Source organism: Schistocerca serialis, chromosome 5 (genome assembly GCF_023864345.2).
Source record: "Schistocerca serialis cubense isolate TAMUIC-IGC-003099 chromosome 5, iqSchSeri2.2, whole genome shotgun sequence".
NCBI lineage: Eukaryota > Metazoa > Arthropoda > Insecta > Orthoptera > Acrididae > Schistocerca > Schistocerca serialis.
Window position 1 is genome coordinate 794,833,974 of NC_064642.1, and position 144,179 is coordinate 794,978,152.

At 41.3% G+C, this 144,179-nt stretch overlaps 1 protein-coding gene across 1 annotated transcript; it reads left to right on the plus strand.

Annotated features, from left to right (window-relative positions):
- The first annotated feature begins 27,340 nt into the window (after positions 1-27,340).
- On the plus strand, positions 27,341-102,469 carry LOC126481025 (ribosome biogenesis protein SLX9 homolog). The gene is made up of 4 exons (XM_050104488.1): positions 27,341-27,495; positions 62,625-62,946; positions 63,637-63,829; positions 102,258-102,469. The coding sequence occupies exons 2-4, from the start codon at positions 62,634-62,636 to the stop codon at positions 102,376-102,378; spliced, it is 627 nt and encodes a 208-aa protein (XP_049960445.1). The 5' UTR covers positions 27,341-27,495; positions 62,625-62,633; the 3' UTR covers positions 102,379-102,469.
- Positions 102,470-144,179: the final 41,710 nt, after the last annotated feature.

Sequence of the window (144,179 nt, forward strand, 5' to 3'; positions counted from 1 at the left end):
CTTAGGAAAACCAACTGATTTGTATATAAGTACAACATAACTTCTGCACAATTTCAGTGCAGTAATGTGTTCACTGAAAATGTGTGTGTGTGTGTGTGTGTGTGTGTGTGTGTGCTTGTGTGTGTGTAAGTGTGTAAGTATAATCTAACTTCTGCACCATTTCAGTGCAGTAATGTGTTCATTGTAAATAAGTATTACAGTAGTTGTATTACATGTTTCTTACCTTATAAATAAATAAAAAACTTTTTTATTTTAAATTCAGTGCAATAGTATTTGTAAAATGACTCTTAGTGTTCATTAAAAAATGACGATCATTCCACTTGGGACCTGTGGAATGGTACATTAGCTTATTTGTTTTAGTTGTAAATATTTGTCATGTATTGTTGTTTTTCTGACATGTTCCACATCCTGGAGGACCTCCTCACTACGGATCAATTGGAATGAAAGTAAATCTAATGCGTCTGCAGCTCGTGGTCTCGCGGTCGCGTTCTCGCTTCCCGAGCACGGGGTCCCGGGTTCGATTCTCGGCGGGTGAGGGAGTTTCACCTGCATCGAGATGACTGGGTGCTTGTGTTGTCCTCCTCATTTCGTCATCATTCATGCACGTGGCAAGATTGGACTGAGAAAAGGTTGGGAATTTGTACGGGCGCTGATAACCGAGCAGTTGAGCGCCTCGCAATCCAAACATCATCATCACTGTCTAGATGTAAGAAAACTTGTGGAGAACCTTCTATTTAAATTTGATATTGTTGTGTTCAGTGTTATTTCTGCTAACCAGGACGTAATACGTTATCTTGAAAACTGTCATGAAATTGTCATGTCACATTCTATGTAAACCAGTGTGCTTCATTGTCAGCAATACAGCAAATAAACCAGTTTTGTACAGCTAAATACCAATGTGCTCTGTCGTAGAATAAGGGTCCACTCGTGTCCCATTAATTTATTCTAGTGACGCTAACGCACTTACAGGGTGTTTTTGCTGATGTCTGACGAATGTGAAAAGCAGTGGAGAGTCGGAACTCCCATCGACAATTAGTGGTCTTCACTCAGTTAATACTAGGCGGAAGTCCACCCTGTATTTCAATTGTACCTCCTTGACTCGAAAGTGCAGTTTTGCCCATTTCCAATAAGCTAGCAGAAGAATAAAACAGTGTTAGAGGGAATTCACACACTTCCAAGTCTAGCCTGGAGAATGTTCATGACTTACTCCTGTTCTGACGTGACTACTTGGATAAAAATTAAGCAAATTAATGTGTAGTATTATTCTTTACGATAGACATTAGTTAGCTGCTTGTCATATGGGTACGATTTTATCTGTCGTTAGGGATTCAGGCGTTAATTTGACGTACTGGCTCGTTCCATCATCATACAAAATTGCTGTTCAGTGTGGTGATGTGCAACTAGAAGAGTACAATAAAAGAAAAATAGATAAATGACTTCTGTTACTTTAATCCAGTGCAAGACTCGCCTTGATTGATCGATTTTATTGTTTTCATTCATTTTTGCCATCCTGTTTCAACTTGTCCTCATTTCTTTCCCATCTTTTCTTCAGACGCCCTACTCCCTGTAGCACTGCCCCAGATGCCATAGACCACTCACGTCCTTGTTATGACCGCTGGATTGTTTGTTTAATCGAGGCAGCCGTTTCTCAAAAGGCGTTACTCCAAAATCTTAAGTTCTCAGGAACGAAGGAAAACATTCCGTCGATGAGTGTGTGCAATGTAACAGGATGGGCTTACCACTCATTAAAGAACAGAATGAAATCCATTAAAAAAAGGCCAAAATCTTGGAATAAGGTCTTCTTCTTGAGAAAGTAATTCATATGTATAGTCAAGTTATATATTAGGAGTGTTTTAAGTTGTTTTTTTTTACCTATTCAATTTCACAGTATTATAGCTCTAATAAAAGTTTATAAAATGGTTTCATCGGTTATTATCATCAAAATCAGCAGCAGCAGCAGTGTTACATACAGGCCATTTCATAAAATCATCATAGAAATACCTATATTCATGCCGAATATAATCAAGTAAATGTTGAATGCCTTGAATTTTTTTCTTGTTATCGCCCACTTGTCCAGTGTAAGCATTTTCAGAATTAAAAACAACAGACACTTCCGGAATTAAAACATCGAATATACACTTCTGTAATCCTCCTGTGTGTTTAGAAGCAGGACGGTGTGGCCGAGCGGTTCTAGGCGCGTCAGTCTGGAACCGCGCGACCGCTACGGTCGCAGGTTCGAATCCTGCCTCGGGCTTGGGTGTGTGTGATGTCCTTAGGTTAGTTAGGTTTAAGTAGTTCTAAGTTCTAGGGGACTGATGACCTCAGATGTTAAGTCCCATAGTGCTGAGATCCATTTGAACCATTTTTTTGTGTTTAGAAAAAACAACACGTGACTGTATCATACTATATTGAAAATGCGTAAAGGAACATGGTTCAGATGTATAGTATACTCATGATAGTTCATTACTGCTGTTTTTACAGCATTTTGTTCATAATTTCCAACATTTCGATTTTCTTTCTTTCTTTTTTTGGTATTTCCACTACATTCCAGTTCAACACTTCACGTCACAACACATATTGAGAAACAACAACAGTTGAACTACGAAAAGCAAAACATAAGATATAGTACATTAAGTGTTCGGTCGATGGCATGCGAAGTTGATCACCACCGGATGGGCATATTCCAGGAGTAAATCCCTTTCATAAATGACGACGCTGTAACTGAGTCGCAGAAACACATTTACAATAACTGGAATAAAGCCCTTTTCATGCAAAAAGATACATCTATTTGTGTAGGATCTGTTTCAGTTCTTAAGTGGTTGAGAAGGGAATGAGACAGGCTTATAGCCTATCCCCGATGTTATTCATTCTGCATATTGAGCAAGCAGAAAAAGAAACAAAAGAAAAATTTGGAGCAGGCATTAAAATGCATGGAGAAGAAATAAAATCTTTGAGGTTTGGCGATGACATTGTATTTCTGTCAGAGCCAGCAAAGGACTTGGAAGAGCAGTTGAACTGAATAGACAGTGTCTTGAAAGGAGGATATAAGATGAACATCAACAAAAGCAGATGCAGGATATGGAATGTAGTCGAATGAAGTCAGGTGATGCTGAGGGGATTTGATTAGGAAATGAGACACTAAAAGTAGTAGATGAGTTTTACTATTTGGGGAGCAAAATAACTGATGGTGGTCGAAGTAGAGAGAATATAAAATGTAGACTGGCTATGGCAACGAAGGCGTTTCTGAAGAAGAGAAATTTGTTAACATCGAGTATAGATTTTAAGTGCCAGGAAGTCCTTTCTGAAAGTATTTGTATGGAGTGTAGCCATGTATGGAAGTGAAACATGGATGATAAATAGTTTAGACAAGAAGAGAATAGAAGATTTAGAAATGTGGTGCTATAGAAGAATGCCGAAGATTAGATGGGTAGATCACGTAAGTAATGAGGAGGTACTGAACAGAATTGGGGAGAAGAGGAAATTGTGACACGACCTGACTAAAAGAAGGGACCGGTTGGTAGGACACATTCTGAGGCATCAAGGGATCACCAGTTTAGTATTGGAGGGTATCGTGGAGGGTGAAAATCGTAGAGGTAGACCAAGAGATGAATACACTAAGCAGATTCAGAAGGATGTAGGTTTCAGTAGTTACTCAGAGATGAAGAAGCTTACACAGGGTAGAGTAGCATGGAGAGCTGCATCAAACCAGTCTCTGGACTGAAGACCACAGCAACAACAACAACATGTCAATGTTACTTTCTTGTAGCAGTACAGCTATGAATGTGTATCTGTAAACGTTTTAGTGTGATTTCCATATGAAAATGTCATGTGACGGCAATAAACGTGATGTTGCTCACAAGCAACTACTTAAATTGCATGCCTCTGGAGTAGCGTCTTAGTTGCGCAACTGGTTTCGTGATTTACCATCAAACAGATCACTGTATGTAGAAATCGACGGAAAACAGTCGAGTGAAACAGAAGTGATAGAAGTGATATCCGGCGTTTGCATGGAAGTGTTATAGGCGCTCCTCTCTTCCTGATCTAATAAGCGATTAAGGAAACAATCTGAAGAGCCCTCTTAGACTGTTTGCAGATGGCGCTGTGATTTACCGTCTTATAAAGTCATCAAAGAGTAAAACAAATTAGAAAATGACTTAGACAAGATATTTCTATGGTGGGAAAAGTGACAATAGACTCTAAATAGTGAAAAGTCTGAAGTCATCCACATGAATACTAAAAGGCGTCCGCTAAATTCGGTTTACAGGACAAAATACACGATTCTACAGGTTGTAAAGTCAACTACATACTTATGGATTACAATTCCAAACAACTTAAAACGCAACTATCACGTGGGTTGCGTTGTGTAGAAAGCAATCCAAAGACTGCGATTTATTGGTAGAACACTAAGAAAATGCAACAGGTCTACTAAAGAGACTACTTACACTATGCTTTTTGGCCCTCTTCTGGAGTATTGATGGCAACTGGGGATCCACAGCAAATAGAATTGATCGAAAAAGTTTAAAGAAGGGCACTTCGTTGTATATTTTCGCGGAATGGAGGAGAGACTGCCACGGATGTGATGCACGAATAGGGATGGCAGTCATCAAAACAAAGGCGTTTACCGTTGTGGCAGTCGCCAACTTTCTCCTTAGAGTGTGAAAATACTTTGTTGGCGGCCACCTACATACGGAGGAATGTTCATCACAATGAAATAAGAGAAATCAAGGCTCACAAGGAAAGATTAAAGAGTTCGTGTTTCCTGCGCGCCGTTCGAGAGGGGAACGGTAGAGAAATAGCTTGAACATGGCTCTATGAAGGCTCTGCCAGGCACTTAATTGTAGATTGCAGAGTAACCATGTAGGTATACATGCTTCACAAGCAGTCGAGGAGGTTTATGTCCCGCATTTACAACTTCCTCAAATGTGAATCTGAAAGCGAAGCTTCTATTTTTGACATGTTGAAGGCTCAAGAACGAATTGCAGAAGCACACGTCGGCAAGAGAACTGTACAGAGAAGAGTAAACAAAAGTGTCGGAGCTGTAGAAACCTCAGGAAAATTTGTTTTCGTGTCGTCTGAAAATCATCCAAATCGTAAGAAACCTGTACACAAATAGATGACTTTGACAACGGTGCTTTAAAGCGTTCCGTGTTTGAAATATGTATAAGAGGGGAATACCTAACATCACAAAAACGTGTTACAATTATGCCTGAGCATATTGGCTTCAAAGGTAGCGTCTCGTCAAGGTAAAACATTTTAAAACACATTGGTATTAAACATGTTAAGAAGAGAGTGTTTAATTGAAAGAAGTGACATAGAAGCAGCACGAAGCACGTCCGTTATAAATATGCACGATAGAAGAGGAGAATGTAGTTCTGCAGCATATTACCTTGATGAAACCTGTGTGAATCAGAATCATTCCATGAATACCTGCTGGAAAATGAGTGATGGTACTGGCGGTTTTAAAGTTCTCTTAGGAAAAGCTTCACGGATACTTATTCTGCATGCTGGCTCTTCTTCTGATTTGGTTCCAGAGAGTAAGTTGCACACACATCAAAAAAAGTTTTACATCACCTAGGACCCGAGAGTTCCGGAACCTGTACATAAAATTGGAATAGAGATCAATATAAACATCACTTCGGCTTTTTTTATTACTCATGAAAACCACACATTGCATGTTGTACCACCATACAGCGAGACCTTCGGAGATGGTGGTCCAGATTGCTGTACACACCGCTACCTCTAACACCCAGTAGCACGTGCTCTTGCATTGATACATGCCTGCATTCGTCGTGGCATACTATCCACAAGTTCATCAAGGCACTGTTGGTCCTGATTGTCCCATTCTGCAACGGCGATTCGGCATAGATCCCTCAGAGTGTTTGGTGGGTCACGTCGTCCATAAACAACTCTTTTCAATCTATCCCAGGCATGTTCGATAGGGTTCATGACTGGAGAACATGATGGCCGCTCTAGTCGAGCGATGTCGTTATCCTGAAGGAAGTCATTCACGAAAGTTGCACGATGGGAGCGCGAATTGTCGTCCATGAAGACGAATGCCTCGCCAATCTGCTGACGATATGGTTTCACTATCGATCAGAGGATGGCATTCACGTATCACACAGCCGTTATGGCGCCTTCTATAACCACCATATAATGCTACCCCAAAACAGCAGAGAACCTTCACCGTTCTGTACTCGCAGGACAGTGTGTCTAAGGCATTCAGCCTGACTGGATTGCCTCCAAACACGTCTCCGACGATTGTCTGGTTGAAGGCAGATGCAACACTCATCAGTGAAGAGAACGTGATGCCAGTCCTGAGCGGTCCATTCGGCATGTTGTTGGGCCCATCTGCACCGCGCTGCATGGTCTCGTGGTTGCAAAGATGGACCTCGCCATGGACGTCGGGAGTGAAGTTGCGCACCACGCAGTCTATTGCGCACAGTTTGAGTCGTAACACGACATCCTGTGGCTGCTCGAAAAGCGTTACTCAACATGGTGGCGTTGCTGTTAGGGTTCCTCCGATCCATAATCCGTAGGTAGCGGTCATCCACTTCAATAGTAGCCCTTGGGCGGCCTGAGCGATGCATGTCATCGACCGTTCCTGTCTCTGTATATCTCGTCCATGTCCGAAAAACATCGTTTTGGTTCACTCCGAGGCGCCTGGTCACTTCGCTTGTTGATAGCCCTTCCTGACACAAAGTAACAAACAATGCGGTCACGATCGAACCGCGGTATTGATTGCCTAGGCATGACTGAACTACAAACAACATGAGCCATGTACCTCCTTCCTGGTGGAATGTCTGGAACTGATCGGCTGTCGGACTACAGACAACACGAGCCATGTACCTCCTTCCTGGTGGAATGTCTGGAACTGATCGGCTGTCGGACCCCCTCCGTCTAATAGGCGCTGCTCATGCAAGGTTGTTTACGTCTTTGGGAGGGTTTAGTGACATCTCTGAACAGTCAATGGGACTGTGTCTGTGATGCAATATCCACAGTCAACATCTATCTTCAGGATATCTCGGAACCGGGGTGATGCAAAACGTTTTTTGATATGTGTATTTAGGTGTAAGAAAAACTGTAGTGACTACCATTCGGAAATGAAGTCACTTTCAAGAAGCGATTAACTGAACATTTTTAGCCATACCAAGCTTCGAAGTCAGTTATTGTAATTACCGTGCCAGTTATAATTCAGTTGTTACAGAGAAATGACCAAGTACGAGCACGAGGAAAGTGGATATTGTGCTCTGGTTGAAAAATAAAAATATTCCGCAGAATATAAGCCAGACTCGTGCAAACTCCTGCAGCTCATTAATTTATAAAAGTCACGCGACAGATTGTAAACATTTAACTTTCTTGCATGTGAATGTGGTCACACAGTTTTGCGTTTACCCACGTTCTTTTTTTTTTTTGGTCATCAGACTACTGACTAGTTTGATGCGGCCCGCCACGAATTCCTTTCCTGTGCTAACCTCTTCATCTCAGAGTAGCACTTGCAACCTACGTCCTCAATTATTTGCTTCGAATATTCCAATCTCTATCTTCCTCTACAGTTTTTGCCCTCTACAGCTCCCTCTAGTTCCATGGAAGTCATTCCCTCATGTCTTAGCAGATGTCCTAACATCCTGTCCCTTCTCCTTATCAGTGTTTTCCACATATTCCTTTCCTCTCCGATTCTGCGTGGAACCTCCTCATTCCTTACCTTATCAGTCCACCTAATTTTCAACATTCGTCTATAGTACCACATCTCAAATGCTTCGATTCTCTTCTGTTCCGGTTTTCCCACAGTCCATGTTTCACTACCATACAATGCTGTACTCCAGACGTACATCCTCAGAAGTTTCTTCCTCAAATTAAGGCCGGTATTTGATATTAGTAGACTTCTCTTGGCCAGAAATGCCTTTTTTGCCATAGCGAGTCTGCTTTTGATGTCCTCCTTGCTCCGTCCGTCATTGGTTATTTTACTGCCTAGGTAGCAGAATTCCTTAACTTCATTGACTTCGTGACCATCAATCCTGATGTTAAGTTTCTCGCTGTTCTCATTTCTACTACTTCTCATTATCTTCGTCTTTCTCCGATTTACTCTCAAACCATACTGTGTACTCATTAGACTGTTCATTCCGTTCAGCAGATCATTTAATTCTTCTTCACTTTCACTCAGGATAGCAATGTCATCAGCAAATCGTATCATTGATATCCTTTCACCTTGTATTTTAATTCCACTCCTGAACCTTTCTTTTATTTCCATCATTGCTTTCTCGATGTACAGATTGAAGAGTAGGGGCGAAAGGCTACAGCCTTGTCTTACACCCTTCTTAATACGAGCACTTCGTTCTTGATCGTCCACTCTTATTATTCCCTCTTGGTTGTTGTACATATTGTATATGACCCGTCTCTCCCTATAGCTTACCCCTACTTTTTTTCAGACCTCGAACAGCTTGCACCATTTTATATTGTCGAACGCTTTTTCCAGGTCGACAAATCCTATGAAAGTGTCTTGATTTTTCTTTATCCTTGCTTCCATTATTAGCCGTAACGTCAGAATTGCCTCTCTCGTCCCTTTACTTTTCCTAAAGCCAAACTGATCGTCACCTAGCGCATTCGCAATTTTCTTTTCCATTCTTCTGTATATTATTCTTGTATGCAGCTTCGATGCATGAGCTGTTAAGCCTGATTGTGCGATAATTCTCGCACTTGTCAGCTCTTGCCGTCTTCGGAATTGTGTGGATGATGCTTTTCCGAAAGTCAGATGGTATGTCGCCAGACTCATATATTCTACACACCAACGTGAATAGTCGTTTTGTTGCCACTTCTCCCAATGATTTTAGAAATTCTGATGGAATGTTATCAATCCCTTCTGCCTTATTTGACCGTAAGTCCTCCAAAGCTCTTTTAAATTCCGATTCTAATACTGGATCCCCTATCTCCTCTAAATCGACTCCTGTTTCTTCTTCTACCACATCAGACAAATCTTCACCCTCATAGAGGCTTTCAATGTATTCTTTCCACCTATCTGCTCTCTCCTCTGCATTTAACAGTGGAATTCCCGTTGCACTCTTAATGTTACCACCGTTGCGTTTAATGTCACCAAAGGTTGTTTTGACTTTCCTGTATGCTGAGTCTGCCCTTCCGACAATCATATCTTTTTCGATGTCTTCACATTTTTCCTGCACCCATTTCGTCTTAGCTTCCCTGCACTTCCTATTTATTTCATTCCTCAGCTAATTGTATTTCTGTATTCCTGATTTTCCCGGAACATGTTTGTACTTCCTCCTTTCATCAGTCAACTGAAGTATTTGTTCTGTTACCCATGGTTTCTTCGCAGCTACCTTCTTTGTACCTATGTTTTCCTTCCCAACTTCTGTGATAGCCCTTTTTAGAGATGTCCATTCCTCTTCAACTGTACTGCCTACTGCGCTATTCCTTATTGCTGTATCTATAGCATTAGAGAACTTCAAACGTATCTCGTCATTCCTTAGTACTTCCGTATCCCACTTCTTTGCGTATTGATTCTTCCTGACTAATGTCTTGAACTTCAGCCTACTCTTCATCACTACTATATTGTGATCTGAGTCTATATCTGCTCCTGGGAACGCCTTACAATCCAGTATCTGATTTCGGAATATCTGTCTGACCATGATGTAATCTGATTGAAATCTTCCCGTATCTCCCAGCCTTTTCCAATTATACCTCCTCCTCTTGTGATTCTTGAACAGGGTATTCGCTATTACTAGCTGAAACTTGTTACAGAACTCAATTAGTCTTTCTCCTCTTTCATTCCTTGTCCCAAGCCCATATTCTCCTGTAACCTTTTCTTCTACTCCTTCCCCTACAACTGCATTCCAGTCGCCCATGACTATTAGATTTTCGTCCCCCTTTACATACTGCATTATCCTTTCAATATCCTCATACAGTTTCTCTATCTGTTCATCTTCAGCTTGCGACGTCGGCATGTATACCTGAATTATCGTTGTCGGTGTTGGTCTGCCCTCCGATGTCACACAGACAACTGCTGCGGAGCACTGGACCCAACCTCTAGACTCACAAGTAAGATTCCTCTCATGTAGGCGATTGATCGAGATCGGGTTTAAAATGTATTATACCATCATAGATTTGAACGTACAATACAATGTACTGAAGGCAAATGATCATGATTGTTGTCTGCAGCAACACAGTTCGGCAACACGGACTTCGTTTGCCCTGTCTCTGCCGCCATGCATACACAAACCTCATCCCCTCCATTCCTCCTTATCGCTCCGCCTCTATGTGCGGAAGCGCCATCCTATGTGAAGCGGGCTATAGCTGCCGGGACTGACTCACAAAGAAGAACTTTCGTCTCTGCCGCCCTGCCTATTTGCTGCTTCTCTGAAAAGTACAGCTTTTAGTTCACCCAGCAGAGACAATCTCTAACAAAAATTTTGACGTATGTTACCTAACAGAACACTGCTGTTAGCAAGGCATCTATCTATGATTTAAACGTCGCTCCAGAATGACGTGTGGATAATGGGGCTCTATTTTCAGGATTGGTACACCACACAAGTTATTACACACACATCATTTCATGAAGCCTACCTGGATATAGTCTTATCCACACCTCCATAACAAGCAGTTCACAGCTATGTAACCTTACATTAAGAGAGATTCACCGAAAGAAAAGCTATATCTACGAAAATTGTTTTGGTCACCACCTCTGAAGCACCAATTTAAATATCTTATTTCAGTTTAATATTTTGAATGTGCCAGAATTATATTTACGTTTATGACTTTTTTGGGAACAACTTTTCTTGAAAACAAGATGGTGCCATACTGAGATTTTTTTTTGTCATCAGTCTTCTGACTGGTTTGATGTGACCCACCATGAGTTCCTCTCCTGTGGTACGTTCTCAATTATTTGCTGGATGTCTTCCAACCACTATCTTACTCTACAGCTTTTGCCCTCCACAGTTTCCTCTAGTACAATGGAAATCATTCCCAGATGTCCTATCATCATGTCCCTTCTTCTTGTTAGTGTTTTCCACATATTCCTTTCCTCTCTGATTCTGTACGTACTCTCAAGCTGGGAGAATAGCCTTCACAACCGCAACATGGCAAATTGTCAGCAGCGGGGATGACCCGAAAGCGGCAATAATAATCACGAACATATCATTGCAGGTAACGACTCTCTTGCAGTACATTAACAGTCAGTGCAACGTCGTGGAAATACAATCTCCAGCAGGAGTAATAACTCTCATAAACATGTACTTTCAGTATGGAGACAACATCGAGCTACACTTAAACCATGTCACGGCATTGTGGGGACGAAAAGTAATTGTAACTGCAGGTATAAATGCGAAGTACTCCCTATTGTACAATGGCACAAGAGACACAAATGGAGGAAAAGCAGAAGAATCGATCATGGCCTTGCAACTTGTGGTGGCCAACGAGCCTGGTAACCCTCCAACCTACACAGTGGGAGGCGGACAAGGCACAAATATCGATGTAATGTTAACTACACCAAACTCCGTCAACATCATAAAAAATTGGAAGGTCGAAGATAATGCCAATACAAGTGATCATAATCTCATCACCTTCACTTTAGGCGACAGAGTGTGCCACTGGACCATGGGGTGGGAGGTCCAGTAACTATGACAAATCAGATTGGGAGCGCTCAGTGAGAGAGTGTGACATTCCTGCATTACCAGAAGGTGACCTACACTGTGACATAGATGTGAACAGTTATGCCAAAGAGCTGTTGAGTGTGATAACTGGAGCAGTGAATGTAGCCGTACCAAGCGCAGATGGGGATACCGAAAGTCAGCGCCAATTGAGAAATGATGGTCTTGACAGATTTATTAATGATAAGGCAGTTTATCCTTTTTCTGAAGAGAAGGTGGCAGTCCACACTAAATCGCTAACGAAAGGAAAAGCCCCCGGGTCAGACAGTATTGTGGTTGAGGTGGGGCAATTTTTAGCCCCTCAGCTGGTAACACCACTCACCCAATTATTCAATGAATGCAAAGCTTCCTGAAGATCTGAAAAGCTGCAAATGTTGTATCATCAGAAAAAGGACCCGATACAGACCCGGTTGAAACTAAATCGTACAGACCAATCTGCTTGTTGGACTTGTTTGGAAAATTACTAGAGAAACTGTTGGTTGACGGACTGAATGTGCATTGAGTGTTGTGCGGATGAGTGGCAGGCAGTCCGGCTTTAAGCCTGGGTGGTCAGCATCTGATACGATCGCCCTGGCGGCCGGAGTCTGTGACTCTGCCCTGAACAAGTACATGGTAGGCATCGTGGTGGAACTTTTGACAACCGGTAGTGACCTTCGCTCTTCTCCTGTCGAGGGAGAAAGCATGTCCAGGGCCACTATACGGTTGCCTGAGAAGTATTGCGAAGATCGGGAGGTCTGGCTATCATCCCCTAGCGGGAAAATTGGAAAAACAATAACTGAGGGATGCCCCCAGGGTTTCGTGTTAGGCCCCCTGTTCTGGAACATACATATGGCACCACTACTGGACAATCTACAGCAGAGCAAAGAGGTGCTAGAGATGATAGCCTATCCAGATGCCCTCCTCCTGTTGGTTGGCGGCCATAGCCGCCAAGGTTCAAATGGCTCTGAGCACTATGGGACTTAACAGCTGTGGTCATCAGTCCCCTAGAACTTAGAACTACTTAAGCCTAACTAACCTAAGGACATCACACACATCCATGCCCGAGGCAGGATTCGAACCTGTGACCGTAGCAGTTGCGCGGTTCTGGACTGCGCGCCTAGAACCGCGAGACCACCGCGGCCGGCATAGACGCCAAGGTCTAGAACCAAAAATAGAAAGGGCAATGGAAAAATTACAACTTTGGTGCAGGAATACAAAAATGACAATTTCACCGAATAAGTCAACATATCTTCTGTTAAAAGGACAACTCATAAGGAACCCCACCATGAGAACTGAGGGCTCAGCAGTTCTTCGATGAAGTGAGGTACACTACTTGGGAATCATCATTGATGAAAGGTGGAACTTCGGAAAGCACATCGAAACTGTAACCCAAAGAGCCATACAAGTACTTAATAACCTTCTCTCCATTGGTCACAAAAGATTTCGTCTTCCCCCTCATTTCATAAAACTATATCACAACAGCATATTAATGTGAATAGTGGGTTACAGCTCGGGAGTCTGGGCGCACAGGCTCACAAGGGTGGTACCCGCCATGTCAGTGAGAAGAGTGCAGAGTAATATGATATTAAGGTCAGTGGGGGCCTACAGGACGTCTCCAGGTGGGACCCTGTTAGTGATAATGGAGCTCTGCCCTCTGGACATCAAGATTAGAGAGCAGGCAACATGGTTCTGGCCCAAGAAAGTGAATATTGAGAAAATTGAGGACATTCTGGGTGCGTGGGTTGGGGACAAGGGTGCGATTAGGAGGTGAGAAAATGTGGCAGGAATAGTGTGAGACTGATGATACTGGTGGTGGAACATTTAAAAAAAATATTTGCTATAAATCTGTCAACTGCTGTTGATACTATTTCTTTGAATTCAAGCCACACTTACATTGGTAGTTTTCTGGGAGTGAGGATATTCTCTAGGAAGGCGTGATGCATATTTTTATCTGCGTTTTTGAATACCTGCATTTCTTGTTTATTTTTGGGAATTTAGGAGTTCCAATATTCAGTCTTGCTATGACAACCCTGTGTTCGCCAATCCCTGAATCCATTTTGATGCTAGTTATTAGCTCAGAATTATTTGTTGCTAAGAAGTCAAGTGTGCTTTCACAACTATTTGAGTGGCCTCACGAACTAATTGCTCGAAATAATTTTCAGAGAATGCGGTTAGCACAATTTTGGATGATGTTTTATGCGACCTCCAGATTTAAACATGGACTTTCACCAACATATCGAGGGTAAATTAAAGTCACCACTATCTGTAATTGTACGAGTCAGGTACGTGTTTGAAATTAAACTCAGATTTTCTTTGTATCATCTGACTTGAGAGGTCAGTAGAAGGATCCAGTTATTATTTTATTCCGGTTGTCAAGAATGACCCATACCCAGACTAACTCACAGGAACTATCTACTTCAATTTCACTACGAGATAAACTACTTCTGAACACCATTAGGTTCTGCACTAAAATTTTGAGCTGAACACATCTCTGGTTTTGGCCAGATTTCAGTACCTATAACGATTTGAGCAGCAGTGCATTCTGTTAGCACTTGGAGCTCTGCTGCTTGCCCAACACAGCTAAGAAAATTTACAACTATTATACCAATGGTTTCTATATCTCCGTTTTCCCTGTGTTCGACTTGTGCCTTTGAAGCCCTTTCTGTGTATCCTCGAGACTCTATAACCTAAACATTCGCCCATTCCACGCCACACAGATCCAGCTACTCGTGGAGCCGGCTCATTGGTGTAATGGACTGTCGACCTATTCAGCTGAACCCAAAACCCAACCACCCAATGGCTCAATTGAGGAATCTGCAACATACACTGTCGCAGATCTGTCTGAGCCTCTGATTGAGACCCTCCACTGAGCTCTGTACCAGAGGCCTGCAATCAGTCCTGTCGACTGCACTGCAAATGGTGAGCTCTGCTTTCATCTCACAAGCAAGACTGGCAGTCTTTACCACTTCTGACAGCTGGTCGAAACCAGAAAGAATCTTCTGATGCAAAGTGACACACATCACTGGTAGGGACATGACCCCACACCTGCAGTTGGCTGCACCCTGTGCTCTTCATGGCATCTGAAAGGATCCATTCCTCATCTGGAATGACTCCACACGGTATGCACACAGAGTGAGCATTGGCTTTCTTTCCCTCCTTGGCAGCCATACCCCAAAGAGACCCCATGACGTACCTAACACTGAAGTTCTCAGCTATCTATAATCCCACCTTCTGTGACTACCCAGATCTTGACACTGTTGTACTTTACTAATGTGATGTTGCCGGATGTAATACTTAATCCACACAGAAAGGATTTGTTTCTAGCTTTCCTCATGACGGATTTACGATTTCTGCCTCCCCTCTTGACTATCATATGCTGGAAATTCGCATCACAGTGTACCTTTCGCTTCTACTTTTACAGTCAACTGTGCAGAAATCTGCAACATTTCCAGAGTATCCTTCAGAATTACGTAACTCGAACCAGTCTTAATCAGTGAATGGCCGTCATTAAAAACCCATCTTAAAAGCATATTAGTAAAATGTGACACACACCCAATTTATAGCAGGACTGTTCATCGTTTCTATTTTCATAAAGCGAAATGGCACACAACAGTGGAATGAGATATCTCCGTATCTCCATATACAATTAACATTTTGAGTTTGACTACAGATTGCTGCATTAGCACAGACATAATACTAATGGACAGAGACACAGCTCACGATGCCAAGTACGTTCCTCAATAACATACATAGCATCAGAGCTATCAGACAGGAACTAACCGCTCATTGCCGGGAGGAGTTAGTGTCCCTCCACATTTGCACAGAAGTTATGACGAAATAACATGTCAGTCAATGTTCCCACGACAGTCAACAGCAACAGACAAATAAAGAGTCTTCGAGATGCTTATTGGATTTCGTCATCTTTCGTAGTTTTCGTACTGTAACTAGCGTGTGATGATGGTGCGCTGTTTCAAGGCAATGCGTATTGAATATTTGTCACAAACACGCCAGTCTTGGTACGATTTGTTATAATTAAATGCCAGTTAATGACACATCGACGGTAAAACCCTTCTGCAGATGAACGACACTGTTGTTAAAATTTGAATGTGTTTATTATGGTGGAGTGCTCAGGGACGTGAGTTATGGAGTCTAAAGGAGTAGGTTCGCGTTTGTAACACATTATGGAATTTTCCTATTAGTGTAATCGAAGTATGTTTTGCAATATTCGATATCACTTACGTTTATGATCATTCTCTCTCTGGAATGAGTTTTTTCGATTTTGTGACTAATCTGAACAAAAAACAAAGATTAAGTTGCTGTGAATGAGATGAGTAGCCATGGCAATTATTTTCTTACTTAGCACAGATAATATGGATTGTTTGAAGACCACAGTGCTTTACTAAGAATTGTCCTACTGAAGATAGTATGCCCTAGGCATCCTGTGGCACTTTTCACTGACTTACCCCATACATTACATGGGAATCTACAATTTAACAAGGATTTCAAACTGCAGAGCAGTTAAGAATTTTTCACATAAGCATGTCCTTGCAAAGGTGAAAAAAATTATATGTGGGAGAAAAATTCCTATGGGAGACTAGGATTGGGTTATAGACCTTTACATCTGTAGTCTGGCACTTAAAAGCACACAGAAAGACTTCATAAAAATAGTGTCACATTAGTTATAGACTGGAGGATATGAGCTTACTCAGTTTTCAGTTCTTGGCAAAAAAGCTTGTATTCAAATTTCACAATAGAGATAGCAACAGATATCATGCAAAGTACTTCCTACTTTCCTGGTAAACACAAGAGTCTTACATGCGACTCTGTGAGAAGACATCAAAAGAGCACTAAAAGACCTCACAACAGGGTCCCCAGAGTGGATAACATTCTATCAGAACTACTAATAACCTTGGGAGAGCCAGCCATGACAAAACTATTCCATCTGCTGTGCAAGATGTATTAGAGAGGCAAAATAGACTTCAAGAAGAATGTGATAATACCAGTTCGAAAGAAAGCAGGTGCTGACGGTTGTGAATATTATGGAATTATCAGTTTAAGAAATCATGGTCACAAAATAATAACACTATTCTGTATGGAAGAATGGTAAAACTGCTTGAAGCCAACCTTGGGGAAGATCAGGTTGGGTTCCAGAGAAATGTAGGAATACATGATGCAATACTGATACTATGGCTTACCTTAGCAAATAGGTTAAGGAAACGCAACCCAACACTGAGAAAGCTTTTGATTGTTGAAAATCTGAAGGTAGCAGAGGTAAAATACAGGGAGAAACAGAAATCACATAGCAGCTAGAATAGTTGAGGGACATCAAAGGTAAGCAGTTGTTGAGAAGGGAGTGAGACAGGGTTGTAGCCTTGCACTGATGTTATTCACTCTGTACATTGAGCAAACCGCAAAGGAAACCAAAGAAAAATTTTGAGTAGGAATTAAAATCCAGTGAAGAGAAATAAAAACTTCAAGGTTTGCTGATGACATTGTAATTCTCTCAGAGACAATAAAGGACTTGGACGAGCAGTTGAACGGAATCGACAGTGTCTTGAAAGGAGGATAAGACATAGAAACATCTACAAAAACAAAACAAGTATAATGGAGTATAGTAGATTTAAATAAAGTGATGCTGAGGGAATTAAGAATAGTAAACGAGACAATAGTAGTAGATGAGTTTTGCTGGATGGGCAGCAAAATAACTGATGATGGCCAATACACAGTGGTTGTAAAATGTAGACTTCCAATGCAATACACGAGTTTCTGAAGAAGAGAAATTTATTAATATCAAATGTATATTTAAATGTTCAGAACTCTATCAGAAAAGATTGTATGGAGTGTAGCTATGTATAGAAGTGAAACATGGACAATGAACAGTTTAGACAAGAAGAAAATGTAAGATTTTGAAATGTGATGCTCAGAAGAATGCTGAAGATTAGATGGATAGATTGGATAACTAATAAGGAGGTACTGAATAGAATTGGGGAGCAAACAACCTAACCAAATGAAGGGACTGGTTGATAGGGACACTCTGAGACATCAAGGGATCACCATTTTTTATTGGAAGGAGGTAAAAATGATAAGGGAGACCAAAAGATGAATACAGTAAACAGATTCAGAAGGAATCTGTTGTAGCAGTTATTCGGATATAAAGAGGATTGAACAGGAAAGAGTAGCATGGAGAACTGCATCAAACCAGACTTTGTACAACAACAACAATCAGAGAACCTGAAATTTATCAACTGCTCAGGAAGATTTTGACTTCCAAATATTTCAGATGGAAATAGATTTGTATACAAACAAATGGGCTCTTAGATAAGACAAAAACTGCTTCCAGGACACCAAGAATGTGGATAGCTTTGATCACAACCAATAGGTCTACGGGAAATCAGTGTATAGTCCATAAAGCACCAGACAATACCCACAGAAAAGCAACAATTTATAAAATATGTGAGATTTGTTTACAGTCAGCAACTGGACAAAGTGACGGGGAATTTTAAATCAGACATTCCTCTGCAACAGACTAGTAAGTCTCAATGGCCACATTCAAACAAAACATGCTATCCTTCACACACATTAAATAAAATTTTAATGATTGCAGCAGTTAAACAAAAATCAAAGAATGAATCTAACATAGGAGAGAGTCTTCACGCCTGTTTAACTATTACACAATGGCGAATAAGTGTAAATTGTGACAATTTTCGTCTTAGATCTACTAAGGGCATCAACCGTCAATATTTAACAAATGCTAAAAAGAATGACTTATTTTTGATAGATCTTCAGTGCATCGTTGCCCTGAAATTGCATACTTTTACAACCTGCAAAACCTAATGTGAAAGCAATCAAATACAATTTTTTACCACTAACATAACGCTTTTCGTCATTTCGTCATTTTGTTATCACAAATTCTACCCGTAATGACACGTTTTCGTACAGCGCACTTTCCGGAGTAAATTGTCACTGTCTATAATTTCCAAATTAACCAAGTGAATATTCAAAACAAGCTAGTAAAACAACGTGACCCCTCAAATAAAAAACATAGAAAAGACTGACACACATTAAAAATAATTAAAATGTGGCTTAGTCTCAACTGTCTGTGAATGATAAAAGAAAATTCCATACTAATTGTTTTAGGAGACTTATTTTCTAAACAAGAGTATTAATTAGAGTAAATAGCCTATGCAGATGACATATATTCTATTAACGATACAGGAATGTGTCAGCTGTTTTTTTTCTCATAGTTTCAGTTACTTTCAAGTGGAAAGAGAAGATACTTTTACTGGCAGTGAATTGTGATTTTACGCATAAATTAGAACATAACTAATTTATTTATTTTGACTTCTGGCCTGATGTGATGATATCTCCAAATTAAGACATGCGTCACACAACTAGTGCATTTCCAGAACGAGATTTTCATTCTGGAGTGCAGTGTGCGCTGATATTAAACTTCCTGGCAGATTAAAACTGTGTGCCTGACCATGACTCGAACCTGAAGTTTCAACTAGCACATTTGTTTACCATTAGAAAGTTTCTAGTTTTACATACTTAAATAACGAGTGTGAAGTAGGTAACTTCTGCCTCTCAAAGAAAGAAGAGGCAGCAATAGTTTCCAAAATTACTGTGACTAAGCCAGCTGAAGATATAATGACAGCTCCTGCTTTAAATCGTTTGCTACAATGGCTACCAAAGTACATCTGAGAAAGGATCGCAGCCAAAGTACCTCTCATGATGTACATGTTTCTGTAAAAGTAAGACAATTGGAAAAACCTAGAATTAATTGGTGAAACCTGAGATTTACCATCGCGCTATGGTAAAAGTCCGAAAATTTCCTTTATATGCATAGATTTCGAACTCTTACCAAGATTGGTAAAAGCTGGATCAAAGACTCCTGCCTCCGTCGTGCAGGTTCAGACAAGTTTCATCGTTGTCTATTTTGTGTTCAGATAAGTTTCTTTATTAGCAATTTTGAGTTCTTAATCTGCTTATCACTTCGTAGCTTCAGTCAGTGCTGAGCATCATGTGAACTGTAATCTTCACGACTCATCTTAGTGGTGTTTCTTCTGCAGCTTTGCATCAGAGTGAGTGATGTTTTGTGTAACAGATTTTACGAATTTTTAAGTGCATCAATGAATAAGAATAAGGACAACAATTTTTATGTCACTGTGAGCAATATAATATTCTGTTAAGCGAAAAATGCAAAAATCATTTGCGATAAAAAGTCTGTTCACTACAGACGTTTGAAGTGATACGACACTCTCAACATCAGAGGTGAAGAGAAATTCGTAGCACTGGCGTCTGTTGGAAAAGAAGAATTTCTTTATTACATTTGTTTTAATGAACTGCTTAACGTACTACATGAGACCCACATTGCTATAGGCCATGGCGGCCGAACACGGATGACTGTGGAACTGAGTCCTAAGTACAAGAATGTGCCTGTTGAATCAATCATTACTTATCTGAGATTATGTGAACCATATCAGAAAAAGCAAAAAACATTGAAAAGGGGCAGTGGCGGATTTATATATAGGCCCACTAGGCATGGGCCAAGGGGCGGCACTTTAGGGGGGCGGTATTTTTTGCTCTGTACTCATTTTAAGTTTTTACTTTTTAAAATAACTATGCTTACAAACAACAAAAATTTTAATATTGTTAAACAACTTGCTAGTTTAAATAAGCCTTAAGAAAGAAATTCAACAATACAAACATGGAAATATACATAGTTTACTTGGTGACTGAATGGAAATTTAACTTCTGTTTCTGTCTGGTGTCATCTTCATGATTGTTCAAAATATTTTGAAGTAAGCTGTCAAGATGGTAATCTACAATACAATGTTTGAAACATTATTATTCTGAGACTGTTTTTGTCTTCTACTTAACCCTACAATATTTTCACCATGAAAGTACAGGAACCCCTCTAAAGCTGTGATAAACTAATCAGCAGTTTCTCAAATACTGTAACATGTGTGGGCCTCTGTATGTAAAACCCCACTTTACTTAAATATCTTGTAGAAATTATGGGGAAGTATCAAGTCAATCCTCCATTACTGTAATTAATGTGAAAACTCTGTGGTCTTCAACATCTGAGCTTTGATTTAATGACACCCATTTAACAAAACATGTTGATACTGGGAATGTTTTACATTTTTAAACACGTGTTTATACAGAAAGAACATAAGCAGAATTTCTAATAATGTGTGAAATACACTTCACAACAGTTTAAAAAATTTATCTATTTATTTACTTAGTAATCTTTTTTTGGCAAAAAAAGAAGAAGAAACCAACTTTTGTTTGTCTCATTTATTGTGCTGTAGCCTGCACAATATCAAAGTTCTCATTCTGTGCAATCAAATAGTACATGGCATTGCAAATTTTCTTACCTAAGCGTTTTTTCTATGAGGAAAGGTTATTTTTATTTCATATTGCAACAAAAGGGGCAATTGCGTCTAGACATAACAGCAGTGTTCACACCCCATCAGCTGGCAACAAGACTACTTAAACTTTGTAGTCTGTCTTCTCTGCCCACAGAAATCGCTAAAATGTTATAAGATTAAGTGGGATAAGAGTCGATCAAAAAAAATGGTTCAAATGGCTCTGAGCACTATGGGACTTAACATCTGTGGTCATCAGTCCCCTAGAACTTAGAACTACTTAAACCTAGCTAACCTAAGGACATCACACACATCCATGCCCGAGGCAGGATTCGAACCTGCGACCGTAGCAGTCGCGCGGTTCCGGACTGAACGCCTGAACCGCTAGACCACCGCAGCCGGCAAGAGTCGATCCAGCAAACATCAATGCAAGAAATTATAAAAATTATGTGCTTTTTAAATTAGAAAGACAGTGCCAAGAATATTCAGAACATATCTGTGTCCCAGCTAAAATAACAGCGATGCGGGAAACAGATGCCAAAAAAGGAACCATCCCATTTTCTTTACGAGACGAATTCCAGCCGGCAGGTGTGCTTCTACTGTTCACTGCCAACAGAGGAACAGGTGACAATGAAATTAAGTTATTCTACATTGTCGTTCTTTCATAGCACAGTTAAGTAGAGCAGTCCGAGTTGATCAGTTCATCGCTCTGTGTTTAAGGGAAAAATCTTTGTGCTCGTATTCCGTGTTTGAAGTAAAAAGTTTTGTGCTCATGTGCGGTGTAGTACGATTGTAACTGGATACAGTCTTTCTCTTTTTCCTTTTACAGATTTTTTCTTTTGTTTTGACTGTTGGTTGACAACTATGTAAGTATCTTAGCATGAATAACAGTGAAAAAAGCAAACGTGCAAAATTAAGTGGCGCGGTATTTCGGAAATGCGAGAACGAGAAGCCAACGGTCTAAAAACGCTTGGCAGAGTAGATAAATTTTTCGCAAAAAATGTTGCTGGTTCGATTTCGAATTCAAGTAGTACAGATTATATTTCTGGCACTGCAACTGTTGTAAAAGAGGAAAATTCAGACGAAAAACATGAAGGAAAGCAAATTGTTCCTAATTTCGAGTTTCACGAAAAACTAAGTGTCGAGTCAGAAATTACAGAAGAAAATAACCTCATTAGTGATGATCCTGTAGAACAGTGTGTCACTGAATCAACAATCGACATTCTCTTACAACGTGACATTAATCAAAATTGTGCTGGTGATTTTTCTAATTCAAGAAGGTCAATAGGCAATAAAACCAGATATTCGAACAAAATGTATTTTACCGTAAACTTTTAAAAGGTGAATCAACTTTGTGTGATTTTCTTGTATACTACTGTAGCAACGGTGCTGTTCTTTATGCGCCATGTAAATTGTTCTGAGGTAAGGCTGCGATTGCTACTAATGGTATTACAGATTGGAAAGATATTTCCAATATTTTACCTTATCATGAGAATTCAGCTGAGCACAAAAATTCTGAGTTATCACTCTTAACATGAATAAAGTCACTTAGAACAATAGATAACCATTTCGAGTCATATGCTGAGACAGAAAAAATGTACTGGCGCAGTGTGTTGAGGATGTTTGCAGTACTCAAGAAACTAACAAGTCAAGGACTTCCCCTACATGGTCACGTTGAAAGATTCCATTCATTACATAATGGTCAATTTATGATGTCTCTTGAACTTATAGCCGAGTTTGATACTTTTCTCACAGACACATTGAACGATATGGAAATCCAGGGCAGGGACATACAAGTTATCTTTCTTCAACAATCTGTGATGAAATAACAGAGCTTCTTTCTGAACGAATAAAAAGAATTATCATAAGTGAAATAAAACATACCAAATATTTCTCTATAATAGTAGATTCTACTGTGAACATTTCACACATCGATCAGTTATCTTCCACATTAAGATATGTAAACGAGAATGGTAAACCTCTTGAACGTTTCCTTCTGTTTTTACCAAACCCAGGATAGAAGTCCGAAAACTTAGCTGAGGTCATACTATACATCCTGTCTACAAATTCCACTGAAATTACTGACTGTAGAGGCCAATCATATAACAACGCAAGCAATATGTCAGGAACCTACACTGGTTTGCAGGCATGCATTAAAGAACGAAATCCGAAATCACTTTATGTGCCTTGTGCAGCACATTCTTTGGTCGGCACTAGTGCTGCAAGCTGTTGTCGGGAAGCGTGTTCATTTTTCAATGTAGTGCAGAACCTTTGCAATTCTTTCTCTGGTTCTACACAGCACTGGGATAAACATCTTTCTTTCATTAAACGAGGAAGCAGAACGTAAAAAGTTTATCAAAAACACATTGATCAGCACGAGAGGAAGCGTGTGTAAGTCTATATGAAAACTGGGAGGGCCTTATTAATGCCCTCACACATATTGACAATAATACGTTTGAAAACCACTCGTGCATAACGAGGCTTCAGCTTTATTGAATCAACTCAGCAGACTAGAAACAGTATTCATGATAACAATTTGAAAAGAAATACTGCAGAGATTTAATAGTGTAAACCTGAAACTGCAAAGTGTAAATATTGATATTAAAATAGTGCATGAATGCACCTATAAAAGTTCACGAAAACGCAAACTTCATGATGACGAAGAAGCGGACTCTGAAGAAGTTTTTCTGACTGGAAGGGAAAAATTTAGACTCGAAACATTTCTCCCAGTACTCGACAACATGTACGCCCAATTAGTGAGAAGGAAGGAAAGCTATAGAACCCTGTTGGACTCCTTTACAGTTTTCAGTAACCTTAAGAACACTTCACCTAATGATATTGCTGAATGTGCAGCAAAACTCCAAGCGTCGTATGACAGATTTAGAGCCTTGCTTCCCTAGTGAATATGTACATTTCGCGAAACTTTTGAAATCTTCTGAGATTAGTGATATACCAGTCGAAATGAGTAAATTTTTACAAAAATAGAGGTTACAGTCAGTATTTCCGAATGTTGACATTCATCTTAGAATATTTCTGCGTATGGCACTTACAAATTGTTCAGCAGAATGCTCGTTTTCGGCTCTTAAACGATTGAAATGGTACCTATGTTATACGTTGTCTGATGAGGGACTGAACGTCTTGTCCATTCTTCCTATCGAAGCTGATCTCCTAATTGATAACCGTCTGAACTATGAAGATACGATCAACGAGTTTTCTGCTGCCAAAACCAGATGCAAAATTTGCTGACTGGTTAGTTTGTTTATTTATTCATATTAGTTCTAAAAATTTAAAATTGTAATGTGATTTTTATTATAATGTAGAGCACATTCATTGGGTTTACACACTACGTATTACCTGTTTGTTTTACAACTGTTGATGGCAGAACGCGGAACTAAACCTCGTTTACGTGCAGACGTGACCGAAGGCGCCCAGAAAATACTAAACAATACTGGAATGACCCAGGTCGCTGTACAGTCAGGTCATACTGATACTGTATAGTATATTACAACTGATGCGTATTCTTGGCATCTGCTGAAATGTGTAGTTATCGCGGAAATATACGTTATCGGAGAGTACACTCAGATGAGAAAGTGTTAATAAATAACGTAGTTCAGTTCTGTCGATAAATATGTAAAAGCTTTCCTAATACTGTTAGAATGAGCTATGGTGAGAACAGTAGCTGAAGTACAAAACTGTCCAGACCTTATATGTATTGAAGGTATTATGTACACTTACTATGCAGCATCTAGCTACACAGACTCTAATGCTTTACACGTTAACTATTAGACTATAAAAAAATGATTTTTCCATACTAGTCTGTAAAATCATGCAATAGCAAATCTAGTTCTGTGTTTGTTCGTCTATATTTAGTTATTAGTTCATGCACCATAATCTCTATTTTATTTTTATTTCTTGTGCTTTCCTATAGATTCTGTATTAATACCGAATGTGTTTTTTTTAATCTGCTGTACATTCTAGTTATTAGATGTTAAAACGACAGTTTAATTTTAATTTTGAATGTGTCTCTGTAAAAGTGCGTATTAATTTCTAATGTATGACACGTTCGCTTCAATTTTTAGGTCATAACACAACTTTTTTATTTTAATTTCCACCGCTTTCGTGTAAAAGAACATATTAAAAGTGAATGTATAGCAGAAATCCTTTGTCTCCTACATGCCTTGCTGAATTTTTAGACCATAAAAGGAAAGTTGTTTTCCTTGTGTTCGTTTCTGTTGTCTTTTGACAGAAGAATGTGTTAACACAATGCAGTTGTAGGTTTGTTTTATCTGCTGCCATACACCAAGTACAGTTCAGGAACCATCTTACATTTTGATTGAGAGCGACTAGACCACTGAAGCGTCCTTCAGAACAACAAACAGCAGAGTATGGAAACAGGTCACAGTGCTCTCACCCAAAATGGCAATTGTGAAGTGATCGGGTAACAGTTATTATTTAAAACATGTTTTTTTGGGGAGGGTGCAAAAATTTTAAATCCGCCACTGAAAAGGGGTGTTGTAGTGAAACCTATCATACACAGTGAAATGAATTCACGATACCAAACTGATTTAATCGATAAGCGGGCAATCCTGGACAAAAAGTCGAAGTTCATACTGGAATACCAAGATAATTTGACAAAATTTGTTATCCTTCGAAAAGGAGTGATTGAGTAGCAAATCATCTTTTGGCCATTTTTACCACCTTCGGTTCCCCAAGTATCCTTCATTCTGATAATGGTAGAGAGTTTTGTAACCAAGTCATTCACAGTTTATGTGGGTTGCGCAATGATATAAAGATAGTCCATGGGAAGCTGGGGCACATTCAGTCTCAGGGATCAGTCGAAAGAGCAAATCAGGATATCGAAAATACGTTATCAACTTGGATGGAAACAAATGAAACTTCAAAGCGGTCTGAAGGGCCGTGGTTTGTGCATGCAATGAAAAATAGTGCTTATCATGAAAGGATCAAATTCAAAAATGGCTCTGAGCACTATGGGACTTAACATCTGTGGTCATCAGTCCCCTAGAACTTAGAACTACTTAAACCTAACTAACCTAAGGACATCACACACGTCCATGCCCGAGGCAGGATTCGAACCTGCGACCGTAGCAGTTGCGCGGTTCCAGACTGAGCGCCTAGAACCGCTAGACCACCGCGGCCGGCATGAAAGGATCAGATGTTCATCATATGAAGCCATGTTTGGGGTTCCAATGAAAATAGGCATTGCAACCTCAGTTGTTCCACGTGATTTAATAAAAGAAGATTCGGAAACGGTGTCAAACACAACTTCCACTGACTCACAGGAAATTGAAAATGATGGGCTATGAATTGATGCGAGTGAATCAAGTACTGGAACAGAAGGGACAGAGGTAAAAAGTGCAGCTGCAGCAGGTGAGGAAGCACCAGAGACACAGAATTTGATGACAGTTAACAACTACACACCGGCACCAGCTGATGGTTGTGACGAGACGCTGACAACTTCCAACGGTGTTAATAAAGTGAAGCGGATCCGAGAAGCTGCCAAAGAAGGTCTTCAATTGCAGGCAAAGAAAATGAAAGCAACCTCATGTAGCAAAATGCCAAAAGTTTCATTTGGACAGAATGTGAGAATTAAAGCACCGGATGTAGACAGGGCAAAAATTATTGCAAAATCTATAATAGCTGTAGTGATAAATATTCAGGGTGATGAATTTCATCAACTTGGTACCAAAGCTGGTTAACTGAAGTCATTGTACACGAGGAACCAATTAACATTGTGTAAGGAAAATTTTATCAACGGCGAAGAAGTAGCAAAAGAAGAAATTAGTCTATAGGAAGCGGTTGCCAAAAAATATTTTGTTGAAGTATAAGGGTTCAAAAAGTGCAAATGCTTAAAAAAGTTTTGAATTTAAAAAATGCTTGTGTAAATCGTTTTCCATATTATGGAATTCGAAATGCCACAATAGTCAGCCTTGTTGTAACGAAAATTAACGTTACAAGTTAACATATTGTACAACATTTTTCACTAATATGTAATATTGCTCATTATAATCACATTGGAATGTAAGAAAGTTAAAAATGCATAAATTTACAATAAATATTAACCATTTCAAGAAATTTCTAAGCTCATTTTTCTTAATAAATACGGTTTTACCAGTTGGCATGGGTACATCCTAAGATTTAGGAACGTCTCTAGGTAAAAGTTCTAAATCTATGCAAATTTCGGCCTTTTACCACGACGTGATGGTAAGTTTTAGGTTTCACCAGTTAATTCTATGATTTACCAATCATCTTACTTTCACAGTAACATATATACAAATAAAGGCAGATGTTAATAAGGGCATAGCACCTCGGTACGCACGGCAATCTTTGATCAAGTCACAGATTTTGCAATCCTCGCTCGCCTTAGGTATCGATATCCTCATAGGTTGTTTACTCACTCAGGTGTAGGGTAAACAAGTATACACAACGTTGCCTTCAAGCGCATCTGGAGCATCGTATTTGTAGCTGAAAAGGTGGGTGCTTGCGTTTGGGATATAAGCTACATATTATTATGTGTATTTAATTAACCCACTGGATCATATGCGTTTCAGTGTAGATTACAATCTGGAGTTTGCATGTCTATATGATAGAAACTCAGTTATTGAATATCATATGCTACTGTAGATATTTTCTTAGAAATTTATCAGAAGCCTTTTTATTTGCAATGCATTTTATGTCTTATAACTTCTTGAACAATTTTATTCTCATAGCGTGTGCACCTTTCTGACACATAAACTGGCTGAGTTAACATGAAAGCTTCCTTTTACTCTTGTGTTGTGAATGTGTATGCGTGAACAGTCTTCGTCATACTGTCAGCCTTCGCCACAATTTTTGGATAGAATGTGATATATGATAACTGTCTCCCATCGAAATCTTGCTCTGCTAACAGAACACTGTGTAGCAGCATTTGATGTCGGAGTTGGATTGCTTCGTGGTAATCTACATGAGTAATGGTTTAGCCAATATATGTGAAGGCGAAATAAATTTATGTGGCAATAGATTTATCCGTAGCGTAGTCCGATGTCTACGTTCGCGACATATATAACGCACATTTCATTATAAAAACTCCAAGATAAACTAATAAAAATTGTTTTACATAACATAAAATATTTGACGAATATGCCCTATACTAACTACGAAAAATGCAAGAGATGGTCCCTATGTAATACTGACTCTGAATGGTCGAAAGGAACACCTAAAGGACTTGACATTTGGCAAAGCTTGTAAATGATGTCGTGCTTGAGAGATCAATTTTGTTAGGAGAATGTTAGAGATGCAAGATAGGAAGAAGGGCAGCATCAGTTGTACATTTTTAATCTGCTTATTGCAGGTTGATTTCACTGCTGTTTAGCTATCTTCGCTGCAGTCTTATCCAAGTCATGATGACTCATTGTAAATGTCATTGTTTCTTAATGTGATGTCTATGGGAGTACTATGTGTGATTCTGTTTATGATGAGTCATCCTGTCTTGGATATAATTGCACTGAAAATAGCAACACAGTAGCTAAAATCAATCTACAGTAAACAGATTAAAAATTTACAACCAGTGCTGCCCTTCCTCCTATTGGATCTCATGAACCATTTTGGTGCCTGTTGGGGATATACTTCCTACTAAATGTTTTTCTGTACAGCATTTAAAGGAATACTGTAGGCACAAACAAAGTTGACACTCTGGCGCAGTGGCTGATGGGAGCAACTTCAGAGGCATTTCCCTTTTACAGCTGCTCCCATCAGCCAGTGCACCGAGTGTCAGCTTTGTGTGTTTAATGTGTGGTATCACTTCTGTACACCCCTGGCATTTAGTGGCAGTCCGCTGCACCAACTGTAGTTTCTGTTTGTAGTGAAATATATCCTTCAGGACTGTGGGAAGTATATATCCCACCAAACAATGGTGTTTTAATGATTATTGGGAAATATTGATGCCACCAAAATAGTATCTGGAAGGGGCTCGAGAAGTATATTTTCCACAAAATTAATCTGTCATTTGTGGTCCTTGGGAAACATACTTACACCAACTTAGGGGTATCCCAAAGCTTTTGGGAATACTTCTTCCCACCTCTGTTTATGCCTGACTCCTTGTGCTAGTACACTGCACCAGGTGTATGAAAACTGCTACAACGATCAGTTTTTGTTTGTCAAGGGATCACTATTGTTGTTGGAACACACTGCTTCACTTCTGCAATATACATTATTGTGACCTGTATCAGCTCATTATTGTGTGATAAAGTTTCAAGGATTGTTTTCACATTGTGGTAGGTAAACTTATTTTTTAAATAAAGTAGGTAAAAAGAAAACACAAAGGGGAAGTGGGAAATCCATTTACCACCACAGTTTTAATACCTCACAAAGTTGCTGTGGTGATATGTGTACCAGCATAGTTTTTGGTCCTAAATCACAAAAATTAAATTATCAAAAAATAAATATAGCCAGTTGACCACAATTCTAATACGATAGCAAAAAAAAAAAAAAAATCTTTTCTGATGCAAAAAATGTGTCCGCGAAACGGTTAATAAGCTTATGTAGCAAGTTGTTTCTGATGGAAACAAACGTGAAGGGTGTTAAAATTTATCATGTTGATTCCTTTAGTTTAGTCCTAAAATGTGCATGCTATTTACTGTTTTTTTCTTTTTTTGTGTATATTGCTTTCAAAACTGTGTAAATGCCCTTTTAATTAACTCAGTGGATAGAATTCTGACTTCCTAAACACTGCTGGGAATTAATTTGGTTTAATTTTGATAATGAACTTTATCAACTTATTGTTCATTACTTTATCCAGTATATTGATAAAACTAGAGGATTTGTAGTTGATTGACAGATAATCATTATATCTTTCTCACTAGCTGTGAAAGTAGTTTTTACTTGGATATTTTAAACACTCACAGAAAAGCCACCTGATTATAGTGCACAGTTTCATATGGGTGAGGAAGAGGCACAATCAGTTTTGGTTTTCTGTGTGGGATATGATCTGTTCCTGCTGAGTATGTTTTTTTTTAGTTCTTTCAAGGCCATTACAGATCAGTCATAGGTTGCAATTTCACATATCTGCTTTGACCCATGACTTAAGTGTGTTGAATGTCGAATCAAAGCCGGCTGCGGTGGCCGTGCGGTTCTAGGCGCTGCAGTCCGGAACCGCGGGACTGCTACGGTCGCTGGTTCAAATCCTGCCTCGGGCATGGATGTGTGTGATGTCCTTAGGTTAGTTAGGTTTAAGCAGTTCTAAGTTCTAGGGGACTTATGACCTAAGATGTTAAGTCCCATAGTGCTCAGAGCCATTTTTTTGTCGAATCGAAACACCATTTAAATTTCAATTTATTTTATTTGATCAACCAGCTTCAGCACTACATTACAGCATCTTCAGGCCCAATGACTGACATGTAGGAGGAATCCCATTTCTGGTCCAGCCGAAATAAGTGCCAGCATTCAGTGACTGGTCTCCGTAGATTTCTTCATACAACGCTGATCCCTTCAGTCATCGCTGTGTTGAGAATAAATCTATAGATACGATCACTGAATGCTGACCCTTATTTTGGCTGGACCATAGGTGGGATTCGTGTTATACATAGGTCAGCGGGGCTGAAATGACGTAACATAGTGCTGACATTGGTTGCTCAGATAAACTAACAACTGGAAATTCAAACAGCTGGAGGTTTTTCTTTTTATTTGACATCTTCTATTGAACAGCCGATGCCCCACAACCATCTGTATAAAGATGATCTGACAGAGACTTAAGTATGTTGTTTCGTGTGAAATCATTGAGGCTTTGAAACGGATTGTGTTTGTAGAGGGCATGCTGGAGGAAGTAGTGACACACGCTAATGTTTTTATTGATTTTATTTTATGGGGAATGGGGGAAAGAAATACAGTTGAAGAAGAATGGGTAGCTTTGAGGAATGAAATAGTGAAGGCAGCAGAGGATCAAGTAGGTAAAAAGACGAGGACTAGTAGAAATCCTTGGGTAACAGAAGAGATACTGAATTTAATTGATGAAAGGAGAAAATACAAAAATGCAGTAAGTGAAGCAGGCAAAAAGGAATGCAAATGTCTCAAAAACAAGATCGACAGGAAGTGCAAAATGGCTAAGCAGGGATGGCTAGAAGACAAATGTAAGGATGTAGAGGCTTATCTCACTAGGGGTAAGATAGATATTGCCTACAGGAAAATTAAAGAGACCTTTGGAGAAAAGAGAACACTTGCATGAATATCAAGAGCTCAGATGGAAACCCAGTTCTAAGCAAAGAAGGGAAAGCAGAAAGGTGGAAGGAGTATATAGAGGGTCTATACAGGGGCGATGTTCTTGAGGACAATATTATGGAAATGGAAGATTATGTAGATGAAGATGAAATGGGATACATGATACTGTGTGAAGAGTTTGACAGAGTACTGAAAGTCAAAACAAGGCCCCGGGAGTAGACAACATTCCATTAGAACTACTGACAGCCTTGGGAGAGCCGGTCCTGACAAAGCTCTACCATCTGGTGAGCAACATGTATGAGACAGGCAAAATTCCCTCAGACTTCAAGAAGAATACAATAATTCCAATCCCAAAGAAAGTAGGTGTTGACAGATGTGAAAATTACCGAACTATCAGTTTAATAAATCACAGCTTCAAAATACTAACGCGAATTCTTTACAGACGAATGGAAAAACTGGTGGAAGCCGACCTCGGGGAAGATCAGTTTGGATTCTGTAGAAATGTTGGAACACGTGAGGCAATACTGACCCTACGACTTATCTTAGAAGAAAGATTAAGGAAAGGGAAACCTACATTTCTAGCATTTGTAGACTTAGAAAAAGCTTTTGACAATGTTGACTGGAATACTCTCTTTCAAATTCTGAAGGTGGCAGGGGTAAAATATAGGGAGCGAAAGGCTATTTACAATTTGTACAGAAACCAGATGGCAGTTATAAGAGTCGAGGGGCACGAAAGGGAAGCAGTGGTTGGGAAGGGAGTGAGGCAGGGTTGTAGTATCTCCCCAATGCTATTCAATCTGTATATTGAGCAAGCAGTATAGGAAACAAAAGAAAAGTTCGGAGTAGGTATTAAAATCCATGGAGAAGAAATAAAAACTTTGAGGTTCGTCGATGACATTGTAATTCTGTCAAACAGCAGAGGACTGGAAGAGCAGTTGAACGGAATAGACAGTGTCTTGAAAAGAGGGTATAAGATGAACATCAACAAAAGCAAAACAAGGATAATGGAATGTAGTCGAATTAAGTCGCGTGATGCTGAGGGAATTAGATTAGGAAATGAGACACTTAACATACTAAAGGAGTTTTGCTATTTGGGGAGCAAAATAACTGATGGTGGTTGAAGTAGAGAGGATATAAAATGTAAACTGGCAATGGCAAGGAAAACGTTTCTGAAGAAGAGAAATTTGTTAACATCGAGTATTGATTTAAGTGTTAGGAAGTCGTTTCTGAAAACATTTGTATGGAGTGTAGCCATGTATGGAAGTGAAACGTGGACGATAAATAGTTTAAACAAGAAGAGAATAGAAGCTTTCGAAATGTGGTGCTACAGAAGAATTCTGAAGATTAGATGGGTAGATCACATAACTAATGAGGGGGTATTGAATAGAATTGGGGAGAAGAGGTGTTTGTGGCACAACTTGACTAGAAGAAGTGATCGGTTGGTAGGACATGTTTGGAGGCATCAAGGGATCACCAATTTAGTACTGGAGGGCAACATGGAGGGTAAAAATCATAGAGGGAGAACAAGAGATGAATACATTAAGCAGATTCAGAAGGATGTAGACTGCAGTAGGTACTGGGAGATGAAGAAGCTTGCACAGGAAAGAATAGCATGGAGTGCTGCATCAAACCAGTCTCAGGACTGAAGACCACAACAACAACATTTTATTTTTTATTTATTTATTTACTTTTTAAGTGATGGTAATGCTGCAGTGGAGTTTTCCCTATGTAGTTTTTTGGTGATTTTCGAGGTTCTTGATTGCATGTAAAGTGGTTATTTAATTTCAGTAGTTACTGGATAACAATTTCTTTTTTTGGGGTGGGGGGCTTTTAGTTTTTCTTTTGAAATTTATTTGTTGAATTAATTTTTGTGTTTGTCATTCATTTTTAGGTGTAATCTAACCATTGAATTCAACGTTTGTTTGTTGTTGGCTGTGATAGTGCAGGATATGGGTGCCACCACAAAGTTTTAAAGTTGTACGGTGTAATTTTCCAGTGTGTTCGGTGTCACCAGTGTGGTGCATCGATGCAGTTAACAAGAGGTCCTGATTATTGAACGGAGAACTTTATGTGTTGGGGTAATGTTTGGAGATCTGTTTAGAGATTTCTGGTTAAAGCAATCTAGGTTAGCCTTGCAGGATATTGTGTTGTTAACTAGCCATTGGTGTTATTGTTATTCTGTTGCATGCACGATAAGAGTGTGACTGATAGGTGTGACCTGAGTTGCTATTCTTTTTGTCGTGAGGTACATAATAAGGTTTTTTTTTTAGTAGAGGTGTATTTAGAGGGCTGGGAGTAGTTGTAGAAATTCAAGAATTGCAGTTTGAGAAGATTAAGAATGAGAGGGGTGATCATCCTATGGAAACATGGTGGAGGCTGTTGTCTCCAGGGGTGGGTGTTCATATGTGGTTTTAGGGTGGGTTAATAGAGAAGTGTATTGCAGAGGGGTCAGCTATAGTTGGATTGTTTTTCTTCATTTAGGGATTTGGGTATAGGGGTTTTCATCATTTAACTGTAAATCGTAGTGTAAAGACTATTCAATGAGGGACACATTAAAGATCTGGTGTATTTACCACCTCTATCATGTGATGTAGCAGAGCTCCAGGATAGAATACGGGAAGCGACTGCCACAATCGATGTTGCCATGCTGGGATGGCTCTTCAAAATGCAGTATGTATGACATTTGTACAGTGTTTAGTTCTTGTGCAATAAATAATTGGAAGTGTTCCCAGACTTTATGTAGAACCTGTAAGTGCTGAATTTTGTATCAGCAGACCAATTATCTCTCATTGGTGATGAATTAAAGTAGTTTATGCTATCGCGATGAAAATTCCTGCACTTGGAGCGTGCTGTTCTTTAATAGTTCTGAAAGTAATCTTAAATATTCAAGCTTCACGGTCATTGAATTCTGTATAACTTTTATAGACGACATGAATTTATGTGTACTGTGGAACTTCAATTATACGCCCTCCAATTTTATGTTTTTTGTGATTCTATGCCATAAATTCATATCCCCTGTGAAAAACACTTAAGATCAATGCTAAACATTCCTTGAGTTTGCATTTCTTCCCAGTAAGGTTGCCTCAATTCTAAGTTCCTACCTGATGTCCTGCTTGGCTTCATAACGTTTTCTTCCTATTGACATTTGATGTGACGCAAAAGACAGATGGTTTGTACCACGGATGGTGGTGGAGTTAAGGGAATATTTTAGGCAGTTGCGGTGAGGTAAGACGTGAGAAAGGAAATGCTGATGTAATCCATGATCAGTGTTGCCACCACAACTTCCGACATTTAGCTTAACCATGCAATTATGATACAGCTACTGCTAGGTTGCAGTGATAATGGAAAAACAAGACAGTTGACACAAAGTGTTCTGGACCTAATCAATACATGACAAAGAGGTTCAGCCACCACCTTTTCTTATGCCATTTATAACTTGGTCTCAACTTTTTGTATTTCCGATGTGCTGTATTCAGCAACAGTATCAATTGTCAACCTTCTAAATTCAAACACTGAATGTGGAAGAATATGCTTGATCATAATAGAGGGAACATCACCCATTTCTGGCTAATGAACTCTTATTGGCTGGTGAGCTGTTGTTGGCTGGTGACTTGTTAAGTCACCCAATAGCCAGCACAGCCACCACACCACACTAACACATGTAAAATGAGCTTGCCTACTGGACATGTGAAGAGGGGGAGTGGTCCTTCAACAATGGGAGTGCAGTTAGGCATGAAAACATTTTGTGAAGTGCTGCAAATATATTTCTTGTGCAGATGATGTGCTATCACAGAGATGTCACATGGAAATAGAACAAGGGTTTTGCAATAGCACATTTTTAAAGACTTTTGTGTTCAAATCTGATATGATACAGTTGCAACAACTATGTACACTACTCATGTATACACTTTGGACCATGCACACCACACACTGTAGATTGTAAAGACTGGCACCAGTGATGGAGGGCGTGTTGCAAAACTGTAGCACTTGAGCTTTCTTTCACGTTTACATTTTAGCCAGTATACAGAAATTCACTGAGCCAACTTCTAACAAGCTTGTATTGGCAGCTGGGGAAGTAAACGCATTATTTCATGTCTCTGTTTCTCTAATCAAGCCTAAAATAACAATTTAATGCTGGTGAGCATATGAAGTGCGGCTCATGAGAAAAGCATTAAGCAGTAACAATGATGGTGCCAAATTTTGTCATTGAGAAGATGTTCACATTTATTTTTATTGTTTAACCCCTTAGCTGCTGTAATGTTTTTGGTTTAATTCAACATATTTGTCAACTTTTGCTTTTTTTGTGGGTGAGCCCGAAGGATGATATCTCAAAAACGCGTGTGTTGAATGTGTAATTTGTGGTCATAGCATGTCAGAAAATAGCTCGATTACCTTGTACCCTGGTACCAATTTCAGTTTTTTGATGAGTTTTTACTTGCCGTTGCACATCTGTGATTTTTTAAGAACTGACGAAATTTGTTCCCACAAATTATAGTACAAACATTGTATAGTACATTTAATTTTCTTCACCTAGACAGATTTTATAGGAAGTATTGCAGGGGATTGTGATTTTTTATCATATACATGCCAATTAATTGTGATTTTGCTCTTATTTTGGGAGGCTTTAGCATTTTCCTCGAGTCTGAATTTTCCTCAATTTTTTCTTTTTTAAGACTGGGCTGCACAAAAATGTAAAATAGGGGTTTCAGTATATCACTCAGTATTTGGCCCATCTCTGATTGATTGGTCCTTGTTATAAGATTTATAGGGTGATTGATTCTGTGGATACTGGATGTCAGGTGTGTCCCATAACATAATGACAGTGTGCCTTGTGACGACATAAACACACAAAAGGAAAGAGAACAGAACACTGGCAGTATTTCTTATGTGTCTTTAGTAGTTTTTGGACTATAGGTTGTGGTGACAGTGTAATTTGAGGTCTGTGTTAGGTTGAATGGTGGAAGCTTGGTGGTGACATGGTATCAGATGCTTCTGTCAATCCAGATTTGCTGTAACAGTAAAGTTGTATGGCCTGATGAAGTTCAATACAGTGGTCTACTCTTTACATTTACTAAGGAAGTAAAATGTAAATGTCGTGTGACAAGGGCCTCCTGTTGGGTAGTTTGCCGGGTGCAAGTCTTTCGATTTGACGCCACTTTGGCAACTTGCGCATCAATGGGGATGAAATTGTGATGATTAGGACAACACAACACCCAGTCCCTGAGCGGAGAAAATCTCCGACCCAGCCGGGAATCGAATCCGGGCACTTAGGATTGACATTCTGTCGTGCTGACCATTCAGCTAACGGGGGCGGACTAAGGAAGTAAACATTACAGAATACCGAAGACCTAATAGAACTTACCTTGTTTGAGAACCATTCCATTTTCTCCAGAAATTATGCTAAATTTTCTGATGGGGAATGGGAGGCCTATACAGCAGCTATAATTAAGTTTTTGATTTTTATTGCTGCTATTGCAAAATTGTTTTCACTGCTCTGGAAGTACAGTTGATATCTTAATGACTTCTGTATCATAGATTGCTACTTACTGTAAAGGAGACATGTTAAGTTTGCAGGCACACACAATTAAGACAAAAGACAAACACACACCATTCATACACACATGACCACCACCTCCAGCATCTTTAACTGGAATGCTGGAGCTGATTGTCAAGTGTGCATGAGATGTGCTTGCTTGTGTGTATGAATGGTGTTTCTCTTTTGCTGATTAAGGCTGTGGCCGAAAGCTTTATGTAAGCATTTTTTAACTGTGCCTGCCTGCAACTTAAAATGTCTCCTTTGTGGTAAGTAGCAGTCTGTCTTTCCCTACATTGTTGATGTTGTGGATTGGCAAGACAGCCAACCCACTATGAGAGGAAGCCGAAAGGCACGCGTTTTAGCTCACGCAGGCTGTCGTGAGGTCTGGAACAGGTCAAGGAAATGAGACTAACAAAAAACGTACGTAGCTGCTGCAATATTAACTTTAATCCATAATTGGTGAACATCGCTCTTGACAGTACATGGTTTACAGCATCAATAGTAACTGGTAATGGCGCTTTGCTAGGTCGTAGTAAATGACGTAGCTGAAGGCTATGCTAACTGTCGTCTCGGCAAATGAGAGCGTAATTTGTCAGTGAACCATCACTAGCAAAGTCGGCTGTACAACTGGGCGAGTGCTAGGAAGTCTCTCTAGACCTGCCGTGTGGCGGCACTCGGTCTGCAATCACTGATAGTGGCGACACGCAGGTCCGACGTATACTAACGGACCGCAGCCGGTTTAAAGGCTACCACCTAGCAAGTGTGGTGTCTGGCGGTGACACCACAGTTGATGTTCCCCTATTTGACTTATATATGTCAGACTTGAAAATAGTGTTAAGGGAAGGAAAGTAGATGTATATGAGATGAGAGAAATAATGTTGTGAGAAGAATAAGACTACCCACAGAATGATTGAAGGCAATAAAAGGCCTCTGGGGAAGAAAACATTTTCTCTCAATTATTGAGATGCTTGATAAACACAGTATAGCAGCACTTGGGGAAAATGTGTTATTAACCACCAGCTGTTTATTATGAACCTATGTGTGTACCAGCTTCAGTTATAGACCATCATCACAGGATGCAAAGTGAAAACAGATAAAGTTAGAGCATATTTCAGGTTCCTTATGACCTCATGTAACATCAGTGTTACCAAAGTGGAAGTGTATAGTCAATAGTAGAGTGCAACATTTCCAATAATTACACAATATCACAGTTACTGTGCAACTATTGTAAATGCTGCGCTTTACCATTGACTTTCATTGTCACGATGTTACATGAGTCGCAAGGAACATGAAATATGCTTTCATCTGATCTATGATCATGGTCTGTGACTGTTTATAATAAACAGCTGATGATTAATAATGCGTTTGCTCAAGTACGTAACAGCTGTTGGTTGTCACTTAACCAAAATTTTAAATCAGATGACTTAACTGTTCCACCTGGTATGCAAGATTTATGAGACAGGCAAAACAATTTAAGAAGAATGTAATTGGTTGCAAAATGCTGACATGAATTATTTACAGAAGACTTCAGAGAACATCAGATTGATTTCTGAAGAAACATACGAACGTGTGAGGCAGTACTGATCCTACGATTTCTTCCAGAGAGCAGTTCTAAGATCTGAAAGACATGAGAGGGAGGCACTGGTTGAGAAGGTAGTGGGACAGCATTGTAACCTATCTGCACTGTTCTTCTGTCTGTACATTGAACAGGCACTAAAAGAAACCAAGAAGAAATTTGGAAAGGGAATTGAAAGTTCAAGGAAAAGAAAACCGTTGTGGTTTACTGATTACACTGTAATTCTGCCAGAGAGAGAAAAAAGGACTAGAAAGAGCTGTTGAGTGGAACAGGTAGCCTTTCGAAAATAGTTTTAGGATGAACATGAACAAAAATAAAATGAGGAAAATGGATTTTAGGTGAATTAAGTCAGATGATGCTGAAGGAATTAGATTAGGAAATGAGATGAGTTTTGTTATTTGGGCTACAAAATAAATGACGGTGGCCGTAATAGAGAGGATATGAAATGCATATTACCAATAGCAAGAAAATCATTTCTGAAGAAGAAAAATTTGGCAATTTCAAATTTAAGTTTCGGAAGTCATCTCTGAAATTGACTGTGTGGAGTGCAACCTTGTATGAAAGTGAAAAGTGGATGACAGGCAGGGCAGACAAAAAGATAATAGAAGTTTTCAAAATGTGGTGCTATAAAATAATCCATGATGATTAGATGAGTAGATTGAGTATCTAATGTCAAGGTACTGAATCAAATTGAAAAGAAAAGAAATTTGTGACGCAAATTGACTAAAAAAAGAGATTGGTTGATAGAACATATTCTGAAGCACCAAGGTATCAGCTAAAACTGTAGAGAGATGAAGGCTTGACTGTAGTAAGCAGGTGCAAATGGATGTAGTTGTTTTGGTTGTACAAAGATGAAAAGGCTTTCACAGGGTAGCACAGCATTGAGAGTGTCATCAGGCCAGTCTTGGGACTGAAGGATAAAACACCACCCTCAGGGGCTCACCACTCTTTGGTGAGTAGATGTGTGGTTAGAAGGGGGGGGGGGTCCAACCTTTGCTGCACCACTTCCTCTTTCTGTGCCGCAAACCTATTCTTCACTACCTCATACCTCCTCTGACTTTCCGCCAGATGGCCGGCCCTTTTGGTGCAGACCATAACCTGGACTTGATTCCTGATTTTGGTCTTGATTTCCAGCTTCATTCCCAGAGCTATCTTCACCTCCCAGTAACAATTATGTGGTCCCCATTATTGCATTTGACCTGTCATCTATTCCAAATTTTACAGAACTGTGTGTTGTGCAGGCAAGTTCACTCGCTGTGGTATATGCGGTGCCTCGCTGGGGAGCTTTCAGAACGAGTCTGGTGACCAGTGTCCTGGTGAAGGCCGGAGCCCCTCCATTGAAGATTAGGTGTGCACAACTGCTCGCCAGTTACTTTGCACACATTCATATTTCTCTTGTGCGTCTGTATTACCGCGTTGGCGGCCCCAGGTCAGGGCTTACGATTATGGTTTGCGTCCGGTCCCTTCTGTCTGAATTGGAGTCCTTCCCCTTACCACCTTTCCTCGAGGTACACCTCCATGGTGTACACCTAGGCCGAAGATTCTTCTGGAACTTTCACATGGCCCTAAGGAGTCCGTTAGCCCTGCAGCTCTCTGTTATCACTCCCTCTTGATTCTCGACATGTACCAGGGCCATGAAGTGGTTTACACCGAAGGCTCGATGGCTGATCATTACGTAGGCTTTGCGTCATGGAGGACATATTGAACAGCACTCTTTGCCAGATGGCTGCAGTGTTTTCACTGCAGAGTTGGTGGCCACATCTCATGCTCTTGAGCACATCCACTCGTGCCCTGGCGAGTCATTTCTCCTGTGTACTGATTCCTTGAGCAACCTGTTAGCAATCGACCAGTGCTTCCCTCGCCATCCTTTGGTAGCATCCATTCAGGAGTCCATCTATGCCCTGGAGTGTCCCGTTGTTCAGTGGTGTTTGTGTGGACCTCAGGACACATCAGAATCCCAGGCAGTGAACTTGCCAACAGGCTGGTCAAACAGGCTACGCGGAAACCACTCCTGGAGATGGGCATCTCCAAAACTGTCCTGCATTCTGTCTTACGCTGCAGGGTTTTTTGGCTTTGGGAGATGGAGTGGCATTACAGGTACACAAAACAAGCTGCATGTCATTAAGGAGACTACGAATGTGTGAAAGTCTTCCGTGCGGGCCTCTCGCAGGAAATCAGTTGTCCTTTGCCGGCTCCACATTGGCCGTATGTGGCTAACACGGTTACCTCCTCCGTTGCGAGGTCCCACCTCGGTGACACTGTGGCTCACAAATGACAGTCGTCCACCTCTTGCTGGACTGCCCACTTTTAGCCACTCACCAGTGGACTTTTAACTTTCCCAACACCCTACCTTCGGTGTTGGGCACCAATGCCTCAACAGCAGCTTTAGTTTTATGTTTTATTCGTGAGGGTGGGTTTTATCATTTGATCTAAGTTTTAGCGCATGTCCTTTGTCCCTCTGTGTCCTCCACCCTAGTGCTTTTAGGGTGGAGGTTTTAATGTGTTGCAGAGTGGCAGGCTTCTCCTTTTAATTCTCATGGTCAGCCAGCCATGGTAATCTGCTCTCTTCTTTTGATGTCTTCTACATGTTTCTTACATCTCTCTGTGGTTTTCTTGTCCGAGTTTGTCCATTTTAGTGTTTGTTGTCCTTCTGTCATTCTTGTGGTTTTCTCCTTTCTTCCAGCTGTGTTCTGTATGTCTCAATTATTTTACTCCCAGCCTTGTGGAATTATTTTAATCGGAACAAGGGATCGATGACCTAGCAGTTTGGTCCCTCCCCCCTCTCCTAAACCAACCAACCAACCAACCAACCAACCAACTATCACAATTCAACAAAACCCAATATTTTAATTTCACAAAATGGGCATATGATTAGTGAAACTGAAAAGCTGAAATCTGTAGGTGTTCAGATAGATAGTAAACTGTCACGGAAAGCCCATGTTCAGGATCTTGTTCAAAGATGTAATGCTGCCATTTTTACTATTTGAGTGGTATCTGAAGTAAGTGATTGCTAGACAGCAAAAGTAGTCTACTTTGCATATTTTTATTCGCTTATGATGTATGGTATTATATTTTGCGGTAACTCTTCCCATTCTCAAAGGACAGTTTTGGCTCAGAAACGGGCACTTCGGGCAATAAGTGGTGTATGTTTGCGAACCTCTTGTCGACCCCTGTTCATTAGTCTGGGTATTCTGACATTGGCCTCTCAATATATATATTCTTAATAGCCATTTCTCGTTAACAATATCAGCTTATTCCCAAGAATTGGCTTTGACCCAGTTAATACTATGCAGGAATCCAATCTGCTTTTGTATCATACTTCCTTGACTCTTGTGCAGAAAGGTGTGCAGTATGCTGCTGCATCCACTTTCAATAAATTGCCACAAGAATTCAAAGATCTTTTCAGTAGTTGCAGGGGCAACAGTCTGGATGATTGACTGATCTGGCCTTGCAACACTAACCAAAACAGCCTTGCTGTGCTGGTACTGCGAACGGCTGAAAGCAAGGGGAAACTACGGCTGTAATTTTTCCTGAGGGCATGCAGCTTTATTGCATTTCTTGGGTAAAATCTTCCGGAGGTAAAATAGTCCCCCATTTGGATCTCCGGGCAGGGACTACTCAAGAGGACGTTGTTATCAGGGGAAAGAAAACTGGCGTTCTACGGAACAGAGCGTGGAATGTCAGATCCCTTAATCGGGCAGGTAGGTTAGAAAATTTAAAAAGGGAAATGGATAGGTTAAAGTTAGATATAGTGGGAATTAGTGAAGTTCGGTGGCAGCAGGAACAAGACTTCTGGTCAGGTGAATACAGGGTTATAAATACAAAATCAAATAGGGGTAATGCAGGAGTCGGTTTAATAATGAATAAAAAAATAAGAGTGCGGATAAGCTACTACAAACAGCATAGTGAACGCATTATTGTGGCCAAGATAAACATGAAGCCCACGCCTACCACAGTAGTACAAGTTTGTATGCCAACTAGCTCTGCAGATGACGAAGTAATTGAAGAAATATATGATGAAATAAAAGAAATTATTCGGATAGTGAAGGAAATTCTGGCCCTGGAAATGTCTTACAATTTAAAACCTGGTTCCTAAATCTCTGTCTTACCATTATGTAATCTATCTGAAACCTGTCAGTATCTCCAGGCTTCTTCCATGCATACAACCTTCTTTCATGATTCTTGAACCAAGTGTTAGCTATGAGTAAGTTGTGCTCTGTGCAAAATTCTATCAGGCGGCTTCCTCTTTCATTTCTTACCCCCAATCCATATTCACCTACTACGTTTCCTTCCCTCCTTTTTCCCACTACCGAATTCAAGTCACCCACAACTATTAAATTACTATGTCAGATGTGGACTCTGATCACAATCTATTGGTTATGAACTGTACATTAAAACTGAAGAAACTGCAAAAAGGTGGGAATTTAAGGAGATGGGACCTGAAAGAACCAGAGGTTGTACAGAGTTTCAGGGGGAGCATAAGGGAACAATTGACAAGAATGGGGGAAAGAAATACAGTGGAAGAAGAATGGGTAGCTTTGAGAGATGAAGTAGTGAAGGCAGCAGAGGACCTAGTAGGTAAAAAGACGAGGGCAAGTAGAAATCCTTGTGTAACAGAAGAAATACTGAATTTAATGGATGAAAGGGGAAAATATAAAAATGCAGTAAATGAAGCAGGCAAAAAGGAATACAAACATCTCAAAAACAAGATCGACAGGAAGTGCAAAATGGCTAAGCAGGGATGGCTAGAAGACAAATGTAAGGATGTAGAGGCTTATCTCACTAGGGGTAAGATAGATATTGCCTACAGGAAAATTAAAGAGACCTTTGGAGAACAGAGAACCACTTGTATGAATATCAAGAGCTCAGATGGAAACCCACTTCTAAGCAAAGAAGGGAAAGCAGAAAGGTGGAAGGAGTATATAGAGGGCCTATACAAGGGCAATGTACTTGAGGACAATCTTATGGAAATGGAAGAGGATGCAGATGAAGATGAAATGGGAGATACGATACCGCGTGAAAGGTTTGACAGAGCACTGAAAGACCTAAGTTGAAACAAGGTCTCAGGAGTAGACAACATTCCATTAGAACTACTGACGGCCTTGGGAGAGCAAGTCCTGACAAAACTCTACCATCTGGTGAGCAAGATGTAAGAGACAGGTGAAATATCCTCAGACTTCAAGAAGAATATAATAATTCCGATCCCAAAGAAAACAGGTGCTGACAGATGTGAAAATTACCGAACAATCAGTTTAATAAGTCACGGATGCAAAATACTAACGCGTATTCTCTACAGATGAATGGAAAAACTGGTAGAAGCTGACTCGGGGAAGATCAGTTTGGATTCCGTAGAAATGTTCGAACACGTGAGTCAATACTGACCCTACGACTTATCTTAGAAGCTAGATTAAGGAAAGGCAAACCTACGTTTCTAGCATTTGTAGACTTGCTTTTGACAATGTTGACCGGAATACTCTCTTTCAAATTCTGAAAGTGGCAGGGGTAAAATACAGGGAGCGAAAGGCTGTTTACAATTTGTACAGAAACTAGATGGCAGTTATAAGAGTCGAGGGGCACGAAAGGGAAGCAGTGGTTGGGAAGGAAGTGAGACAGGGTTGTAGCCTATCCCCGATGTTATTCAATCTGTATATTGAGCAAGCAGTGAAGGAAACAAAAGAAAAATTTGGAATAGGTATTAAAATGCCTGGAGAAGAAATAAAAACTTTGAGGTTTGCCGATGACATAGTAATTCTGTCAGAGACAGCAAAGGACTTGGAAGAGCAGTTGAATGGAATGGACAGTGTCATGAAAGGAGGGTATAAGATGAACATCAACAAAAGCAAAACGAGGATAATGGAATGTAGTTGATTTAAATCGGGTGATGCTGAGGGAATTAGATTAGGAAATGAGACACTTAAAGTAGTAAAGGAGTTTTGCTGTTTGAGGAGCAAAATAACTGATGATGGTCGAAGTAGAGAGGATATAAAATGTAGACTGGCAATGGCAAGGAAAGCGTTTCTGAAGAAGAGAAATTTGTTGACGTTGAGTATTGATTTAAGTGTCAGGAAGTCGTTTCTGAAAGTATTTGTGTGGAGCGTAGCCATGTATGGAAGTGAAACATGGATGATAACTAGTTTGGATAAGAAGAGAATAGAAGCTTTCGAAATGTGGTGCTACAGAAGAATGCTGAAGATTAGATGGGTAGATCATATAACTAATGAGGAGGTATTGAATAGGATTGGGGAGAAGGGAAGTTTGTGGCACAACTTAACTAGAAGAAGTGATCGGTTGGTAGGACATGTTCTGAGGCATCAAGGGATCACTAATTTAGTATTGGGGGGCAGCGTGGCGGGTAAAAATTGTAGAGGGAGACCAAGAGGTGAATACACTAAGCAGATTCAGAAGGATGTAGGTTGCAGTAGGAAGTGGGAGATGAAGAAGCTTGCACAGGATAGAGTAGCATGGAGAGCTGCATCAAACCAGTCTCAGGACTGAAGACCACAACAACAACAACAGCAGTAATTCACATGCTTTCAAATTGAAACTGAAAAGTTTTCTCATGGGTCACTGCTTCTATTCTGTCGTGAGTTCCTTGAAAAATTAAGCTGGTTCCTGTGTTATATTGTTGATTGCATTTAAATAAACTTAGGACTTGTCTTTTTTGGGTTATAAGCATTTTTTTCTGTTATTACTTTTATGTTGTAATTTCATGTACTGGCACATTCCCTGACCTTGAGATTTGCTCCTCAATGTGGTCCTATGGAACTAGACGTGTAAAATAGAAAATAAAATCAAGTACCTGCTCCTTGGTAGCCCCCTGACCACGCAGTGATCGCATTCTGGGTACCTGCTCTGCACACTCCCCATGTGTGCCACGGAGTATGTGCCCCGTCATGACTGGGACATGGGTACTCCTGGCAACGGATTAATGGCCAGGTAGCCATTGCTGTGGCAGGTGGCACGATTCCAGATTTGAAAGACGTCGTACGATGTAACAAAGTATGATCCCAGTGCATTCCCTTCGCTGGCCATGCAATCAAAGGACTGCAGGACTTGATGATAAGGAGCAAATCCTCCCACTAATACCTGTGTGTACCAGGACCACTGGTGACACCTTTTTGACCACAAAGGCCTGCCCAGTCATAAGTGCTGCTCTGTTGTGGAAAGTTGGGTGACATTCTTGTGACTGTCACTCCCTGCAAGTGTCTTAATATGGTCCAGGCTGTCATCTTTCTCTGTGATATGCTTTTGCAATCTGACGATGAGCCGTGGGCCAACTTAGAGTTACAGGATGTGCATTTCATGCATCGTGTCCATTGCGGGTTATACATTGCCTGAGAAAGTCAAGGTGATGGTCTACTGGTGTGATGTGAAATCTGTGTTTCTCCTCCCATGAGAGGCTTCAGGTGTATGAAGTTCAGATGCATGTCTCTGTGTTGCATTGCTGCCCCTGTCTGCAGGGATTGTGGCTGTCCACTACACACAAATGTTCTGTGTGTCCCTCCCTCCATCTGTGTAAACTGTGGCGAGCTCCACTCTCCCTGCTCACCAAATTGCTCCATTTTTAGGTGTGAGAAGAAAATCCTGGACAAGCTGTCATATAAGGGGGCCAGAAAAAAGTATGTGTTGTCATCCAGGAAACATGATTTCCAGCAACTCGAATTCTCCCCTTCATGGCTAATGAGGTTATTTTAAGAACTGTACCGACTATGAGAGGGTATCAGGTGGAGTTTGCATGTATGTGCTGGACCCTATACACAATGCCTTGATCTTTGGAGGCTGTGGCTGTTCTGGTAAGGGCACATCAGGATTTTACCATCTGTAATGTTTATCGTCCTCTCAGTGATGTCGTGTCCCATTATGTACTGTCTGCATTATTGTCTCAGCTGTCCCCACCTTTCCTAGTCTTGAACGACTTCAACATCCACAACCCTTTGTGGGGTGGTACAATGATCACTGGCTGTGGTAAAGAAATCAAAACTTTACTTACCCAGTTTGATCTTTGCCTCTTGCCCTCATACACTTCAGTGTGGCACATGAGACTTATTCAGTTGTTGATCTTTCCTTTTTCCAGCCCTGATCTTCTACCATCTATCTACTGGACAGCCGAGGATGGCCTGTGTGGTAATGACCATTTCTTGATCTCCCTGTCCCTCCCATCCCGTCGATGCCCACCCAAAAGGGTTCTCCGTAATGCAGACTGGGATAGGTTCACCTCTGCCCATACTTAGCTCCCCATTGCAGGGCAGTATGTATGCGGCTGTGCAGCATACGATGGCAGCCATTCTTTTGGCATTCAACCAAGCCATTTCATCTTCCTCGTCTGAAGATGGTACCTTGGTGTCCCCAGGGACTGCTGCTTCTATTAGAGATCGAGATCGTAGGAGGGCTTTCCAACACTGTAAGCAGCACCCTTCACAGGAGCGCCTCATTGCCTTTAAACGGTTCTGTGCCCTCATCTACTATCTCATAGAACAACAAAAGCAAGAATGCAGGGAGCAGTATGTTTCCACCTTTGGATCACATACCTCTCTATCACAAGTATGGGCAAAGATCAGATGCCCCTATGCTTCCAGTCCGCTGCAGGTGTACCAGGTATTTCCTTAGATGGTTCCAATTATAACGATCAAGATGCTGTCACTGAACATTTTGCTGAGCATTATGTTCGTGCATCTGCATCTGAGAACTACCGCCATGCCTTTCAGCTAATTAAACAGCAGGTGGAGAGAATGCACCTATATTTTATTACCCGCCACCTGGGGCTCCATTAAGCAAATGGGAACTCTCCAGTACTCTAGTCCATTCCCCCATACGGCCTCAGGGCCAGACTGCATCCACAACCAGATGCTGAAACACCTCTCCTAGAGATGGACAGTTACCACCCACTCAGCCTTACTGACATGAGTGGGGTCTCCGGGATCCACTCCCGATTTTTGTCTAGAACTTCCTGTTGCACCATATGTTCTGGGTTCAAGTGAGTGCTTCACTCAGTACCCCATATCTAAGAGAACAGGGTCCTGCAGGGCTCTGTACTAAGAGTTAGCCACTTTCTGGTGGCCATCAGTGGTCTAGTGGTGGCTTTGGTGTCTTTGGTATCACCCTTCTTATATGCCAATGAATTTTGCTTTCAATATTTCTCCTCTAGTATGTGTGTTGCTGAGAGTCACTACAGGTCACCATAAGAAAGGTGCAGTCGTGGGTTCCCAACCATGGCTTTCGGTTTCCTGCCGCAAGACTCATGTCACACACTTCTGTCCATTGTACTGCCCACCAACACCCAGAGCTTTACCTTACTTCTTGTAGTTGAAACGCACCAGTTTTTGGGAATGGTCTTCAATTCCTGACTGACGTGGCTTCCCCTACCTTCGCTAGTCTAAGCGAAAATGCTGACACACCTCTATACACTTCACTGCCTCAGTAACAGTATCTGGAATGCAGACCACTCTACCCTTTTGCTGCTCTACAAACCCCTGATTCTGTTCTGTCTTGATGATGGGAGTCTTGCGTATGGTTCAGCATCACCCTCAGCATTGTGAATACTGGACCCCATTCATCATTGTGGAGGCTGAGTTGCGACAGAAGCCTTCCGAACTAGCCCTCTAAACAGCCTACTAGTCGAAACTGGAGTCACTTCATTACCTATGAGGTGCCAACAACAGCAGCTGGATTATGCTATATGCGTTCATATAGCATAACTACTGTGTCCTTTTTCCTAGAATGGAACTCCAACTCACATAACAGCGACACAGGACTGATTTTACAAATGCTGCCCGCATCCAGTGTGTCTGTTCGGAACTCCAGTTTCCTCCACTGTCACCTGCCCACATGGCTTATATCCCAATCTCAGATTTGTATCAAAGTATGGTTTGGCCCAAAAGATTCTGTTGACCCCATGATTTTTTGTTGCCTGTTCTCGGCTGTTCTAGAGCCATATCTGAGTTCTTGGTAGAAGGTAAGGGAAGCCACGTCAGTCAGGAATTGAAGACCATTCCCAAAAACTGGTGCGTTTCAACTACAAGAAGTAACTGATCGTCTAGGTAAAGCTCTGGGAGTTGGTGGGCAGTACAATGGACAGAAGTGTGTGACATGAGTCTTGGGTAAAATATTCCGGAGGTAAAATAGTCCCCCATTTGGATCTCCGGGCGGGGACTACTCAAGAGGTCGTCGTTATCAGGAGAAAGAAAACTGGCGTTCTACAGAACAGAACGTGGAATGTCAGATCCCTTAATCGGGCAGGTAGGTTAGAAAATTTAAAAAGGGAAATGGATAGGTTAAAGTTAGATATAGTGGGAATTCGTGAAGTTCGATGGCAGGAGGAACAAGACTTTTGGTCAGGTGAATACAGGGTTATAAATACAAAATCAAATAGGGGTAATGCAGGAGTCGGTTTAATAATGAATAAAAAAATAGGAGTGCAGGTAAGCTACTACAAACAGCATAGTGAACGCATTATTGTGGCCAAGATAGACAGGAAGCCCACACCTACTACAGTAGTACAAGTTTATATGCCAACTAGCTCTGCAGATGACGAAGAAATTGAAGAAATGTATGATGAAATAAAAGAAATTATTCAGATAGTGAAGGGAGACGAAAATTTAATAGTCATAGGTGACTGGAATTCGGTAGTAGGAAAAGGGAGAGAAGGAAATGTAGTAGGTGAATATGGATTGGGGGTAAGAAATGAAAGAGGAAGCTGCCTGATAGAATTTTGCACAGAGCATAACTTAATCATTGCTAACACTTGGTTCAAGAATCATAAAAGAAGGTTGTATACATGGAAGAAGCCTGGAGATACTGACAGGTTTCAGATAGATTACATAATGGTAAGACAGAGATTTAGGAACCAGGTTTTAAATTGTAAGACATTTCCAGGGGCAGATGTGGACTCTGATCACAATCTATTGGTTATGAACTGTACATTAAAACTGAAGAAACTGCGAAAAGGTGGGAATTTAAGGAGATGGGACCTGAAAGAACCAGAGGTTGTACAGAGTTTCAGGGGGAGCATAAGGGAACAATTGACAAGAATGGGGGAAAGAAATACAGTGGAAGAAGAATGGGTAGCTTTGAGAGATGAAGTAGTGAAGGCAGCAGAGGACCTAGTAGGTAAAAAAACGAGGGCTAGTAGAAATCCTTGGGTAACAGAAGAAATACTGAATTTAATGGATGAAAGGAGAAAATATAAAAATGCAGTAAATGAAGTAGGCAAAAAGGAATACAAACATCTCAAAAATGAGATCGACAGGAATTGCAAAATGGCTAAGCAGGGATGGCTAGAGGACAAATGTAAGGATGTAGAGGCTTATCTCACTAGGGGTAAGATAGATAGTGCCTACAGGAAAATTAAAGAGACCTTTGGAGAACAGAGAACCACTTGTATGAATATCAAGAGCTCAGATGGAAACCCAGTTCTAAGCAAAGAAGGGAAAGCAGAAAGGCGGAAGGAGTATATAGAGTGCCTATACAAGGGCAATGTATTTGAGGACGATATTATGGAAATGGAAGAGGATGTAGATGAAGATGAAATGGGAGATACGACACTGCGTGAAGAGTTTGACAGAGCACTGAAAGACCTGAGTCGAAACAAGGCCCCGGGGGTAGACAACATTCCATTAGAACTTCTGACGGCCTTGGGAGAGCCAGTCCTGACAAAACTCTACCATCTGGTGAGAAAGATGTATGAGACTGGCGAAATACCCTCAGACTTCAAGAAGAATATAATAATTCTGATCCCCAAAGAAAGCAGGTGCTGACAGATGTGAACATTACCGAACTATCAGTTTAATAAGTCACGGATGCAAAATACTAATGCGTATTCTCAACAGATGAATGGATAAACTGGTTGAAGCTGACCTCGGAGAAGATCAGTTTGGATTCCGTAGAAATATTGTAACACGTGAGTCAATACTGACCCTACGACTTATCTTAGAAGCTAGATTAAGGAAAGGCAAACCTACGTTTCTAGCATTTGTAGACTTGCTTTTGACAATGTTGACCGGAATACTCTCTTTCAAATTCTGAAAGTGGCAGGGGTAAAATACAGGGAGCGAAAGGCTATTTACAATTTGTACAGAAACCAGATGGCAGTTATAAGAGTCGAGGGACATGAAAGGGAAGCAGTGGTTGGGAAGGGAGTGAGACAGGGTCGTAGCCTCTCCCCGATGTTATTCAATCTGTATATTGAGCAAGCAGTGAAGGGAACAAGAGAAAAATTTGGAGTAGATATTAAAATCCATGGAGAAGAAATAAAAACTTTGAGGTTCGTCGATGACATTGTAATTCTGTCAGAGACAGCAAAGGACTTGGAAGAGCAGTTGAATGGAATGGACAGTGTCATGAAAGGAGGGTGTAAGATGAACATCAACAAAAGCAAAACGAGGATAATGGAATGTAGTTGATTTAAATCGGGTGATGCTGAGGGAATTAGATTAGGAAATGAGACACTTAAAGTAGTAAAGGAATTTTGCTATTTGGGGAGCAAAATAACTGATGATGGTCGAAGTAGAGAGGATATAAAATGTAGACTGGCAATGGCAAGGAAAGCGTTTCTGAAGAAGAGAAATTTATTAACATCGAGTATTGATTTAAGTGTCAGGAAGTCGTTTCTGAAAGTATTTGTATGGAGCGTAGCCATGTATGGAAGTGAAACATGGACGATAACTAGTTTGGACAAGAAGAGAATAGAAGCTTTCGAAATGTGGTGCTACAGAAGAATGCTGAAGATTAGATGGGTAGATCATATAACTAATGAGGAGGTATTGAATAGGATTGGGGAGAAGGGAAGTTTGTGGCACAACTTAACTAGAAGAAGGGATCGGTTGGTAGGACATATTCTGAGGCATCAAGGGATCACCAATTTAGTATCGGAGGGCAGTGTGGCGGGTAAAAATCGTAGAGGGAGACCAAGGGATAAATACACTAAACAGATTCAGAAGGACGTAGGTTGCAGTAGGTACTGGGAGATGAAGAAGCTTGCACAGGATAGAGTAGCATGGAGAGCTGCATCAAACCAGTCTCAGGACTGAAGACCACAACAACAACAAATCCGAGTTCAAAAGTGGTATTCACAGATGGCTCAACAGTCGACTGGTGAATAGGGTTTGCAAACACACATGCACAGTGCTGTCAACTCCACTCTCTGCTAAACAGCTGCAGTGTCATCACTGCTGAATTGATGGCCATTAAACTAACCCTTAGCCATGTTCATTCTTGCAATGGCAAGGCTATCCTAATCTGTAGTGACTCCTTAGCAGCTTTCACACTATAGACCAGCACTACTCTCCTCACTCACTGGTTGTGGCTATCCAGGATCTTGTCACTGACCTCCAACAAGCTGTACGACCAATTGTTTTTGTTTGGACTCCCAGTCGTGTTGGTTTTTGCAATATGATTGGGCTGACCTATATTCCAACGTGGCCACCAGAATGTCGATTTGGATGTTGGGGTTCCAGAAGCAGACCTTCAATCATTTATATGCCATCAGTTGCTGGAAGTCTGAACTTGGAATGGTCTGCCTTGATCTCCCCAAACAATGTGAGGACAATTAAGGAGATCACGACCATGAGGCAGTCTTCCTTGCATGTCTCTCGCAGGGAATCCACTGCCCTTGGCGACTCTGCATTGGCAACACTTGGCTGACCCGTGGCCACATTCTCTGCCGTGAGGATGCTGAAGCAGAGCCCACCTGACAGTGGCCTACTTACTCAAAGACTGCTCTAATTTGGTTGCTTTGAGGTGACATCGTAATCTTTCTGACATGCTGTCTCTGGTGCTAGCAGACGACGCCATGCAGCTGATCTGGTGTTAAGTTTTGCCCTTGAAGGCTGTTTCTATTCATCCCTTTAAGATGTGGCATTTTTGCCTCATTGACTGCCTGAGGGTTTGGTGGGGCACCCCACCACCCCTCTCCTGCTCCCCTGCCCCTCCTCCTCCTGGGTTCCCTTGTCGGCCCTTGCTCTGTGGCCCAGCCTTTCCACCTTTTTATTCTCTTTATTCTTTTTCACTTTTCGGGTTTAATGCCTTTGTTGCTGACCTTGTCTTAGCTGTCTTTTTTCTGGGCCTTTATCTCTGTTTTTTATTGTGTTAGTTATACTTAATAAGGCTTTCCAGTATTTGCCTTTCACGTCCTTCCTTTGATGACCACTCCTGGTTTGCCAGTTAACAGATGAAGGTGCTGATGACCTTGCAGTTTAGTCCCTTTCACTCCAAACCAACCAACCAACCAACCAACCAACCAACTACAACAATGATGTGCCATTGTTAATGAATATGCGAACTTCTCTGCCGTGACTACCGGAGCTATAGTTGCGGCTATTTTACCTGAAATTTTGCAGAGAGATTGAATTTATTATGTTGACATGAAGCCAACATTTGAAAAGACTAATTATCAAAACATCATCTACTGCAGAAGTTAATAATATGTTTGTTTCTAATGGTGTCAATTTCTCCTTAGATGGTCTCCTTGTCCAACATCAGTTCTTATCTTGAATTTTCTGGACAGATCTGTGAATTTTACTTTGGATGTCATATTGGTCAGTTTTTCTTTCAAAGAGTTCAAGATCTTATCTACACCCAATTTGGTTCATGTGCAGAAGAGGGAATATTTGCCTACGAGTTGGGCCTTTTGGAAGTCAACAGATTTCTACTTGAGGTGAGGCTTTGTTGGATATGAGTTGGGGAAATAATCATCTGGATCTTCTCTTCAGTTGGTGAGAATCTCAGAGTACAACTTCTCTTCAGGCTGAGGAGTTTGGTGAAGTATTCTGAGATTGCTACCCTGCAGTCCTTCTTACTGAGTTTAAATTTCCCATCTGGTCCATGGAGGTGAAGTTTCTGGGCCAAACAGGCAGTTACTGGCAGGTGGATAGTTCAGTGAAGGTCTCTGTTGGTTTTCTTCTGTAAGGCCCTTTCGATGATGTCCTTGTACACTCTTTTTTGGGTTTTATGATGACCTTGGCTGTGATTTTTCTGATTGTTAGGAAGATTGTATGATTAACTGTCCTTTTATTGGTGTGTCACTTGAGCCACACTTGCTTGTATACTCAATCACCTTGCCACATGCTGTTGTCTGCCACAGATATTTGTTCTTCTTGGCTGCTGGGATAGTAGCAATTGCAGCATGTCATGGTTTTTTGTAGTTGTTAGCTAATGTGTTGGTGAGAATGTCATTATCTTGCAGACAGGCTGAACTGAATCTCTGAATTGTGAATTTATTGCAGTTATTATTTCTGTGCTTTGTGAGTGGGAATTAATTTCCTCTGACCAGTGACTGATGTTGGCACTTCTCAGTACCTTCATATTGAGTATTTTATTGCCATTTTTCCTGCTAATAGCAACATGACCCACTTGAAACACCCCTAATTTAGTGATCAAACAATGGAAAATCCAGGATGGAATGTGACAATATTATGAAAAGGAAAGTTGCAACTCATTATATAGCGGAGATGCATCTCCCTTAATGTAGTGTTGTGACATTTCCATGTCTTTCATGGGAAAATGTTCAAATGCTGTAGATCTAGGGACCAGCTTATAGTTTCTGCACAGGTGTACCGGTCCTGTTTCTTCTATTGTGGGCGGGGTACTCTCCAGCTATTCTTGAGTTTCTTCTCCTTCTCTATTGTTTCCTACTTATCCATTGTTTCTTCTAGTTTCCATGTCTTTCATGGGAAAATGTTCAAATGCTGTAGATCTAGGGACCAGCTTATAGTTTCTGCACAGGTGTACCGGTCCTGTTTCTTCTATTGTGGGCGGGGTACTCTCCAGCTATTCTTGAGTTTCTTCTCCTTCTCTATTGTTTCCTACTTATCCATTGTTTCTTCTAGTTCTCTCCAGAGGTTTTGTACTTTTTCAATATCCTTCCTGTCCATATCATTGGAGGGAGCATGGAAGTTAATGATTGTATAGGCTTTATTGAGAGCTGTGAAGGATATGGCACATGTTCTTCCATTTGTAGATGAGAAAAAGTTATTCTATCACTGACAATGAGAACTGTACCCAGGTGTGGTATGTTCTTTGTCATTCTGGTAACTGTTCGTCCTTTGTAGATTCTATAGCCATGTGACTCCATCGCATCTTCATCTATGAATATAGTCTCTTGCAGTGCTAGTATCAGAATAGTGTGTTCATGAGAATGTCTGAAGTATATTTCAGTTTCCCTGGTTGTAGGTGGGAAATGATGTTGGTGGTTGTCTGGTAGTTCATTTGTTTCTTGTTCTTGTAAGAATGATGAGGCTCTAAAGAGTATGTAGGTAGGCTTACCCCAACATATGTGAATGTTGACTGATTACCACATGGTGTATACATTCCGTTTGTTGTTTGTCCATGTTACTAGAAGTGTGAAAAAGTTTGCATGTGGTTACCTGAAGGGAACATTATGTTAACTGTGAAGGTTTTAAGCCTAGAAGCCACCAGTATTGATTGGTTTGCTAACATAGTTTTCAGCTGGGATTGGTTACACATGTGGGTTACATGCTGGAACAGGAGTGAAAGAGGTTAGTTGATTCTCTTCCTGAAACCAATATGTTACCACTGCAGATGATTAGCAAATGATAGTGAAATGTGTTGTTGCCAGAGTCAAGGCCTGGTCCCATGTTGATTCCTGGGATTTCATTTATTATTTTTTCATACACTTTGTAAGCTGTGGACCTTGAAATGTTACCAGGATACTGAAGAATCTGTGTTGTTTTGGCTGTGCAACCAGTCATCGTTTACTACCATGCACAATATTTCATTTAGGCACCTGGCATCAGGTGAGCCATCAAACACAGATATCGGCTACATACGTTGCTCAATTCATTATCATACTATACGCACTTTGTGCATGTGTCATAATCATAATTGCCAGACCGACCACACTGCCAGCAGGCAATGCCATCAGTGGTGAAAACTCAGATGTCTATTGGGTTGCCGCTCGCTGTGTCCCTTGGCTTACTCTGTTGTGTTCACTGAGAGCAAATCATGGAAATAATAGGATTCCCTGTGTTAGCCAATTGATAGCCACTGGTCTGGCTAAAAGGTTTTGTGCCTGATGTATATTTTTGTTTCATCATATTCAGTTATATGCTCAGTGGATATGTAATGTTCAACAGTGGAAATTTCATTGGTTGCTACACGCAAGTGCTGCATTGATAGTGTACATAATATTTTTCCACTGTATGTGTGATCTGAACTATTATACCGTATCACACTGACAAGGGTTTACATGTAAGGACTGTTCAAAAAGTATCTGACTTTTATTGATAAAATCAATTTTTATGCAGACACAGTTGTTTGACAATAGTCACCTTCAAATTAGTCCCCTTTGACTTCTAAACATCTCTCCCAAAGCTGCTGCCACTTTTGAAAGCATCACAGGAAAGCTTCTTTTGACATGGTGCACAGCTGCTCTGTCGAATTCTGCACCGTGCCTCCCCAGGGGGCTCGCCAGTCTTTGGTGGATTCGTGCTTGGTTGCCACGGGGCCCTAGCCTTTGCAGCAATTTTTCCCTTCCCTGTTGCATGTCTGTCCTGTTGGTATTTTTTTTCCCCTCCCTTGGGGAACATGTCTGGGGTGTTATTGTGAATGTTCAGCATTGTCTGTCGCTGACATAAGAACAGTCTCATCCCTGTTTTTTGTTCCCTTTTCCTTTCTTTGTTTCCCTTCTCCTCTCATTCCTGCGCTTCTTTGTTTGAGGTTCCTCTTTTTCTTCTCCCTCCCTGTGTGCACCTGAAGGCCGGCCTGTGTGTCTTATGCGTAACAGGTGACTGGGTAACATGTGAGTCCCAGCCTCGGGTCAACAGATAGGGTTTGCATATACCAGGGGGTCGCTCCATCTTCAATGGTGTTGCCACATGATACTTAGCCTGGCCGGGCTCTGTGTTGCCGATGCGCACCACCAACAATTTTTCTGCGTTGGACTCCACAGACCGGCAGAACAAGTAAGCCGATGCTTCTGTGGACCCCATGGAGCAGGATTCTCCTGCTTCTGTGCCCTGTAGCAGAGACTCTTCGCAGACTGTCACTTGCTGAGGTGATACCCTTTCGTCACTTCCTCATCATGATTCTCCTCCAGTGGAACATTCGTGGGCTTTGGTCTCACAAAGAGGATTTATAGCTGCTTTTAGCATCGCAGCATCCCCTTGTACTCTGCCTTCAGGATTCAAAATTGTGTCCCCATGACCACTTTGACCTTTCATGTTTCTTCCCAGTTCGTTTTGACCTTCCCTCTGAGGTCAGCATTCCATCTCATGTGAGCATCATGCTGCTCATGCAGGATTACATTCATAGTCAACCCATTTCCCTGACTACTCATCTTCAAGCTGTTGCATTTTGCCTTTTCCTTCCTCACCTGACTTTCTCCCTCTGTACCATTTATGCCCATCCATCATTTGATGTCACGAGGGCAGAGTTCTTTCAGCTTATTGGGCAGCTGCCCCCCCCCCCCCCCCCACATTTCTACTACTCGGTAACTTTAATGTGCATCATCCCCTTTGGGGTACTCTCAGAACCTGTCAGAGAGGTGCCCTCTTAGCAGATCTCCTTAATCAACTCAACTTCTTCTGCTTGGAACACCCACATTCCTTTCAGACTCGTCGCACACCTATTCCTATTTGATCCTATCCTTCTGCACTGCCCAGCTTGGCCGTCATCTTGAGTGGTCCATTCTTTCTGATACCTACTCAAGCGACCATTTCCCATGTGCTGTCCATTTGCTGACTCCTACCCCACCTGAGTGCACACGCAAATGGCAACTTACTAAGGCTGACTGGCGGCTTTACTCCTCCCTGGCGACCTTCGAAGAACAGGATTTCCCCAGTTGTGATGACGAGGTGGGCAATTCTTACTGCTGCAGAACATCCCATTCCTCGCACTTCCTCTTTACCACACCGTGTCCCAGTCCCATGGTAGACTGAGGCATGCCGCAACACAATTTGTGCACTGAGACATGCTCTCTGTATTTTTAATCATCATCCTACAATGGCAAACTGCATTCATTATAAACAGATGTGTGCAAACTGTAGTCGCATTCTCCGGGATAACAAAAAAGCTAGTTGGATTTCATTCACTAGTTCTGTCGTGTGGGCCAACTTCCGACAGCTCTCTGGGACCAAGATCCGTTTGCCAGTTTCCGGCCTGACAGTAGCAGGTGATGTTATTGTGGTCACTATTGCTATCTCCAACACCTTGGGCCGCCATTTTGCGGAAATTTCAAGTTCTTTCCACTACCACCCTGCCTTCCTCCACAGAAACAAGTGGAGGTGGCTCGGGCGATACCTTTCTCATCTCAGAATCGTGAGTGCTACAATGCCGCCATTACTATGAGGGAGCTAGATCATGCTCACAGTTCATCCCGATCCTCTGCCCCAGAGCTAGACGCTGTTCACATTCAGATGTTGCAGTAGCCTACTTTTCTCTTGTGGGCTAGGACTTTCTGCTTAACACGTACAACCACATCTGGGCAGAGGGCACATTTCCCGCACGTTGGCGTGAAGCCACTGTCATACCCATACCTAAGCCTAGTAAGGATAAAAACCTTCCTTCTAACTACTGCCACATCTCTCTCACCAGCTGTGTTCGCAAGGTGATGGAATGTATGATTCATGCCTGGTTGGTATGGTGGCTCACGTCATGCAATTTACTAATGACTGCACAGTGTGGATTTTGAGTGTGGCGTTCTGCAGCTGACCATCTTGTTACTTTGTCCATCAATGTCATGAATGGTTTCCTTTGAAAATCTCAGGCTGTGGCTGTGGTGTTTTGATTTGGAGAAGGCCTATGACACCTGCTGGAGAACTGGTATTGTCCGTACTCTTTACACGTGGGGCTTCCATGGCCATCTGCTCTGTTTCCTTCGGGGATTTTTAAAACACAGAGTTTTCAGGGTGCTTGTGGGTTCTGCCTTTGTCCAGGAAAACTGAGTGTCTCAGGGCTCTGTCCTGACCGTCATCCTCTTTGCTATCGCCATTAACCCTATAATGCCCTGTCTCCTGCCGGGCATTTCCAGCTCCTGTTTTGTTGACAATTTTGCCATCTATTGCAGTTCTCCATAGACCTGTCTCACTGAGGGGTACCTTCAGTGCTGTCTTGATTGTCTTTACTCCTGGAGCATTGACAATGGCTTTTGTCTTTCCACTGACAAAACCATCTGTATGAATTTCTGGTGGCACAAATGGTTTCTCCCATCATCTTTACATGTTGCACCTGTTGCCCGTCTGTTCATTGAAACTATGAAATTCCTGGGGCTCATGCTCAATAGGAAACACTCTTGGTCCTCCATTTGTCTTACCTGGCAGCCCACTGTAAGCAGTCCCTCAAGTCCTACTTGTCAATAGTACTTCCTGGGTGCCAATTGAACCACCCTCTTCTGTTTGTACTGGTGTCTTGTCTGTTTGAAACTTGATTATGGGTGCTTTGTTTATGTGTCTGCATGTCCATCCCTCTTACATTGTCTCGATGCCATCTTCCATCGTGGCATCAGTTTGGTCACTGGCGCCTTTTACACTATCCCGCTTGAGAGTCTGCATGCTGAAGCTGCTGAACTACCACTTTGCTACCGCCATGAGTTTCTTCTCAGCAGCTATGCATGCCATTTTTCTGCCATGGATAGCCACCCATCCTATGCCTCCTTCTTTGATGATTCCATTGATTGCCAGAATGGGGCGTGTCCCTCTTCTCCATTACCTCCTGGAGTCCGCTTTTGACATTTGCTTCGGCAGCTTAACTTCACACTACTTGCAACTTGCCTGGTGGGTGTGAACCCTTCACCACCTTGGCTTCATGAAATGGCCCATGTTAACCTTGGCCTTCATTCACTTCCTGAGTATGCTATTCCAGCCTCGCTGTCGCCTTCAGTTTCACGACCTTTGCATGGAATTTCGCGATAGCACCTGTGTGTACACTGATGGCTCTCAGACTGACCATGGTGTTGGTGTGCCTTCATCATTGGCACCCAAATTTTTAGATGTCGGCTTCCGCCACACTGCTCAGTATTAACAGCTGAGCTCTTCGCCCTGTAGCAGGCCACGGAGTATATCCTGCAACACCGTCTTTTTAATTGTGTCCTCTGCTCAAGCTCTCTAAGCGCCTTTCAAAGTCTTATGTGTGCTGTAAACCACCCATCCGCTAGTGCAACAGGTCCAGGAAAACTGTCACTTGCTCGTCCTTGGTAGAGCCACTGTGAAGTTTATGTGGGTTCCTGGTCATGTTGGTCTGCCAGGAAATGAGGCTGCTGACGCTGCAGCCCCAAGGCTGCAGTCCTTGTACCTCAACCCACTAGTTCCTTTATTCCCTCCAATGATCTCTGTGTTGCTGTCTTTCAGGAGGTGTCCTTTTGGCATCACCATTGGTCCTCCCTTCATGGGAATAAGCTCAGGAACATTAAGCCTCTCCCAGTGGCTAGGACGATCTTCTCTTGGCTCTCGTGCCGGGAGGAGGTCATTTTTAATAGGTTGCGTATTGGGCACTGCCATTTTAGTCATCATCATTTGATAAATGGCACTCCCCCACCACTTTGTACACATTGTGCCCAAGTTTTAAATGTCTGCCACTTCCTAGTGGAATGTCCATTTTTTAACCATTTACTTTCCTGATGGGGTTTGCCATCTGAGTTTATCGGTCATTTTAACAAATGATGCGCAGGTTGTCGACCACATTTTACCTTTTATCCATCAAAGCAATATGCCGAAGGTCATTAAATTTTTAGTTTTGGACCACTGTTACTGTATGGTGTCTTTCATAGCCCTTTCTCCATGTCCTTGTTTTTTGCTATCTTCTGTTATGTCATTTGGGATTAATGTGTAGTCATTTTTTTAACTCCTTTCTGTTTTCATGTTCTGTGGTTTTGATGTGGGCATGTATGACCCCAGTTGTTTCTGCACCCTAAAACAAAACGAAACAAAACAAACAAACAAACAAACAATGCCTTCCCTGTTCTGAAATCTGGACCCTTTTAGGATCAGTTTAGGGGAAAGCCAGAAGTCACTCGGTGTTAGGTGAGGGGAATCAGGAGGCTGACAAAGCACAGCTATGTGGTGTTTGGTCAAAAAGTCTGAATTAATTGAGGATGACAAGTGGGTGCATTATCATGGTGAAGGTGCCAACTGCTTGCTGTCCTCAAGTCTGGCTGTTTGTGTGTCGGTGCTTCACAAAGGCAGTGCAGAACGTCTTGGTAGTACTCATTATTGACATGAGTACTTTCAGGGGTGTTCTTGTGATGGACCATATTATTGGGGTAAAAAATAAAAAGGACAGCATAACTTCCACATTGCTGCAGACCTGCCTCTCTTTTTTGGGTTTCAGGGTTGATGGATGCTTCCATTGCAGTGACTGGAACTTTGTAACTGGATTGTGCCCACAAACTCAAAACTAATCACCAGCATGTCCTGTGTGATCACCAGACAAAGTTGCTTCTGTTCCACTCATTAACAACTTTGCCACAAATTTTGCTGAGACCCTCTTGAGATCCAAATGTTTTGTTAAAATGGAATGGATGGGTCCAGTACTAATTTTAACCTTGTCTGCAAGTTCTCTGATTCTGATTTGTCTTTCCTGTACTGGCAGTGTCCTCGCATTTGTGGATGTTTAGAACCTACCTGACTGTGCTTCACTCGTCACTGATCAGCAGCAGTTTTTGAGATTGGTGTATCATTTCTTTATCTGTGTGGTAGCTATCCCCTTGTCCTCAAACACTTCTTAAATCTTGCTGAGTGTTTCAGCTTTAGAATTGCCGAGCTTAAAATGGAATTTGATGCAATAACATTGTTCCACTTTTTCTGTCGTTTTATCTACAGCACACAATCCGATGACTACCATTTACATGTGTTCACTTATCAACGGTTAGCCAGCTACTGTTTGTTTTTGCAGGTGTGAAAAAAGTGTTTGTCTTGATATGATTCTTGATATCTAAAGTAAAAAAAACATTGGATATTTTTTGAATGGCCCTTTTATACTCCATACTTCTGCAATAACAAAAGTAATCCACTGATCAAGAATGTCGTCAGTCTTGGATGGTGGACAGAAATCCACTGTCACTTGAATTTTAATAGGACCCTGCCTGTCTTGGTAGAGATGTCGCCAACAAACGAAATGAAACTGTGGATTTTGCTGGCTTACTGTCGTCATTGTCAGAGTTTTTTTCTTTTTCTTTAGTTGATGACATCCTTTTGGTCTACCAAATGGAATATCAATTTTTCTTAAAGAGGGCTCTTAGATGGTAGAGTTTCTTAAGCACTCTCTCAGAATCAGAAGACTATTACAACTGGAAGACTAAATATAAATGCATGTGATTGGGCTTACAGTGAACTGAATGACGTTGAGAGCCATCGTCCTGTCTAATCAGAACATCATAGAATGGGAGATAAGCATATTTTTCTGTTGCTATAGTAAACAGGATGGGGTTATGAATTAAGCTGAGATGATGCAAAAACTACATTAACAGGTTCTCTCTGAGGGGTGTCCACTATAAAAGTGTCATGAATATATTGCCAAAGATGTTTTGGCTGAAGAGCTTCTGATTCCAGGACACTTTCCTCAAAACCCTACGTACATAAGATGGCCACTAAGGGTTGGAGGGAGGTGAAGTGGGAGAGGGGCAGCTTCCCACAGAAAAGCTATCATTTTCTTCAAAAAGTGTCTTGTTAAACATTATAGAGGTTGAGGCAGAAGAATGCAAGAATAAGGCTGTGATGTGTACTTGAAATTTGTTGCCAATCGGTCCCAGAACTTTACGAGTCGGGCTGTTGTAAAAAGATAGAACACATCAAAGCTAACTTGGAACAGCTCAGATAACTACGTCTCTTGATGAAGTCCATCAAGTTGCAAATGTGGTATGAACATTTTCTCACAAATGGTTTCAAAAATGACAAAAGATGTTTAGCTAAGTAATATCTATGAGCACCAATATTTCTTGCTCTCGGCTGTAATATTTAGACCCTTGTTATGAATTTGAGTAAGTCTATACAATATGGGTGGAACACAACTCTGTTCTCTTCAGTGCTGTAGTTTATTTTAATTTATTTCTGTTCTTATCTTGTACTTTGTATCCTTTTTTTCCCAAGCCATTTACTGTTTGTTTCTGTACAACTGTCTGCTGATTATTACTTCTTCTATTTGACCAGTAGTAACCCATCCGCATAGATTTGATTGTTATTATTACTATCACTGATCAAATTAAGTTAGAAAAACTTCTACTTAACAGAATATTGACTTTTGTCTATTCCTGTGTACCAGTTTTTTTTTCCAGCTTCCTGTCACTGTTTATTCATGTGTGTACCCATTGCAAAGTACATTATATTTGTGACGCTAACAGTTTTCTTGTATTTTAGGCCTTCAAAATGGGTAAAGTGAAAAGATTGAGGAAGAAATTTCATTTATCAAGAGAGGAGCCTGAAGTAAAAGATGCTGGAAATTTCATTGTCTCCCTGAAGGATGAAACTATCCCACAGAAAACAGATACTTTAACACCCCTCCCAAACATATCAGAGAATAACATTTTTGCTGGAATGGATATAAAATTTGAAGACTTGAAGAAGGACCTCAGTTTTGATGACTCAAGAAGTGTAGTCTCAGTTAGCAAGAGGGAATTCAAAAACCGTATTACATCAAAGAAAGAAAGGAGACTTGCCAGGCATGAGACCTTCATTAGCAGTAAGTAATAAGTGTGAAATACAGTTTTACTATGTTACCTGACCATAAAATTACCAGTTTACTTTCTGAACACTAAGCATTGCGCGCGCGCACGCACACACACACACACACACACACACACACACACACACACAGTGTCATTGTTGATAGTAAATTTCTTCAGTGTATGAATGTGCTGTGAGGCTGTAATTAATATTCCAAACTTCTTAAACAGTCATTACAATGTGTACTCTGTTTGATCTCACATGCAATTTAAAGTACTCCCTCTTGTGTACTTATAAATTTGTTGACAATGGCATCCCCAAAATGTTATTCTGTATTACATGTATGAATAAAAAGGTGCAAAATATATTAAATTATTTCCTTGAAGATGAAATGTATTCTCATGGTAGGAGCAGCTGAATCTAAACATTTTAACAGATCTGCTATGTACTGTTCTTCCTCCAGTTCAACCATACACTGTATTTTGTAAACCCCATAATGCTGGAATAGTTTATTTTTCCAAATTATATAAAGTCCAGTAGTGCAAATCTAGTCACCAATGTTAACCAATATGTTTTTTATTAGTTTATTTGTTGATAGCAATAGAGACTATTGTACAAAGTGTGGTGCTATTTCGCAGTAATGGTTTTTATAGTAATCTGGATTCCTTGAAGGGATTCTAGAAATTGATGAAGAAATCTGTTACAGAAATAAATGCAATTCAAAAGTTGAAGATGGAGGAGAAGGAAAAACGACGACGTCAGAAAAGAGCAGTAATAGGAGATTTAAAGCCTCTAGTTGATTCTCTGCCAGCCATTGAATGTCATAAAAGTAAAGAAAGAAAAAGACCTGCACCTAAGAAGAGATCAGTTCCAAAACTAAAATGGAGGCAGAAAAATATGTAAGACATTATTTCTATTACATTTCTTGCATGGAGATATTTTCAGTAAGCATTTTGTGATGCCTCCCCCTAATTCTGGCTTCAGTACAGGCATGTACTGGTAGCCAAATTTTATCATTTGTGATAGTGTCTGTAGAAACTCGGTTCACCACATAATACTCAACTTGGTAGTTGTAGTAAATCATAAAAAACATACCAGATAGCAAAAATATGTTTTACAAATCATAATTAACACTTTTTATTATAGTTTTAATTCATAGTAGTTTAGAAATCTGTATATAAATTGATAGAAATGCATAGAATATACAAAGCAGTTTAAAACTTGGTTGCCTTTCATGTTATGCAGGACTTACAAAAAATTGCATACTTCTCTAAGGCTGTCATTGGCAGTTTCAGCTCTTTTGAAATTGATTGGGAACAGATGGAGAAGGAAAACTTATTGTGTAACTGTTCTAGAGGCATTTAATAAAATGATTTCAGCATTAGAATTTCAACACTTTCCTCCTGGCTACAGGCACTGCCCTATAGATGGCTGCTGCACATGATCCATTAGTGTGATTTATGGTATCATTTACATCTACATCTACATTTATACTCCGCAAGCCACCCAACGGTGTGTGGCGGAGAGCACTTCACATGCCACTGTCATTACCTCCCTTTCCTGTTCGAGTTGAGTATGGTTCGTGGGAAGAACAAAGCTCAAACCTCTCTAATTTTACATTCGTGATCTCCTCGGGAGGTATAAGTAGGGGGAAGCAATATATTCGATACCTCATCTAGAAACACACCCTCTCGAAACCTGGACAGCAAGCTACACAATGATGCAGGACGCTTCTCTTGCAGAGTCTACCACTTGAGTTTGTTAAACATCTCTGTAACGCTATCACGCTTACCAAATAACCCTGTGACAAAACGCGCTGCTCTTCTTTGAATCTTCTCTATCTCCTCTGTCAACCCGACCTGGTACAGATCCCACACTGATGAACAATACTCAAGTATAGGTCGAACGAGTGTTTTGTAAGCCACCTCCTTTGTTGATGGACTACATTTTCTAAGGACTCTCCCAATGAATCTCAACCTGGCACCCGCCTTACCAACAGTTAATTTTATATGATCATTCCACTTCAAATTGTTCTGTACGCCTACTCCCAAATATTTTACAGAAGTAACTGCTACCAGTGTTTGTTCCGCTATCATATAATCATACAATAAAGGATCCTTCTTTCTATGTGTTCGCAATACATTACATTTGTCTACATTAAGGGTCAGTTGTCACTCCCTGCACCAAGTGCCTATCCGCTGCAGATCTTCCTGCATTTCACTGCAGTTTTCTAATGCTGCAACTTCTCTGTATACTACAGCATCATCCGCGAAAAGCCGCTTGGAACTTCCGACACTATCTACTAGGTCATTTTATATATTGTGAAAAGCAATGGTCCCATAACACTTCCCTGTGGCATGCCAGAGGTTACTTTAACATCTGTAGACGTCTCTCCATTGACAACAACATGCTGTATTCTGTTTGCTAAAAACTCTTCAATCCAGCCACACAGCTGGTCTGATACTCCGTGGGCTCTTACTTTGTGTATCAGGCGACAGTCTGGAACTGTATCGAACGCCTTCTGGAAGACAAGGAAAATGGCACCTACCTGGGAGCCTCTATCTAATATTTTTTGGGTCTCGTGAACAAATAAAGCGAGTTGGGTCTCACACAATCGCTGTTTCCAGAATCCATGTTGATTCCTACAGAGTAGATTCTGGGTTTCCAGAAATGACACGATATGCGAGCAAAAAACCTGTTCTAAAATTCTGCAACAGATCGATGTCAGAGATATAGGCCTATAGATTTGCACATCTGTTCATAATTGGATGCTTTCTCTTTTACAGTTTCATTGTATAATTTTTTCTGAGCATCTCATATTTTTGGAATAAAAGCATTTGGATTAGAACTTGTGGAGCGTAATGTGTTTGAAATTTGTTACAAACATTAAATTAGGTAATAAAATCAATGTTGAAAGGTGTGTGTATCTACTGACAACTGCAGTTCTGCAGTGTTATTCTTTGCTTCTTTTCTCACCTGCTGCTGGCAGTTTGGTAGTTGATTTCTTTCAGTTTATGGCGATATACGTAGAACTGGATCTTGTTTGTTGTTGTTGTTGTTGTTGTTGTTGTTGTTGTTGTTGTCATTAGTTGGAAGACTGGTTTGATATATCTTTCCATGCTAGTCTATTCTGTGCAGATCTCGTCATCTCTGTGTAACCACTGCAAACTACACCAATTTGGACCTTCTAACTGTACTCAAGCCTTGTTCTCCCTCTACAGTTTTTATCCCCACACACTTCCCTCCAGCACGAACCTGACGATTTCATGATGTCTCAGGAAGTGTCCCATTATTGTGTCCCTTCTTTTAATAGAGTTTTGCCTCAAAGTCTTTGGTCGTAAATTCAATCAGCACCTCTTCGTCAGTTATCCAGTCTATTCATGTAATCTTCCACTTTCTTCTGTAGCAGCACATTTTAAAAGCTTCTATTCTGCTCTTGTACAAACTGTTTATTGTCCACTTTTCGCTTCCTTACAGGACTACGGCCCATACAGACATCATTAGAAAAGACTTCCTTACACTTAAATTTGATTAAATGTTAACAAATTTCTCTTTAGAAATGCTTTTTTCCTATTGTCAGTCTGCATTTTATATCCTCTTTACTTCAGCCATTATCAGTTATTTTGCTTCCCAAATAGCCGAACTATTCTGTAACTATTAGTGTCTCATTTTTCTAATCTTATTCATATAGCATCACCTGATTTAATGAGACTACATTCTTTTACCATTATTTTACTTTGGCTTACATTCATCTTATAACCTTTTAGCAAGGCACTGTCCATTCTGTTCAACAGGTCTTCCATGTCCTTTGTCATGTAATAGAATTATAATGTCATTGGCAAGCTCAAAATATTGCATTTCTTCTCCCTCAACTTTAATTCCTTCTCCAAATTTCTCTTTGATCTCTTTTAATACATGCTCAATGAACAGACTGAATAACACCAGTCATGGAAACAACCCTGTCTCACTCCCTTCTCGTCACTGCTTCTCTTTCCTGTTCGTCAATTGTATAACTGTCATCTGGTTACTGTACAAGTTGCGTAAGGGATGCTTAGGTGAAAATGAGACAAACAGAAAAAAATTAAATAAACTGTTCATTATTTCAAACAGAATTGCCATGACAGTTAATACATTTAACCCACTGAGAGACCATACGAGTAATGCCTTCATGGAAAACTGTTTGCAGTTCCTTATGTAACCATGATTGTAATCAGCTTGCACTTCTGTGTAGGAAGCATATCGGTGGTCACAAATGTCTTTCTTCAGGGCTCCAACATTATGGAAATCACGTGGTGAGAGATCGGGACTGTATGGAGGGTATATAAGGGCTTCCCAGTGAAACTTTTGCAGCATAGTCGAAACAACCTTCGCAACATATGGGCAGGCAGAAGAAATGAAATTTGCAGTGATACAATAATGGAAAATATTGATTAGAATGCAAGCAGTTGCAAATGAAAAGTGCTAGTTTGCGTTTGTTCTACAGTATTAATTTTTTTTTTAACCACTTTTTTGATTACAAGGCCATCATCAGACATTTACTTACTGTTGTCGCCAGAGAAGCTACAGTGTTTGTAAATGAGATTGGGAAAGGATGGAATGTAACAATATTAGAGAAGGAAAGTTGCTGCTCACCATATAGTGGAGATGCTGAGTCGCAGATAGGAACAACACAAATATTCTCACAATTATAGCCTTCGGCCATTAAGGCCTTTGTCAACAATAGACAGACACGCACTCACACCTACACTCTCACGCAAACGCAGCTCGCACAGACGACTGCAGTCTCAGGCAAAATAAACCACACTGTAACAGAATTATAGTGTGTGGTTTCAGTTGAACTGTTAACAGAATTATGTGTGGTTTCAGTCGCCTGAGACTGCAGTCATGTGTGCAAGATGCGTGTGTGTGTGTGTGTGTGTGTGTGTGTGTGTGTGTGATGTTGACAAAGGCCTTAATGGACAAAAGCTATAATTGTGAGAATCTTTTTGTTGTGCCTATCTGTGACTCAGCACCTCTGTTATATAGTGAGTAGCAACTTTCCTTCTCTAATATGATTACATTGGAAAAGGAGCTACACATCTAGATTGAACCATACACACAGCAAATGACATCTTTGGCGGTGTGGTGGTAATACAATGTAAGAAGTAAAAAGTCGAACAACAAATAAATATAACGGAAATAAACAGGAAAACTCTTGAACATAATCTGAAAAAGCATGTCTACATAACGGTTTATATTAATAAACAAAATCAGTAAACTAAAATAAAATTAGTACTTGACAATGCTACTTTAAGAGGTATAAAACATGGAGACTAATACACAAATTAATAAAAAGAAAGAATTATCAACTGTAACTACAGAATATAGGAAGAACTGAACCAGTATCAGTAAGATAAACAGAATGAATAAATACAGGAAAATGGTGGAATCTGGGGGAACGTGCAGTAAATGCGATCTTTGAGAGTGAGAGTGTGGTGGTACTGCATTTAAAAAAAAAAAAAAAAAAAATTGAACAGCATACAAATATAAAGGGAGCATTTTTTTTTGGGGGGGGGGGGGGCGTCAGTGAGTTAGTACTGTTGTTTGCAGCAGATGCCTAGAGACCATATTGATCATCTGGAAATGACTGCATGCTTTTTAGGTAGATACAATGCATTTGCCTCTAAAAAGACAGTGTGAAATTCTGTTGCATTCTCCTCAGGTTACCTGTGAGCCATAACCTTCACTTACTGTTAGTTAACTGGTGTTGTGGGCTGCAGGCAACCACTACAAGGTGGATCTTGAGTATTTTGTCTCTCACAATAGCACTTTGTATGTTCGAGTGATGTTATATGGTATATGTTGAATCATGGCAGCTTTCCATTTTGTGATAAATTGCCAATGGACAAAGGGTCTAGCCTTGATAAGACCCTTCAAGGCATGTTGACACACATAACAGTGTACAGAGGCTGCATTGTCCCATTCACAGTTAGAGATGCTGCACATACTATTGAACCACACTCAGAATGCTAGATTACTTTTTCATTTGTTAAATGTGTGGGTGCACGTAATGATTTCTTGTGGCCAAAAGAGTATTAAGAAAGAGGCATTCAACCATCATAGTAGTAGAGTTCCGCTTAACAGGAGTGTAATGCCACCAGTAGCCAATCAAACAAAACTCACACACTATTTCTATGTCAAAGTGCATGTTATAAGGATAATGCATTTTTCATTTGATAAAAGGGCGAACTAAAATTTTGGTGGTGTGCCAGCTGGGATAAGTTGATGGATAAATCTGCTAGATTACCAGTGTGGCAGAAACAGTTGATTATTCTCATGTTTCTTTATCCTTTATCTGATGTTGTTATGGTTAAGGCACTTGATTCATATTTATTACATGTGGGGTTAGATATCTTCCAGCCTATCCTCAGCCATGGTTTGCTATATCATTTCTGGCAAATGCAAAAAACAGTCTGAGGCCATTGTTGGTTTCCATTTCTAGTCTCATTCATCTGAGCTGGTGCTCCATGTCAAATGACTTCTAAATTGAAAAGGTGTTAAACTCTCTTTTGACAATGTACAAAAAGGATAGATTGCTATTCACCATATAGAGATGTTGAGCCATAGACAAGCACAACAAAAAGACTGCTAAAGATTTGAGTTTTTGGCCCAAAGGCCTTCTTCTAACATAGAAAACACACAGACATGTATGTGCACGCGTGTCCTCCCCCCTCCCCCCCCCAACTCCACAACCCCTGTGCCCCCCCCCCCCCCACAAACACACACACACACACACACACACACACACACACAGGTATGTATATATGTTCATGCAAGCACAACTCGCACACACATGACCACAGAGTCCGGCCTCGTTTACCAGAGACGTGTGTGTGTGTGTGTGTGTGTGTGTGTGTGTGTGTGTGTGTGTGTGTGTGTGTGTGCGCGCGCGTGTGCGCGTGTGTTCCCTGCATTAGGAGGCCTTTTGACTGAAAGCTGACATGTTTAGCAGTCTATTTGTTGTGCCTGTGTGCAACTCAACATCTCCTCTGTCTGGTGAGTAGCATCTGCTCTTTTCATAATAGTACCGTTATTCCATCCTGGATTTTCCATTCTTTAAACTGTCTTCCCTTCCATTCTTTTTATTTACAAATTTGACAAAGCAGTGCAAGACATAAGCTGAAACAAGACCATTGGAGTTGATGACATCTCTCTGAATTGTCGAGATCCTTGAGAGAGCCAGCCATGAGGGCAAGTATATGAGAAAGGTGACAGCCCCTTCGACTTCAGAAAGAATTTAATAAATCCAATTTCAAAGAAGGCAGGTAGTAAAGGGTGTGAATATTACCAGAACATTACCATTAGTCATAGTTGCAAAACACTGAAGCAATTTATTTACAAAAGACTGGAAAGAAACTGGTAGAAATCAACCTCGAGGATAATAAGTTTGGGTTCCAGAGAAATGTAGGAAAATACCAGACAATACTGATCCTATGACTTATTTTTAGAAATACACTGAAGAAAGATAATCTATTTTCATAGCATTTGGAGATCTACTTCTACACTGTAGAAGCCATCTTAGGGGGTGTGGCACAGATTATTTCTGGTACCCTTATCGCCCCCTTTCCTCCCCTCCCCCTTCTCTCTCCCTCTCTCTCTCTCTCTCTCTCTCTCTCTCTCTCTCTCTCTCTCTCTCTCTGTCTCTCTCTCTCTCTGTTATCCCTCTTCCATATGGAAATGGCACATGCTGCAATCATTTTGCATGGCATATGTGGAAGGAAGCAATATGTTGCCCTACTCTTCCCAGAATATGCTCTCTTGGAATGTTAATAGTAAACCTCTCCATGATGCACACCACCTCTCTTGTAGTGCCTACCACTGGGGTTTGTTGAGTATCTTCGTAACACTCTTGCACTTACTAAATGATCCCATGATAAAACATACTGCTTTTCAGTGGAGCTGCTTCTATTTTGTCTATTAATCCAATGCAGTAAGGATGTCAGACTGATGAGCAGTATTGAAGAATATGTTGAACTTTGTTTTGTAAGCCACTTCTTTCATGGATGAATTATGTTCTTTCAGTGGATCTCAGCCTGGCATCTGCTTTTCCTACAGTTTGTTTTATGTGCTCATTCCACTTTTGATCGCTCGGAATGATTACTTCTAGGTATTTTTCAGTAGCTGCTGTTTCTAATAATTTGTCACCAACAGTGTATTTGTGCAGCAGTAGATTTCTTTGCATAATTATGTGTGATAAGGTACATTTATTTTGGTTCAGGATCAACTGCCACTCCCTGTACCAGTCATTGATCCTCTGCAGATCATCCTGCAATTCGCTAAAGTCTTCTGGACTTAATGTCTCCTTATAAGCAACCACATCATCTGCAAACAACTGTACGGAAAAGGTTATCCACTAAATCATTTACATGTATTGTAAACAGTAACAGTCCTATCACACTTCCTTGGGGTACTCCTGATATGATCTTTATATCTGTTAATTTTATTCCCTGAAGAGGGATGTGTTGGCTTCCCTCTGCAAGAAAGCCCTGAATGCATTCACAGGTCTGATCTGATGTTCAGCTAGCTCATATTTTGTTCACTAAGTGACAGTGTAGAACTGTATACTGTATCAAATGCCTTTCTGAAGTCAAGTAACATAGCATCAGTCCGGGTGCTTATGTCTACAGCTAGAGAAATCTTTTGATAATATTGACTGGAATACCCTCTTCATATTTTAACTGTGCTACCTTTAGAATTTCAGAGAGTGAAAAGTTAGTTACAATATGTACAGAAACTAGACTGCAATTACGAGTTGAAGGACATGAAAAGCAAGCAGTAGTTGAAATGGCAGTAAGAAGGGTTGTGACTTATCCTCAGTGCTATTTAAGTTGTACATCTAAATAGCAGCAAAGGAAACAATGGAGTATTTTGGAAAGGGAATTAAAGTTAAGGAAGAAGAAATAAAAACTTTGATGTCATCCAGTGACATGTAATTCCATCGGAGACAGCAAAGGACTTGGAAGATCAGTTGGACAGAATTCATAATATCTTGGAAAGTGGTTATAAGATAAATGTCAACAAAAGTAAAACAGTGGTAATGGAATGCAGTCTAATTAAGTCAGGAGATGCTGAGTGAATTAGATTAAAAAATGACACACTGAAAGCAGTAGATGAGTTTAGCTTTTTGGACAGCAAAATAACTTACTATGGCCAAAAAAAGAGGATATAAAAAGCTGACTGATAATCGGAAGAAAAGAATTTCTAAAAAGGAGAAATTTATGCACTTTCAGTATAAATTTGAAGAGTTTGGAAGTTTTTTCTGAAATTATTTGTACTGAGTGTACCTTGTATGGAAGTGAAACAAGGATGATAAATGACTCTGACAGAGAGGGAACAGAATCTTTTGAGATGCAGTGCCTCAGAAGAATGCCAAACATCAGATGGGTAGATCGAACAAGTAATGAAGAGGTATTGAATCAAATTTGAGGGAACAGAAATTTATAGCGTAACTTGATTAAAAGAAGTAACTAGTTGAGAGGACGCTTTCTGAGACATCAAGGAATTGTGTCGATTGTTGTACGTATGCAAAGATGAAGAGGCTTGCACAGAATAGACATTGTGGAGAGCTGCATCAAACCAGTTTTAGGACTGAATACAGCAACATGTGTTTCCAGTTTGTAACACTTATCTTTTGATTTACGAGTTTTCAGTAGACCATTGTCAGTACTCTTCAATCTTATTTATTTCTGATGATGTTCATAGAGTTAGTCTTTCAGTCATGATTTACAATTCTGCATAATTTTAATTCTTGAAACAGTTTGTGATTTTTTTTCAGTGCCTTTAGTCTTTACTCTGTCCAATTTATTGCCCCCAACTCACACTTTTTGTCTGATTACATTTCACTGTACATAGCTCTAGTCGTTCATCTTTTAACAACTGATGCCGTCTTTTCCATGTAATGTAAGACGTAGTCTTTGTCCTGATTAGTAGTGAAGTAGCTTTCATCGTGACTATATGCTCTCTATCCATAGACTTACAGGGCCAATACAGAAATCAACAGAAAATATTACAAAATTATTGTTTTACTTGAAATGTTTTAGTATCAAAGGTAATAAGGTGATCTCATACCGCCTTTGAAATCCATTTTAAAATAATTATAATCGAATCTTTTTCATTTGTTACTTTACAGTTGCTTGAAGCAATTAATGTCATTGTAATAGTCACATCTCAGAATTTTCAAAAGGTGCAGTAGATACAATTATTCTCACATTGTCTGCTATCAAGTTGAAAGAACTTTTGTAATATTTGCGAGTTGGTAGCAGATAGGACAATGAAAGTTTTTTTCAGATTTATTTAATACATTGCACATATTAGAAGTTGACATGCACTACCAGCAAAAAGACATAATCTTTGCCTTTGTATTTGGAAGTCTCTTGCCATTCTGTGTTCCACTTCTTTCTGATTGTTGATTTCATTACACTTAAAAGATCTGTAGCTAGTAATTTCATGTGTACTCTCATTTCATAATAGACAACCGCTTTGACTATCTTGTCTACTGGTTCATTGCCAGGTATGCCACAGTGTGCTTTTACCCAGTGCATAGTAACTTCCTACTTCCTATAGGTGTTATGTAACATCACTTTCATGATGTCATGTGCTATTGGATGGCTGGATCTTCAGCAGTGCAAATGTACTAATAGTCCTAGTGCCGATCTCGAATTGGAAAGGCTAACTCAGAACCCAAGTGTTTCTTGGCATATTGAAGGCCTCAAAGACTAACCGAAAGCTCATCTGTTATAATCATGAGTAAATGTGTGTCCAGAGCTGACCCAGAATTAAGACAAGCATAATCCATGTACGGATGTACCAAAACACGATACAGTCATAGTCCAATGTCTATGTAATGTGTGTCCTTCACCAAACTTTGTGGTCAGTATGGGGTCTACAGTATGAGTCTAAAATAACTGACCACTGCCTTGTAGTTTTACAGTTCAGGCTTCAGTGTCTCCATATGAGGAACCTTGTGTCTGTTGAAGAATGGAACCAAAGACATGCCAGGTGTTATATCGAAACCTTCCTTCACCATATATGTTGTGTCTAGGCATGGTGTGATCCATCTTCTGCAGGCCACCAGGAAGGGTGGCACTCACTGAATATAAACACAGATCATCAGCATACTGTAAAACTGTTACATTTTGTGGCAAAGTATCATGTAAGTCCAACATAAATATATTGAAACCAGGGGAGAGATAATTGATCCTTCAGATAGCCTTATACAAGTCATCCTTGGCCCCGCATTGCCATTCCCACAATTTAGTACCAGTGATCGATAGGAAAGTATGTGGATAAGTTTGCTCACGAAGCTGCCAGAAACATTCTGCATCTGCATTTTGGCAGCCAGCATTGATAAGGTTTCATTATCATATGCATTCTTTTTATCATTAAAAACAGCAACAACATACCCATTGTGATTGAGACTTAACTGTATATTGGTCACTAATTTTATTAGTATTTCATTTGTGCCATATCCTCTCCAAAAACCAAAATTTGTTTTGGGGAACAGGTTGAGATGCTACCACTACTCAAGTCTTGTGTTTCAACATCCTATCCAGCACTACCTGTACATGGCTCACGAACATTATTGGCCTATACGAGGTTGCTTTATTAGGTGGTTTACCATGTTTTCTTGTGGGCTCTGTGTTATGTCTTCTGTTCAGGGATATCTATTTTGTTGTTCCAGAAATCATTAAAAATGCTACAAAGATAGTTCCTCCCATTCCATGTTGAGGAAGAGACGATGCATTAATGTATATTGTCAGTCCCTGGGGCACTACTCTACTCTCAAATAACAGGACCCTTTTGAATTCAGCAGTATTAAAGCATTTGTTCAGAAAATGGTCTCTTTCCTCATCTAGGCCATCTTGGGATACCCAGCAATGAACATGTAGACTGCCTGGGAAAATGGGGCATCTCTGGACATTGGCCTCCCGGAGACTGATTTGCAGGCAGTCTTACGCTACGCAGTTCTCATGCTTTGGGACGCTGAATGGCGCGATTTGACCACACGTAATAAACTCCGTGCTGTCAAGGAGACGGCAGCTGTGTGGTGATCATCCATGCGAGCCATTCGCAGGGACTCAGTCGTCCTTTGTCGGCTCCACATTGGACACACCCGGCTGACGCGTGGATATTTACTGAGCCGTGGGGACCCGCCTCTCTGTTGCTGTGGGATGGTTTTGATGGTGGTGCACATTTTATTGTTCTGTCCACTTTTAACCGTGCTCAGGCAGACATTTGCACTGCCTGATATGCTCCCTGCCCTTTTAACTGATGACAATGCTATGGCAGGCTTAGTTTTGCGTTTTATTCAGGCAGGGAGCTTTTATCACTCAATCTAAGTGTTTGACCTTTTGTATTGATTCTGGCCTTTGGCCAACGATTTTAGTCTTGAGTTTTTAGTGTGTTTTTTCTTTCGGTGGTTGGCTTTTCCTTTTTTGTCTCTATGGTGGGTCAACCACTGTCACTCTCTGTGTGATTTTGATTCGTTTTGTCTGTTCTCTGTCTGAGTCTGTCTTGTCTTTGTCGCCTGTTGTCTCCATTATTCGTTTTTACTCTGTGTGGGTGTTTTTAAGTTTTGGAACAAGGGACTGATGACCGTAGCAGTCTGGTCCCTTTAATCCCACAAACCAACCAATCTTTCCTCATCTAGGTATTGTTCAATTGAGTGTGGTGCCAAATGTTTCAAGAAATAATCCCCTACTTCTTTCAGAAGTGCTGTTATACTATTGTTGTTCCAAATTCTACATGTATACTTAATTTGTTACCAGATGGTTGAACTGGGCATGTCTTTAAGGTTGTTACAAAAGTTTATCCATGCAGATTTCTTCATATTTTTGAATAGTTACTTTATTGTCACCTACTACAGTCTATTGAAGTTTATGCACTTTTCTTCTGAAGCATGCCTTCTGTACAGTTTTAGTGCTTCCCTTCATTCCAGCAGTGCATTGTTGCATTACTCATCCTGCCATATCGATTATGTTTTACTTGTCAGAACAAGAGCTAGATACTGTTGCAGCTTCTTCAATGAAAACAGTGGAATTTGTGTAATCTGTTCTTGTTTCTCCACATTCTGAAAATGTCTGTATCTTTTCTGAAAGTCCAGCAGTATGCTTTTTCAGTCTGCTTTCTGACTGTTCCATTTCTAGGCTGGCCATATGGCACCATATATTGCACCCTGTGTCACATCTGAAAATTGTGGCTAAGTGATCAGATCCACGGAGTTCTGCGACTAGCTCCATGTGAAGTCTAATGTTAAACTCGGTGACACTGAACATACACCTACATCTATAGCCCTCAGTCATTGGTTTGGTGCAGTTATCCTTGACGGGGAACCACCGTTTGAAATGATAGTGTTATCTTCATCGACAATCATTTCTGTCACTCTTCTGGCTTTGTTTTCTGGGTGTGAGCCCCAAGCTGGGTGTTCCACATCAGAATCGCTTAATGTTTTCTTGAGATGCTCTACAATATTAAAATACTCAGTTGCCGCTTCATTAAGGTCTCGCTTTGCAAGCAGTAAACTGACATTACATTTATTTCATTCCATAATACTATGGCAAGAATGGTTGCTACTCGCCATATAGTGGAGGTGCTGAGAAGACTGTCAGAAAGCAAGCTTTTGGTCAACAACACCTTCATTGCTGATATACCACACACACACACACACACACACACACACACACACACACACACAGTCCCTGGCTGCTGAGGCCAGACTGCGAGCAGCAGCGCACGACAGGAGAAGCAACTTCGCAGTGGGGATAAGGTGGAGGCTGTTGTTGGGAGAGGGCGGGTTAGCAGGGTAGGGGTAGGGACTGGTAAAGCACTGCTTGTGGGAGTACACAGGGGTGAGGTGGAGAGAGGACAGGGCAACTAGGTGGAGTTGGGAGGTTAGTTGGGGGAGGGAAAAGGAGAGAAGTAAAAAGATTGTAGGAGCTTTGGTGGAATAGAGGTTTGTGTAGTGCTGGAATGGGAACAGGGAAGGGGCTAGGTGGGTGAGGACAATGATTTAACAAAGGTTGAGACCAGGAGAGTTACAGGAGTGTAGGATACATTGCAGGGAGAGTTCCCATCTGCACATCTCCAAAAAGCTGGTGTAGGTGGGAAGGATCCACCAGATGGCACAGGCTGTGAAGCAGTCATTCAAATGAAGAATGTTGTGTTGGGTGGTTAGCTCAGCAACAGTGCGGTCCAGCTGTTTCTTGGCTACAGTTTGTTGGTGGCCATTCATCTGGACAGACAGCTTGTTGGTTTTCATACCCACATAGAATACAGCACAGTGGTTGCAGTTCATCTTGTAGATCACATGACTGCTTTCACAGATAGCCCTGCCTTTGATGGGGTAGGTGATGCTTGTGACTGGACTGGAGTAGGTGGTGGTGGAAGGATGTATTGGACAGGTCTTGCTTCTAGCCCTGTTATAGGGATATGAACCATGAGGTCACAAGTTAGGAGCAAAGGTTGTGTAGGAATGGGCGAGACTATTATATAGGTTCGGTGGGTGGAGGAATGCCACTGTGGGAGGTGTGGGAAGGTCTGCGGATAGGACATTCCTCATTTCAAGGCATGATGAGAGGTAATCGAAACCCTGGTGGAGAACGTGATTCAGTTACTCCGATCCTTGGTGGTACTGACTGAGTCATGACGGGAATACTCTTCTGTGGCCAGATGGTGGGACTTTGGGAGGTGGTGAGTGACCAAAGAGATAAGGCACAGGAGATCTATGTTTGTACAGGGTTGGGAGGGTAATTACAGTCTGTAAATGTCTCAGTGAGACCCCTGGTATATTTTGAGAGGCCTGCTTGTCACTACAGATGTGACGGCTACAGGTGAGTGGGCTGTATGGAAGGGACTTCTTGGTATGGAGATTGTGGCAGCTGTCAAAGTGGAGGTTGGTAGGTTTGGTACTGATGTAGCCATCTTTGAGGTGGAGGTCAGCATCAAGGAAGGTGTTTTGTTGGTTTGAGTAGGACTAGGTGAAGTGAATGTGGGAGAAGGTGTTGAGGTTCTGGAGTAATGTGGATAGGGTGTCCTCAGACTTGATCCAGATCATAAAGTCTTCATCAGTGCATCTGAACCAGGTGAGTGGTTTGGGATTCTGGGTGTGTCGGAAGGATGCTTCTAGATGGATCGTGAACGTATTGACATTGGGTGGTGCCATGCAGGCACTCATAGCCATACCTCAGATTTGTTTGCAGCTGATGCCTTCAAAGGAGAAGTAATTGTGGGTGAGGATATAGTTGATCACGGCAACTAAGAAGGAGGTTGTAGGTTTGGAATCCATTGGGCATTAGGAAAGGTAGCATTCAGTTGTGGTAAAGCAGTAGGCATTAGGATATTAGTGTAAGGGAGGTGGCATAAATAGTGATGAGCAGGGCACCATGTGATAAAGGAAAAGGAACTGTGGAGATTCAGTGGATGAAATGGTTGGTGTCTTCTACATAGGAGGGTAGGTTGCAGGAAATAGGCTGAAGATGTTTGCCTACAAGAGCAGGGACTCTCTCTGTGGGGGCACAGTAACTGTCCACAACCTGGGTCATTGAGTTTAGGATTTTAGAAAGCATGTAGAAGGTAGGAGTGTGGGGAACGGTAGGTGTGAGGGGAAAGATGGGCTCTGGTGAGAGGTTCTGTGGCATTAATGGCCAAACCAACAAACTGTGGCCAAGAAACAGCTGGACCACCCAGTTGTGAGCATGCTACCCAACATGACATTCTTCATTTCAATGACTGCTTCATGGCTTGTGCCAACACCAGCTTTTCGGAGATGCGCAGGTGGGAACTCTCCCTGCAATTTATTGTACACTGCCACAACTCTCCTGGTCTCAACCTTTGTTAGTTATTGTCCTTACTCAACTAGCCCCTCCCCTGTTTCCATCCCAGCACTACACAGCTCTCTATTCCACGAGTGCACTCACAGTCTTTTTACTTCTCTGTTTTTCTGCAAACCTCCGCCCCCCCCCCCCCCCCCCCCCCCCCTCTGTCTAACCTCCGAGCTGCAAGTAGATGCTCTATCCTCTCTCCAGCTTGTACCTGTGTGCTCCCACGAACAGAACTTAACAACCCCCACCCCTACCCTGCTATCTCTCCCTCTCCCCACTCCAGCCTCCTTGCCCCCACCACCTGGCTGTTTCTCCCATGATGCACTGCTGCTCACAGTCTGGTCTCAGCAGGCAGAGACTGTGTTCATGTGTGTGTGAGCTGCATTTGCATTAGTGCATGCATGCAAGTGTTTGCGCGCGTACATGCGTGTGTGCGTGTGTGCGTGTGTGCGTGTGTGTGTGTGTGTGTGTGTGTGTGTGTGTGTGTGGTGGTATCTATTTCCGATGAAGACCTTGTTGGCTGAAAGCGTATTTTCTGGTAGTCCTTTTGTAGTGCCCATCTGTGACTCAGTATCTCCGCTGTATGGTGAGTAGCAACTATTCTTTTCATAATATTATCATAGTCCATCCTGGATTTTCCATTGTTTGATTATTTATTTCATTCTCGTTTGTATATAATGTCACTATTGTAGCTTGAAGTGATGTCACTTGTCAATCATCTCCTTGAATTTTATGTGGCATTTCTTTTCTCATGAGAAGTGCACTTCCCCATCTTTGATGGCTCGAATTAAATTTACCCCAGGGGTAGAAATTGTTTGTTCAGCAGCAGCCATGTTTCAGATATCACACTTATTGGTATCTAGTTGGAGCATAAAATGTGTGGGAGGCTGTGTTTGTTACTGCTAATGGGATTTAACATATCTTGCCATTGTTGAGACCCAGGCTCCGTAGCAATCCTGTGATGAACTTTTTTTACATTACTGTTATTCAGTCTTGCATGTGGTGTACCCATTGTCCGTGAACCTCCTGCACGATGCAGGAGAGAGGTCAGCAACTTATTTTGTTTTATTGAAACTACTATTTTTGAAGCTGTCAAAGTTGCTATGAGAAATATCCTTTATTAACAGTGACTAGTTATTATCATCAAACCATCACCTATAAACAAATTACAATGGTTCTTATTATAAACTTTCTCTTAAAGTGAACATTTACATAAAGAGAGGATGTAGTTCTCACTTACATAGACAAAGAGTCACATACATTCATCCTAAGTACTGAAACGCAATACAACCAGTAATATGCTAAAAGCCATAACTAGAATTCATAAGTAACATGCATAGATCATCTACTACATACAATCAATGTTTCTTGTTAACAGCATGAGGAGCACCGATACAAACAACAACAGCAGCTCAAAGGTAAAATCGTCAGAGGTCACTAGAAGTGGCACGAGAGCATATAAGTGTGCTCAGGCATGCCATGTCAATTACCCTTACAATGGTATTGCTACCTAGCATTAATCATAGATATTTGCTTTTAAAACCTACCACTAATTATAATCTACTGATGAAACACAATTATTCATCACACTCAGAACGACTTCCAAATAGTAATTGGCTAGAGTTTACAGTGCCATACTACGCTGCAATGTAACCACATAACAAATGTTTAAAACATTCTAAACAAGTGTCACATAATAATAAATTTCGTTATTTACAAAACACCATTAGCAAGGGGAAACAAAAATGGGATGCCTCATTCTGGCACACCCTAAATGTCAATATTACAAAAACCAATAACTGATTGACGTACACAGTTCCATACTACAGGGTAACTCTAATGACTTACCAAAATGCATAAAACTTGCTAGATAAGCATCAAATAATGTACAAAAATGCCATTGAAATGAGCAGTGCCAATGGTGTGCCACATTTCGGCATGTTCTAAATGCCAGAAATTCATTATTCATATTAAAAGTCATAGTCAGTCATAACTAAAGCGAGAGCAGTCCCTGTAGTGAATCGAGTTTACATATGTACACCTTAATGTCCTAATGATCCAGATTCAACAAGAATTAAATAACCAAATAAAACTTCCAACCACTGTTAAGCAGTATTACTACAAGAAATTTTATTCCAGCAGAATCATGTGACACAGACCTAATGAAAACTGAACATACATCCTACTTTCCTTTTTATTTTTCACTTCTATTTTGGGTCTTCAGTTATATAGGTACAATGGATGACAACATTCACTTGAGTATGTATCCTCACGAAGATCAAACAATGGAAAATCCAGGATGGAATGTAACAATATTAGAAATATGATTTGCCACTCACCATATAGCAGAGATGCTGAGTCGTGATAGTCGCAACAAAAAAGATTCACACAATTATAGCTTTTGGCCATTAAGGCCTTTGTCAGCAATACACACACACACACACACACACACACACACACACACACGCACACTCACTCACACAAACACAACTTGCACACATGTATGCAGTCTCAGACAACTGAAACCACACTGGCAGTGTGGTTTCAGTTGTCTGAGACTGCAGGTGTGTGTGTGTGTGTGTGTGTGTGTGTGTCTTGCTGACAGAGGCCTTAATGGCATAAAGCTATAATTGTGTGAATCTTTTTTGTTGTGCCTATCATGACTCAGCATCTCCACTATATGGTGAGTAGCAACTTTCCTTCTCTAATACTGTTATATTCTTACAAAGAGTGAGTCTTCAGAAGTCTAATTTCATGTAGCAATTTTTGAGGACAGGATGTATGTTCTAAATGGTCATTAAACTGGAAGACATTGGCCATGATCAAAATGTGGAACAAGAATAGATTTACAGATTAAAGCTTTCCAGGTATGAAATAAGAGAGGCATGTGATCTCAAAGATGGGGTTGAACAAATGTATGTGTAAGCTTCATCTGAGAGTTCTTGCACTTAAAAAATGGCATTTGTACAATTTTGTGTTTTTTAACAAGAAAGTGGATGAGGTTGTAACCAAGTTAGGCAAGGAACTGCTCTTGTTAAACAATCACTTATAGTAATAATAATACCAAGAAGGTGATGGAAGTCCACTCTTTGTGATAAGGTTTTAAACTTAACCAATGTAAAATTCACAGAGGAGGAAACAGAATTACTTAACAAAGGCATGCAGTTTGCTTGTGCTAAACCTGTCTCTAACAGTGATGTAGCTGATGTAATAGCTGAAATTAAGACTGTCTGTGTGTAAGAAAGATTAACTGGTACAGAGGAGGCAAAGGTGGCTGTCAGGGCTCAGAGACTGTTGTCAAATGTAAAGTACAGACAGGGAAGAAAGTAATGATTATCATGTACAGATAGGATTAATAGAAAATGACAGGAGATTGAAGTAATGGTAATTACAGTGGATAAACGGAATACATTGGTTGTTGTAGAGGAGTATTGCAATATATCAGTGAAAACAACAAAAACATTGCAGATGAAGACCCCACTAAATTTTTCCAAGTATCTCTCGAAAGGAAAGTAGAAGGTATCCAATTCCTATTGCTCCTATTTGAGTAACTTAGATTTATTACTATGCCCCTGTTGAATGCCCCTAATATACCACACAAGGAAAGCAGAAGTATGTGTATTATAGTGAAAGGGAGCAATGCTCCTATGGTAGAGCTAAACAGACTTTTGTATAGAAAGCTGAAAGTTGCATCCAAGGTTCAGTTTAACTACTGCATGGCAAGCAGTGTGATTTTTGTGAATGAGGCCAAAGAAATCCAAATTACTAGTGATATGCTACTGGCCACATTTGACATTGTAAAATTTAGTACAAACGTCCCCATCGAGAACACTATAACAGTTATTTGAGAAAACTTAACACCTTATGTCGTCGTGTTGGACTGTCCTAAAGAACTATCACTGATGACAATAATAGTTCAAATAAGAAAAAGTTATGAAAAAGGATAGTTGCTACTCACCATATAGCGGACATGTGGAGTCACAGATAGGCACAGCAAAAAGAGTGTCACAAAATAAGCTTTCAGCCAACAACGCCTTTGTGGAAAAACACACACACACACACACACACACACACACACACACACACACAGTGAGAGAGAGAGAGAGAGAGAGAGAGAGAGAGAGAGAGAGAGATTCATCTCACACACACACATGACCACAGTCTCTGGCAGCTGGCATTCATCGATGACACCTTCATAATCTGGATTGAGGATGAGGACAACCTACAAACATTCCTCCAAAAACTCAACACCTTCATCTGGTCCTACTCAACTCCTTCCTTGATGTTGACCTCCATCTCAAAGATGGTTATATCAGTACCTGTGCCCACATCAAACCTACCAACCACCAGCAATACCTCCACTGCGACAGCTGTCACAAATTCAGTACCAAGAAGTTCCTTCCATACAGCCCAGCCATCTGTAGCCATCACATCTGTAGTGACAAGCAGCCTTCTTGAAATATATCGAGGGTGTCACTAAGGCCTTTACAGACCGTAATTACCCTCCCAACGTTGTACAGAAACAGATGTCCAGTGCCTTAGCTTTCCAGAGAACCACCACTTTCCAAAGTCCCACCATCCAGCGACAGAGGAGCATTCCCCTCAAGACTGAGTACCACCAAGAACTGGAGCAACTGAATTATATTCTCCACTAGGGTTTCGACTACCTCTCGTTGTGCCCTGAAATGAGAGATATCCCATCCAGTATCCTTCCCGCCCATCCCACTGTGGTATTCCACTGCTCACTGAACCTACACAATATCCTCGTCCATCCCTACACAATCCCTGCTCCCAACCCCTTGCCTCATATCTCATATCTACCTAATAGACCTAGATGCAAGACCTGTCCCATTCAGCCTCCCATCACCACATACCACAGTCCAGTCACAAACGTCACCTATCCCATCAAAGTCAGGGCTATCTGTGAAACCAGCCATGCGATCTACAAGATAAACTGCAACCAATGTGCTACGTTCTACGTGGGTGTGACAACCAACAAACTGACTGTCTATGTGAATGGCTACAAACAAACTGTGGCCAAGAAACTACTGGACTACCCTGTTGCCGAGCACACCGCCTAACACAACATTCTACATTTCAGTGACTGCTTCACAGCCTTTGCCATCTGGTGGATAATAGTTGGTGGTGACTTTAAATTATCCTCAATATGTTGGCAAAAGCACATGTTTAATTCCGGAGGTATGCATAAAATATCATCCAAAATTGTGCTGAACGTATTCTCTGAAAATTATTTCGAGCAGTTAGTTCATGAGCCCACACGAATAGTAAACGGTTGTGGAAACACACTTGACCTCTTAGCAACAAATAATCGTGAGTTACTAACGAGCATCAAAACTAATATACGGATTAGTGAACACAGGGTTGTCGTAGCGAGATTGAATATTGCAATCCCCAAATCCTCGAAAATAAGCAAAAAATATACCTATTCTAAAAAGCAGATAAAAATTCACTTGACACCTTCCTAAGAGAGAATCTCCACCCATTCCAAATTAATAATATAAGTGTACACCAGGTGTGGCTTAAATTCAAAGAAATAGTATCGGCAGCTATTGAGACATTTATACCAAATAAACTAACAAATGACAGAGCTGATCCTCCTTGGTAGACAGAATGGGTTAGAACACCTGTTGCAGAAACAACGAAGCAAACATGCCAAATTTAAATAAAATCCCCAAGATTGGCGATTCTTTACAGAAGCTCGAAATTAAGTGTGAAGTTCAATGCGAGATGCCTATAACAGTTTCCACAACGAAACTTTGTCTCGAAACCTGGCAGAAAATCCAAAGAAATTCTGGTCGTATGTGAAGTATGTTAGCGGCAAGAAACAATCAATGAATCTCTGCATGATTACAATGGAGATACTATCGAAGACAGTGCTGCCACAGCAGAGTTACTAAACACAGCCTTCCGAAATGCCTTCACAAAAGAAGATGAAGTAAATATTCCAGAATTCTAATCGAGAACAGCTGCCAACATGAGTAATGTAGAAGTAAATATCCTCGGAGTAGTGAAGCAACTCAGATCACTTAATAAAAGCAAGTCTTCTGGTCCAGACTGTATACCAGTTAGGTTCCTTTCCGAGTATGCTGATGCATTAGCTCTATATTTAACAATCATTACAACCGTTCGCTTGACGAAAGATCCGTACCCAAAGACTGGAAAGTTGCAAAGGCCTCACCAATATTCAAGAAATGTAGTATGAGTAATCCACTAAATTACAGGCCCATATCGTTAACATTGATATGCAGCAGTATTTTAGAACATATATTCTGTTCGAACATTATGAATTACCTTGAAGGAAATGATCTATTGACACACAGTCAACATGGGTTTAGAAAACATCGTTCCTGTGAAACATAACTAGCTCTTTATTCACATGAAGTGCTGAGTGCTATTGACAAGGGATTTCAGATCAATTCCGTATTCCTGGATTTCCGGAAGGCGTTTGACACTGTACCACACAAGCGGCTCGTAGTAAAATTCCGTGCTTATGGAGTATCGTCTCAGTTATGTGATTGGATTTGCGAATTCCTGTCATAGAGATCACAGTTCGTAGTAAATGACGGAAAGTCATCGAGTAAATCAGAAGTGATTTCAGGCAGTCCCCAAGGTAGTGTTATAGGCCCTTTGCTGTTCCTTATCTATATAAACGATTTGGGAGACAATCTCAGCAACCGTCTTCGGTTGTATGCAGATTATGCTGTCATTTATCGACTAATAAAGTCATCAGAAGATCGAAACAAACTGCGAAACGATTTAGAAAAGATATCTGAATGGTGCGAAAAGTTGCGATTGACCCTAAATAATGAAAAGTGTGAGGTCATCCACATGAGTGCTAAAAGGAACTCGTTAAACTTCGGTTACATGATAAATTAGTCTAATCTAAAAGCCGTAAATTCAACTAAATTCCTAGGTATTATGATTATGAACAACTTAAATTGGAAAGAATACATAGAAGCTGTTGTGGGGTAGTCTAACCAAAGGCTGTGTTTTATGGACAGGACTCTTAGAAAATGTAACAGACCTACTAAGGAGACTGCCTACACTACGCTTGTCCGTCCTCTTTTTAGAGTACTGTTGTGCGGTGTTTGATCCTTACCAGACAGGACTGACAGAGTACTTCGAAAAAGTTCAAAGAAGGCAGCACGTTTTGTATTATCGCGAAATATGGGAGAGAGAGTCACAGAAATGATACAGGATTTGGGCTGGAATTCATTAAAAGAAAGGCGTTTTTTGTTGCGACGGAATCTTCTCACGAAATTCCAAACACCAACTTTCTCCTCTGAATGCGAAAATATTTTGTTGACACCGACCTACATAGGGAGGAACGATCACCACGATAAAATAGGGGAAATCAGAGCTCATATGGAAAGATATAGGTGTTCACTCTTTCTGCGCGCTGTATGAGATTGGAATAATAGAGAATTGTGAAGGTGGTTCGATGAACCCTCTGCCAGGCACTTAAATTTGATTTCCAGAGTATCCATGTAGATGTAGATGTAGATGTAGATCCTTCCCACCAACGCCAGCTTTTCGAGATGTGCAGGTGAGAACTCTCCCTGCAATATATCCTATGTTCCCATAACTCTCCTGGCCTTAACCCTCATTAGTCATTGTTCTTACCGATTTGGCTCCTTCCTTGTTCCCATCTGAGCACTTCGCAGCCCTCTTTTCCAAAAATGCTCCCGGTTTTTTTACTTATCTCCTTTTCTGCTACCCCCTCCCCCCCCCCTCCCACGCCCCCTCTCCACCACCCTCCATCTAACCTTCTGACTGCACCTAGCTGCCCTACCCTCTCTCCATCTTGTTCCTGCACGCTCCGACTACCAGCACTTTACCGTACCCCATGCCTGCCCTACTACTCATCCACCTCCCCACCGCAGCTTCCTCCTTAACCCCACCTGGTTGCCTCTCCCAACATGCACTGCTGCTCGTAGTCTGGCTTTTGCTGCCAGAGAATGTGTGTGTGTGTGTGTGTGTGTGTGTGTGTGTGTGTTTGTTTTGTCTATTTTTGACAAGTACCTTGTTGCCTGAAAGGTCATTTGTGACAGTCTTTTTGTTCTGCCTATCTGCGACTCAGCATCTCTGCTATATGGAGAGTAGCAACTCTCCTTCTTGTAATATTGTTATGTTCCATCCTGGATTTTCCATTGTTCAAATAAAACAATTATTTATGTCAGTCACTGTTTTTATTTCATCCCACAATGTGTTTGGAAGATTTTACACATTCGTCTTCAGGTGGAAAAATTATTTTGTATTATATATTTGCTAGCTAGATGCAGTGAGTTGCCTGTTATGGTTCCATTTTGTACAAAAACATTAACGGACACTTGCACTAAGATTATAAATTTTAAGTGGTGAAAGAATTACTTACAATCTGTTGTAGGGCACAGAACTCTGCGGCTAATCATAAATATACATTTTAACTTAATTTTTTTCACAGATCACAAACCAATGACATAAACAAACCAAAGTTCATAACAATGTAAAGATACAGTGTCTTACCTTAGAGATCATTCATTACTAACTTACATTGTGGCCCTTAGGTACATATGATAGTTATAAAATTGTTTCATTCTTTACAACAGTGTGTTAAAAGTATTACTGTTGCAAATAAATGACAGTAAAGACACAAATAAGAATAAAAAAAAATGCAGGCTTAGTATCAACATAATCTAATTTTTGCTGTTTGGGAATTATCTTTCATTAAGGTAACTCAAGAAGTTGAAAGTGAAAAAAGTGCATCATCGAATATATCTGTGAAGCTATTAACGAAGCTCACTGCCATTGTTTCAGCTATTTCATGTAGTGTGTTCTGTCCATGTTTTCTATTGTGAATGAAAACTTCCAGTTCTTCATAAAGGCTGAGTTTGTGGATTTATTTTGTGAAGTATTATTAGATTTTCCTCTGTTATCAAAGGAATGCCCTGTGTCCTGAATGTGCGTAGCTATGGCAGATTTATTGAGTGTGATTTATCTGAATGCATTAATGTGTTCTGTGAATCCAGTTTGTAGCTGTCTAACTGATGTACTATATAGGGCATTGATTGCATTTTATTTTGTATACACCTGAGCTGGAGAATTTATCTTCACTGGTTTTTGTATTGTGTGGCAGTCTTATTACCTAATTTATTGTTGGTGGAGAAAGCAACTCTTACATTGTATGGCCTCAATACATTAGCGATTTTTTGTGAAACAGTACGAAAGTAGGGAAGGTGTACTTTCCTGGTGTCTGTCTGCTTGTTGTTTTCATTCATGCTTATGTCTGTTTCTTTCTTAACTTTCTTCTACATTTTTTTCTGCAAGTGTAGGTTGAAAACCATTTGCTGCTGTTACCTGTCAGATGACTTCACTTTAAATTTGGAACATTTCATTGCTTAATGGCATTTTGTGTGCCATGTGCAACATGGATCTGTAAGCCGCCAATCTGTGTGTGTGCAGGTGGCATGAAGAAGCGTGGGTATTTACATCTGAAGTTTTGGGTTTGCTGTAAATATAAATATTTTTTCTGGTGATGGTGGGGTCCAAAAAGTCTATAGAGTTCTGACTTTCATATTCACATGTGAACTGAATGTTCTTGTGCTTGCTGTTGAATACTTGAATTATTGCCTCAACACCTTGTGTGTTTTCCCCTTCTGTTATTAGTAATGTGTTATCCCCATCTTTTGTAAAACTTAATGTCTTATATATATGGGCTGTTGCTACCGAATAATTTTTGCTCAAGATGGTTAATGAATATGTTAGCTGTGGTCCCTGATATGCTGGAGCCCATTGCTTGACCATTTGGTTGTCTGTATTCTTTGTTATTGAAAGAGAAATAGTTGTAATTAAGTACCAGTTGAAGCATATCAATGAATTCAACCATTTCAACTACTGATAGCTTTTTGTGTTTTATAAGTTTTTTAAATAACCTCCCCTGCTTCATCCATGGCAGTGTTTGTGTATGAATTGGTGACATCAAGTGATAACATCTGGCACTTGTCAGGAATAGGAGGAGTGTGTAATAGCTCATGTTCGAAAGTATAACTGTTTCCAGTAGAGTAGTTGATGTACCTTCACTCATGATGCTCATGATTTCAGAGATTGTTCTTAGGTCCACTTATAGAGACCACCTGGGACAGCAATCATGGCATACTCTGGTGAGCCACCAAAGAAACAGTGTTATTTAAGTTATCACAAGTGAATGCTTGGCCTATTCTGTAACCTGCATTACTATTGTCCAGTCAGTGTGTTCTGCTTCTTGCTGTAGCAGTAGTTTATTTCAAATGTGTAGCTGTGCATCAGAATCTCATTTAGTTTGTGTGTCAACCTATAGCGTAGGCTGTTTCTAGAGTTAACACTAGGTCTCACAGGTTCTGTCATCCTTGAGAAGCTGTAACTGTGATCTCAGTTGTGATGCATTTGGGTTCATGTATATACGTTGGTATTTCTGCTTCTCAGTAAGTAAGAATTCAGTTTTCTTTAAGAGTACCTTGAGCTCAGCTTGGAATTTGTCTGTTGGGTCTTTCTTTATCTGTTTAAAATAGTTTTTGTTAAAGAATTCTAATGTTTTATTTCTCAATATAAGTTTGTTCATGTAGTCACATGTATAGCCCTTGTCTGCTTTTGTTGCTATTACTTTGTGTTATGTTAGTTCACTATTAATCATTTTGACTGTTTTGCTGCCATTATTGGCTTTAAAAATACTGTGTTCAGTGCCATTGAGTTCTCTTTCTAATAAACTATTTACCTTTTGTGCTATTGTAATTTTTGTATTATTGTCAACCTTTGCTGCATCTGCTGCATTCTTTGTGGCTACTATTGTGTGTCATTGTGCCATGTATTTGCAGTATTAATACTTTTAACAAATTGTTGTAAAGAATGAAACAATTTTATAATTGTTATACACATCTGTTGTCCTCAGTGTAAGCTTGTGATGAATGATCTCTGAGACAAGACACTGTATCTTTACATTGTTATGATCTTTCATTTGTTTAGGTTATTGGTTCGTTTTCTGTGAGAAAACTTAAGTTAAAATGTACATTTATGATGAAGCACAGGGTTCTGTGCACTGGAACAGATTGTAAGTAACTCCTTCACCATTTAAAATTTATAATCTTAGTGCCATGTTATGCTAATAAATGCCTGTTATATGTTCTTGTATCACAATGAAACCATAACGAAGCTAGCACATATGTTATGCAATATCATTGCTCCACCTGAAGACGAGAGTATAAGCTCTCAAAACATATTGTGGGATGAAATAAAAGAGTAACAGATGCGTATAATTGTTTTATTAAAACTTAACATGTAACGGCTCTGTGGGTATGGGGGAAATTGTTGAATTTCTTGATCTACTCGAAGTCAGTTTAGAGTACATTTTCTTTGAGTTTGATGAGAAAGTTTACCAGCAGAGAGAAGGGCCTGCAATGATAAATTTCCTTTTTGTCTTGTTGGCTGATATTTTCATAAATGACATGGAAATGAAGGTATTCGTGAACAATCCATGGTTGGACTGACAGATATTCTTTTATAAATGGTATGGGAATGGCACTTTTCTTCTAATCATATATGCCTTACATTCTGTTCTTAACCAGCAGCACACTGACATGAAATATATACTCAAGAGGGAAAATAATAATAAAATAATTTATTTTTGATTTGACTGTGACTAGGGAGGGATATTGATCAGGTTTCACAACATCTTGCAAACCCACACAAACCCCCACAAACCATCTGGTGCCACACAAAAAAGGCTTTTTCCATGTGATAGTTACCTGTCTTTGCAAGCTACTTCTTAAAGAGAATGAAGTACAGAATCGACTTGGTATTATCAGACAGGTAGCAGTGGCCAATGGTTATAAGAGTAATCTTGTCATGCAAATATATTGGAGACATAAACAGGCTAAAGTTCCACAAGAGGAGAAAAATTTTATGACACTACACTGCTGTGGGCCTCTAACAGGAAAAATTATATTAGCTTTTCCGAAGAGATTTCAGATAGTGTTTCAAATGGACGGGCTTTTGAAGTATAGGTTAAACAATAGATTGGGAAAGAAGCGAAGGAATAGTAATTTGAAGAAATATGATGTATATTGCATCTAAGTATTGCATTGAAGTATGAAACCTGCAATAAATTTTACATCGGTCGTGGGAAGATGTTTCACAGCTAGGTTCGGGGAACATGTTGCCTCTGCTAACAGTTTTGGTCAACATTTGTGTTGTGAGCATCACTTAGCTAGCATAAGATGATGAAGAGATTGCATGGTGCCCCTAAGGGCTTAAAGATCGACACTTTGGAGGAATTTGAGATCTGTAAGAGTAAGATTAAGGAAGTGGGTAAGATGGTTAAAGAGCTGTCTGATTCGAATATGGTGCATATTTCACTTTCTTCAAAAAAGAATTCTAACATAGCCAGATCTTCTAGGTTTAGTGACCAGCTGTGTTGTATGTCTTCTGTACGTAAGTGCCAATGTATATATAGTTAGCCTTCTGATGGCTCACTGTTTGTGAAGAATATGAAAATGAAATATGGATTGTCATCCTGCATACTTGCATAAGTGAAAAGTAAAAAATATTGTTGCGGTCTCCATCCAGACACTGGTTTGATGCAGCTCACCGTGCTACTCTACCCTGGTGCAAGCCTAGTCATCCTCAGATAACACCTACAACTTCCATTCTTCTGAATCTGCTTAGAATCTGCGTACTGTACTTATCTCTTGGTCTCCCTCTATGGTTTTTACCCGCTACACTTCCTTCAATAATAAAATGGTGATCCCCTAATGCCTCAGAATGTGTCTTGTCAACGACCCCTTCTTCTAGTTAGTTTTTGTCACAAATTTTGGTCTAAACTGTTTATCATCCATATTTCACTCCCGTATATAGATACACTTCATACAAATACTTTCAGAAACGATTTCTGAAAACTTGAATCTAAATTTGGTGTTAACAAATTTCTCTTCTTCAGAAATGCTTCTCTTACCAGAGCCAGTGTACATTTTATATCCTCTTTAGTTTGGCCATCATCCTTTATTTTTGCTGCCCAAATAACAAAAATCATCTACTACTTTAAGTTTGTCATTTTCTAATCGAATTCTTCCGCACCACCCAATTTAATTTGGCTACATTTCATTACCATTTTTTTGCTTTTCAATACAATATCCATTGCGTTTAACTGCTTTTCGAAGTATTTTGCTGTCTCTGATAGAATAATGATGTCATCAGAAAACTTCAAGGCTTTTATTTATTCTCCCTGAACTGCAATTCCTACTCCAAATTTTTCTTTTATTTCCTTTACTGCTTGCTCAATGTGCAGATTGAATAACACTGTGGTTGGGCCCCGTCGGCATGAAGAAGAAGTTACCGAGATTCATCAGACCAAGCAACGCTCTGATACTGTGCCGAGGTCTAGTGTCGGTGGTCATGTGCCCAATTCAGTCATAGTTGCCGATGTGGTTGTGTTAACATTGGAACATGCACATGCGGAGGCCCGTCATCAGGAATGTTCGGTGCACGGTGTCCTCAGAGTCACTTTCATTCTGCCCACCACTGAAGTCTGACTTTAGTTACGCCACACTTCGCCACCTGTCCTGGTTTACCAGTCTGACCAAGCTACGACGTACGACTCCCGTAATGAGCGGTGGCCGCCCAAGCCCATGACGTCTGAATGTGATTCACCTCGGTTTCGCCACGTGTTGAAGATACTCAGCCGGCCGGTTCTAGGCACTACAGTCTGGACCGCACGACCGCTATGGTCGCAGGTTCGAATCCTGCTTCGGGGATAGATGTGTATGCTGTCCTTAGGTTAGTTAGGTTTAAGTACTTCGAAGTTGGGGACTGATGACCTCAGATGTTAAGTCCCATAGTGTTCAGAGCCATTTGAACCATGTTTGAAGACACTCACTCCTCAAAGTCATGCAGTTGCTGAAATGCTCGTGCCGAGCCTCTGGCCCTATCACAATCTGCCCTCGGTGAAACTCAGATAGATTGCGCGCATTCTCCATTCTACACACAGACAGCACGCTCACTCGTTGTGTCTGACTAGCACCTCGCCAGGTGGCGCTGCTTTCGTCTGAAAGAGTTTATATCGATTGTACATCGATGATCATAACGCTCTGGCTGATGAGTATATAGCTGAATGAGATTTTCACTCTGCAGCGGAGTGTGCGCTGATATGAAACTTCCTGGCAGATTAAAACTGTGTGCCAGACCGAGTCTCGAACTCGGGACCTTTGCCTTTCGCAGGCAAGTGCTCTACCAACTGAGCTACCCAAGCACAACTCACACCCCGTCCTCACAGCTTTACTTCTCCCAGTACCTCGTCTCCTACCTTCCAAACTTTACAGAAGCTCTCCTGTGAACCTTTCAGAACTAGCACTCCTGAAAGAAAGGATATTGCGGAGACATGGCTTAGCCACAGCCTGGGGGATATTTCCAGAATGAGATTTTCACTCTGCAGTGGGGCGTGCGCTGATATGAAACTTCCTGGCAGATTAAAACTGTGTGCTGGACCGAGACTTGAACTCGGGAACTTTGCCTTTCGCAGGCAAGTGCTCTACCAACTGAGCTACCCAAGCATGACTCAGGCCCCGTCCTCACAGCTTTACTTCTCCCAGGCTATGGCTAAACCATGTCTCCGCAATATCCTTTCTTTCAGGAGTGCTAGTTCTGCAAGGTTCGCAGGAGAGCTTCTGTAAAGTTTGGAAGGTAGGAGACGAGGTACTGGCAGAAGTAAAGCTGTGAGGAGGGGGCGTGAGTCGCGCTTGGGTAGCTCAGTTGGTAGAGCACTTGCCTGCGAAAGGCAAAGGTCCCGAGTTCGAGTCTCGGTCCGGAACACAGTTTTTATCTGCCTGGAAGTTTCACCGGGGTTGGGCTACAACCCTGTCGCACACCTGCCTCAACCACTGCTTCCCTTTCATGCCCATCAAGTCTTATAATTGCTATTTGGTTTTTGTGTAAGTTGTAAATAGCCTTTCGCACACTTTATTTTACCTCTGCTACCTTCAGAATTTCAAAGAGAATTCCAGTCAACATCGTAAAAATCTTTCTCTAAATCTACAAATGCTAGAAACATAGGTTTGCCTTTCTTACCTTTTTTACCGAGTGAGGTGGCGCAGTGGTTAGCACACTGGACTTGCATTCAGGAGGACAATGGTTCAATCCCATGTCCGGCTATTCTGATTTAGGTTTTCCGTGATTTCCCTAAATCGCTTCAGGCAAATGCTGGGATGGTTCCTTTGACAGGCACAACCGACTTCCTTCCCCTTCCTTCCCAAATCCAATGAGACCGATGACCTCGCTGTTTGGTCTCTTCCCGGAATCAACCCCAACCCCCCCAGCCTTTCTTTAACCTATATTCTACAATAAGTTGGAGTTTCAGTATTGCCTCGTGTGTTCCCACATTTCTTCAGAATCCAAACTTATTTTCCCTGAGGTCAACATCTACTAATTTTTCCATTATTTGGTAAGAATTTGTATCAGTAAAATGCAACCATGACTTATTAAACTGATAGTTCAGTAATTTTCACACTTGTCAACATCTGTTTTCTTTGGCAATGGAATTACTATATTCTTCTTGAAGTTGAGGGTGTTTCACCTGTCTCATACATCTTGCACACGAGATGGAAGAGTTTTGTCATGGCTGACTCTCCCAAGGACAAATTCTGATGGCATATCGTCTACCCCCAGAGTTTTGTTTCAACTTAGGTCTTACAGTGCTCTGTCAAATTCTTCTCACAGTATCATATCTCCCATCTCATCTTCATCTACGACCTCTACTATTTCTGTAATATTACCTTCAAGTTCACCTCTCTTGTATAGACCCTCTATGTACTCCTTCCACCTTTCACTTATCCCTTCTTTGCTTAGGACTGGTTTTCCACCTGAGGTCTTGATATTCATACAGCTGTGTCTCTTTTCCCCAAAGACCTTTTTAATTTTCCAATAGGTGGTATCTGTGTTTCCCCTAGTGAAATATGCCATGCTCTCTATCCATTCCTGCTTAGCCGTTTTGCGCTATCTGTAAGTCTATTTTTTTAGACCCCTCAGGGGCTCAGCATTGATTTGCTGGGTATGGGGTTGGTAACCCTGGGGTTCCTGAGCTGGGGACTGGTAAGCACCACCAGTCCCCTGTCACCGTAAGTTCTAAGCATGCTTCAGCATCCACCACATAGCTTGGCAGAGGAACATTGTGTGTCTCAAGGAACAGAGATGTTGGCTTGACTGCCCAGATCGTGAGGACGGGATAAACCTCTATAAAAAGCCCCTCGATCTCAATGTGTGCTGCGTGCTGATGGGATGCATGGCTGTTGTTATGGAACAGTCATTAGCAGGCAACATCTGGGGCAAACTGCCGCACCTCAGTTGTATGAGGCTTACTCAGGCATGCGTGGCTCTGTCTGAGTGGACCCTTATTTCCCTAGCTGCTCGTGGGACCAAGATGGAACCCTCAGAATCATGATCTCCTCCCAGTGGGAAGGGTGTACTGCCTGGGAGTATTCAGAGGGATTCATCCAAAAGAATGAGAGAGGCTAGTCCTCCTGATAATAAGAATACTTTGGACTGCAGTAACAGGACTCATTAGTCATGAATAACAATGTGTTTCTGGTGGTAAAGAGGAAGGAGGGGACATTTGAAAAAGTGTCCCCCTTTTATATCCATAAGGGTTTGGAAGGCGTTGCTGAAACATTAAAATCTATAAAACGATTGCGTAACGGCTCATTGTTGGTTGAAACTAACAGGTCAAAGTAGGAAGACCTTCTTAAGAAATCACTGAAACTGGGTGACTATGATGTCATTGTTGAGATGCACACCTCTCTCAACTCCACTAAGAGCGTTGTCACATGCTGAGATATCATGGACATGGACATAGCAGAACAGAAGCACGAATGGGCATCCCAGGGAATCGTCGATGTGAAGCAACAAACTCAGAGGAATAATGGAGCAACTGAAAAGACTGCCACTTTCATTGTCACATTCAGTTCTTCGACACTGCCTGAACATCTTATGGCGGGGTTCCTTTGGCCTTACATTCCAAACCCTATGCAGTGCTATAAATACCAGCGTTTCGGCCATACAACCATGAGTTGTGGAGGTGAAGCGATCAGCGGGAACTGTGGAGAAGCCACTCATGACTCTGGGACTGACTGCCCATCTCCGGCGATCTGCATCAACTTCCCTGGGAACTACCCAGTCTGGAGCCAAAACTGCCTTGTTTTTGCTGAAGAACACAAAATACAGGATATAAATGACTAAGCAGAACTCCTATGCTGAAGCCAAAAAAGAATATAAGGTGATGAAACCCCCCCCCCCCCCCCCCATCTTTACCATCTCATAGTCTTCCATGGTGCTAAAACATATTTCCAAGGCAGACACTTCGACACGGACGATACCTAGTGTGCCTGTATCCACCACAAGCACCTGTACGTGCATGTGTACATGTCAAAAGAGAAAGAGTAAGGACAAAGCAATCCAGGAAGCTGCACCAGGAAAGACAAATGACAATTCCGCAGCGAGCATCCAGAAGGTACAAGAAAAGCAGAGTGCCTCTCGACACCCACTTTCCGCCTCATCCTCAAAGGTCATCTTAGGAGGCGACCAGTACCATGGTGGACAGATGAGTGCCGTTCCATGATCCGAGAAAGGTGTGTGGCTCTTTGACATTTCAAATGCCGACAGACAGCAGATAACCTTAGGGCCTTTCGAGTCACAAGGGCCAAGGCTCGACGTGTCATTAGGAAGGGTAAGAAAAGGTCATGGCAAGTGTTCCTGGACTCCATCAATTGTTCCACTTTTTCTATAAAAGTATGGCAAGCCACCCAGAGGATTTCTGGTAAAGACAGCTGTTTACTGATAGCAGCAGTGCTGAAACATGGGTGCCTCCAAACAACACCCAGAGACATTGATCAGATGCTGTCCAAACATTTTGTGTAAACTACTTCCAATGCAAGCCAGGATCCGGTGTTTTGTCGCTATCGTGTGACTATAGAGAGGGAAAAGTTGAACTTCAGGTCCAACAGTTCTGAGGCCTGCAACTCCCCTTTCTCCATGTGGGAGCTCGAATTGGCACTCACAGATTTGTGACACTGCACCCAGTCATGACTAAATCCAGTACTGCATACTTCGACATTTGCCGGTGGCACCAAAGGAAATCCTCCTTGAATATTATAATGTAATATGGCAGACAGGTAACTTCCCCAACTCGTGGAGGGAGGCAATTTTGTGATCCCTCTCCTCAAACCACGAAAGGACTGCACATGGCTCAGTAGTTATTGTAGTGTAGCTTAATGAGCTGTGTAGGAAAGACCCTGGAGCAAATGCTTAACCATCATCTGGTCTGGTTGTTAGAGACCAGGCAACTCCTTAGCCTCTCCAGTGTGGATTCCAAAGATTTCGGTCCACTGTCAACAATCTGCTCCTCCTAGAGGTGGCTATTCAACGGGATTTCCTCTGTAAGCATCACTGTATCAGTATATTCTTTGATATAAGTAAGGCATACGATACTACTTAGCACTCCGTCATCAGGTCACAAGTGGCCCTTTGGGACCATCTAACCGCCATGTCATTATCAGCTGAGGATGCGGATAGGAGGGGTGTGTGGTCTGCACACCACTCTCTCCGTCATTATGGTGGTTTTCTGTGTCGAGAGCTGTTACTATTCGGTCGAGTAGCTCCTCAATTGGCATCACGAGGGTGATTGCACCCCGAAATATGATACTACTTGGAGACACTGTATTCTTGCACAACTGCACCAATGGGGCTTTCATGGCCACCTCCCCGCCTTCACACTGTATTTTCTGTCTCAGCAGTTTTTTAGGACCCGAGTTGGCGACACACTGTGTGATGATGGATTTGAGCAGGAGAATGGTGTTCCTCAGGACAGTGTTTAAAGTGTTACTCTCTTTGCCATAGCCATCAACAGCATCACATCTTTGATAAGGAGTCCTGTACAGTGCTCCTTATTTGTAGAAGACTTTGCTGTTTTCTGCTCCTCCTCCAGTGTTGCAATGGTGAGCCGTCAGTTGCAATTTACAGTGCGGCAGTTAGAGGAGTGGACTGCAGAGACAGGTTTTCAGTTTTCTGCAGATAAGTAAGTGTGTGTGTGTGTGTGTGTGTGTGTGTGTGTGTGTGTGTGTTCATTTTAATCGTTCTCGTTGTCTTTTTAATTTGCCTGCCTTGAATATGGGTACACCATCATACATTTTAGACACACATTGCAGTTTCTGGGCCTCATTTTTGACTCCATGTTGTTGTGGTTACCACACCTGTGGGACCTGAAAGCCAGAACCCTGAAGGCACTGGACATCATCACGTGCCTTAGCCACAGGTCTTGGGCAGTGGACAGGGCAGTTTTATCGGTCATTTGTTCATTCGCGGCTGGACTATGGTTGCACGTTGTATGGGTCAGCGAGGCTCTCTTACTCGCATGCTATTGGCTCTGTCCATCATGAGGGGATTCGGCTGGCCACGAGTGCTTATTAGACCAGTCCCATATAGGTATCTGTGCTGAGGCGGGGGAATGGCCACTTACCATCTGGCGCCAGCTCCTCATGGTGCGTCAGGCTTGTAAGTTCCTTGCAGCTCCAATGTCACCCACACACCATACTGTTGCTCATCCACCTCTGGAACACCCTTTTTCCAACTGTCCACGAGCCATGAAGCCATTTGGTATCCGTGTGCAGCATTTGCTGGAGTCACTTGACGTGGAGCCAGTACGACCCCAAATCCAGGGTTTTAACCGCCTGCCGCCCTGGTTACTGGAGAGGCCCAGAGTGATTTTAGATTTGGTGCAGTACAGGAGAGAGAGCACTCCTGCTTCTGTTTTTAATGCGATATTCTCTGTATTTTATCTGAGTACCATGACCATGTAGCTGTTTTTACAGATGGGGACTCTGTTGGTTGCTCTGTCGTTTTCCCGGATCGTTTCCTCCAGAATTTACCATCTTCGACACAGAATTTTATGCGATCTTGCAAGCACTGGAGCAGATGAGACATTCTCCTGGTGTTAGATTTCTCGTCTGCTTAGATTCTCTGAGTGCCCTTTACTCTCTCCAACTTTTGTACCCAGCAGATACAGTAACCCAAAATATCCATGATGCCCTCCAACAACTACAATGACTGGGGAAGGAGACGTCTTCCTGGTGGGTACCTGGGCACACTGGAATTGTGGGGAATGACAGGGCAGATTGAACAGCCAAGGACGCATGTCTTGATCCTCTGGTATTTCGGTGCACTACCCCCTGCATGCCATCGGCTTGCTGTTGAGGTACAAAGTTATGTGTCGATGGGAAGACGAGTGGCTGGACTGCATTTTATTTGCTGATCAGCGGGCTGCGGCGGATGTACTGGTTGATCTGCTGTCTATTTTATGTAATGACCAAATAATTGTGGTTAGGGTTTTAAAGTATTGTAAATTGTCCAACGTTTTTAACAAGATTTTAGGGAGATTTTCTTAATGTGTCAAAGGGTGGCTGTCTCATCCTAGATTTTTGTAAGTGGTCAGCCAACCGCATTTCCCTGTGCTTTTCTTTTAGTTCTTCTGTGTTTTGTTTTCTCTGTGTTGTAATTCCTTGATCAGCTCTCTTCCCTCCTAATTGGTTTTAGTTATGTGAGAGTGCATGTGATACGGAATGGCTGTGTGGTCATTTCGAGTGCATGCGTGTACAACACTTTTAGTTCATCTCCATAGTCTTTTGTTTTTGTAAGTGCAAATTTTTTGTCCTTTCATCAATTAAATTCAGTATCTCTTGTATTATCCAGGGATTTTTATTAGGCCTTGACTGTTTACCTATTTGATCCTCTGTGATGTTCACTATTTCATCTCTCAAAGCTACCCATTCATCTTGTACTGTATTTCTTTCTCTTGTTCTAGTCAGTGTGAAACTCTCAACAGCATTTGGTTATTTCAACTTATCCAGATCCCATCTCCTTACTTTCCTACCTTTTTGCAATTTCTTTAGTTTTAACATACAATTCATAACCAATAAATTGTGGTTAGAATCCACATCTGCCACTGGAAATGTCTGACAATTTAAAATCCAATTCCAAAATCTCTTACCATTGGCTATAAACTTATACTACTGTGGTGGGTGTTGGCTTTGCTTCTGTCTTGGGTATGATAGTGTGTTCACTATGTTGTTCATAGCAGCTTACCTGCAGTCCTATCTTCTTATTCATTATTAAATGCGCTTCTGTGTTACCCCTGTTTGATAGGACACATTCTGAGACATCAAAGCATTACCAGTTTAGTATTGGAAGGAATGGTTCAGAGGGGTAAAGTCAGAAATATATAATAATAAAAAAGAAAAAAATAACTAGTAAAAAAGAAAATAGATTGTATGGTCAATTCCCATTAGGTTCTTGTCGTATGACCATTGCTATTTAATACCCGTGTAATAAAATTCTTGTAGTAGCCCTGCTTACCAGTGTTGGAAGCTTTATTCTACAAGTCTGTTCTTGTTCTACATTTTGCTCATGGCCAATGTCATCTGGTTTAATGATAATTTTGATTGTACATCGTGTCCATGAGAGAAGCTATGTGAAATTGAACTTTTGATGACTCACTGTTCAAGGGAATACATATAACAAGCATACAAGTGTATCTGTATAAGTGAAAAGTAAAAAAAAGGAGTGAAAAAGAAAAAATGAAAGTGGGATGTATGTACAGTTTTCATTAGATCTGTGTGTCCGCCCCGGCAGCTGAGTGGTCAGCGTGACAGACTGTCAATCCTAAGTGCCCGGGTTCGATTCCCGGCTGGGTCGGAGATTTTCTCTGCTCGGGGACTGGGTGTTGTGTTGTCCTAATCATCATCATTTCATCCCCATCGATGCGCAGGTCGCCGAAGTGGCGTCAAATCGAAAGACCTGCAGTAGGCGAACGGTCTACCCGACGGGAGGCCCTAGCCACACGACATTTCCATTTTTCCATTAGATCTGTGTCGTATGACCACTGCTTTAGATTGTAATGTAACATTGCTTAACAGTGGATGGAAGTTTTATTTTGTTATTTTATTTTTGTTAAATCTGGATCATTAGGACATTAAGGTGTACATACATAAACTTGACTCACTATAGGGAGTATTCCCACTTTTAATAATGATTGATCATGAGCTCTAATATGAATAATGAATTTCTGGGATTTTGAACATGCCAAACTGTAGGGCACCATAGGTGTTGCTCATTTCAATGACTTTTTATAAGTGAAAGATTTTTGCTGTTTTATGAATTCATGCTTATCCAGTAAGTTCTAAGCATTTTGGTACGTCATTTTAGTTACGCTGTACTATGCCGCTGTGTACGTAAATCGGCTATTGGTTTTTATAATACTTATATTTAGGATACAGATTACGCTGTAATGTGGAGGTCTGTATTTGTTTCCCATTGCTAATGACATTTTCTTTTTAACATTTATTGTGTGGTTACAGTTGTGCCATAGTATGGCACTGTAAACTCTAGCCAACTATTGCTTGCAAGATATTTTATGTGTGGTGAATAATTGTGATTTATTTGTAGATTGTAATTAGTAGTAGGTTTCAAAAGCAAAAATCTATTATGTGATTAAAGTTATGTTATAATATCATTGTAAGGGTAGTCAGCAGAGTGTACCTCAGGGCATACATGTGTTCTCATGCCACGTTTAGCGACCTCTGACAAGCTTACCTTTGAGAGCTGCTTTTTGAGGTATCAGTTGTCCTAGTGCAGTTGACAGGTAACATTGGTCATGTGTTGTAGATAATATGTACACATTACTTACGATTGCTGGTTATGGCTATTGCATTTCAGTAGTTAACGATTAAGGTACATGACTGTTTGTTCATAAAAGCATTAACTGTATCCTCTGGTTGTGTAAATGTTAATTTTAAATGAAAGTTTGCATACAAACAAATGACAATAAATATTTCAATGGTTTGATGTCTGCTTGTGTCTGTATATGTATGGATGGATATATGTGTGTGTGTGTGTGTGTGTGTGTGTGTGTGTGTGTGTGTGTGTGTGTGTGCGCGCGCGAGTGTATACCCGTCCTTTTTTCCCCCTAAGGTAAGTCTTTCCGCTCCCGGGATTGGAATGACTCCTTACCCTCTCCCTTAAAACCCACATCCTTTCGTCTTTCCCTCTCCTTCCCTCTTTCCTGATGAGGCAACAGTTTGTTGCGAAAGCTTGAATTTTGTGTGTATGTTTGTGTTTGTTTGTGTGTCTATCGACGTGCCAGCACTTTCGCTTGGTAAGTCACATCATCTTTGATTTTAGATATATTTTTTCCCATGTGGATTGTTTCCTTCATATATATATATATACGGACTGGGTATAGATGACACAGTTAAAAGTATGCTTGCAGGTGAAGGTTGCCACTGAAATAGTTAATGTAATATACATTCTGGATAAAAAGTTGGTTTCTGTAGATTTGAAGTAGACAGTGTATATCCTATGATATTACTCTTCAAGTAATAATAGTGTTACAACATTTTACTTACAGGTTACATGATGTGGCCAGTTTTAAGAGGCTGCTTCACGACCCCAGTTTTAAAAAGGACCCATCAGCAGCTGTTGCAAACCTCATTCAGGAAAAGATCAAACAAAATGTAGAGAACTCTTAATATATAATGTACTAATTTATACAGTAAATTATTGCATATTATTGTACATATCTCTCTTCAGATTAAAAATAAATTTATGAACTGTTTTGAATGAGTTAATACAATGATGACCATCTACTTTCAGTGTTTTAAGTTGTAAAAGTACACTTTCTGAATGTTACTGTGAGGTGGCCAGCTTTTTGACAGTAAAGGAACGATTATGGTCCTGTTGTGAAGTATATGCTGACAAAGAGACTGGGAAATTACTCAGATGATTGCTTTTCTAAAGGCGACAGAAACTTTCCACATGCAAGATTAAGAAAAGTGATCTGATGCAGATTATACACACATTAAAAAAAGTTTTGCATCACCTCAATTCCAAGAGCTCTGGAACTTGTACAGAAAATTGGAATAGAGATCAAGATAAACATCATTTTCGCCCTTTTTATTGCTCATGAAAAGCTCACATTACATGTTGTACCACCATACAATGAGGCCTTGAGAGGTGGTGGTCCAAATTGCTGTACACACGGGTACCTGTAATACCCAGTAGCACGTCCTCTTCTGTTGATGCATGCTTGTATTAGTCGTGGCATACTATCCAAAAGTTCATCAAGGCGCTGTTGGTCCGTATTGTCGCACTCCTCAATGTGGTGGTTTGGCGTAGATCCCTCAGAGTGGTTTGTGGGTTACATTGTCCATAAACAGCCCTTTTTAGTCTATCCCAGGCATGTCGATAGGGTTCTTGTCTGGAGAACATGCTGGTCACTCTAGTCGAGTGATGTCGTTAACCTGAAGGAGGTTATTCACAAGATTTCCACGATGGGGGTGCAAATTGTCATCCATGAAGACTAATGCCTCACCAGTATGCTGCCGATGTGGTTGCACTATTGGTCAGAGGATGGCATTCACGTATCGTACAGCTGTTACAGCACCTTCCATGACTGCCAGTGGCATACATCGGCCCCACATGATGCCACCCCAAAACAGCAGGGAACCTCCACCTTGCTGCACTCACTGGACAATATGTCTAAGGTGTTCATCTTAACTGGGTTGCCTCCAAACACGTCTCCGATGATTGTCTGGTTGAAGGCATATGGGACACTCATTGGTGATGAGAATGGGACACTCATTGGTGAAGAGAATGTGACACCAACCCTGAGCGGTCCTTTCGGCATGTTGTTGGGCCCATCTGTACCGTTCTGCATGGTATTGTGGTTGCAAAGATGGACCTCACCCTGGATGTCGGGAGTGAAGTTGTGCATCATACAGCCTACTGGCACAGTTTGAGTCATGACACGACGCCCTGTGGCTGCACAAAAAGCATTATTCAACTTGGTGTCATTGCTGTCTGGGTTCCTCCGAGCCATAATCCGTAGGTAGCGGTCATCCACTGCAGTATTAGCCCTTGGGGGGCCTGAATGAGTCATGTGATCGACAGTCCCTGCCTCTCTGTATCTCTTCCATGTTCGAACAACATTGCTCTGGTTCACTCCAAGGCCCCTGGACACTTCCCTTTCTGAGAGCCATTCCTGGCACAAAGTAACAATGCGGATGCGATTGAACTGCGATATTGACTGTCTAGGCATGGGTGAACTACAGCCAACACAAGTCGTGTACCTCCAGTGGAATGATTGGAACTGATTGGATGTTGGACCCCCTCCATCTGATAGGCGCGGCTCAGGCATGGTTGTTTACATCTTTGGGCAGGTTTAGGGAAATCTCTGAACAGTCAGAGGGTCTGTGTCTGTGATACAATATTCACAGTCAATGTCTATCTTCAGGAGTTCTGGGAACTGGGGTGATGCAAAACTTTTTTGATGTGTGTAGTTACCACAACTATTTAGCAAACCACTACACATTCTTGTCATGTTTATTTTGTCTACTGTCCTTATGGCAAGAGGGGATTTCTGACTGTAAAAGAAGGCTTGGTGCAGCTGCTTCACTTGACTGCCATGACCAATCACATAATATGATTTTGTGTACATTCCTATGGCAATAACTTAATGTTGCCCCTGTGATAGGCAGATCGGACTTTTGGTCGACGTTGCAGTAGCCATTTGCACTTTGTGGCCTTAAGTTGGCTACAGTGCTGGTAGCTGTCAGAAATCTTCTTTTGCTGTACGGATTATAAGCAGTAGAAATTTATACATTTTGGTCTGTGACATTCCTCAAACCAACAGACATTACTGCTACCGTTGTTCTGTGCTCCGGCAAGTGTATTTCCTATACTGGTACTTGTTAAGAGTAGGTGTATAGTTGTCTCTGATACTAATCAGAAATGTCCATCATGTAAAATAACTGACCAATTGCAGGTGAGTAATAAGAACTACACCCTAAATAATTAGAGTCCATCTTCTAGCAGATAGACTTTGCAGCTTATAAACAGAATGCACATTGTCAGTACCTCTACTTAACTCAGGTTATTGAAAGACATTTCAGATAAGACTGGTGTTATCTACACACATAGTAGGAAGAAACTAATGTATCATTTGTGTTTCTCAGTGACATAGTTGTGCACTGCTGTTGCTTGCTTTGGTAACATATTGGTGCCTCTCAACAACATGAGAGACAAAATGAAGAAAGATACATTGCAGAGAAGGTGGTTTGTTCTGTATTACAGGTAGGTGAGCTGTTTCAACTTAGTGTGCAAGATAATTCTTGTCATGTCCATAACATTCTGTAGGCTACACCTACTTACTCCATAGATGACAACTGTGGGAACTTAGTGATGATGATTCAGATCAACTTTAACAAAACATGGGTATCTGCATTGATGGCAGACCACTTGGACATAATGGAGTCTGCCCGAGTAGACTAAATTTTCCTCACTTCTTATCAGGTTTCCACAGTGAAATGCGGTGAGCTGTGGAATTCCTATAATTTAATTTTTTTCTGTGAATCTTTAAACAGTAGATTGATTGCTTATCTTTCAAAGAGAACAACTTCCCTGCATTTCTCTAATTGCAGCTGTTCTGTTTTTGGCATAAAGTCACAATCAAAAGGAATAAATCTGTATTTTAATTATTCTTATTACAGTATGCCATTTAATAAATCAACAGCAATGGTTATTTCTATTACTTTATTTATTCCACAACTTATGACAGTGAACCTATCAGTTCACAAGCTCAGTTGATAAGCTGTGTTCATAAGTTTATCAGAACGGTATACAATAATAAGCAAAAGTAAAGCTCAGGCTGATAGACATCAACTTTTGTTTTACGTCTTTCGTATTTGTGGTAACCAGGTAATACATAAAACCGATCCAAGTAACAAAAATATGGCTTTATTCAGAAACCCCTTAACAATGGAAGTAAATAAGCCTCTTGTGACTCCACGGATAACAAGACAAAAGAATCATACAGAAGGTGCAACATAAGTGATATGTAGAATGTTTGATATGAGCGGTTCAAACTGAAAGAAAATAATGTGGGGTGTGTGTCAGTGCTACTCCGCTTATATATAAGCATGAGTCGCTGTTAGGTGGCATGGCAGGGACATCTAGTGGCTGCTCTGTGCTGATACAGTGGTGGTTGATTTAAGTACACACGTGCAGTTATACTACACTCGGTGCACTCACAGTTGCATGCAGAAGTGGCAGGAACAGTACACCTCTCCCTCAGGCAGTGGAGGAGACACCGGTGTTCTGATGAGAGACACATCCATCGCATCAAGAGTGGTGGCAGCTGGTACTGACAGTGAGGTTTGGACAATGTGCCATGTGGGCACTGGAAAGCTGGAACCCCAGGGTGCCACACATGGAAGAGACAGCCAATGGGATGGGGGCACCTTCACAGCAGGCGACAGTGGGCTTGAGGTAGAAGGTAGTGGGGCAGGCTGCAGTGAGGAGGGCCACACTCACAAACCAGCAGCTTCCAACAGTGAGCAGGTGCTCAGCTGATCGAAGTGGCATGCCACCAACCTGTTCCGTATGGACATCAAAGAGACAGTGTTGCCAGTGGTGGACAACAGTGGCCGGTATCCACTTGGGCTGGTGACCAGACCCGTCCACTTACACCAATGATTCCAGTGCAAAGGAGCAGGATGAACCCAACCTTGGCAGGTGCAGCGCATGCCTCAGAAGGTGGAGGAGTGTGCGTGGCTGCCGGCTGTGAAGCAACTCAGTGGGCTCCGCTCCCACATAGGCGTGAAGCAATAGGTACTCAGAAAATGGAGAAGGGAATTGTTCTGTAAAGAATCCACGAAAAACTTTTAATTTGGGACTTAAACATACCCACTAGTCGTTATGCCTCGCTGTTTGATTGAGGGTAGAATGGTGGAGCCGTAACATGACGAATGCTGTGATGGGAATAAAACAATGGAAAGTTGTGAGAAACAAACGGGGATACATTCTCGGAAACTAAGGTACAAGGCAACCCTTCAATAGGGGGGGGGGGGGGGGGGGGAAACACTATGCCCTCAGCTGACATCGAACGCATACCAGAGAATGTAAGAAAACCAGGAAAATGCACCTAGAAATGAAGAGCCAATAGGAATTCAAAACGGGACCCACATGCGTTCCTTTGGATGGCGTGGAGCAGGCCAGGGGGACAGAGATGCCCTGGAAGCTGCCTGCTGTCAGTCAAACTGCTCCCAAGCCGCAACAAAATGGGAAATTTCGCCATCAATCCCTGGCCAAAAAACATGTTCTTAGCTAACAGTTTAGTGTGCAAAACTGGCCAATGGCACAGGTGGAGAAGACGTAGAACCTCGCACTGTAACACGGCGGGAATGATTACTCTGTGAGAGAGGTCTTCCGTGGACAACAGTGAAACACTGTCAAAAACACAGAGGCGATACAAGTAACCCAGCATGTAGGGCATGCCAAATATTCATGCTGGACAAAACAGAAAGTACAAGATGGAAACAGAACACTGATGCTGGTGCTGTGGCTTTCGTGGCTGCCTAGACCTGTCTTGGTCTGCCCGGCACTGTGCCCGCATGTTTACTACTGCCACTGCCACTTCCTTGTGCAAGGTATTTGTCATCCTAGTGGCACATCTTGTGACCCTACTGCCACACTGCCTCACACTTCAGTTTGACCATCCGCTGCCTGGGAAACTTCAAAAGATTGCATAAGAGTAATTATCTGCACCAGTAATGAATTGACATGTATGGCTAAAGCTGTGAAGTTCGCTGCCTGTACCCTGTATGATTGGTTGGTTTTCTTGTGGTATTGGTAGAATTGAACTCAAACATCTATGATGTGTTCATTTACGATGGTAGTTGGACAATAAACTGCACATGTGATCAAAAGAGCTGCTGATTCTTGTAAAGGGGCAAGCTGGTACAGTAATTGATACACCTTTGGTGGAATCCACGAGAGGAATAAGGCTTTGCACAAATTTGAGTCCATCACCCTGAAAGCCAAAAACTGCTGACTGAGCCTTTTCTTGTAAGCTTTCCAATCCTCGGCTGAATCATCATATGGAGGTACAGTGTGTGGACAGACTGGTGGAATGGTACGCTGTCTGTTACTAAAAACCAACAAAGTGGTGACTGATGAAGTAAGCTGTATGAAACCACACTTAAAGACTGCACACGCGGAAACCGGTCCAAATTTATTGCCAATCATATAGTAACTAAGTAAAAGATGAAACCAATCTAAGTAACACAAATATGGGTTTATTCATAACCTCTGAACAATAACAGAAATAAGCCTCTCATGACTCCACATGTAACAAGACAAATGAATCGCACAGAAGGTGCAACATAAGAGATACACAGAGCAGCTGATGTGACTGGTACAAACTAAAGGAACATAGCAAGCGTGAGTCAACGCTGCTTCATTTGTGTATAGGTTTGAGATGCTGGTAGACAGTGCAGTGGAGATTTTGCCGTGTGCTTGCTTTCCACAGGATGCCTCTAGTGGCCATCCCACACTGATACATTTAGCAGTTGATTTAAGTACACATATGTGACGACACTACACTTGGCACACTCACACGTGCCAGTAGCAGGATACGATGGTACTGTTACCCGTGTTGTCCCTAGAGCTGCACCTGGGTGTAGTACTCTGAGGTTCCCCTACGCACTTGGTATGGCACTGGTAGCAGCATGCAGCATATGCTGCAATGGGCTTTCTGTTTCTGAACTCCAACTCTCGCATGTTGCCCAAGGAATACATCACATGAAATAATACAAAACATGAAATTCATATCAAAATAAATAAAAAACTATGTTTATACAAAATATTAATGAACTAAATGCTTATACATTTTGGGCCTTCACAGCTGTTTCTGTATAAGACAATTAAATTAACATACAGACAACAAGGGCATAGAAATATGTGCACATTTGTCTCAAAATGTAATTCTTCTGAATTCTTGCATGCTGCCTCATTTAAAAAATTGTTTCTATTTTTATATATTCTTGACCTATTTCTTATACTGCCGTGAAATAATTACTTTCAGTTACACAACAAACATAATTTTTTCCCATATTTTCGTTCACTGATGTTAATCCACTCAATAAATGTTAGTACTGTTCCTAGTTTGTCTTATAATATCACTAGTTCATTAATTTTTCTCAGGATAAGAAGCCATATGGAATTTACTGTCACTACTTCCTTTTCAGTAGTTGCAGGGGCAACAGTCTCGATGATTGACTGATGTGGCCTTGTAACACTAACAAAAACAGCCTTGCTGTGCTGGTACTGCAAATGGCTGAAGGCAAGGGGAAACTACAGCCGAAATTTTTCCTGAGGGCACACAGCTTTACTGTATGGTTAAATGATGATGGCGTCCTCTTGGGTAAAATATTCCAGAGGTAAAATAGTCCCCCATTCGGATCTCCGGGCGGGGACTACTCAGGAGGATGTCGTTATCAGGAGAAAGAAAACTGGCGTTCTACGGATCAGAACGTGGAATGTCAGATCCCTTAATTGGGCAGATAGGTTAGAAAATTTTAAAAGGGAAATGGATAGGTTAAAGTTAGATATAGTAGGAATTAGTGAAGTTCGTTGGCAGGAGGAACAAGACTTCTGGTCAGGTGACTACAGTGTTATAAACACAAAATCAAATAGGGGTAATGCAGGAGTAGGTTTAATAATGAATAGGAAAATAGGAATGTGGGTAAGCTACTACAAACAGCATAGTGAACGCATTATTGTGGCCAAGATAGATACGAAGCCCACGCCTACCACAGTAGTACAAGTTTATATGCCAACTAGCTGTGCAGATGATGACGAAATTGAAGAAATGTATGATGAAATAAAAGAAATTATTCAGATAGTGAAGGGAGACGAAAATTTAATAGTCATGGGTGACTGGAATTCGGCGGTAGGAAAAGGGAGAGAAGGAAACATAGTAGGTGAACATGGATTGGGGGTAATAAATGAAAGAGGAAGCCGCTTGGTAGAATTTTGCACAGAGCACAACTTAATCATAGCTAACACTTGGTTCAAGAATCATAAAAGAAGTTTTATACATGGAAGAAGCCTGGAGATACTGACAGGTTTCAGACGGATTATATAATAGTAAGACAGAGATTTAGGAACCAGGTTTTAAATTGTAAGACATTTCCAGGGGCAGATGTGGACTCTGACCACAATCTATTGGTTATGAACTGTAGATTAAAACTGAAGAAACTGCAAAAAGGTGGGAAATTGAGGAGATGGGACCTGGATAAACTGAAAGAACCAGAGGTTGTACAGAGCTTCAGGGAGAGCATTAGGGAATGATTGACAAGAACAGGGGAAAGAAATACAGTAGAAGAAGAATGGGTAGCTCCGAGAGATGAAAGAGTGAAGGCAGCAGAGGATCAAGTAGGTAAAAAGACGAGGGCTAGTAGAAATCCTTGGGTAACTGAAGAAATATTGAATTTAATTGATGAAAGGAGAAAATATAAAAATGCAGTAAATGAAGCAGGCAAGAAGGAATACAAACATCTCAAAAATGAAATCGACATTAAGTGCAAAATGGCTAAGCAGGCATGGCTAGAGGACAAATGTAAGGATGTAGAGGCTTATCTCACTTGGAGTAAGATAGATAGTGCCTACAGGAAAATTAAAGAGACCCTTGGAGAAAAGAGAACCACTTGTATGAATATCAAGAGCTCAGATGGAAACCCAGTTCTAAGCAAAGAAGGGAAAGCAGAAAGGTGGAAGAAGTATATAGAGGGTCTATACAAGGCCGATGTACTTGAGGACAATATTATAGAAATGGAAGAGGATGTAGATGAAGATGAAATGGGAGATATGATACTGTGTGAAGAGTTTGACAGAGCACTGAAAGACCTGAGTCGAGACAAGGCCCCGGGAGTAGACAACATTCCATTAGAACTACTGACAGCCTTGGGAGAGCCGGTCCTGACAAAACTCTACCATCTGGTGAGCAAGATGTATGAGACTGGCGAAATACCCTCAGACTTCAAGAATAATATAATAATTCCAATCCCAAAGAAAGCAGGTGTTGACAGATGTGAAAATTACCGAACTATCAGTTCAATAAATCACGGCTGCAAAATACTAACTCGAATTCTTTACAGACGAATGGAAAAAACTAGTAGAAGCTGACCTCGGGGAAGATGAGTTTGGATTCCGTAGAAGTATCGGAACACGTGAGGCAATACTGACCCTACGACTTATTTTAGAAGCTAGATTAAGGAAAGGTAAACCTACATTTCTAACATTTGTTGACTTAGAGAAAGCTTTTGACAATGTTGACTGGAGTATTCTCTTTCAAATTCTGAAGGTGGCAGGGGTAAAATACAGGGAGCGAAAGGCTATTTACAATTTGTACAAAAAGCAGATGGCAGTTATAAGAGTCGAGGGACATGAAAGGGAAGCAGTGGTTGGGAAGGGAGTGAGACAGGGCTGTAGCCTCTCCCCAATGTTATTCAATCTGTATATTGAGCATGCAATAAAGGAAACAAAAGAAAAGTTTGGAGTAGGTATTAAAATCCATGGAGAAGAAATAAAAAATTTGAGGTTCGTGGATGACATTGTAATTCTGTCAGAGACAGCAAAGGACTTGGGAGAGCAGTTGAACGGAATGGATAGTGTCTTGAAAGGAGGATATATAAGATGAACATCAACAAAAGCAAAACAAGGATAATGGAATGTAGTCGAATTAAGTAAGGTGATGCTGAGGGAATTAGATTAGGAAATGAGACACGTAAAGTTGTGAAGGAGTTTTGCTATTTGGGGAGCAAAATAACTGATGATGGTCGAAGTAGAGAGGATATAAAATGAAGACTAGCAATGGCAAGGAAAGCGTTTCTGAAGAAGAGAAATTTGTTAAAATCGAGTATAGATTCAAGTGTCAGGATGTCATTTCTGAAACTATTTGTATGGAGTGTAGCCATGTATGGAAGTGAAACATGGATGATAAATAGTTTAGACAAGAAGAGAATAGAAGCTTTCGAAATGTGGTGCTACAGAAGAATGCTGAAGATTAGATGGGTAGATCACATAACTAATGAGGAAGTATTGAATAGGACTGGGGAGAAGAGAAGTTTGTGCCGCAACTTGACTAGAAGAAGGGATCGGTTGGTAGGACATGTTCTGAGGCATCAAGAGATCACCAATTTAGTATTGGAGGGCAATGTGGAGGGTAAACATCGTAGAGGGAGACCAAGAAATGAATACACTAAGCAGATTCAGAAGGATGTAGGTTGTGTTAGGTACTGGGAGATGAAGAAGCTTGCACAGGATAGAGCAGCATGGAGAGCTGCATCAGACCAGTCTCAGGACTGAAGACCACAACAACAACAACTTACTTTATCACCATGAAGTCTTTATGTGATCAATTATCATAACCATTTCACTACAACTCACACTTAGTTCGTACCATGTTTGACTTCAGCATTTACTTTTCTTACATCTGACTACCACAGTCTTATACTGTAAAGAGTGTCTATTGGCCTTTCAGTGGCCATAATCATAGGGAAGAGTTCACCTGTACCTAAACAAAATAACAAAGTGATTGACAGTGGCCTGTTCATCAGAACAACAACCAAACGGAGAATATGTTTGGTCCCATGATGTGCTCACTGTTGCCAGATCACTCTGCCCCCTACCGCAGGTGTTGTTACAAGTTGGTTGTTGACAAAACTTGTAGCTGCGAACTTTAATATTGTCACATAGAGGAGGGTGTAAGTAGATGATGAATGATGAACACTAACTTCACCTAACAAAGGTTTATTCAGCACTTGCACATACAAGAGCGTGGAGCGAACTGCCTCTGGCCAGAACACATACAGTATATATACAGCTACAGAATATTCCAGTACGTGATTCTTGCTATTTGTGGATACTTCTAGAATGTACTCGAATTGAATATAGAAATTAAAATTGTACAGTTCAGGTGAGATTTGAACTCTCGACCTTCGATGCAACAGTTTAGTATCATATCCACTACACAACAGTGCTACTCAGCTTCTTCTACGACATTGCTCCCTCCTTAAGAGAACAGTGTCTCGGTGTTACGTCCTCCTTGTCCGGGAACGAGTCATCAGTCTTGCGCACTCGACTCCCGATGACTGATGTTCGCCCTGGTGGTGATCTTCTTAGAACTTCCCTTGTCACTATGTTCTTTGTTACCATTACGCTTGTTGCCTAGCGCCGGAGCTTCGAATTTACCCTGGGTTGCAGGATCCTTATAGGACTTTATTCGAAGGACATGGACCGTATCTCTGATCTCTCGTCATCTTGTGTCGGGGTCAAAATTTTCAACTTCATAAGTAACATCAGACAACTGTCTTACAACCTTATAAGGTCCGAAGTAGTGTCTGAGGAGCTTTTCAGAGAGACCAACCTTTCAAGATCCAGATGAGGTCACCAGGCTGGTGGACAACAGGGTGGTGGCTCCCGTCATACCTTCAGTGATCATTTTCTTGAGCCTGCAATGTGTGGAGTTGAGCTAACTGCCGAGCTTCCTCAGCTCTGGTTAACACCTGGCAAATGTAGTTGTCGTTCACGTCATCAGGATGTAGAGGAAACACAGTGTCTATCGTCATCGTCGCTTCATGCCCATGCACCAGGAAAAATGGCGTAAATGCTTTGGCCATTTTCATGGCATAATCAGATAATCAGTGCCAACAATAATCCATCTATTGCCAGTAGCAGACCGAAATCGTCTGAGGAGGTCAATCCCAACATGCTGTAAAGGCGTTTTGGCTGGTGGAATTGGTGTGAGTCAGCCAGGTGGTTTCTGATGAACTACCTTTCTCCTATGGCACTCTCGACAGTGCGATACATAGTGACGGACTATCTAAATAAACCTTGCCAGAAAAATCTCTTGTGGATCGTATCGTATGTCTTAATAAACCCTAAATGTCTGGCCTCAGGTGTGTCATGGAATGTCTGTAGAACATCTAAGTGCATGTGCTTAGGAGTCACTGGTAGCCACCTCTTTCCAAATGGATCATAGTTTTTCTTGCAAAGTAATCCATTAACTACCTTAAATTGTCCTTTCACATCCCCTGACCAATTTAAGGCTAGCATAATTTGAGATATCTTGGCATCCTCCTTCTGCTCAGCAGAGAGATCCTGGAGTGCAGCGAGACATTCGCTATCTTCATCAAAGTCTTGATGGTGTTGCACAGGGTTTCTTGAGAAACAGTCGGCATCTTGGTGTTTTCTTTCACTTTTGTACACTATGGTAATGTCATACTCTTGAAGATGTAGCGGCCACCTGGCGATTCGTCCTGTTGGATCCTTAAGACCTGTCAACCAACAAAGTGAATGATGGTCTGAAACAACTGTGAATGGCCTTCCATAGAGATAATGTCAAAATTTGCACATGGCCCAGATCACAGCAAGACATTGTCATTGAGTAGTTTCTCTTGGCTTTTGTAAGTGTCCTAGAAGCAAAGGCTATAACCTTCTCTTTTCCATCCAAAATCTGCACCACATCAGCACCGATCCCATACCCACTGGCATCTGTGTGTAGTTCTGTAGGTGCTCTCTCATCATACAAACCAAGTACAGAGTCAGTCGTCAGAGCTTTTCGCAGCACATCAAAAGAATCTTGTTGAGCACCACCCTAGATAGATTTGTCATCGGCTTTTAACAACTCTTGTAGTGGCATGACTTTGATACAAAAGTCTTTGATAAAACGACAGTAATAAGAACACAATCCGAGGAAGCTTCTCACATCTCTAATACTTTTAGGCATAGGAAATTACGCTATAGCTCTCACATTTTATGATTCTGGCCACACACCTTCATTTGACACGAGGTGGCCAAGTATTTTCATTTCTTTTGCTCGAAAGAGACACTTTCTTCGATCAAGTTTCAGTCCGGCTTGCTGGAGACACTTAAGAATGGCCCTCAGTCTTTTTGTGTGTTCATCGAATGTCTCTGAGAACACTGTAATGTCATCTAAATAACAAAGACACGTAGTCCATTTCAGGTGCCTTAGAAGATTATCCATCATCCGTTCAAAAGTTGCTGGTGCATTACCTTAATCTCATACATGCCCTCAGGGGTGATGAATGCAGCTTTCTCACGATCAGCCTCATCTAATTCGACTTGCCAGTGTCCCGAGTACATGTCCATGGTTGAGAAAAACTTAGCCCCCTTCAGACAATCTAGTGTATCATCAATTCGTGGAAGAGGGTAAACGTCCTTTTTAGTTATCTTATTAAGCTTCCTGCAATCAACATAAAAACGCCAACTACCACCATTTTTCCTGACGAGAACCACTGGTGGTGACCATGGGCTCTGCGGAGGCTGAATGATGTCGTTCTTCATCATTTTCTCTACCTCATCATGAATTATTTGACGTTCCATTGCTGACACACGGTATGCTCTCTGGCTTATTGGTTGATGGTCTCCAGAGCTAATCCGGTGCTTCACCATCGATTTGTCTAATTTGCTCTTCACCTGTGGATTGAAGCATTCAGATAACTCTTGAAGAATGGCACGTAGCTTCTTCTGTTGTCCCTTAGTGAGAGCTGGCACTGGTCGATCTAGAAGATCTTGTCTTTTAGTGGTAGTGCTGATTTCGCCGACAGGCTCAGCATGGCAGGTTTCTATGATGCTCAGCTGTTATGCAATTAATGGCTCAGCATTTGCTACGCACATGCGTCTTGGAAGGATCTGCGGTTCTTGGTGACAGTTAACTATCCACAATTCACCGAATTTATTCTTAAATGAGAGGACAGAGGCTGGGATGATCAAGTTATTCTTCAGTGGTATGCTTCTCTTACATTCCACTACAAGATCCATGGGTTGATGCATGGCATGACGCATGACAGCTACCTTTCTAGCACTAACTACAGGGATGACCACTTCATCCAGCACACGTAGTCTCCATACACTCGGATGCGCATCTTCCTGTCCACAGTATCTCATCTCGTCTAGCATAATCTTCGAGTGACCACAATCTATAATTGCTTGAGAAGCTTTCAAAAAGTCCCATCCGAGAATGATTTCATGACTACAATCTTGTAAGACGATGAATTCTAAGGGCTTTGTGTGGCCACATATACCCACATGAATGACAAATCTTCCTGTAGGTTTTACATATTTCCCATTAGCCACCTTCAGCAGAGATGTTTTGCTGTTGATGAATGCTGTTTTCTCCAACTGGTGATGGTACTTCTCTGAAATGACTGAATATGATGCTCCAAAGTCCACAAGAGCTTGGGCTGGTCAGCCATCTATGAGGATATCGACGTAGTTTCCTACCTTTTTTGTAGTGATCGACAGTGGAGGATTTTTCTCTTCGGCGACTTGACCTCCAAGAAAGGTCACACCCTTTAGTTTTCCAGGTTGTGGTGGCTAGGTGATCAGCTGGAGCTTCTAAATGGCGATGGAGACCTTGATCAGTGTGTTGGGGAGTGTCCTCTGCAACAACTAGCTTGCAGCGATGGTGACCTACATCGCCCTGCACCCACATCTTCTTGTTCATCTTCATCGTCCTGGAGTTGGCATCGGCTAAGATCGGTCTGCTGTCTTCTGGTGCGAGCATCATCAAATGTCCGCCACCTTTCTTGACAATAGCACACCACATGTCCTGGTTGTCCACAGTGGTAACATACCGGTTGGTTATCCTTGGTCCTCCAGACAGCAGTCTTCCTCGGTTTCCAAACAGGTTCCTCATGCGGCATTGTAGGAATGTAACTTCGTCTGGGTCTCGACTTTTTTATCGTTTTAAAAGGAAACAAAGGACGAGAGATAGGGTTCAATGTCTGTTCTACTTTCTCCCTTGTGAGCTCTTGAAGCGTCTCGGTTTTTGCCCGCTGTGCAATCCAAGTGCCTTGTGAACTTCCTCTCTCACTATCTGACAAAGAACACTTGTGAAATCAGTTTCTTTTTCCATCACAGACATTGATACGGCTTTTGGAAGCCGTTCAAACCATCTCGGCTTTTGCCTGCTGTGCAATCCAAGTGCCTTGTGAACTTCCTCTCTCACTATCTGTCAGAGAACACTTGTGAAATCAGTTTCTTTTTCTATCACAGATATTGATATGACTTTTGGAAGCCGTTCAAACTTCTTGCGATTAATTCTTTTTTGATGCATTGTCTCGATATACTGGCACCATTTTATGAAGTCGTCTGTTGTCGAAACCTCCTTCAGGAGTAGGGCTCGATACATGTTCTCAGCAACACCCTTCATGAGATGTGCAACCTTATCTTCCTCCTTTATTCAAGGATCCACTATTGTACACAACTCCAAGACGTCTTGAATGTAGGATGCTGTCGTTTTGCCTGGACGCTGTGCCCTGCACTTTAATTTATCTTCAACCTTGCACTTTTGTGGTTGTGTGTCGCCAAAATACTTGCACAGTTCTGCCTGGAATACTTGCCAGCTTGTGAACTTCTCCTCGTTGTTCTCATATCATTGCTTGTCAGTGCCCTCCAAGTCGAAAAATATGTTAGCCAAATGTACAGTGTCATCCTACTTGTTAAATTTGGCTCTACGCTCATATACCTTCAGCCACTAGTTTGGATCTTGGCCATCGTCACCAGAGAACCCGGAAGGATGTCTCATGTGGTGGCACACCATTGCTGTCATCATCTTCTTCTTTTTCCGGTAGATTGCGATCTGTTGAATATGGCTCGAACTCGGGTTTCTCACCATGGAAATGGCGGCTCTGTTGTGGCCTGATGGGAGCCACTGTGTCATCGATAATGTGCGGTATCGCAAGTTCCAATATCTGGCGCCTCCACCAGAATAATGTCACGTGGAGGAAGGTGTACGTAGATGAATGACAAACACTAACTTCACTTAGCAAAGGTTTATTCAGCACTTGCACATACAAGAGCGCGGAGTGAACTGCCTCTGGCCAGAACACATGCAGTATATATACAGACTCAGAACATTCCAGTACAATGATTCTTGCCATTTGTGGATACTTCTAGAATGTACTCGAATTGAATATAGAAATTAAAATTGTACAGTTCAGGTGAGATTAGAACTCTTGACCTTCAATGCAACAGTTTAGTATCATATCCACTACACCACAGTGCTACTCAGCTTCTTCTGTGACAATATTTAGTTGTTTTTGTTGTTTTGGTGTTCCTCTGTAGAAAAATGTTAAAATTATGTGACAAAGTGAGGAAAAAATGTGACTGGTAAACAGAAAATGTTGTGTGTGGTCAGACAAGGTTTTGTGGTTTCTTTGTGTGACACACACACACACACACACACACACACACACACACACACACACGCACACAAACTGAACGTGCATTGAAGATATGCAGAATCACTACAGTGAAGATTTGCAGAGAAAATTATTGTACAAAATGGGAGGAGGCACAGTTTCACTAGCTACACCCATCTGATACAAAGAGGAAGACATAATTATCGTGGATATATGATAGATGTGTCAATTTATAAAAGACATTGACAATTCTGTTGAGGCAAGAACAAGGCAAGTGTTTCTAAAAAAGAGAAAATTGTTAACATAGAATATAAATTTAAATCTTTTTATTAAGGCATTTGTCTGGAGTGTAGCCTTCAGCTGAAATGAAAAAGAGTGATAAACATTTCAGGCAAGAAGAGAATAGAAGCTTTTGAAATGTGATGCTGCAGGAGAATGTTTAAGATGGGATCAGTAGATTGTATAAAAAATGAAGACATTATGAATTGAATTGGAGACAAAATAAATTTGACACAACTTGACTAAAAGAAGGAATCTACTGAGCAACAGTTCCACAAGACACAGACTTGGCATGCTGCTTTAGGGAGACATAGTGACAGTCTTGTAAAATGTTTTATTGTGTGTTGTAGCATCAGCTCACATAAATGGTATCATTGCCTGTTAATTACTGTGTCATCATTAAAAAGTAGCTAAACAACTGAACAGTCATGACAGCGTCATCAACATTATGAGTGTCTCTCAGGTGCTTTTCTGCTGAGGAGTTGCTATGTAACACATTTATCTGATGGTGTCTTGGTAATAAGTCAGAACTGCTAATGATGCCATTTTCTTGACCCCTTGCTGAAATACATTATGAAACAGTTTCATAACACCTACCTCTCTCTGGGATGAAGTTGGTTGTTCTGCCCCCTTTTTTTTCTCTGCTGGATGGAGCCACATTTGATAGCCAACTAAGCCAACGCAACATAATTGTGAGAAGTATATTTCGGGCTTGGTGAGCTTTGAAGCTGTTGCCAATGAAACAAAGTATAATTCCATTAATGTTGCAAGCAGTGCAACATTGGACACTATGTTAAACCATGAATTGTATCATGTAAAAAAGATTTATTGAAATGTATACCTTTTATTTCATTGTAAAGGGCTGCATTTACACATAGGCCAGGTTAGCCCAGCCCTAAAGCCTGTAGTAGGGTGGCACCGACAACAGTCGGCAGACCCACTCGCCACAGGCCACCTTAAAGCATCAGTCAACAGCTTTGGCACAGTGTGTCAGTCCCCTTAGTCAATTTTTGTGGGGTCAAGGAGGTTACATTATGGGACCCCTCACACATTCATTGATGTCAAATTGTCAATATATTGATGTCAATGGGTGTGTATCAATGTATTGTCAGTTCTAGAAATAGTGATGAGCAGTATTGATAGCCCCAAAAATATTCTCAGTATTAGCAATATGTACAATGCGTGTGACGTTGACCATTGATGGTTTGACAACATTCGATATTAACACGTTGACTGAGATTCGTGAACCAGCTGCACAACATTAGTGCACACTGTATACATTTTTATTTCATCTTTGAACATAACATTTCTCAAATTCTGTTTTTCAAGTAGTCTTCTAACACAAAACAGTTTTAATAGGACTATGCAGTGATAGTTTTATTTATCAATTTACAATGGTCACATTGACACTGCTTTCTTTAACAATTTGAAAACAGTAGGCCTTGTCTTATACACGCAATGACTGCAAAATACATGTCAACCTCACCACATTATCATGAACCTAAAAAATATGTTATGTTAATTACCAGAATATGTCATTGCAGGACAGATATAATTACTTAACAGATTTCAGTAACAGTTTTGTTAAGTGTGTTTGCTGCTATTGTCACGTTGAAACCACAATCAAGTCCAAACCTGAAGGCAGGGTTGTCAGTGAAGTACAACTGAAAGCACATTTATCACTGATGCCAATGTACAGGCAGAACTGAACCAAACTCCTCTTTCCTGCAGCAGCGAACATCGAGAGCATATTTGGCAGCACCCTATTAAAGCTTTCTGTGGAAGGTAGGCATTTGTCATCATGTGCATCATGTCACAATGTGAGATTACCTCTGATACTATAATCTGTTCAAAATTACTGTAGACAATGGAAAGTCCAAGTTGGCACATCGACAATGTTATGAAAAGGATAGATAGTTACTCACCATAAAGATGATATGTTGAGTTGCACACAGGTACAACGAAAAGACTTATATGTTGAGCTTTTGACCAAAGCCTTCTTCAGAAACACACACACACACACACACACACACACACACACACATGACTGCTATCTCTGGCTGTTCCAGCCAGAATTCAACTGCGTCCAGTGGAGGTAGCAATCCGAAGCGTGGCGGGGAAGGGTGAGGGGCAGTAGGGTGTGTATGGGTTGAGAGAATTGAGCACTGCATGGCAGAGTATGCAAGGGCCAGATGATGACATGTCAAGGCTGCCAGGTGCAGCTTCAGAAGGCTGTGATGGGGAGAGTGGAATAAGAGAGGAGCAGAGACTCTGTGCGTTGGCACAGAGCGGTGCAAAATGTCCCTCGCTTGAATTGGGAGGAGGTGACGAGGACAGGGGCAGAAACTGTAGGGTGGAATGTGTAGGGGCAGTTGGTTAGTGTAGATTGTGGTTGGGATGATTTCAGGAGCAGTGAATGTGTTGTAAGTATAACTCCCATCTGCGCAGTTCGGAAAAGCTTGTGGCGGAGGAGAGAATCCAGATTGCCTGAGTTGATAAGCTGCCATTGAAATCAGGCATCTCATGTTCAGCTGCATGTTGTGCCACAGGGTGATCCACTCTATTCTTGGCCGGAGTGTGCTGGTGGCAGCGGCCATTCGTCCTAGTGGAGAGCTTGTTGGTAGTCATAGCAATATAAAAAGCTGTGCAATGAGTGCAGCAGAGCTGGTATATGACGTGGCTGCTTTCACAGGTGGCCTGGTCTTTGTTGGGGTAGGCTAAGTCTATGACAGGACTTGAATAGAAAGTGCTGGCTGAGTGGATTGGGTGGGTATTGCACCTGGATCTTCTGCAGAGATATGATTCCTGTGGTAAAGGGGTGGAATTGGAAATGGCCTAGGAATGGACAAGGATGTTATGGAGGATTGCACCTCTGTTTGACACAGTTATGTTCTGGCTGGAGATTGCGGTCATGTGTGCATGAGGTGTGCTTGAATGTGTGAATGTGTGTTTCCCTTCTGAAGAAGGCTCTGGCCAAAAGCTCAACACGTTATAGTCTTTCATTGTGTGTGTCTGCAACTAAAAGTGTCATCTTTAAGGGGAGCTGGAACAATGAAAATGACAAAATTAATGTTTTTTGCTTTTTCCATTATAAAATTATTTGGAGTTTTCTGAATAAAACAAATCAAGTTTCACCTTTCAAAGTGAATTATAAGTGTGTTTTTTATGGCTGCAAAGTCGACGCGCCGTGTAAACGGTTGTAGCGACTTGATGTGTCACTTCTGACGGTGCCGCTTGCTGGCTGCAAGCAGTGTATCTTTGCGGAATTAGACAGTGTTTTGTTTTCCAACATTGTATGGCTTTATCTCTGTGACAAGTGACTTCATATTGGTAAACATTGACTTGTGGAGTTTGCTTTATGTTGTTTAGCTGTTCAATTTTGCATATTTGATGAATTTTGCTCGTACCTGTTTTACATATTTGATTTGTGGATATTAATATGCCCCGTTTCAGCAATGAAGTGTTTAAGAAAAGGCACAATGAGTGGAAGAAGAAATCTTTTGTTGTTTCGAAGGGGGATGCTGCTCAGACTGCTTCACCGACTGCTCCAAATGAATGTGATAGAAGTTCGTCCAGCAAGAAACTTTGTGATAGCAAAGAAAAATTTGAAAACTGTGAAAATCACAGTAATGATGTGAATGAAATAATTAACATTTCCTTGCTCTCTAATATTTTGAAATATAACGTATTATGCCAAGTTTGCAAAGAAAGAGGACTGGAATTGAAAATAACTTCACACATTGGTATGGCATGTAAAATGTTATTGAAGTGTAACAAATGTGCTGCAGAAGTTTCGTTTTCTAATTATAACAGTATTCCTCGTAGTGGTAATAGTGCAAAGAAGGTGTTGATATAAATGTTAGGCTAGTGTATGGCTTGTGTTGCATTGGCAAGGGCAGTGCTGCAGGGACAATGTTATGTGGAATTATGAACTTGCGAAAACCACCAACCAAGTTTGGATTTTATAATGAATTTGTGGGATCTTCTGCTGAAGATATTGCTCAAGCAACAGTGAAGAAAGCAGTTGAAGAAGTTGTGACAGATAATGGGAATTGTAGAGATTTAACTGTTGCTTTAGATGGATCATGGCAATGCAGAGGTCATAAATCTCTAAATGGAGTTGTGATAGCTACCAGTGGAAACAGTTGCAAAGTAATTGATGTTGCTATTCTCTCAAAACATTGTAGATGTAAGAGCAATACCAAGGATGACCATAGTGAAAGTTGTGAAACAAATTTTCACGGCATGAGTGGAGCGATGGAAATAGAGGGAGTGAAAGCAACTTTTTCCAGATCACAGGAGTGGTATAATGTATGATACACTAACTACCTAGGAGATGGTGATTCTAAGGGATATAAAGCTGTAGAGGAACTCAAACCTTATGGCAATGAAATTCACATTAAAAAACAGGAGTGCATTGGACATGTGCAGAAGTGCATGGGGACTCGCTTGTGCAAACTAAAGCAGACATTAGGATCCCAGAAGCTTAGTGATGGTAAGACCCTTGGAGGAAGAGGAAGATTGACAGGTGAAGCAATTGATAGATTGCAGAGGTATTATGGGTGTGCAATTAGGCAAAATACAAGATGCATTGAGCATATGAGAAGAGCAATATGGGCATTATTTTTCATACTGCATCAACAAATGAGCACCCACAACATGCACTGTGCCCACAGGTGATGACTCGTCGTGTAAGTACAAATCAGGAAAGGAATATGCCCATAATGCCAAATGCTGTAATTGATATAATTAAGCCCGTATTCAGAGATGTATCAAAGCCAAGCTTACTGGAAAAGTGTTTACATGGAAAAACACAAAATCCAAATGAAAGTGTAAATAATTTTAATTTGGATTAGGATTCCCAAAAGAGTGTTTCTACAGATAAAAACATTGCATTTTGGAGTGTATGATGCAGTGGCAACATACAATGAAGGAAACACTATCAAATGCGATGTGCTGAAATGTTTCGGTTTCCAACCAGGACACAGCACCATTTCCACAATGCACCTAATCAATGAAGAAAGACTAAGAGGTGCAGGAACAAGAGACAAAAGCCTACAACTTACAGAAAAGGGAAGAAAAGACCAGTGGAAAGGAAACTAACACTGGAAAAAGAAGAGGATGCATATAATCCATGATATGGGGCAGGAATGTATTTAAAAACTTTGGAAGCCATTTCCTGTAACTTTAAAATGTTCATCTTTGAGGAACATTTTCTCAAAAACTGCTAACACCATATCAATGAAATTTATACACAATATTGTTTACTACTCTTCCTTCATTTTTATAACAAATTGTAAAAAAATATTGTATAATTCAAGAGTTATTGAGGAAAAAGTGCAAAATTTCAGAGAAAAAAATAAGCATCTCTTTAAAAAATTGCAAAAAAAAAACAATAACTATTTCTTAACATGGCATTATAACTTCATAGAGAAATACTCACTGAACATGTAGTCCAAATTTGAGAGCAATATGTTTAATGGTTTTAGAAAAAATGTTCCTTCTGTTCGCCAAAATTAACATGGAGGAGATGGATCGTTCCGGCTCCCCTTTTTATAGTATTATTAAAATTACTTTAGGATTGATAGTTTGGTGAGAACACATGGAGGCACACAGCTGAGGTGCCATGACCTGCATGGAACACACACATAAGTTTACAGTTCATTCAGCTTGCCGAAACACCCGAAGTACTCAATGTACAAATATAAAACAATCACCATTTTATTTTGGAAGAGTTGCAGTATGTTTTGATTTTAGTTGTATTTATGGCAACAAATTATTAAGACGGTATATGGACAGTTTAAAAAAAATGCGTTTTCTGACATCGAATTTTCGGCCTGTGGGAAACATTTTTGTTATTGTAGTTAGGTGAATACATTATGTGAATGAAATATTAAGAACACATGACATTTTCGTCTGATTCAAACTGGAACTCTGGCAGTTATCTCTCAATATTAGTAAGTGTAACTTACTGCATATAACAAGGCGAAAATCCCCATTAATGTACGAGTACAAAATAAATGCCCAGTCTTTGGAAGCGGTAACGTCCGTCAAATATCTGGGTGTGACTATTCGAAATGATCACAAATGGAATGATCAGATTACACAAGTAACAGGTAAGGCTAACTCTAGATTGTGGTTCATTGGTAGATATCTGTAAAACAAGATAATTTAGGTTAAATGTGGCGCACAGTGGTCTGCTCACTCATCAAGTAGTAATCGACTACCTGTACAGATTTGTTATGAGAAACAATCACTATGTTTGTGATTAATCTGTTATTAATTTTTTTATCAGCCTACTTATTTCTAAGATGGCAAAATTAAGTTTATGCGTTTTTTTTCGCAGTGGGAAAACATCCATTTATAGGTCAACTAACATTGGGACAAAGAACAAAAGCAATACATAAAAGAGGGCCTCAGTATTGCAGCAGTTATATTGTAAACAGTAGCATTTATTTTGTATGATACAGACTGAATTCCTGAAAGGAACTTCATTTGGAATTAGCTGCTGATAAGGCCTTTTCAAAACTTATCTATCAGCTACTTACAGTTTAACTGTGCATTCCAACCATGTAGTTGAATTGTCCTCTGTTCCATTTCTATGATGATTATGGAGAAAACTCCACTGACATTACTATGGCAGATGTTTGAGTGTCACTGTCACTATTGTTATTTTCTGAAGCGGCTTTATTCTGCCCTGATCTTTCCGTTATGTTCTGCATGTGTTTGACTGCTTTTTTCCAGTACAGATTTCTAGATCTAATAGAAGTGGGGACGTTCAGCTATTGAGTAATCCGATAGATGGTAATGCTTCCATGAGTCATGCCCCAACTGTCACCTGTTACATATTCCCAGAGCGGCAAGTTATGTACTTAGCTAGTCCAGTATTTTCCTAGTAGTATATGTCTTAAACGTCGTGCAGTTTTCTTGGTTTAACAGGTTTTATCTCGTGTTTTATAAATGTAAATTCAGGCAGTGTATAGCGCAATTTTCATTTCTTTTGAACAGCCAGCTACACAGCTTATTAAGGCATCAGTGTCCATTGGTAACACTTCATGAGGGTAGCAAGTTGTGTATCAAGGTTCCTGTCTACTTTTGTACTTTATTTCTTCAGTTAATCTTGCTAGGGTCGTAGGATGTTTGCATGCTGTGTGTGGACACAGGAGCTGCTGGCCGCAGTTCATGAGCAGCTGAATGCTCTTTTGGCTATGGTCAGCTGCCTTGGCGTGTAGCAGTGGCAGAGAATCTGAAGTGCTGCATGGGGCACCTCTGGTGTCACTTTGTTTTGCCCACAGGTACTGCTGCTGATGCACCTCCTAGTGTACCTGACATGGTGGATCTACCCCCACAACTGGGTGAGTGGTGGGTGGCAATGTGCATCACTCAAGATGGAGGGCCATTGTGGAGACTGGCCATCTGACCTCACTTATTCACCTGGGCAGGCACACAGGGCTGGGAGTTTGCTACGTATCAGTAGCTCCAACATTAGGCATGTTATGGAGCCCCTTAGGAAGATAGTGTTCAGGACTGGAAACAAAGCCAATGTGAATTGGGTATGTCTGTCCAGGGGCCTCATCCGAGATGTGGAAGTGGTCTTGGTTGTGGCTTTTAGGCATGCAGGGTGCAGTCATCTGCAAGTTGTGGCTAATGCCTATACAAAAACATCTGTTGCATGGGCTAGGAGGCCATCCTCAGTTCATACAGGCAGCTGGTAGAAGTGGTGAAGGCTACTGGCATCACACGCGGGGTGCAAGCGGAGCTCGCAATTTACAGCATTATTCCCAGATTTGATTGGGGGTCCTTTGATGTGAAGCTGAGTGGAGGGTCTCAACCAGAGGATTTGTTGACTCTTGACATGGTCTTGGCTGCAGATTTTTGGACCTTTGTTATCTAGTGGAGGAAAAGGGTTGCACTATTCAAAGGAACCAGCTACTAGGGTAGCAGAGTACTTATGGAGTGCAAATGGAGGTATTTTAGGCTAGCCGGTAGTTTCAGCTACTACGATGAGCACTCGCCAGACGATATGCAGACAGTGAAATTAGACTCATACAGAGTAAAGACACTTAGACTGTCAAAATTTTATCACGTACTTGTTGAAGTATATGTAACAAAAGTTCCGGAATTTAGTACCCTCCAGGAAAGTTCTCATGTTCAAATTATTCTTGGACAGAGAGCTGGCTGAAACCTGAAATAGAAAGCTTTCAGTTATTTAGCGAGTCATGGAACATACATCGGGAAGACAGAGTAGATGCTGTAGGAGAAGTGCTCACTGTAGTTGACAAAAATATTGACTGTATTCAGATCATTATTGAGTGTGGCAGTTAAGTTCTCTCATTGCATATAACAGACCTAAGTGAAATCAGGTTAACTGTTGGATGTTTTTTACCGGCCACTTGATTCTGCTGTCAGAGCTTCAGAGTCAGTCAAAGGAAGTCTGCAGTTAGTAGATTCATGCAATAATAGCTGGACTTTAAACCTACCAAGTACAGATGGGGATATCAATGGAGTTGTTGCAGTGTACAGAAATACTTTTGAACACATTTTTTGAATATTTTGAGCATCTAGCTCGGCAGTCCAAATGCAGTGGAAATATCTGAGACCTTGCAGCTACAAATAGGCCTGACCTTATAGACAATTTCATTATTGAAATTGGAATTAGCTATAGTGATGTCGTTATAGCAACTACCCGCCAGGGTAGCCGAAAGTGCTAACATGCTGCTTCCTGGACTCGGGTAGGCACGCCGGACCTGGATCGAATCCACCCGGTGGATTAACGACGAGGGCCGATGTGCCGGCCAGCCTGGATGTGGTTTTTAGGCGGTTTTCCACATACCTCTAGATGAGTACGGGGCTGGTCCCCATGTTCCGCCTCAGTTACAAGGCTCTCAGACATCTGAACACATTTGCACTATCCCATGGATTACACTCGACACAGACAGTTGGGGTACGCTAGTACACCAATTCCGTCACGGGAGGAGGGGGGGGGGGGGGGGGGGTACGGGGTGGCGGCAGGAAGGGCATCCGGCCACCCCTTACACATTAACATGCCACATCCGATTAACGATGGCTGACCCTGCGTCACTGTATGCCCAGACTGGTAATACAGGACAGACTGATTAAAAAGTGCGGTTTTTGGGGTTAGTACACGCCTTATGAGTGATGCATATTATCCTCTGCGACGTCAGCAGAGCGTCAGCAGTGCGTAAGGCGTCCAGAACCTTCTGGAAGTGGTGAGGTGTTTTGTGAGCACAGTCATATGACGCTGGTCACTTTGCTGAATATAAAGGACGTCTGGCTGGGACACTCAAAGTGTGCCGTGGTGACGATGTACCCTGTGTGGGGTCTCTACCAGCTGTTACGGGTCGCTCTTATATCCTGACCTGCGAGTGCTGTGGCGAGAGAGGCAGCTCGGACCGAACAGCTGGCGCTGAAGATGCAGCTGCAGCTGCTGGCTCGCAACAGAGTGCTGATGTTGCAACCTGCTAGCAACACAGGTGGCCTGCGTCCGTCCCATCTACACCACAGCCGGGTCCTTCGCTCTGGACCTGCCACTGTTGTACACGTTCTCTGGCAGGGTTGCAGCTTACCTCGCCATCCTGGTGCAGTTCAGTTTGTCTGACGCCTATCAGCAGCACAGTTATGCTAACGTATCCACTGTTTCGAAAATTTAATATTGTTGTGTAGTGGTGATTTACGAGGGCATGTCGGATATTAAAGATACACCGAACGCCAGAGGAACAGAAGAGTTTTGGCGTGGAAGTTGGCAACACTGGTGTTAACCTTGAACCGTTAGCTCGTTCGGCAGTTGAACGTTGCTTCTGGTTGGTGTAGGTCATGTTTAAAATGGCTGCGCCGATTCAGAAACCCGCCAAATGCGAAGTGCGCTCCGTCATACGTTTTCTTCATGCAAAAGGTCAGCGACCAGCGGATATTCACAAAGACATTGTTTCTGTTCATGGGAACATTATGAATCTACAAAATGTAACGAAATGGTGTCGTCATTTCTCTGAAGGTAGGACCGATGTTCACGTTGAACAAAGAACAGGTCGCCCATCTGTGATCTCTGATGCCCTTCTTCGGAGAACGGGGGAAGCAATTCGTGCGAAAGAATTGCATCAGATCATACCGGACGTGTCAATGACAACTCTTTATGACGTTGTGACTGTCAAGTTAGGGTACAGGAAATTGTGAGCGCGCTGGGTTCCAAAACTGTTAACGGAAGAACACAAAATGAAAAGGATGGGCTTTGCACTCGACTTCCTCACACGCTATGCTGAAGCAGGTGATGACCTCCTTGATCACATTGTGACAGGTGACAAGACGTGGGTTTATCACCATACACCTGAATCAAACCAACAATCAATGCAATGGGGTCATTCGAATTCACCAAAAGCCAAGAAATGCAAAACGTCGATTTCAGCAAAGAAAATCATGGCTTCTGTTTTTTGGGACAGACAAGGCATTCTTCTGTTGGAATTTATGCCTCCTGGAACGACAATTAATGCTGCTGCATACTGCCAGACTCTGAAACGTCTTTGAAGGGCAATTCAAAACAAACGCAGGGGAATGCTGACACGTGGAGTCTGCTTGCTTCATGACAACGCTCGGCCTCACACAGCGCTCGTAACCAAAGCACTACTCAAACAATTCAAATGGGACGTATTGGACCATCCGCCGTACAGCCCGGATCTTGCACTCACCGACTTCCATGTCTTCCGTTACCTGAAGTCACATCTTGGTGGAAAATCATTCCACAACGATGAAGAGGTCAACAGGCGGCAACCTTCTATGACTGTGGGATACAAAAGCTTGTGCACCGACTTAACAAATGTTTGGATAACGGGGGCGATTATGTCGAAAAATAACAAATAATCCAGTTAATAAGATGTAATTGACGTTTTCTAAATAAAATTTCTATTTAAGGACTACGAGCCATTGTATCTTTACTTTTCGAAATGCCCTTGTACTTATACATTTTGAATAGATATGGGGTATTCAGCCAAGTGACATCGTCTAAAAGGAGCGATGTTACTGCAAGACGACTTCTTGTCTTCAGGCGTTCCTGACGATAGGGTGATATCTGCTGGGAACCACCTTTCTGACCACATGGATGACATCACCTACAAGACTTTCTGCAACGCCTGGAACGTCAAATTCACGATGGAGGTAGAAGAAGACAATCAACATCTGTTTCTGGATGCGCTCCTCAAACGAAGACCAGATGGCACGCTAGGAAACAGCGTCTACTGTAAACCGAAACATACGTATTTGTACTTGTATACCTCCAGCTGTCATGTCTCTTTACAACGACAAGGTATCCTAAGCACACTAGTGCACAAAGTACACGAAATCTCGGACTGTGACAGTCTTGCAGATGAGTTGCAGAACTTACAGTATGTGTTACACACGAATGGTTACAGCAAACGCCACATACAACGAGCCATAAAACTGAGGAAGCTAAGATTATAGCCTGCTGAAGTCGAATTTAAAGCGGTTGCAATGGCGTTTATTCAGTACGACGCGAACACATATGCAAAAATCAGAAGAATGCTCCAGAAACACTACGCTAAGTACGTGTTCCCCCTACCAGTCAGGATGAAAACCTCATCAGGATCAGTCAGAGATGACCTAGGACTCCGGAAACCGGGAGTTTACCTTATCTCTTGCCAGTGTGGGAAAATGTATATAGGCTAGACTATCCAGACAGTACAGGAGAGATGCACCTAGCATAAACGCAGATAACTTTCAGCCGACAGAATCCACTGTTGTGAGCACTGGATCTCCAACGGACACACCATGAATTGTAAAGACACCAAGTTTTTGCAACAATACAACACCTTCTGGGACTGTATTCTCAAAGAAGCAGTAGAGATACGACATCAAGACACACTGACAAATAAGAGCAGCGATTTTCCATGAAGCAAGGCCTGGGACCCAGCTTGAGCATGACCAGAGCACAGCAGCAGTCTATTTGGAGGTCTCTTCACGTCACATCAGCTGAAGAGGACGAAGAGACATTCTTCCCACGCCAGCAGAGATCCGCGTCGGGCTCCGGCTTCGGGGCTACTGAAGGCCCTGGATCGACGCCCAATGCGACACTTCTCCCACCACCGCGCCAGGTCCGCATCCAGATGCACCGGCTGGAGGTGGCGGTAGGGCGGGGTGGGAGGGAGGGGAGGGGGAGAGGATAAAAAGGCGGCACACAGCAATCATCAGAAACGCCTGAAGATGGCAATAAGTCGGTTTGTGGAAATATCGCGCCTCTTAGACGACGCCACCCTGCTGGATACTCAAGAAATATTAAAGATTTTCCTACTCTGGGAAAACCTAAAATCACATACGTATAACTTCGTTATTACGAGTGATGTCGCATGACGACGGGTCTTATTGCAACTGCATCTGTGCAGATTTTTTCCCATTGGTAGGAGCGATGAGATATATCAATCCATTGCCAGACTGGCACACAGCATGTGCTACTCCTAATGGATTTAAAATTATTGCTATATTATTTCCACTCTGGCAGATAATAATCATTGTGTGGTGTAGCTCTTTCCTTGCTCACATTTTCTTCCTAATATGTAATAAGGAGATATGGTTCCGCTTTGAGCAAACACAATTTTTCTTGTTTTACTACACATATATGTTTTGGGCAAGTTTGTCCATCCCCAGAGTGTATTATTTATTGCCTGCTGAATATTATACAAACATTTTATAATCTTGATATTTACTAGTCTTTTGACATCATAGCATTTGCATTACTATAAGTGTTGAAACTTCCATGCAGATTAAAACTGTGTGTCGGACCGAGACTCGAACTCGGGACCTCTGCCTTTCGCGGGCAAGTGCTCTACCATCTGAGATACCCAAGCACGACTCAGGCCCCGTCCTCACAGCTTTACTTCTGCCAGTACCTCGTCTCCTACCTTCCAAACTTTACAGAAGCTCTTCTGCGAACCTTGCAGAACTGACACTCCTGAAAGAAAGGTTACTGCGGAGACATGGCTTAGCCACAGCCTGGGGGATGTTTCCAGAATAAGTGTTGACAGAAACACAGTATGTACCTTATTATCACATATTGGTGTTCACAAGTCTATTTGGTATTTGTAGTACAGCTACAATTATTGCCTTCTAGTATGCCATCCGCAACTTATAAGTACATTATCAAGTTTTGTTACGAAATTTCTCATCTTTTTATGGCCTAATATGATGTTATCGGTTTTTCTCCTTTCTATGCACTACTGCTGTTATATTATGTTGTTTTGTCAACAAAATTGTGCTTTTTTACTCTTTGACTAGCGTTTTTGCATGTTGCAGTACTATTTTCTGAAAAGTATGTTTAAATGTATGCCGACTGTTCTTAGTTTTTATTAAATGTTGATTCGGGGGAGAGGGGGAGGAGGGAGGATCATACTATGAATGTAAATGTGTGTACTTATTCCACTCAAAGACCTTGTAGAAAAACGAAAACGCGGCATCTACAGATTTACAGCCCAGACGTAACATATCGTCGCCTCTAGAGTACTATAGGCCTGTGTATACATGTAAAAAAACTAATTCTTCAAAACGACGTATATTATGCACATATAAAGGTTTTGAACGTTGACATGTTTTTGCCATGCTCTATCTCACAACTTCAGACTATTTTCCGTTATTCTCTGTGTAGCCTAATACGAACATACATGACTCAGGATTGTGAGATCACACCGTGTATACGCAGTTCAAATCTACTTCACGGGTTCTACTGTTTCAAAAATCAAGTTTAAAAATTCCTTAGTCACATAGACCTTTTGCTAAGTTCTTCAAATACTTTCTGCCTTAGTTGCAGCTTCTGCAGTGTATTCAAGCTCATTGCGCATACGCCAATAAAATGTGAGAAATAAGTTCATGTGTTTGAAACCTTAAAACTGTTCACTATTTGCTTCAGCTAAGGCACACCATTTCAATATACAGAACGTGTTAGAAAGTAATGCCTCTGAATATTTTATGTGAAAATTCTAACAGTTTCTTTAAATTAAATAAACGTTATGAATTTTCTACATCTGTATTCTTCATGTCTAAATAATTGTTTCTCAACATAGTCACTCTGTTGAAGAACACATTTCTCCCAACGAGAGACCAGTTTGTTGATACCACCACTGTAGAATGTTTGACTTTGTTGACACAGCCGCAACCTCACCTCCGATTGCATCGCTTCATCACTATCAGAGTGAACTCCTCGAAGGCGTTCTTAAGTTTTGGAAACAGCTGAAGATCGGATGGGACGAAGTCGGGACTGTATGGAGGGCGATCGATGACAGTGAACCAAAGGCTTTGGACTGTGCAGACACCGCAGCGTTCTCGTGTGGTCTGCCATTGTCGTGCTGATGGAGAGGGTTTCCATGTGTGGAGGAACTCTAATTCTAAACTCGATTAGAGAACGCTGTTCATCGCGCACCGACATAGTTACGTTACACACCGCCACTTCACACTACAATTGGGAGCCCTCTAGCAGTATAGTGGCAGAGGGCTGCAAATATGTATAAATGAAGTATAGACATGTAAAATGTTAATAACGATTGTTTTGTTTAAAAATCTTCAAGAGTTTTGACATAAAAAAATCATCACTCGTTGTGAATGTTAATGTTAACATTGGGTTAAAATGAGTTGTTATCTTATTGAACGTGTACCTTAACCATCACTAATTATCTGTGCCGTTGTGTCTTATGCTTAAGCAGCTTAATTCCGTTGGGGAGCGAAAGTTTTCTTATGTGGCAATTACCCTCCAACGGCGTGCTATCCCTTCTATTGGAACCAGTAGTTTAAATTATTTTGTATAGTAAGTACGATCATTCTTGCTGTAAAATGCGACACACTTTGTCGCATTGTATTGCATATTAACACGGTTCGCCATCAACCAACTTATCCCTCTCCTACAGCGATATCTGCACCTAATTTCATCATAACTGGAAAATTTAACAGGTAAAAAAATGCAGGTTCAGGTTCAGTGTGGAGTTTTGTTTGACTCCAGTCCTAATTACTAACTACACATAATCATTTTTACTCATGCTGCACTCTTTGTGATTTATCATATGTCCGAGCAATAATTAGCGTTCAGAAGTAAAGTACAGTCTAGCATTCCATCTTTATTGTGATTTCTTTATGGGACAAAATCCCACTTGCTGACTCTGACTCATTCTCACTCCCATTCCAGCGATGGATTGCTTGAATATTCACTTTCACTCTTTAATATAACAGTATTAGTAAATCACATTCACTCCTTATTCAAACAATTTATTATCTTTATCAGCACACACACACACACACACACACACACACGAACTGCACGCGACAACACAAATACAGATGGCAGTGATTAATAAAAACAACCTCAGCTGTATAATGAGGAGGTATTGAATAGAATTGGAGAGAAGAGAAATTTGTGGCCCAACTTGACTAAAAGAAGGGATCGGTTGGTAGGACATATTCTGAGGCATCAAGGGATCACCAATTTAGCATTGGAAGGCAGCGTGGAGGGTAAAAATTGTAGAGGGAGACCAAGAGATGAATACACTAAACCGATTCAGAAGGATGTAGGTTGCAGTAGGAACTGGGAGATGAAGATGTTTGCACAGGCTAGAGTAGCATAGAGAGCTGCATCAAACCAATCTCAGGACTGAAGACCACAGCAACAACATCAGTGGATAGAGCAGCTCTCACATTACAGGTGCTTAACACTGGCACTGTTTGTGAGATAGCAGACGTGACTCTGAAATCAAACTCTAGTCATACACATCCCAACTCATCATGGTCGATATCAGAGACTGCATTAATTATCCTTCGTTGCAGCTCATTCAAATATGTGGGAACGGAGACAGGAAGACACGATGATGAGGTTCCATACCCCCCCCCCCCCCCCCCCCCAGTCTTGGAGTAACGCCATAAGGAGAAAGCACATAGAGTTAAGTCAGGTGATCACGATGGATACTGAAGAAGAGAGTCGTGATGCCGGCCGTTGTGGCTGAGCGGTTCTAGGCGCTTCAGTCTGGAACCGCACTGCTGCTACGGTCGCAGGTCCGAATCCTGCCTCGGGCATGGATGTGTGTGACGTCCTTAGGTTAGTTAGGTTTATGTAGTTCTTAGTCTAAGGGACTGATGACCTCAGAAGTTAAGTCCCATCCTGCTCAGAGCCATTTGAACCATTTTTGAAATACGTCCAGTCCAATGCTGTGCCAGTTCGGAACTCAATCACAAGCGTCTGAAAAAAAAGTGTAGTGAAAACCCGTACTGTTGTGAAGTTAAGACACCACTGTCTTGCTGTAATTGTGCCGTAAGCTAATGTTACGTAATGTACATGTACACGAAACTACCCACATTTTCCTCAGCAAAGAAAAGTGGTCCATAAAATGTTGAAGAAGTTAGCTTTAGGTGAATCATGAGTGCGTTCCACAATTTAGTGTTTATATTTTGTGCTTCAACAGGCACACTGTGACAACTCGCTTAAAACCAGCTATGGTGAAAAACCATCTTACTCTAATAGCAGTTGCAAGACATAACGAAAATCAGAAAGAAACTCATTGTCCCGAGTGATCATTGCGTGAAACAACTGCAGCTGGTATGGTTTTATATGCAGAGGTTTTGGATATATGTAGTCTCTGTTCTTACGTGAAGTCGATTTATTCCTACTCCTGACAAATGATTCCTACACAAGCTTCAGCTTCTCTGCTAACTGCACTGACTGGCCCATTTTCTTCTCTTTTTCCTTTTATTCCGCAACACATGTCAGTCGCACGTAGTATGTTATACCACCCTGGGTTGTTTTGTCCCTTGAGGCTTATACCTGACTTGTCTTCTTTGTTGGAGGTTACACCTGATCTTTGGTACAAAATCGTCGCTGAAACGTCACAATTCACACACATGTAGTGATTTGGAGGACATAAAACGCGCGCATCGCTCCACTGACGTTGCATTGTTAGCCGCCACAAGTTGACGACCATTTTTGTTGCTCTGTTTGTGATGAAGTAACATTGCAGTACTCGCTTGGGACGCCAGCGTCGGAAACGTCAAAAATTCAGCTAAAAAATTGCCGTTCGCTCGTTTATTTATTTTATGTAAGCCAACTTCTGAAGGTTCCTTTACGTGATGCCACGCGTGCCAGATACATCCGATTCAAAGTTCTAGAATCTAATATTCTACCGTTCCTGGCTTTTTCGTGACATCTTTCATTTACTGTGTCAACACTTGTGTGTATCGTGATACACTGTTTTTTTCCGACATCTGTGAGAGCCACGAAAGTTACGTACAATATCGTCAATTGTAAACTTGATTCGTGCTTGTTAGAAACCTTTGGCCACAATATCTTCGTTCAAAACCTATCGTTCCCTAATTTTGTTATTTATTCACATGGAAAACGTACATTTTTGAGAATTTTCAGACGCTTGCAAAGATACATTTTCTAGAATTGTCTTAAGGTGTGTGTGTTGTGCATAACCTGCTTCGTAGTAAATCACCTTTTGTGATTCGGGCAGCCACTGTGTGTGACCAACTGCAGATTGTGACACGTGTTGCAACAAACAATGCCTGTCGTCTGGATTCGGAGGGCATACTTGGATCATTCCAGAGCATTGCAGAGAGGGTTGAGAAAGCTCACAGCGTTTTAAAGAATCTTACACTGTGTAGTACTGTCCGCAGAACTGATCGTGGCCCCCTGGTTCTGAGTCTAGTAGAAGGATCGAACCAAAGACTGAAGGTTCTGCAGCAAGCTACGCTAAGTCTTCCCGGACCTGCGCCATGAGGTTTAGGACTGTGGGCCCTCTAAAAGGGTAAGGTGTGCACTACGCATTATAGGGCGGGGCGCAAGTAACTATCTCTATGTAGGGTACACACCAGGATATTTTAGATTAGATGACTCGCCATGCAGTACAGGTTATGCTAGCTGTAGGAGACCTGAAAATATCAGTACAAGACGCAAAGAAATGCCAACTCCCGTCCCGCCCCGTAGGGGAGAGTATTAAAATCCCAGTGGTTAAATGCTGAAGCATTCGCAACAAAGTGCCTGAGTTTAAAGCGCTCCTAGAAGAGAATAAAGCTCTCGTAATGCTAGGTACTGAAAGTTGATTAAAACCTCGAGTGACGGCATTGACGTTTTTGGGGTAAATTTAGGTGTATATCGAAAGGATAGGCTAACAGGAAATGATGTATTTGTCGCAGTAGGCATGAAACTCAGATACACCGGAACAGAAATTGACATGCAAGTGAGTGTTTGAACGAGACTCAGTATCGTGGGTGGCCAAGAAATTATTATTGGTTCTTTCCATCGACCATCAGACTCACATCTTGATGTAAACGAAAACATAAGAGAAAACCTCAGTCAGCTGGTACGTAAGTTCCCCAGTCATAGTGTAATAATCGGAGGAGACGTTAATTATCCAACAATCAATAGGAGGAATAGCTGAAGCTCTGTAAGTGCTGGGCATGACAAGACATGCTGTGAAACGTTACTAAACGCATTGTCTAAACACTAACTAGCACAGTTAGTTCGGAATTGTATTAGATATAATTGCAAAAAAATAGATCTGACCTCTTCGAGGATGTCCATACCACAATTGGTACCTATCACTGACGACGAGGCGGTTGTAGCAACCATGACAACCAAAGTACAAAGGACAACTACAACAAACAGAAAGACCTATTTGTTCAGTACAATAGATAAAGGAGGATCATGAAATTCTTAGCTGAGGACACGAGCATGTAGGGGGACTATAGTTCAAGTTAAAAAGAATAGTTGACCAGAACAGTTCGTGGTTACAGAAACCCTCCATGGTGTGCAGTAACCGCAAAGAAACTTCTAAGAAACGGAGACTATTGCATAATACGTGTAAAACGTGGCACAGTTTTACAGACAGATGTTGAATGAGACACGTTTTTCTATCAAGAGAGGAATGCATGAATCTTTCACGACTACCGTAGCACAACATTGTGTTAAGATGTTTCACAACACTGAATGGCACTCTGGTCTTATGTAAAGGCTGCTAGTGGCACCTAACTCAGTGTCAAATCACTCTTCCACGAGATAGGAACGAGAAATGAGGTTAGCAATGTAAAAGCAGGAGTGCTTAAATTCTCTTTCGAATGCTTCTTTACAAAAGAAAATCATGAGTACTGCCCCGATTTAATTCTCGTACGACTGAAAAGAAGAGTGGAATAGATATTAGAGAAATTGCTGAAATAAGATCCAGGGCCTGATGGAATCCATATCAGATTGTATGCTGAATTTGCTGTTGATATCGCTCCTATTTTAACTATAATGTACTGTAGATCCCTGTAACAAAAACCGGTGCCCAATCGTTGGAAGTAAGCACAGGGTGCACACATCTACAATAAAAGTAACAGAAGTGATCCAGGAGACAACTGTTCAAAATTCTTTGCATGCATTTGTTGTAGAATCATAGAGCATATTCTCAGCTCAAACATAGTGATGTATCTCGAACAGAATGACCTCCCCCATGTCAACCAGCTGGGATTCCGGAAATATCGATCATGTGAAACTCAAATCGTACTTTTCTCGTACGAAGTATTAAAGACGTCGATCAAAGCAGTCAAATGGATGCAGTGTTTCTCGATTTCCGAAATCATTTGACTCAGTAGCACACTTCAGCTTATTATCGAAAGTACTATCTTACGGGGTATCAACCAAAATTTATGACTGAATTGAATATTTTTTCGCAGGGGAGACGCAGCGTTTTATCATGAATGGAGAGTCGTCGACTGATGTAGAAATAACTTCGGATGTGCCCAGGGAAGTGTGTTCGGAACATTGCTGTTCCTTTTGTATGTTAATGATGTGCAGAAAATAATAATAACCTCGGACTTTTCGCAGATGCTGCATTTAAGTGCAATGAAGTGCTATATGAAAGAAATTGAGCAAATATTCAGTGATATTTTGATAAGATTTCAAAGTGGTGACAACAGGAAAATACGTAGTCTCGTTTGACTATAATATCAGAGAGTCACGACGGGAATCGGTCAACTCATAGAAGTAATAATTTGCAGGGATATGAAATGGGACGACCACATGGGTTTAGTAGTAGGTACACCAGGTAGCAGACGGCGGTTCATTGGAAGAATACTACGGAAATGTCTGCTAAGGAATCGCCGTAAAAACACTGGTGCGATGGTATTTTAAACTATTTCTAAAATATGTGGGGCCCGCACCACATGGGACTGAGAAGGAATATTGAACGGACACGGAGAAGGGAAGTACGAACTGTCACGGGTTTGTTTGATTCAGTGTAGTGTGTCACGAAGATGTTAAAAAAAAAAAAAAAAAAAAAAAAAAACTGAACTGGCAAACTCTTGATGATAGTCGCAAACCATCCCGTGAAAATCTACTCAGAATATCCGTAAAAACATCTTTAAGTGACGAATCTAGGAATATGTTGCAACTCCCTACGTACTGGTCTCGCAGGGATCGTGAAGACAAGATACGCAGAGAGGGACTGAAGCAATCTTTCTTGCCGCGCTTCATACCTTAATGGAACGGTAAAAATCTGTAGTAAATGGTACAATGGGGCGCACTCTCTGCCATGCACTTTATAGTGGTTCACAGAGTATAGGTTTAGTGGTAGATTATAGGCCAAGTTCTGACACGCCTTTCCCCTGGTAGTACGCTACGCCTCGGCGCATATTAGGAATAGAAACCTGGGACGACGTTCTATCTACTGATGAGTGTCACTTTTGTGTATCTCTTGTAGTCTTCTGAAACCCCATAAGTACCTATCAATAAAAAGGTACTATTAAATTTAATTTTTCAAAACAGTCAGCATAATACATAATGAGCGTCTGGATGTCCTTTGCCTGCATATGAATAATCATAGGTCGTGCGTAATTACTGTTTTCACTCGTCAGATACGAGTATCATCAGATCTCGGGAATTCACAGTACTTAACAATATTACATCAAGTTAATCACTAAAAGTCGACTTACAGTATGGTAAATTACCTTCTCATTGACATGTGACAATCACTTCATTTGTGCTTTGATCATTCACCTGACCAGTGAGTTTACAACGAACAACATAGATCCAACTCACCGCATTGTATGTTTGACTGTGGTACGGAGAGTTGCTTTTAACGCTTGACAGGTTGCCACCAGGTCAATGATTGTCTTACCGAGTTTTAGTGATTAAATTTATCTGACGTCGTTGTTACATACACTGATTTCTACAGATCTAATGGTGCGTCTGACGGGCGAAACTTCTTGCGGTCGATGACGCTGTGCGCTGTCGGTGACCGTTTTACCTTAATACGAAGGGAGTTCAGTAAGTAACGCGACACTTTTTTTCTGGAAGGAGGTTGGCGTTTTTCAAGATTTTAATACACCATGTTATTCCCACACTCTGGTCTGAAAAACGCTCTTTTTCACCGTAATCCCTGCATAATGTGATGACCTTACGCCATCTTATTGGGAGGGTCTGTATGCCCGCATGTTACCACTGTGCTGGTCTACGTCGGAGCCAACGTCTTGATGCATCAATAAACTCCCCATCAACCATGTACTGCTTCCCGTGGAGTGCATCCTTCATTGGGCCAAACAGATGGAAGCCGCAAGGTGCGAGATCTAGGCTGTACGGTGGATGAGGACAAACAGTCCAGTGAAGTTTTATAGCTCCTCTCAGGTGCGCAGTCCCGTGTGATCCGGCGATCACCTCTAAGGAGACTGTCCACACGTTCCAACATTGAAGGAGTCACATCTGTGTGTGGCAGACCGGCATGCGGGATATCAGACAGGTTTTCGCGATCTTGATGCGATCGTGACAGACGCCTCGCCCAACGGATGACTGCCCTTTTGTTCGCCGCCAGCACTCCGTAGACATTCTGCAAGCGCCTAGGAATATCTGCGATGCTCTGGTTTTCCGCCAAAAGAAAGCCAATGAGATATCTCCTTGGAACGCACCTCTGATACAGACGCCATGTTGAAGTCTACGTATAACGGCGCCACTTATCAGAACTTCACGAAACTGTAGGGCATGAAGCAGGAATATTTCACTATGTAGCCAAACAATTTCAACCAAAACTGGTCGACAAAAGTAATGTGTTGCATTAGTTACTGAACGCCCCTAGTAGTAAGTACTGGGTGATCAAAAAGTCAGTATAAATTTGATAACTGAATAAATCACGGAATAATGTAGATAGAGAGGTACAAATTGACACACATGCTTGGAATGACATGGGGTTTTATTAGAACAAAAAAAAAAAATACAAAAGTTCAAATAGCTGTAGTCGAGGAATAATGTTGTGAACAGCACTGTAAAACATGTCCGGAGTTATGGTGAGGCATTGGTGTCGGATGTTGTCTTCCAGCATCCCTAGAGATGTCGGTCGATCACGATACACTTGCGACTTCAGGTAACCCGAAAGCTAATAATCGCACGGACTGAGGTCTGGGGACCTGGGAAGCCAAGCATGACGAAAGTGGCGGCTGAGCACACGATCATCACCAAACGACGCGCGCAAGAGGTCTTTCACGCGTCTAGCAATATCGGGTGGAGCGCCATCCTGCATAAACATCGTACGTTCCAGCAGGTGTTTATCAGCCAGGCTGGGGATGATGTGATTCTGTAACATATCGGCGTACCTCTCACCCGTCACGGCAGCAGTTACAAAACCAGAATCACGCATTTCCTCGAAGAAAAAAGTCCCGATAACGGCCCGTGACATTCTCGTCGTGCAATGGAGTTTCCACGACAGTTCTAGGATTTTCGGTAGCCCAAATTCTGCAGTTGTCGAAGCGTGAAATGAGCTTCGTCGCTCCACAACACGTTACTCAGCCAATCGTCATCCTCCGACATCTTTTGAAACGCCCACACCACAAATGGCCTCCGCTTCACTAAATCGCCAGGTAACAGTTCATGATGCCGATGGATTTTGTACGGATAGCATCGGAGGGTACGCCTAAGTGCCAGCCAAACAGTAGTGTATGGAATGCCGATGCGACGTGCAAGAGTGCTGACTTCCCCGTGCATAGACGAACCCGCTACAGTCTCCATTTCTTCCTGAACTGTCTCAGCAATATTACGCCTTGTGCTCGGTCGGCCACTACGGGGTCTATCGTCTAAACAACCCGTGGCTTCGAACTTCAATATCATTTGCGCCACAGCTGCATTTGTCAACGGACCTTTACTCATTCGAATACCGTTCCTATGGCGATAGGATCGTAACGCTGAACTAGCACATTCCCCATTCTGATAATACAGCTCCACTAAAAGCGCCTTTTCAGGTAACGTCAACATGCTGCGACTGCTGGCGCATCTGATTCTCTCTCTCATTAAAGCTTCTTTTATACACGATTGTCATGCACAGTCACTGACGTTTTGCGTAGTCCAGAGCCATCTGTCGGACATTTTGTGAACTTTGTTTTTGTTTTTTTTTTTGTTCTAATAAAAACCCCATGTCATTCCAAACATGTGTGTCAATTTTTACCTCTCTATCTACATTATTCGGTGGCTTATTAAGTTTTCAAATTTATACTGTCTTTTTGATCACCCGGTACAATGTTCACTGGATGGTCTCCAAACTGGATTGGGAACTTTTTCCCGTTTGGAAATAAAATCACTGCACACTCCATTGTTTGTGTGGCTTTTATTCTCTGTGTTTAACGAAAATCGAGGTAGTTAAAGGCTGCTGGTTAAGTTCAGCTGTTCAGATCGGTTTGTCGAGGTACATGAAAGGGAAGCAGTGGTTGGGAAGGGAGTGAGACAAGGTTGTAGCCTCTCCCCGATGTTATTCAATCTGTATATTGAGCAAGCAATAAACGAAACAAAAGAAAAATTCGGAGTGGGTATTAAAATCCATGGAGAGGAAATAAAAACTTTAAGGTTCACCGATGACATTGTAATTCTGTCAGAGACAACAAAGGACTTGGAAGAGCAGTTGAACGGAATGGACAGTGTCTTGAAAGGAGGATATAAGATGAACATCAACAAAGGCAAAACGAGGATGATAATGGAATGTAGTCTAGTTAACTCGGGTGATGTTGAGGGAATTAGATTAGGGAATGAGACACTTAAAGTAGTAAAGGAGTTTTGTTATTTGGGGAGCAAAATAACTGATGATGGTCGAAGTAGAGAGGATATAAAATGTAGACTGGCAATGGCAAGGAAAGCGTTTCTGAAGAAGAGAAATTTGTTAATATCGAGTATAGATTTAAGTGTCAGGAAGTCGCTTCTGAAACTATTTGTATGGAGTGTAGCCATGTATGGAAGTGGAACATGGACGATAAATAGTTCGGACAAGAAGAGAATAGAAGCTTTCGAAATGCGGTGCTACAGAAGAATGCTGAAGATTAGATGGGTAGATCACATAACTAATGAGGAGGTATTGAATAGAATTGGGGAGAAGAGGAGTTTGTGGCACAAATGACTAGAAGAAGGGATCGGTTGGTAAGACATGTTCTGAGGAAGTATTGCATACTGGATCCGAACTGTCCCCCATTTTTGGCGTATGACAGATTCATAGCACAGTCGATTGGACACTAAAATAGTATACTGCTTTCTACAACATAAGAGAAGTCTATTATATGGGTTAATCAAGCAATTCATATACGTTGTATTATATACGTAAGTAATTTTCGGAAATAGATTCAACTTTATGGTGTTTTGGCTGCCCAGTTTGTACCTACACTTGTTTACCTACGTACTGCTCTTACTGGAGGGTGAAATGGACTAAGATCACGAGGAAGGTCGTAATGGAAGTCACACACCTCGTCAGTAGCGATTTGTCAATGCAGTAGAGTCCTGCCGCGTTCCATCTGACTCGGCTGTTGTTCAGCTGGCGGGCGAAGTTCTGCAGGGCGGCGTCCTGTTGACGAGCTGCTGCGTGCAGCTGGCTTCGCGAACGACCGCTCCACAGCTGTACACTACGGTGACCAAACGCCACACTGACATCAGCGCCCATGGCAAAAAGTGTAACACAATTTGTTCTACAGAATTTCCAATCCAGGACGATTCCAGGTGCAGAAGAAACGAAACGGTCATGTAAACGTTTCCGCGCGATAACAATGTAGATACTACGGAATTCCAATCCCAAAGAAAGCAGGTGTTGACAGATGCGGAAATTACCGAACTATCAGTTTAATAAGTCACAGCTACAAAATGCTAATGCGAATTCTTTACAGACGAATGGGAAAACTGGTAGAAGCCGACCTCGGGGAAGATCAGTTTCGATTCCGTAGAAATGTTGGAACACGTGAGGCAATACTGACCTTACGACCTATCTTAGAAGAAAGATTAAGGAAAGGAAAACCTGCGTTTCTAGCATTTGTAGACTTAGAGAAAGCTTTTGACAATGTTGACTGGAATACTCTCTTTCAAATTCTGAAGGTGGCAGGGGTAAAATACAGGGAGCGAAAGGCTATTTACAATTTGTACAGAAACCAGGTGGCAGTTATAAGAGTCGAGGGGCATGAAAGGGAAGCAGTGGTTGGGAAGGGAGTGAGACAGGGTTGTAGCCTCTCCCCGATGCTATTCAATCTGTATATTGAGCAAGCAGTAAAGGAAACAAAAGAAAAGTTCGGAGTAGGCATTAAAATCCATGGAGAAGAAATAAAAACTTTGAGGTTCGCCGATGACATTGTAATTCTGTAAGAGACAGCAAAGGACTTGGAAGAGCAGTTGAATGGAATGGACAGTGTCTTGAAAGGAGGATATAAGATGAACATCAACAAAAGCAAAACGAGGATAATGGAATGTAGTCGAATTAAGTCGGGTGATGCTCAGGGAATTAGATTAGGAAATGAGACGCTTAAAGTAGTAAAGGAGTTTTGCTATTTGGGGAGCAAAATAACTGATGATGGTCGAAGTAGAGAGGATATAAAATGTAGACTGGCAACGGCAAGCAAAGCGTTTCTGAAGAAGAGAAATTTGTTAACATCGAGTATAGATTTAAGGGTCAGCAAGTCGTTTCTGAAAGTATTTGTATGGAGTCTAGCCATGTATGGAAGTGAAACATGGA

Coding starts and splice junctions, on each gene's coding strand:
- LOC126481025 (XM_050104488.1), top strand. CDS start 62,634: ATGGGTAAAGTGAAAAGATTGAGGAAGAAATTTCATTTATCAAGAGAG. Junction 62,947..63,636: donor GCATGAGACCTTCATTAGCA/GTAAGTAATAAG, acceptor AATCTGTTACAG/AAATAAATGCAATTCAAAAG. Junction 63,830..102,257: donor AAATGGAGGCAGAAAAATAT/GTAAGACATTAT, acceptor TTTTACTTACAG/GTTACATGATGTGGCCAGTT.